The sequence below is a fragment of the Gorilla gorilla genome, chromosome 3, assembly GCF_029281585.2.
Source record: "Gorilla gorilla gorilla isolate KB3781 chromosome 3, NHGRI_mGorGor1-v2.1_pri, whole genome shotgun sequence".
Classification (NCBI taxonomy): Eukaryota; Metazoa; Chordata; class Mammalia; order Primates; family Hominidae; genus Gorilla; species Gorilla gorilla.
The window spans coordinates 39,710,480-39,854,658 of NC_073227.2; positions in this window are offsets into that span (position 1 = coordinate 39,710,480).

Below are 144,179 nucleotides of genomic sequence, written 5' to 3' on the forward strand. Positions count from 1 at the left end.
ATAACTAATTTCAATTAATGAGTTCAGAAGAGGTATAATTCCTCTTGCTTCCATCCTTTTTAAGGTGGCCTGATCATTTTCTACTTTACATTACAACAAGTTGAAGCAGCTAATCTTATGGACTGCCATTTGTCTGCATTTCTTGTGAAAGGAAGGAGGACACTATCCTATGGTCATTATCAATGCCTCCTGGTCTTTTGAAATACCAAAGGTGTTGATTTGGGATGCTTCAATTCTGATTCTGGTATGCCTACCCGAGTGACAAGAAAGGACAAGAGCTCAGAGAAAATATATTGAGGGAGAAAAGGGAATATAAGGTATTCAGACCGGAAAATAGAAAAAGGAATTAAGAGAGGCAAAAAAATAGTAACTGAATACCTTGTGGACACTATATATCACCCTCATTTTCATTTTGCGAAATTGGCAGGTACAGTATATGCCTGCAGCAGCTGTATCTTTTCTCTTTTTCTCCCAGACTCTTTCTGACAGCAGGATCAGCTCGACTCCCTGCTCAGAGTAAGTAGCTGATAGGGCTGGGAAGTTGTGAAGCTAAGACTGGGAAAGACACCTAGCATTGAATCTAAGGGACTGTTTCGATCCCCAAAGATTGCTCTGTTTATCACGAACTTTGAAGATTCTTTTCTGTTCTTTTTGGCTAAAGTGTGAAAATATCCATTACTGACCTTCCTTACTTATATAGAAATCCTCAATCAGGCAGAGTTTTCAGAAGACTGAACATGATTCACGGTCACAAAACAAAGAATTAGGGTGAGAACAGCAGGAAAAACATCAAGAGGAGCTAGCTTTTAAACGAGCAAAAAATGTTTATCAGATTATTTTCTCAGTCTCTGCTATAGACTTAATATTCATGCCTCCCCTCCCCACAAATTCATGTGTTGAAATCTAATCCCCAGCATGAAAGTTTTAGGAAATGGGGCCTTTGAGATGTGATTAGATGATGAAAGTGAAGCTTTTCTGAATGAAATTAGTGCCCTTATGAAAGAGGCCCCAGAGGGACTCTCTGCCCCTTACTTCATGTGAGGTTGTAGGGAGAAGACAACTGTCTATGAACCAGGAAGGGGGACTTCACAGACACCAGTTCCGCCAGAGCTTTGATGTAGGACTTTCCAGCTTCCAGAAATGTGAGAAATAAATTACTAATTTTTATACACCACCCATTCTATGGTAGTTTGTCATAGCAGCCCAAACAGTCTGAGACAGTCCCCTTTAGTTTATCATTTTCTTGTCACATCTACCATGGAATTACTATACACAGGTCTAGAAATGCATTTATATAGAACACAATATATTATTTTGACTGAAAATTAGAGTCACAACCAGAAATTATATGACTTTACTTTTGATAGCTACCACAAATGTGATTTCTATTAAAAGAAAAAAAAAATAGAGAATTGAAGTCTCTTTGGGGATGACTTGAATTTCAAATCAGGTCTAGGTTGTGATAAAGGAGACAAAATTAATATCTAATTAGTTGCTTCAGTTATCTCATTTTTATACTTAAAGATGTACTAATAACTAGCTCTTCTTTAAGAGTTGTCATAGATGAAATGCTGTCACCCCCACATGTATATGTTAAAGCCCTAACCCTCAATGTGATAACCTTCCGAGACACGGCCTATAAGGGGTAACTTCATTTGAAATGAGGTCATAAGGTTGGAGCCCTCATCCAACCCAACTTGTATTCTTACAAAAGAACAGAGACTAGAGCTCTGTCTCTTTCTGCCCAAGCAAAGAGAAAGGTATGTAAGAGCACTGTGAGAAGGTGGCTTTTACAAGCCAGGAAGAAAGCGCTCAGCAGAAATCAAATTTGCTGACACCTCAATCTTGCACCTTCAGCCTCCAAAACTGTGAGAAAATGTCTATTGTTTAAGTCATCTAGTCTGTGCTATTTTTAACGGCATCCCTAGCAGATTAATACTGAGGGAAAAACAGTAACCTGGAGCATAAACTGTGATTAACATGGACATTTGTTTACATTTCAAATGGTTGTATAAAGGAAGGCTGGTGTTTAGTGCAGGTTTTGTGAGCTACAGCAAGACCTTGTGTTCTCTCAACTTGATTTCCTCTGCAATATAAAGAGTTTGAGTTCTATAATTTTTAAGTTCTTTTTACATGTAAAAGCTTATGAATTGATCACTTATTTTAACTTTTTTCCTGTCTTTTGAACACGATATTGCACAAAACGATAAACTTGAATTATAGAGTCAGTGGGATTTGCAAAGTATAGAACAAACTATTAAATTTGGTAACTTACCAAGTATATTCATTTCCTAGGGCAGCTGTAACAAATTACTGCGAACTTGATGTCTTAAAACCACAACAATATATTCTCTCATAGACCTGGAAATCAGAAGTCTACAATCCAAATTTAGGCACGATGGTCTAAAGGATCTAAAAGTATCTAAGGGAGAACCTTTTGCCTCTTCCAGCTTCTGGTGGCTCTTGGCTTTCCTTGGTTGTGCCTGCGTCATTCTAATCTCTGCTTTCATTTTTAAATGGCCTTCTCTTGTGTATACGTCTCTATCGTGTGCATCCCATAAAAATATTTATCATTAGATTTAGCACATACCTGTATAATCCATATTCATATTATTTTAAGATTCTTAATGACATCTGCAAAGAACTCTTCCAATTAAGGTCATATTTGCAAGTTATGGGATATGGACATATCTTTTGGGGGACTGCCATTCAATCTACTACACCAAGGGAAAAAATTGTTAGAAAAAACTTCCTTATGTAAAAAGTTAGGTTAAAAAAAACATTTATTTTCAATTCTCTAAGCCAACATTTTAAGTTACATTTCATTTTATTTAAACTTTTTTATTACTAGCTGGTAAACTGTTAAAGATTTTCCAAAAACGTAACAACAAATTTAAAAAATAAAATTTTAGGTAAATGAATTTCCAGTAGGATGGGTTTCCTAAAAGCATTGAAGGATGTATATGACATTAAAGGCAATTGAGATTTCTAAAAGTCAACATAGAAATTTTTGATATGGTATTTTTGTTCTAGTCTTACAGTTTGTCTATTTTCCAATTTGCATATAAAATGTTTGAAGCTACAAATATACATCATCTTGCGATGGTAGTTTTCAGATTCAATTTTTCCCTTAATTCCTAGATAGCGAAAGACTGAGAGTTTGAAAAATTCCTCAAATAAGACCAGAGGGGCTCATTAGCTATGTAGACTGAGCTGTTCTTTGTGCAACATTTGTCTGGGGAAAGATTGCTATATGCAAAAACAAACAAACTGAGGGCTCAGGAAAATGTTATCAAAACACTAAATATTATGTTATCAAAACTCAGTTTCCTTTGTGTATATACAAATATTCATTTTACTCTTAAATTCATATTAGTTGGAAAATAAAATATAGTCACGAACTATATAATGATGTTTTGGTCAATGATGAACCACATATACTCTGACAGTCCTATAAGATTATAATGGAGACGAAAAATTCCTCTCATCTTGTGATGTCATAACCATTGTAACATCATAATGCAATGCATTATTCACATGTTTGTGGCTATTTTGATGTAAACAAACTTACTTTATTGCCAGTCTTCTAAAAGTATAGCACATATAATTATGTACAGTGCATAATACTTGATAATTATAATAAGCAAATATGTTACTGTTTTATATAATAAATATACTATGTTTTATATAATAACTATACTATGCCCTTTTTTCATTATTTTAGAGTGTTTTCTCTTCACTTACAAAAAAAATATTAACCACAAAACAGCCTCAAGTAGGTCCTCCAGGAAATATTCCAGAATAAGGCATTGTTATCACAGGAGATGATAATTCCTTGTGTGTTACTGCCCCTGAAGACCTCCCAGTGGGACAAGATGTGGAGGTATATATCACTGTCTTCTTGACATTTTATATATATATATATATAATACACAGATATATATGATATATAACACACAAATATATATAATATATAACATTTGATAACATTTTATATATATTATATATAAATATTATATATATTAATTATATATAATATATAAATATTATATATATTAATTATATATAATATATAAATATTATATGTATTACTTATATATAATATATATATAAAATCCTGACCCTGTGTAGGCCTAGGCTAATGTATGTGTTTGCATATTACTTTTTTAACAAAAGTAAAAAAGGAAAAAAAATAATTACAGAGTAATCTGTAATCTCTTTACAGATTAAGGCTGTAAAGAGAGAAAATATTTTTCTACTGCTGTTAATGTGTTTGTGCTTTAAGCTAAGTAAATTATTACATGACAGCAAAAAAGTTTAAAAAATTAGAAAGCATATAAAGGAAGTTACAATAAGCTAATTTATTATTGAAGAATATATTTGTTTTATACATCTGGTAGCCTAAGTGCACAATATTTATAAAGTCTATCGTAGTGTACAGTAATATCCTTTACATTCACTCACTATGCACTCACTGACTCACCCAGAGCAACTTCCAGTCCTGCAAGATCCATTTGTGGTAATCATTTTTTAATCAACAATATCATATTATTAATGTAGCTTTTCTATGATTAGACATGCCTAGATACACAAATACCACTGTGTTTCAATTGCCTCAAGTCCTCAGTACAGTAACATGCTGTATAGGTCTCTATACTAGAAGGACTAGGCTATATAAGATAGCCTAGGTATGTAGTAAGCTATTCCACACAGTTTGAGTACACTCCATGGTGTTCACACTATGACAAAATTGCCTAATGAGACATTTCTGGTAACTTTTCCCTATTGTTAAGCAGCACATGACTGTATTAATCCTCTTAAATACATAATTAATCATAATAAACATATTTTTATAGATCATTTAGGAAAGTTGATGTGAGGATGAATATACTAAAGGTTTAGAGGAGAGATACAGTAGATTCTGTAATTTAGCTAATGATTAAGGTAATAATGTTACACTCTGTTCTAACTAGGATTAGATTGAAGAAAAAAAGACATTTTCTCTATGTTCCTTCCACCTCACTCTTTTTGCTATGTTTTTTGTTATCTGTTATCCATCTTGGAACCCTACCACATACAAATTAATTATTTATGATTCATTTTCTTATTTATTAATTTTACTTTTTCAGTATATATGGCTAATGATGTGTTACCTGCAGTTTTATTCTTAGAATCCTTATCAGAACTTAATATGTTACAAATAAATACTATAAAAATAAAAAATTATTTTCTTTCTTACCAATTTTATAAGTGCAAACTATATATGATGCATTTTTAATTAAAATTTCCCAATATGCTCTATTTAAAATTTATGCTTGTCTAAATAATCTTCATATTTATGATAAATTCCATTGATCCAAAGGGCAAAGTAAATCTTTTTTGAAAATATTACTTCAAAATAGCTGAAATCAAACTGATAACTTTAATTTATTAAGGTAAAATTAAGTTGTCAAATTTAACTTTGGAATACACTTTATAAACATACTACAGAATCCTTTGTTGACTTTATAACGTTTCCCTTCTGTCTCCCATATTGACAACATGAATTCCCTAAATTAGAACAGGAGACATTTTATTGACCATCTCAGTCAGCTCAAGCTGCCATAACAAAGTATCTAGAGTCGGGGACTAAAACAACAGAAATTAATTTTCTCAAAGTTCTGGAGGCTGAAAGTCCAAAATAAAATCTGGTAAATTTGGTTCCTCATGGGGGCTCCCTTCCCGGATTGCAAACAGCCACCTTCTTGTTGTGTCCTCAAAGGGCAGACAGAGTTCTGGTGTCTCATCTTCTTGAAAGGGCACCAGACTATCAGATTAGGGCCCCACCCTATAACCTCATTTAACCTTTAGCCCCTCCTCCCGGGCCCTATCATCAAATATAGTCTTTTCGAGGAGTAGGTTTCAATACAGGAATTTGGGTGGGGTGGAGGGGGTAGCAGGACAGAAACATTTGCTCCATAACACTGAGTTAAGTAAAAAGTAGTTTAGACTGAATCAGAATAATATTTTCAAAAAATGAGTCCCTGCCTTTAAGAAATATATAAATTTATGGCAAAGAGGTGAAGGAAACAAAAATGATTATAGCTATTAAACTTATGTATTGTTATAAGGAATCAAACATTAAAGAGAAAATCAATTGTTAAAAGCAAAATATGACCAGGTGCTGTGGCTCACGCCTGTAATCCTAACACTTTTGGAGGCTGAGGTGGATGGATCACTTGAGGTTCAGGAGTTCAAGACCAGCCTGATCAACAGAGTAAAACCCGTATCTACTAAAAATACAAAAATTAGCTAGGAGTGGTGGCTGGACCTGTAATCCCAGCTATTCAGGAGGCTGAGATAGGAGAGTTGCTTGAACCTGGGAGGCAGAGGTTGCAGTGAGCAGAGAACCTGCCATTGCACTCCAGCCTGGAGGGCAGAGCGAGACTCCATCTCAAAAAAAAACAAACAAAAAAACCAAAATATGATTCTTATACCAGTCATGATTATAAAACGACTCAGCATTTTTAACTTGGTAACTCGAAAATACAGCAGTGTTAACATGATTAAGAAAACAAAAACAATACAATGGTTATTGGTTAATTTAAAGAGTCTATTTCAGGATAAGAAAGGCAAGATGAAATAGAGGAAAACTATCATTCAATTCAAAACACTGGGCAAGTTTCCTAAATATTTTAATAGCCTCTTCATTTATAAAATGGAAATCAAAATATTTTCTCTACCCACTGAGTGTTGTGACAATAAACAAAAATGCAGCAAGTAGAAATTATTTTTTAAAAAGTCTGTCTGTCTGTATAAATGCAAAGTACTGTATTAAAGTGACTGGTGAGCCTGTGCGCTATTAATTCTTATGGAAACCATTGTAAAGCACCTTTAAATTTTACTTCTGCATGTAGAATTTCTGAATATTTGTTAAAAGAAAAAACTGAAGGTAAATTCTGTGAGTACTCAATATTACTGTCCAGCAGAGAAATTGGAGTAGAACTGATGATACAGGCTTGCCACACCTGAGGACTGAGGATTCATATACTTGGAAGCAGTAGCTGAAATAAGGAGGCAGTAGAGATTTCTTAGAAGATAGTCTGGAGAAACAGAGAGAGGTATCCAGATTAGAAAGCCCAGGATGGGGCCGGGGGTGGTGGCTCACGCCTGTAATCCCAGCACTTTGGAAGGCCGAGGCGGGCGGATCACGAGGTGAGGAGATCGAGACCATCCTGGCCAACATGGTGAAACCCCGTCTCTACTAAAAATACAAAAATTAGCCAGGAGTGGTGGCGAGCGCCTGTAGTCCCAGCTACTTGGGAGGCTGAGGTCACAGAATCTCTTGAACCTGGAAGGCGGAGGTTGCAGTGAGCCGAGATCGCACCACTGCACTCCAGCCTGGAGACAGAGCAAGACCTCGTCTCAAAATAATAATAATAATAAAAAGCCCAGGATGGAAACTTGGTATATGTCCACATCTGAGGATCATAGAGAAGACAGAGTAAGTTGATGAAAATCACTGTTCTAGAACAAAGGAAGAGTGTGCCATGAGGCAATGCAGACAAAAGCTTTAGGAAGGACTGGTAACTAATATTGAGTGCATAGACTGCTAAAAGAAAATAAGTTAATAAAGAACTGAGTAAAGGGTAAAAAGTAGATTATTCCTTCCTTCATCTGATCAGGCCAAGTCAGTTTAATATGATTTGAATTAATATAAAAGGCAACTAATCAGATTCTAAACTCTTTTGCTATTTTAAACTATTACTTCTAATTAGATGTTCAACTTTTAAAACATGTTACATATATATATATATTCTCCATTTAAAAAATGTTATGTATAGTTGTTTTATTAATTGAGGCTTATCATAGATATGAAGAGACCGGGTGAGGGTGTGGACTGAAATGGCAGTGGAAATGACATGCAGGAAAGTTTTTAAAGAAAAAGAAATGTGACAACATTGGGGATAACATACAAAGAAGGAAAAATGAAAATGTCTTGTGATCTTTTTACCTGAGAAAGTAAAAGAAGAAGAAAGGCACTGACACACAGGGAAGATTTGGAAGGAGGGAAAAATGGACAGGTCATTTGATATGCCAATTTCAGACATATAACATTTGAAAATAAGAAACGGATGATGATTTGCACGTGACTTCTCTGCAAGTGGAAATTGAAGGCTGACCAGAAGGAAAACAGTACAGAATATGGATAGGCTTACTGGTTACAGTAAAAAAGTTACATATAAATATGTTATAATATTAGGTTGATGCAAAAGTAATTGTGGTTTCACTGTTACTTTTAATGACAAAACCACAGTTACTTTTGGATCAACCTAATAGAATAACAATTTAAAGTATATGATAGCCTAGAGACTTTTCAGTGGCTAATTTATTCTGAGACAATTTGCTTAACATAAGTTTCAATCTAGGCAAATAAAAATAGTTGTTTTTTATTGAGAACCTATTGTTATTATCACTATTTTATGAATTAAGAAATTAAGTCTCTAGCTGTTTATGTGACTCTCCCTAGGTAGAAAGGTCCGCCATTGGCAAAGGTAAAACTGAAGCTTAGATTAGCTTGAGACTAAAGCCTGTGGTCTTTCCAATGGCTGAACAAGAAAAAGTGAAACAGCAACTTAGCATGAAGATTAAGTTGAAATTCTGAGATTCTGATTCATGGTGGAAGGGGGACAAAATCAGAAATAAAGAATTGATACATATAAATAAAGGAAACCATATTTCTTTTTTAAAAAAATATAGCTATTAATTCAACTAAATTGATCTTGTTGAGATCAATTCTTTGAGTAATATATCATGATAGATAACTTGCTGATACTATGAAAGGTGTATTATATTTTGGTCCAAAACCAATAAACCTAGGAATAAATTTAGGCTAATCCTTTTGTTCAAGGATTTGAGATCACATCATAAAGATTGAGTGTACTATTATGAGTCATTTGGTTTATAACAGAAATTCTCAATTTATTCTAAATTTTCAGATCTCTCCAAGTTACATTGATTTAATAATGTCCAATGCCATGTGTAATTGCAGTTTGGCAGTAAAATGGGAAAAATATTAAAAACCACTGAGCCACTTTTATTTAGAAATATAGATTGTCATACCTCTACCTATGCAATTGTAGAGAAGATCTTATTCTTCATGTGAGACATTCTTGACAACTATGTGCATTAAGCCTTACGCTATTTTTGGTATGTATAAAATGCCCCTTGAGATAGATAAAAGCACTCTGTGAAAGCATTTTGTTATTGGCTTAAAAAAGATAAAACTAACAGCCTAGAGTTGCACAATCTCTCTTTTCCTTAGATATTAATTATATAACATAGCATTTTTGCTCTTCTACCAGAAGTGTTTTTGGTTATCTTATTTGCCATATCTAAGTATCCTGTATGGAACACTGAATTGTTAGTAATTACCACTGTTTTCATCCTCATTTCCCTCTAAAAGCAGAAAAAAAAAGACCAATACAATAACTAGTATTTCCCATCTTCTATTTATTCATTTCCTGTGGGATAAGATAGTGGCATAGAAAAGCAAATTGGATCATAATTATCTCAGGTTCTTCCCTCATTCCATTACGCCCTCACTCAAGTTATCTTCATTGAATTTGTTTTAACTTTGTAACCTAATCAATTACAGAGAGAAACAATGCAAGTATCATGCTTTTAAACATTTTAAATAAGATACCTCATGTCTGTATTATTTGGAGCTCTTAACTTTAAAAGTCCAAAATTCATCTCAACTAAGCCTTAGGCAAAGAAAACGGGACTCTCTTTTTAGATATTACTGCTAAGTTCTTTAGGAAAGAACTTTTACAGCTGGATCCAGGTTCTCAATGAAAGCGAGAATCTCTCTCCTCCAGTTCTCTACTTCTGCTTTCCTTACTTTCATACAGGCTTTTCTTGTAAGAAAGTAGAGATTGTTACCCAAACCTACTACATAGCAACTGGTCAAGACCATTGAAACCCTTTTATAGAAAAATGCCCCTTTTCCAATTAGCTGAGGCTGTAAGCAGGGTTCTCCTTGACCAGGATTGGATGAAAGATCTACTATCAAACCATTACTATGGTCTTCTGACGGAACAACAGGGGTAACAGTCAATTTTACTTAATCAGCAATTGGAAGTAAAATATTGTACCATTTGATTTAGTGTAAAGAAAAAAAAAACTTCATATTTTTCTGGCAAATACATATGCTTGTTCCTGTAAAACAGCAACAAAAATCTGCATTTCACGTCAGTTTTGTCTCAGCCACAAAGTGAATAGCCATATTCTGTGGCCAGTTATACTATTGAGTTTATTTCAGACACTAGGTACCATGGAGCTCCTTTGTTCTCTCTAGACCAGTGGCTCTCAAGGTTGACTGTCCATGAAAATCATCTGAGGAGCTTTAAATTTTGTCCCTCCTAGACATCGGTCTCAGATATTCTAATTTGATGGGTTGGGAGCTGTGGCCAGAATAACAGGAGTTTGGAAGCTCCTCCAGCTATTCTAAAGTACAAACAAATTTGAGAACTTCTGTTAATATTCTGTATTGTTTTCATGCTAAATCAAATTTCAAATTTCAAATGTATTATGAATTGGTGAACATTGATATATTTCATGCCTGAGAAGAAATAGTTTTTCTTAGTTGATTAAAATAGCATATTTGAAGATGATATAGTTTTTCTATTTTTTCATAGATTCTTTTGCTTACCTAGGTTGTAGTCTTTATCATACTATATCACACTTCAATTAGCTGTTTGATTCTTTCTCCTTTACATTAAACTGATAACGCCTGAAGGTATTCCCTATTATTTTTATGTCTCCGACTCTTGTATCTTCCACAGTGTTTGTTATTTAGAAGGTACTTAACAAATGTTTTATCCAGTGTTAAGAGCAGCTGAATTTTGTATTTTTGTAGTTGAGTGTACAACAAAAAATAAATTGTTATCTCTGCAGGATTATGGGAAAGGAAGCAAAACTCATTCTTTTTTTCCCTCTAACTAGAAAACTAGTCAAGGTAATTTAAATTGTTCCCAATCAAATGTCAAAGATGTAAGCCATGTTAAAATGCATCCTGCAATGTAAAATAATAAGTGGGAAAATTAAAGTTCTTCTACATGAACACTATTGATAGTTAGAGGGTATTATATTCATATAATTCAAGAAGTCCTGTGAAGTGTCTAGAGGCAATTGACTAAAACAAACTGAATGTTTTATTTTTATCCTTGCCAACTTGGAATTGGTTTAATATTTAGGTAGGTGGTTTTCTCTTGAATGATGTTTGAAGCACCATAGTACACTAAATAAAACACTGGCTGCACTGCGATGCTGTTCTTACCACCTTAAAACCCAATAAATGAACACTTTTTTAACCTATTTTTATTTGTCTTCGTGCTTTTCTTTCTGAGTCAAATTTTATAATTTTATAAAATAGAAGATTTTATAAAGATTTATAAAATACATTGTTTACAAATTTCTATGTAGAAGGTCACTTTCATTTTGTGTTTACTCAATTACTGACAAATATTTATTGAACATATCTATTTTGTTGAAGGGATTGTGCTAGATCATTTGACATTTTAAACTTAGTCATCATAATCATCCTATAAAGTATTATTATGCTTACCGATAAAAATAAAAATTGGAAGCATAAAACTAAACAGATGAATAAGAAAAAACTTTCCTGATATTACACAGCTACAAATTGTATAAAAATTAGGATTTAACTCACATATATTTGACTCTAAAATCCATATATTTTTCCATTTCGCCACAAATGTAATTCGTAGCATCCCTCCAATTGTTGTAAATGTATTTTCCCATCTCTGTTAGTCTGTTAGGCATTGCTATAAAGGAGTAACTGTGGCTTGGTAGTTTATAAAGAAAAGAGGTTAATTTGGCTCATGGTTCTGGAGGCTATATAAGCATGGCACCCACATCTGGTTGGCATCTGGCAAGGGCCTCAGGAAGCTTTTAGTCACAGCAGAAGGGAAGAGGAGCGGAGCATCACATGGCAAAAGGGGGAACAAGAGAGAGAGGGGTAGGTCTCAGACATTTTTGAACAACCAGCTCTCCTGCGAAGAGAGCAAGAACCCACTCATTACCATGGGGAAGGCACCAAGCCTTTCATTAGGAATCTGCCCCCATGATCCAAACTCCTCCCACTATGTCCCACCTTCAACATTGGGGATCACATTTCAACATGAGATTTGGAGAGGAGAAACATTCTCATTCTATTACTACTCCTTAATTTCCCATTCTTAATTTTGCAAGATTTCATTCTTATGTGAAATTTGACATTTTCACTGAATTAAGGCCAAGTTAAAATACACTTTGGAGGACACTGCACATAAGAGGCCTCTGACTTGGCTCAATCCCATTTCTTGGGCAGCATTAGTCCTGGCATATGTGCCTGTGATTGATTTTCTACCTCAGCACTATATGACATGTCAGGACAAACAATGAGATTGTGATGAAGTCACTTGCTTAAGACTGACAACTACAATATTTGTTTCTGTCTTTCTTTACATGTATTTAGGATAAATATAAAACAACCTTTCACAACTGATATTTACACGAAGGTTTAAGAGGTCAATTTCTGACTATGATTGGCTATCTTAAAACAAAACACAATTTGTATTTAATTAGGACACAATCAAACTTACTTGTGTGACTTTTGATAAAACATTTTTAAAAATAAATACACAGTATACCCAATATTGTGGATAAAATTCTCTTTGTTTGACTTTACTGAATCAATAGTTTAGAACCAGGGTTTCCTTTGCCCCTTGGGAGATATTGGGCAATGTTTAGAATTTTTTTTAGTTGTCACAAGTGGAAAGGTGTGTACAACATTCTACAATATGCAAGACTACCTTCCACCACAAAAAAATTCGACAATCCAAAATGTCAATGGTGCCAAGATTGAGCAACCGTGCTTTTGATGGATCATCAAAACCAATGCTATATCGCTATATCTCAAATTGATTGCTAACTTGTGTAAGCTACCGTACATGGTGAGTTAAAGAGAAGAAGAATAAACTTTTTGAAGTTTACAAGCCTTGACAGACAACCATGACTAAAATACTGAAGAGAAACGGAAACTGAATAAGCATTTCTTAAATATTGAAAGCAGAGCATGGTACATTTTAAAAAGTAATCAAATTCTATCTGGAGTGGCTAATGGGGAGCCATAGAAGTTTGCTATTAAGCAAAGGAAGGGTCAAGGCTGGCCTTTATTATTTCTCCATGAAAGCTTCCTGGAAGCTGACTTAACAAAGGAAGAATTTTGATGTACAAATTTATTTGATGATGAGTCAGGAGAAGTGATAGCCCAGGAACTGACTTTACCTTGACAAAAACAAAGATGACTGATAAAGACACAAATCACCACTGCCTCACAAAAAACAACAGCAAAAAAAATTTTTGAACTTGTCACTTTTGTTACCTGGATATTTAAGTACTTCACGTTTGCTCTTTTAATTGTCACGTCACTGTGAAGTTACAGAGGCTTTAATGCTCCTTTTTAAGTCCAAAGGGATGTTTTCCACAGCAGGCGCTTTCCATTTATGAGAACTTAACATGTTTCCTGCCCTAACAGTTTTTAAAAAAGGAAAAAGAGTGACCTGTAGAAAGCAAAATCATCTGCTGCCACTTACCCACCAGGGGAAAAAAAAAATCCGTTCTTTATATTATCTAACTCTAAATAATTTAAGTAATTTACTTTAACTTAGGCCATGAAATCGACTATTAACTATGTCTCTTTCTTAAGAATACACAGATAATATTTCTGATATGTAAGAAGGTTACAGTGGAAAATAACAATTTCAATACAGAAGCAGGTATTAAGGACCTATTCATAAAATTCTCACTCTCAAATCCCTGTTTCTATATTCAACCCTAAATCTCTTTTGAAACATTTATCTGTAAGCCAACTTCAGTAGGCTAGAGAAACTACTTCATACTTTACCAGTCTTCTAACCTTCTTTCTTTTCTCCTTCCTTCCTTCCTTTCTCTTTCTTTCTTTCTTTCTTTTTCTTTCTTTCCTCTCTCTTTCTCTCTCTCTTTCTTTCTTTCCTTTCTTTCTTTCTATTCTCTTTCTTTTTCTTTCTTTCTTTCTTTCTTTCTTTCTTTCTTTCTTTCTTTCTTTCTTTCTTTCTTTTCTCTCTCTCTCTCTCTCTTTCTTTCTTTCTTTCTTCTGAAAAATTCTCACTCTGTCACCTAGGCTGGAGTGCAGTGGTGCAATCTTGGCTCACTGCAACCTCCGCCTCCTGGGTTCAAGTGATTCTTGTGCCTCAGCCTCCTGAGTAGCTAGGATTACAGGCACCTGCCACCACATTTTAAACTTAGTCATCATAATAATGCTATAAAGTGATACTATGCCTACTAATTCTTGTAATTTTAATGGACACAGGGTTTCACCATGTTGGCCAGGCTGGTCTCAAACTCCTGACCTCAGGTGATCCACCAATGGCCTCCCAAAGTGCTGGGATTACAGACGTGAGTCACCACGCCTGCCCTAATCTTCTCTTTCTAATTTATTCAAGTAAGACATTATCAAAATAGAAAATAATCTAAAATGAGGAAACACAAAAAGAGAAAAACAAAAGAAATTACCTAAAGACTCAAAAGCTCAGATAAGAACTGTAAATACTTTTCTGTATGGTCTTCTGCAATATGACATATAAAACATTTAAGGTTCTACATCACCCAATTTCATTTAAATAGATTGTAAATGAATAGCTAAGTCAATCAATTAATAGGTGCTACATCATTTTTAATGGTACCTAGTTTTCTTTTGTAACCATGAATCATTATACTAATTCTGTATTTTTGAATGTTTAAATTATTTCCAGTATTATGAATGTCTTAGTGAACAACACCCTGTTATATACATCTTTGCAAATATTTAGGGAAGACCATTCCCCCAAAATGGAAATATTGGGTAAAACTACGAATTTTTATTGATATTGAGTAATTATGCAGCAAAAAGTTTACACAGTTTTTTTTCTTTCTTTTAGGAATTGAGTATCTGCTTATCAAAACCTCATTACCATTTGATATTATTATCTACATTTTTTGAATTATTATCTACATTTACTGAATTTCATATGTTTTCAGTAATAGTGATATTAAACTTTTTTGTACATATTTCTTTTTTTGTATTTATGTCTTTGTTGATTAATAGTTTATTAAATTATATTTTCTTTTTTTAATCTTATTCATAATATTACTTTGGAAATATATGTAGATATCAACTTTTGTTGCAACGTTTTCCAGTCACCATTCATTTATTTATTCCACAAATATGTATTAGCATAAACTATAAGCTACACAGTGTCCTACTCCTAATGACAAAAAACAATCGGTAGTAAAAAGCTAACAAGCTCCCACTTTCATTGAGCCTACAGTCTGGGAGGTGGCTATAAATTAAATAATTATAGAGGATGAATGCAAAATTATGAATATAAGTGTTTGATGGTATTTCTGTCCTTTGAAAATATAATTTAAAGCATGACTTAGGCTGAATAAACAAAAAAGGCCTTTTAGAGAAAATGATGCTTAGAATGAGCTCTGACAGATGAATTGTTAAGCAGAAAACAATGCCCAGCAAGGGGACTGACAAATGCAAAGCTAAGGCAGTCACTTTTCCTATACGTTTCTAAGACTAACTCAAGTTGTTCTCTGACAGTCTGATGAAAACAGATTAACACGGCAGATAACAGGACAAAACTACCATGTAGTAAACTCCACGCTAGCAAAGGTTTTGGTGTTTCTTTTATCTATAAGCCACTATGACAATCTAGTAATTGATACCAATATGTAAGCCACTTTGGCACCAATCTATAAATTGGATTTTTTAAAAATCCTGCTAATGGCATTGACAGCATTAATATCTTTGGAAGCACAGTACTTCAGTACAATGGGCAACAAGCCACGCATTCACCATAGGGAAAGTTGCATTTTTCCATCTTGATGGCTAACTCAACATGTTTAAAACAAAAGTATCTCTTTTGCAGAAAGCTTTCCCAGCAGGAAAAATGGAGACAAAAATAACTCAGGATGAGCTGAATAGCAATAAAGTCTCATCTTTGCCTGGAATTCTGATAAGTGGATATTTGGAACACTTTCATGTTATTTATTCACTCAAATAGATATATTGTTTTCACAATTTTATGATCAAAATTAATTGTCAAAAATGAAAGCAAAGTTCTTATTTATTTGTTTATAATTAAAGTTTACCTCTTAGGAATCATTTCTGCAGAGTTGTCAACCCATTCTCAATTCATGGTAAAATCTGATTATTTCTACTCCCTCTTTTTCCTTCTTCTCAGGGTGACCTAAGTAGTTAGCAGGCTTATATATCATGGATAGTGTACTGGTAAATGTTTAACAACAACAAGCACTTTGGAGGGAAAAAACAAAAAAGGCCCTGATTTGTAGGGTTTCCAAGTTTCTGGTATGAGTGTTCACATGGTGGCCAATTTTGAGCTTCTAACTTGACATCACTGAATGCGGTGTTGGATAGAGATGCTCACACTTGGCTCTAATGAGATGGTGGGAAGCTACTGCAGTGTACTATTCTTTATAGCCCTGGAGCTGGGAAATGTTTGTGGCTTGAGCATGTTCTGCTGTTCTCATTGGCCTCTGCTAAGGTCTTTTTCTCCCTGATAATGAGAATTGGCCTCTGTCTTCATCATCAGCATCTTAGGTTGGTGTATTTTCTCTGATCCTATGGAACAGGCAGACGTTCTGACTGTTCTGGAGATAGCATGACTGACTCTCTGGATGACTTCGCCCCAACCCTGGCTCAGCTCCTGATGGCTTTGCAATTCCTGCCATGGAATCCATAATTCCCATAACAATTTCTGGGCAGCTGAGTTAGTATTTATTTCTCTTCGGCACTCTGATTCTGGAAAGATATGGATATTATCTATGTCTTATGCATTGTGAGGGAGATTTGAGATGCAGGATGTCTATCTCAGACTTCCATTGTTTCACACTGGCATTTTTACTCTTCTGCAGCTATGTAGGTCTAGGAGCATTCTGTACCCATTTAGAGAGTTCCTGATAGTCAGTAGCTCAAAATTTCCATTTTTTTCAGATCACAAATATAAGAGTTGACTTCAATAGATGCCATCCCTCCTCTCTACTCCCTCCACCACAACCCAGATTTTGGCCACAATCATGGTTGGGCATCTGAACTCTATGCTCTCTCTTACTCATCTTGTCTAAGCTTCCAATCCCAACAGTTTTATCTCTTCCCTGCTTTTGCAAAAACAGCTCTAGTTTAATTATTGCATTATTCGTGATCCAGCAGTTCATGGATGTAACCTAGCTCTTGAGTTTTCTAGGTTTAGCTCATGGTAAGGAAATCCTGGTATTTAGAATTCTATTAAAAACAAACAAAGTATTTTTCTCTCTTAATTGCCTGCCTCATGAGAATTCAAAGCACATTGGGCTTTACATTACTATTTGACAATAATATATATATATATATATATGTTTGTAAATTAGAGCTGAGTGATGCTTATTTTCATCTTTGAGATATGAGGCTTTCAGAAAGAAAAAAAATAGGCTAAAATTCCCTATAGCACTCTAAAATGCATGTTCCTGATGTAATGGTAAGTAATGAGGATACAAGGATGAAAAAGTCAGACGTGCCCCCTTTCTTTATAAAAGTTAGTCAAATTGGGATGCGGACCAATTTTTTAAAATAAAATTAATGTGCTATGATAATTGCCAAGATGAGAATAGTACTGGGTGCCATGTGAACTCATAAGAAGCATTGCCAACCTAGGCTGGTACAGACAGGAACAAAGTCTATTGAAAATTGTGATTGAGGGCTTTGTGATTAATAAACTGGCTCCAGTTAGTGTATCTTTAGTACATGTTGTTGAAATTTATGAAAGATGTATCATGACCAAAATGGTTATATGGCCAAAAGGGAAGAACAACTGACCTCTTCACGGTAAGGATATGTCTTGACTAATGTAGAACAATGGAAGATAAATAAATGGAAGAAAAAAAAACCCAGAAACCCTAATTATCTGAAATAAAGTAAGAGCTATAACTACTGGCAAGCATTTTGTAAGATGAAGGCTAGAATATTGTTCACTTCTTATTATCTCTTAAATCCTGTCCAAACCTATATTAAGGATTTCCTTGGTAAGATAAAAGACTCATATGTTTCTTGCTAGTGATGAGATTGCCAATGTCAAGAGGTTTGCAGTAGATACAAGTTTCAATTTTATTAATAATTAGCTTCAGTATTTCAAATATATTTCTCAAGATAGTTTTGAAGATAATTTATCCATATGTGTTGTTTTTTTTTTATCTTTTGACATCTGGCCAAAAAGTTACATTAACCATTAAACAGTCTATTATCAATTCCTAAACTAGCCAATAGGAAAGCATTTTCTTTATATGAAGTGATTACTAATCAGCACTGAATGAGCAGCACTTGCAATTGACTCTTATTCAGTGGAGGAATAAACAAAGAATGGGCAAGAGTAAAAAAGATTTCAGAGGCTACACAATGATAGAGTAAAACATTTAGTCTCAGGACTCCTTTATTAATAACTCTTGAGGACTCCAAAGAGCTTTTGTGTGTTTGGGATATCTCTCAGTTTCACTATCTTATATAAAAACTGATAAAGCTTAAAAATAGTTATATATGTATGTATTTAAAATAGCAATAATAAATATTTAGTAGCATTAATAACATATTATGATAAATAACTATTTACCCCCAAAATATTGAGAAGAGTGGCAATGTTTTATATTTTTGCAAATCTTTTAAATGTCTGGATTAATAAGTGACAGCAACATTTTTATATCTGCTTTTGTATTTACTCTGTTGCACCATTTTGTTTGGCTGGAATATATGAAGAAAATATGATCTCACACAAGTATTACCCCATGGAAAGGGGAGACAGATTTTAATATTTCTTTTGAGAACTCCTTTTGAGTTCTTCTTTGATACTACAACAAAACTTGTCAAGTGGTAATTATTTAAAGGTGAGTTACCATGTGAGTTCTAACATTATGTTAATTAAAATTTGTGTTACATGACATTGAAATTAATTGATCTTTTTTTTCATTTTGAATGCAAGTTTTTGTAACATCATACTATGTCCAATATTGGTTCACATAGTTATACATTTGTTTTAGAATTCTGACACATTACCTTATACATGACCAAATGATCACATTCATTAATATCACCATTAATGTCATCAGAAATGTATTTAATTACTGCAATGTGCTTCATAAAGATATTTTGATCGATGACAGACTGCATATACAACAGTGGTCCAATAAAATTATAATGCCATATTTTTACTGTACCTTTTCTTTGTTTAGGTACACAAATATTCTCTATTGTTACAGTTGCCTATCATATTCAGTATAGTAACATGTTGTACAGGTTTGTCGCTTAGGAGCAATAGGCTACACGGAGCAGTCTAGGTGTCTAGAAAGCTATATCACCTAGGTTTGTGTAAATATACCCTGTGAAGTTGGTACAGAGATAAAACTGCCTAACAAGGCACTTTTCAAAGCATATGCCTACCATCAAGTGACACATAGCTGTATTAGAAAGCAAACATGGTGGCTGGCCTGTTTTTCAAAATTCAGTTTTTTCACGGAAAACACAAATTTTATATTTAGTAATGAAAACTGTCAGTTTCTTTTATTAAAGCTATAGGCTCATTTTTGAAAATTTATCTTCCCCGAAGAATATATATATATATTTATATATTTATAAATAAAATATTTATTGATATAAAACTGTGAATATAGTTTGTTCATTAGTTACTTTTTCACATAAAATGTTATTTCATGATTAAAAACAGCACTTTCATAACTCAAAAACTCTTGCAAGTGCTTTCTCTCTTGTACTTTTATATATGGCAGAATTGTTTTATGCATATTTTCTATTTTGTCACTTAATATGAAAAAGACTTCTGAAAAAGTTTAAATAAAAAATTGAGAGTTAATCAATTAATACTTGTTACTACTTTATAAAGGACAGTGTTAAAATTGTCTGGCATTTTTTTTTCCTAATATGGTTGTATGGTTGAAAAGATATATAGTAACCACTAATCGAGTTTGGTACACTGCCTTAGTTTGTGCTAAGCCACAAGCAGTGGTACCCATCATTACTTTGCACCTTGAGTGTAAATGTCAAAAGCATAGTTTAGGAGTTTATTTTTGATGGTACAGATTCCCAGAAAGGGACTCAGAAACTTCCAAGTGTCTGCTGGTCACACCATGAGAATCACCTGTCTATAAAAGCCTATCCCACTTTTCCTTCTGTTTTACAAATACTGCTGACATACACTAGTTTTTAGAAGTTGCACTGGCTGTTCTCTCTGCTTTGGATGTGATCTTCCATCACATTCAAATGGCTGACTCCCCAAAGGCTAACAGCTAATTAAGCCATTGCTCAAACATTACCTTATAAATAAGACCTACCCTGTCCACACTATTGAAGGTCGCAACTCAGAACCTTTAATTTTACTTACCTTGTTTTATATTTTTTATAGCATTTAGTACATTCCCTTTTTATGTTTGCTATGCTTATTTTTTTTTCCTCTCATCTCTCACTAAAACAGAAGTTTTATGCAGGCAGGGATTTTTTTATATTTTGTTTATTGCTGTAACTCAAATGTTTATATTGAGTCATGTACGGTAGGTATCAATAAATATTTTTGAAGTAAAAGGTGAATGACTCTAATTGCATATCATTTTATGAATCAACTGCTCTTTTTCATTTCAGAGGATATTAATAATATATAATAATAATATATTTTAAAATTTCTGCTCACTTTATTATTATTATTATTATTATTATTATTATTATTATTATTATTTTTGAGACCGAGTCTGCTCTGTTGCCTAGGCTATAGTGCAGTGGCACAAACTCGGCTCACTGCAACCTCTGCCCCTGGGGTTCAAGCGATTCTTCTGCCTCAGCCTCCCTAGTAGCTGGGATTACAGGTGCCTGTCACCACACCTGGCTAATTTTTGTATTTTTAGTAGAGACAGGGTTTCGCCATGTTTGCCAGGCTAGTCTCGAACTTCTGACCTGAAGTGATCCACCCACCTGGGCCTCTCAAAGTGATGGGATTACAAGGGTGAGCCACCACACCCAGCCTATCTTTTCCCATGTATTTCTTATTCTTATTGTCTTCTTTTGACTTGTCTTTTGTGCTGGAGATTTCCTCAAATACCTGATGAGCTTTTCTCTCCATTCATACTTAATAGTGAGGTTCTTAAAGGCTTCCTAGATGCTCTAATTGCATGTTTTCATGGGAGGGCTTTTCTTTAGACTGAAGAAGAATGGTTTGCCTGGAGTCTGTAAGTAGGACTTCTTCCTTGGGTAGTCAGTATCTCCAGAGAGGAATTTTCTAATGCTACCCTGTATGATGGTTAACATTGACTGCTAACTTGATTAGATTGAAGGATGCAAAGTATTGTTCCTGGATATGTCTATGAGAGCGTTGCCAAGGAGATTAACATTTGAGTCAGTGAACTGGGAGAGGCAGAAGCCACTCTCAATTGGGATGGGCACCATCTAATCATCTGTCAGCATAGCTAGAATAAAGCAGTCAGAAGAAGGTGGGAGAGGCGGACTTGCTGAGTCATCTGGCCCTCATCGTTCTCCCATGATGGATGCTTCCTGCCCTCAAACATCAGACTCCAAATTCTTCAGCTTTTGGACTCTTGGACTTACACCAGTGATTTGCCAGGGGATGTCAGGCCTTCGGCCACAGGCTGAAGGCCACACTGTAGGCTTCCCTACTTTTGAGGATTTAGGACTCGGACTGGCTTCCTGGCTCCTCAGCTTGCAAACAGCCTACTGTGGGACTTCACCTTGTGACCGTGTGAGACAATTCTCCTCAAAACTCCCCTTCATATATTCATCTATCCAATTTGTTCTGTCTTTCGTTGCTGTTGTTTTTTTGTTTTGAGACTGAGTCTCGCTCTGTCGCCCAGGCTGGAGTGCAGTGGTGCAATCTCTGCTCACTGCAACCTCCGCCTCCCAGTTTCAAGTGATTCTCCTGCCTCAGTCTCCCAAGTAGCTGGGACTACAGGTGTGCACCACCATGCCAGCTAATTTTTTGGATTTTTAGTACAGATGGGGTTTCACCGTGTTAGCCAGGATGGTGTCGATCTCCTGACCTCATGATCAGCCCACCTCGACCTCCCAAAGTGCTGGGATTACAGGCGTGAACCTGTGCTTGGCCCAGTTCTGTCTCTTTAGAGAACCGTGACTAATACACCCTGACAGTATACATCTATGTAAGACTGGTTTGTATACATTTGATTACCAAGTTGAGAAAGATTATTAGTGGTCTTACTCTTAAATGTATAGACTTATTTAATGCAGATGTCAGCAAACTATTGCCTACAGTCCAAAATCTAGGCTATTTTTGCAAATGAAAGTTTTATTAAAACACAGCAACACCCATTCATTTGCATATTAACTAAGACTACTTCCATGCTACAATACCAGGGTTAAGTAGCTGCAACATAAAGGCTATGAAATGGAAAGCCAAAAATGTTAACTAACTGGCCACTTACAGAAAATGTTTGCTGAACCTTAATTCCTGTTTCTAGTATGGTTCTTCTCCACTGTTATCGTTGCTGCCCTGTGCCTTGGTGCAAAGTAAATTTTGGTTTACTTCATAGAGGTAACATGTATTCCCCTGCTGGGCGTGTAGGAGGTAGATCTTGTCTTTATTGGAAGGACTTGGGAATTTACCTGCTCATCAAATAATCCTCTTTTTCAGCCTTGCCTCTCACCTTTTTCTTGTTAGGCACATGATTCATCTATTCCTATTTTTTTCTAGAATAAAGTAACATAATCACTCATACTTTTGTATGCCATTGGTCTTATAAGGCACTGTGGTATAATCTTTGTTTTTCTAATAAGACAACTTTTTATTTCAGTTTTTCTGAGAATGTGCTAATCTTTCTCACTGCTTGATTGATCTTTTCAAAGTTTTGTTGTCCTTATAAATTTAAAATTTTATAAAATTTCAACACTTTTCTGGGAAGAATATAGATAAAAATTATATTAATTCCATTGTGCTGAATTTAAACTCATCAGTACTATTTTTAATTTTCTACCTTTTAAATATTATTTTTTATTTGTAGTTTAATTAATGTTTAAGCAATTTTCTATGAGCTTTTTAAATTCACTTAAAAATATATATATTCAATACCTGCAAGTGTGGTGTGTGTGTGTGTGTGTGCTTAATTTGTTAAAGACTAAGAAGCATACGTAAGTTTGCCTTACATTTTTATGAGGTTTTATTTTATAAGTCTCAATGGTATGCAATTTGGTGAATAAAAATTCATGACATTTTAAACTGGACTACTCACTTCAACAATAAAACTGGTTCCTGGGACTCATTTAATGCTTAAAATTTTTATTGTGCATAAAAGGAAAATAGTTCCACAGGGCTTTTAATAAAATAAGCTCAGGATCATAGTTGTCTCTCCCGTCCTGTTCTGCAGGAGAATGTCTTCTAACTTAGTAATTTTTGATAATTTGATAATTATATTACATATTAGTATATCTTATATATATTATTTGTTTGGAGATTTATAATTTATACTTATGTATATTTATCCATTTTGGTAGGCTTAATAATCACCATTCAAATAGGTCTCTGCCTAAATCCCCTGAATCTGTTATGTTTACATACATGTCAAAGGGGACACTGCAAATGTGATTAAGGGTAAGGAGCTTGATATAGGGCGATTATCCTGAGACCTTAAAACAATAAAATATTGAGAGGAAAGCAGAATAATATAGTGAGACCTTTTATGTAGGAAAACATTGCTTAACCTGAATATATTTTAAAGATCACTAAATAGAAATTTGCATTTCTCAAAAACTTAATAGAGTGAAGAGTAAAGTCACTGCATGAAAGAAGATATTTACAATACATATAATCAGTAAAGGGCCCAAAGTTGGAGTATTTAAAGTAGTCTTACAAATCAATGAGAAAAAGGAAGAAAATATAAAAATGGAAAAACTTGTTCAATCACTATATACACTTAAATATAAAAATATCAATGTGCTTTATTATTCAAAGTAATAAATGCTACAATGTAATACTGCTGTACACCTGCCAGACTGGCTAAAAAGAGAAAAATAGACACTAAAAGGCAGGAGCCTGCATGGGGAGCTGAAACTCTGATCTCCCCTGGAGACTGTGAAAATTCATAATAACATCAGTTTAGAAAACTATGTAGAGGTACCAAAGCTAAATAAATGCTTTTTCTGAGTTAGCAATTTCAATAGGAGAAATGTACTTAAAAATAAGTACAGATATCCAGTAAAAAATTCTGCTTTAGAATATTCATAACAACACAATTTATAATGGCTGAAATCTGAAGCCTACCTGAATGTTTGTCAACAGTTAAATAAATAAATAAATAAATAAATAAATTTTAGATACAATCAGGCAGCGGGAAGGCTATAGAGCAACACAGATGAGTGGATTACAACTACTAGCAACAACTTAGATTGATCTCACAAAATGATATTAAGGAAAATAAGCCAGACAAAAATAGTTTTTTGTATGTTTTCATTGCTGTATGTTTATAAACATGCATCAGCAGTCAAAATTTGATTTCAGAAGCCAGCAAATCAATTACATTTGATTGGAGTAATGAACAGAAAGAAAAAGCTTAGGGCTCCTGGACTGCTAGTAAGTGAGGTTCTGTATCTAGATCTATGCATTGGTTATGTAGGTGTTTTCAGTTTCTGACAATTTACCAAACTGTATAAGAGCTGTGCACTTAGCTATTTGCATAGTATACTTCCATAAGAAGCTTGCTAAAAGAAAAAATTTTAAAAAAGCTTCCTTTTTCCCCCTAAAAAATTTACTGGCCCAGGAGCTTCAGTAGTGAGTTGTACCTAGCATTTAATGATTTGAAAAAATAAATGAATGAAGAAATTCCACCATATTTATTCCCCCCAAAATTAAATCTCAATCCTACAATCACATGTTTATTAAGCCCTTAATTTGTGATTTGCACGATTATGTACTGTGAAGGTGAATGCAAAATAGAACTTAAGTATTAATATATCTCACCCTTTCTCTAATGTCATCTTTCCTACCCTTAGAAGATAGGCAGGAAACCACACCTGGAAACCAACAAGAGAAATCCATAAAAATACTTCCTACAACTTCAGAACAAAAATCCCCAAATATAGAAATAGAAATTTGTAAATATGTTTATTGTTAACTAAAAAGATCAAGAAATAAAAAGCTTGGGCATGAAACGCGGTTCCACTTGTGATATATACCAAACAAAAAAAATTTGTCATTTACTTTGTTAAATAATTATGTATTGTATAAAACTTACTGATAAGCCATTTTCTTTCCAATAGAGCTCTAGGGCATGAAACTTCTGATTGGGTAAAATTTTAGTAGTGTTGCCATTTGTCATCATTTAAGGTCTTGCTAGACATTCTTCATATAAATATAAATGATGAAAACTCCCACTCTTCCATGAAGCTTATGATTTTCCAGTTCAATTTCTCTCAAGTTGTAGAAAATTTTGTGATCATATCACAGAATAATGTCTGTGTTAGTTTTCTATTGTTGGTGTAGCAAATTGTCATCTATTTAGTGAAGTAAAATGACACAAATTTATTATTTTACATTTCTGGAGGTCAGATGTCTGAAATGAGTATTACTAAGCTAAAATCAAGGTGTAAAATGACACAAATTTATTATTTTACATTTCTGGAGGTCAGATGTCTGAAATGAGTATCACTGAGCTAAAATCAAGGTGTGGGCAGGGCTGTGTTCCTTTCTGGAGGCTATAGTGGAAAATCAGGTTTATCGCCTTTCTAGGCTTCTACAGGCTGCTCTATTGGCCTTCTGTCTCAATCTTTTACTTATAAGGACCCTTGTAATTACATTGGGCCAACGTGAGTAATCCAGGTTAATTTCCCCATCTCAAAATTATCTTATTAGACACCTTACTTTCCTCTACAACCTTAATTCCTCCTTGCCATGTATTAATAACAGAATGCATTCACAGGTTTCTGGGATTAAGATTTAGACATTTTAGAGAAGCCATTATTCTGCTTACCATAACTTCCAATAAAATTTCCTTTATGATAACATAGCAATTGTTATGTGTACTTTTTAGTACTGAAAAATACACAGAATAGCCTATGTCAATGCTGTGTAAATTCAGGCAGAATCATGGCAATAATTATGCTCCTTTGCAAAACAAAGTTGATGTTCTATTTCTGATATAGACATTGAATAATTTATTTTTTTTATTGGAAGAAGGATTTAAAGAAAGTTAGCCCATCTTAAATAAATAACTGAGGACAGATTCAAATATTAATGGAAATAAAAACATACAATTTATATACTTATATTCTAATGGTTTATGAAAGAAATTGGATAGTCTGGATATGTAGGGGCTTTTAAAAGTTGTTAGGCTCTGAGGAAGGTTCACTTTGGAGACTAAATCACAGAGCACAACCTCTAAATTACTGACCTTTTGTTATAAATTCACTTCCTTCTTTATTTTCTTGTACCAGAGTCAGATTAGATGACACTGTATTAGGACTCTTGAGAAGGACAGAACTAAGAGGATATATGTGTATATGAAAGGGAGTTTATTAAGGAGAATTGACTCACATGATCACGAGGTAAAGTCCCATGATAGACCATCTGCACGTTGAGGAGCAAGGAAGCCGGTGGTGTATCAGTCTGAGTCCATACCTCAAAAGTAGGGAAGCTGACAGTGCAGGCTTCAGCCATGGCTGAAGGCTCGAGAGCCCCTGGCAAACCAGTGGTGTTAGGCCAAGAGTCCAAAAACTGAAGAACTTGCAGTCTGATATTCGAGGGCAGGAAGCACCCAGCATGGGAGAAAGGTGAGGGCTGGAAGACTCAGCAAGTCAGCCTCTCCCACTTTCTTCTGCCTGTTTTGTTCTAGCCATGCTGGCAAATGATTGGATGGCACCCACCCAGATAGAGGGTGGGTCTGTCTCTCCCAGTCTACTCACTCAAATGTTAATCTACTTTGGCAGTGCCCTCGCAGACATACCCAGGAACAATACTTTGCATCCTTCAATCCAATGAAGGTGACACTCAATATTAACCATCATTGGACCTAAGATAAAAGATCTCTTGACTGAGATTAAAAAAAAGAAAAAAGCCTTGATTATTATATCTTTAATGTGAAATGTTAAATGTGCCCTTCCCAAGAGAGACATCTATAACAAATCAAAATGCTGTAAATATGCACTAATCTTCTTTGGAAAATGTTGAAATCCTGTTAAGCTTTCCCAGACCTTCCCAAAATAAATGACCCTGAAACCATTACGGAGCACCGGGCCCATGTTTTTGGAGTCTGTGTCCTTCCAGGTGGCCATTCTCAAACTTTGCACTTGAATCAACATAATATTTAATCATATTGCCTGAATCTCATTATTAAGATTAACATTTTGGTGACCCAGATAAGACCTCAAGTAAACCTCCAGTGATCCTTGTCACTGACAACAGATAGTGCCTTGCTATCAGTAAAAACAACTTTTGTTCTTCCACCCCCAGCGCAGTTAGCAGGGATCCCTGGTGAGGCCTCTCTTGGGTTTGAATCCTCCCAGCTTGCTTAAGGATTCAGACTTTATTCAAGCTATACATTCCTAACTTAACAGGACTGAAATTAAAGCTCTGATGCAAGGTAGGAGTTTCATTTGTTATTCTTTAGATTTAGAATATTCTCTAAGTTCTTCTAGTGGGAGTGTTGAAGTTAATTGCTCATGACAAGTAGTGGTCTCACTGGGGATCCCATAAGAAGAACGTAAAGGGAATTTCACTTAATCTAGTAGGCACTCATAAATGATTGATCACCTAGAGCCTTAAGCACCCAAGTTTCTTGGAGTCACTGAGAATGTAAAAGGGAAGAAGTAACTCAAGGGTAACACCTGGATAAATCATTCCCACAAGAAGCACACTTGATTCAAAAGACTCTCCCTGCGTCTTTTGGTCCTTCAGGAAGGGAAGCTCTAAGTTATGGGCAACTGTGCATGTAAAACCACACCTTCCACCTTAAAGACAGATCCACCTTTAGGAACCCCAACTGGGTTTCTGTTTAACACCTATGGTGCCTTTTCATGAAAATATTTTAAAAATTGGTTATATGTAACTTGTGAGGACCTCAGATTACAGTGGCCAAAATGAGTTTCATTTGAAATGCCTAGTTTAGGCATGCTCAATTAGGAAAAAAAAAAATGGCTATAAAATAAAATAGAGCAATTGGGAAAGTTATCTTCAACAGCATTTGAAAGTTTCCAAAAGAGGTTCTGTTAAAGCTTTTTCTTCACAGGAAGAAAACAAAAAAAAATTGTCTTGAACAATTTCTGATTTGAAAAAGACTGCTGAATTCCTCCTCCACCATTCTTAGCTCCTTCTTTATCCCTTATTATCTGAACTACCTTGTGCAGCTCTACCTTCTCCTCATCCTACTCCTGCTGCTCTGGCTCCATTTCACAAACATCTGGTGTCCGGTAGAGGAGGACTTGCCTTGCTTTCTCAATGATGGTCAAAGATAGAGCTTAAAAGGCACAATTAAGACTTCCCTGACCCTCATCAGGAGAGTACTCATTATTGCACAAAATTTGAACTGAATATTTGAGTTTGTGATACTGTTTTTTTCTGATTTATATCAACTAGTTCACATGTTAGTTTCAGAAAGTAAAGCTACAGATTGACTAGCTATGGTGGATTGGACCAACCTCTTGGAAAACTTTCAGATACTGATGACAGACATGCCTATGATGTTGCTAAAGCTTTACTTGATACCATCCTTTTAGTCTTTCAAAAAATAGTTGATGAAATAAAATACAATAATGTTGACAAAATACAGGTGAGTCAGTGATTCCATATTTTGAGATTTGAAGAAAATCTTTAAACAACAGTCAGGTAAGAGAGTTATACTAATCATCAAAATGATACTCTCCCCAATTCCAATTTCATAAATGGTTAGATGAAGAATTAACACTAGTAATAAAAAGACAACACTCTAGTTGGAATGTGTCTCAAACTCATGATTTGGTGAATTTTGCCCATCCATTGTCTCATACCTTAACTAAAGAAGAAAGAAAGAAGTGAAACAAAGAATAGGGCTAACAAAGTTATAAGTTAACAGTTAAAACAACTATATACCCAATCCAGGCTTCCAAAATGCACCTACAAACCTCACAATGGACCTAACCCTTTGTTTTGCAGTTATTGCAGGAAACCTGATCACTTTAAAAAGGACTGCAGAAAACTAAAGTGTGAGGAATAGCACCAGATGAAGAAAAAAATAAAAGGAAGAATAGGGATGCTCCAAGGAACTTGAAGTGATCTTTTCTTTGTCTCCTACTGACACTCTGGGAAAATAGAAATTATTTTAAATGAAGAACTCATACAAACACTTGTTCATATTGGAGCTACATTATCTGTAATAAATCCCACCTTATTACAAGGCCCTATTTCTTGGTGTAAACAAACAGTTCAAGTGGCGAGTGTCACTAATACTCCTGTATCGGTGCATAAATCTCAGTCTGTGGCTTTTCAAATAGGTAACTTACAAGAGACTCATGTTTTCCTCTTAGTTCCAACAGTCCCCATCCATGTGATAGGGACTTTTAGAATTATCCGATACCCACATTTTCTTTTCCCAAAAGGGGAAATGTATTTAGAATTAGAACACAGAAAAAAATTAAAAATATTAGACACCGAACATTTAAAACTGGACCCTTCTAATTTACAAATTGCCCTTCATGTTTCCAGAAAGGTTACTGAATTATTAAGTAATGAAGAATTACAGAAGCTGCTAAAAGCAGTACTTAATCAATTATGGTCAAAGTCCTCCACTTATATTGAAAAAATTATCTTGGCTGCTCCAATTAAAATCCAAATACAATGATCAAAGCTTCTTCTGAACCTTAAGCAATACCACCTAAGATCTAAGGCCTTGGAATAAATAACACATATCATTTTAGATTATATAAAGAGAGACTGACTTATTCCCTGCACAAGTCCATGTAACACTCCAATTCTACCAGTGAGAAAGCAAAACAATAGAGGGTAGAGGTTTGTACAGGATCTAAGAACAATTAACAATATAGTCATTCCTTGCAATTCAGTAGTGCCAAACCCCCACACATTGTTGGCTGCCATCCCGACTGAAGGTGAATTCTTTACTATTACAGATTTATATGATGTGTTCTTTAGCATTTCTGTTGATAAAAACAGTCAGTTCCTCTTTTCCTTCACTTGGAAAGACAGACAATAAATATGAATGGTCACCCCTCGGGGATACGCGAAGAGCCCAACTTATTTCTTACAAGTATTGAAAAAAGACTTCCTAAATGTTGACTTTTAAAAAAATCCACTTTAATACAATATATGGATGGTTTACTTCTCTGTTCAGAAGATAAGCAAGCCTCTATAAGAGATGGGATTCACTTGTACAACAATTGACTTTAAAGGGATACAAGGTCTCAAAGGAAAAACTTTAGTTTTAAATTTAGGTCACCCAATATCAAATAAAGACCTTTTCATTAATGTAGATATAAGAAAATGGGATATTGGCCTTTCCTGTTCCAAAACTAAGAAACAACTGAGACGATTTCTGGGGCTGGCAAAATAATAAAGAAAATGGATTCCATTAAAAAAAAACTCAGACTATATATATTCTTTTAAAATAAGACAAGCCAGGGCCTCTGGAATGGACAGAGGAAAATCAATTAACACTAGAAGCAATTAAAAAGGATTTTATAGATGCCCTGGCCTTAGGACATTCAAATTATAATATTGTTTACATTTTTTTAATATCCGAGGTATTCTGATTCTAAAACTTGGGGATCATAATAGATCTACAGGATACTATAGTCTGCAGTTGGATCCAGTGGCTGGAGGACTACCATCTTTCATGAGAGTGATAAAAGCAACTGCCCTGCTAGTAAAGCAACCAAATAAATAGTGATGGAAACTCCCCTCACTGTCTTTGTTCCACATTCTACAGAAGTACTTCTAAGTTCATACCACACTCAGCATTATTCAGTTAGCAGCCTGCCCTCTTATGAAGTCTGACTGCTTTCTGCACCTCATATTATAAACTCTGAGTGTGATCATCTACATCCTGCTACTATTCTGCCCCTACCTTAAGATGAAAAACCACATGATTGTGTAACCTGAGCTTATCAATTCCTGTGTCTTAAGATAGACCTGAGCAAAACTCCTCTTACTAGCACTAATGTTTGATTTACAGATGGATTGTCCTTAAAAGATGAATTTGGAATCTGTCATGTAGTTTATGCTATAGTGTTCTTAGCTGAAGAAATAGAAAGTGCTTATCTTCCAGAAGCAACATTGGCTCAACAAGCAAAATTGATAGTATTAATTAGAGCTTGTCAGCTGGAAAAAGGAATAACTGCTAATATTCATACAGACAACAGATATGCCTTTGGAGTCTTGTGACTTTGGGATGCTATGGAAACAAATAGTGTTCTTAACCTCTTCTGGTCAGTTCATAAAAAATAGACACCTTATTTCACAATTATTAGAAGCCATATTATAACCAAAATCCCAGATCATTACAAATCAGATACTCCGGAAAGAAAAGAAAACAAAAAACAGAACAACCACCTGATAAGGCAGCAAAGAAGTTTGCTCTAAATATATCTAGGCAAGAAAAACAATCTATATTAACTTTTAAAGAAACCCCTAACGACATAAAATTAGCTCAGCTTGGAGCTCTAAAAGCAGAACAAGAAAATTAGAAAACAAAAGGGGGAACATATTCCCTTAAGGATAACATAAGGAATGGGCTATGTGACTTGCCTATACTTTGTACTGAGTTACAGTCATTATTTTTTACTTACGTATATGATTTAACTCATGAGAGTCCTGATAAAACGGTTGCTTGTGGAAATCAGTATCATTGGAAACTTTCTCTTAATACCACCATAAGATACACAGTCACTGCCATATCTTCTCAAAATATCATCAAGGGAGAACTTTACATAGTTCTCAAGAACACTTTCCTTCACCTGAAGCCCCCTCAAGGTATGGCAATTAGATTTTATCAAGCTACCCCCATCATGAGGATTCAGGTATGTTCTAGTGATGATTTGTATGTTTCCTCATTGGGTAGAAACATTTTTTATACAGAATATTATATAGCCTTAGTGGTAAGTGAAATTCTCCTGGAAAAAAATTATTCTGACTTAGGGAGTCCCTCTAGAACTTCCTAGTGACAGAGATATTTACTTCACCAGACATGTTATCCAGTCAATATGTAAGATGTGGCCAATTCTTCAACATTTTCATTGTTCATATCACCCTCAATCATCTGGGTTAGTAGAATGCACAAATGAAATAACTAAAACTGAATTCACAAAATAAACTAAGGCTTTTAAAATTTTGTGGTCAAAAGCTCTTTCATCGGTTTTGCTGAACCTCAGAAATGAGGTATCTCCAACTGAGGTAATAACAGGTAGACATTTGAAACTATCACCAGGAAACTATGAATCCATAATGCAAAAAAAGACATATATTACATTACTGTAATGGATTTATAAAACAATAACTAAAAATTACAATTTGGTTAAAATATATATATTTTATGGTGAATCTTGGGAACCAAAAAAAGGTAAAACGCACGGACTTCAGCCAGAAGATTTTGCCTACTGGAAAGGATATCTTCTAAAGGAGTCTCCTCAACCAAAATAGAAAGGCCCCTAAGAGGTACTTTAAGAATAATTGTGCTGCAAGGCTAGAAGGCATAAACTCATGGATTCACACTTCTCATCTAAAGAAGGCTGAGCCTCCTAAATGAACTGACTTACTGGAAGATGATCTTTGACTTAAGTCAACACAAGGCCAAGAAAAAGACAACTAAGGTAGATAGTTCTTCCATGATACCAGTCCAGGCCTGTGTCTGGTAAATAATGCTTATACTTATCTACTAATGACTATTATAATCATTGTTTTAGAAATCTTGTTAATTGTTATTATTTTGTGTGATATAGAAAATTTCTTCCCCAGCTCTTTGGGAGGCTGAGTCAGGTGGATCACTTGAGCTCAAGAGTTGGAGACTAGCCTGGGCAACATGGCAAAACCCCATCTCTACAAGAATACAAAAATTAGCCGGGCATGGTGGCACATGCCTGTAGTCCCAGCTACTCTAGAGGCTGAAGTGGAATGGTTATCTGACCCCAGGAGACAGAGGTTGCAGTGAGCCAAGATGGTGCCACTTTACTCCAACCTGGGCAATAGAAAAAGACTCTGTCTCAAAAAAAAGAAAAAGAAAAAAAAATTATTCCCTTGCCCATTCTAGTCTGTTGATACAATTTTTGTTTTACAACTTTAGTAGGTAGTTCTTATGGTTGTTCCTTTGTCTCAATGTGTAGAATGATATGATGACACTTTGATTAAACTATTCCAAAGGATTGCTACTGCAGGAAACTTATGTGATGGTTGGATCTGTCACTTGATTCCTAGATTTGTTCATGACCAATATATGTCATTTGTAATACCTGTCACTAATTTTTCAGATGTTCCTAATGTCATTACATATTCAGACTAATCTCCCTTCAAGCTGACTTTTCAAGTCCAAATTATTCATGAAACTAATGCTTCTATATGTTGACTAAAATTATCTGCTATCAAATCTACTCAGAAGGAATTTGGCCCTGGCCTTCTTCATTCTATTCCTTATTGAATTAAGAAATGGATTGCTGAAAACAATGGATCTATGCTTTGTCAACTTTTTCCTCTCATTTCATGTAATGTGAGCAGGTTCTTGCAAATATGCAAAAAAGGAAATCTCTGGATGGACATAATGCTCTCTAGCCATCTTGTTAGTGAGGCCATTAATGAACATACCCTCAGAGGAATTGTTTGTGCTCTCCCAAGTTATGTATTTGCATGTGATATCAAGACTGATTGGCTACTCAAGGTTGGGCAGGCAACATTGCTGCCTCTATAGCTGGTAAATAGAGAGCTTATGCTTTTTAGGGCATTTTGTAACTCCCTCATACTTACATAAAAATATAAAATAATTGCTTTTCTCTCTCCATTACAGAGCTAAATAAAAGGACTATGTTAGAAGGATATGATGATAACTTAGGTAAAAACATTTTTGAAATACTGATCCTAAGTGCTGGAATTTATATCACTAGAGATATGATTCAAAACCTATCAGGCACTATTGGTCAGACGGTTGAAGACACTGCAAAAGGCATTGCAGCTCAACAAAAATCTTTGAACTCCTTAGCTTAGGTGTTACTGGATAACAGATTTGCCTTAGACTATTGGCAGAAAAGGAAGAGTCTATGTAATAGCACACACCACTTGTTGTGCCTATACTAACACCTCTGGAGAAGTAGAGACTTGATTAGAAAGAATAACCCAAAAGGCTAAATTGTTACAAGACATAGGAGAAACTGATCCTTCGAATGATTTGCCTAGTTGGCTACCCTTGGGGATGCTTTCTTAATTTTGTTCTCCTCAAGTAGTTATTATCATAATCATAAACATAGTTGTCATTTTTACAGTTATCAAATTACTTACGATTTGTGTTTCACCTTGCCTACAATTAGCAACTAAAATTAGGATAATGATTGATTAGAAATTTGCCTTAACTGAAAATATGGTCATGTGACCTGAACTGCACCCCATAAGTTACTTTGCTCCTGATGCCTTATAATCCAGCCTTACCCCTTTTCCATTTTATAAATTAAGCAATTCCTCCCTCCCTAGGACATGACTCTCTAAGAATAAGTCTTCTTAGCAATGTGAGATTTAATTACTCTCTAATAAAATATTGCTTCTGTGATGCTCTAGTCAAAAGATCTTGAAGAAAAGGGGAAATTGTGAAAAATAAAAAAGGATAGTCTGTTTACTCTGGTTGAGCTCTAGTCAAAAGATCTTGAAGAAAAGGGGAAATTGTGAAAAATAAAAAAGGATAGTCTGTTTACTCTGGTTGACTTTGAGACCAAGTCATGGAGCATTGCTTCTTAATTACTGACCTTACGGTACACATTCATTTGCTTCTTTATTTTCTTGTACCTGGATCACAGACGATAACCTTGACTAACATAAAATACCCTTTTTACTATTATATTCTTATTAGGGAATGTTAAATGCGCTTCTCAAAAGAAACATTACGAATAACCAATCAAAATGCTGTACCAATGCATGGATCATCTTTGAAATATGTTGAAATCCTGTTAAGCTTCCCTAAACCTTGCTTATATAAATGACCCTCAAATTTCACTATGGAGCATTGAGCCCATGTTTTAGAGTCTGTGTCTTTCCAGGTGGCCATTCACAAATTTTGCACTTGAATAAACACAATGTTTAATCTCATTGCTGGAAACTCGTTAGTGAGGTTGACAGGTTCAGCAATTAATTATTTTATTATATCTGTTTCTATTGTAGATAAGTACCATATACATAATCTTCTTTCTGAATGAAATATTTAACACTCAGCTTGAGTAGATCTGTACATATGATACTTTTAATATGAAAATATAAAGGTTATTTCCAATTTGATACAAAATTAGCAAAAAAGAGGGTTGAAAAAACTAAACATTTAATATGTAATTATAATATGATACATATAATTATATACTTGTCAATCTAAGAAGACACTGGAGAAAAGTATCTACTAATATAATGAGTTTATTCAGGAGCAGGAAAAAAATGATTATAATGAAGTACAGCTTTGGCAATACATAGATATACTTGAAGAGGCTATGTAGCCAAACCAAAGCAGATTTTAGCCTTTTTCTGCAGTACCTGTAAACAATTTAAATATGTCATTCCAAAGCCTTGGTAATATAACCAAAATTTCCAATTTTATCTTGTTATAAAGAATGTACATTCTTATTGCTATAAAAAATAAGAATGCTCAAAAATAGTTTTTAAATTTTGGAGAGATCAAGTAGGGAGAAAAAGTAAATGTTTTCACGTTTGTTCACAAAAGTATAATTTACCTAATTGTTGTGAATTATAGATAGCCCAAGAGAGAAATTTTTCTTAAATCTGGAAAATAAAACATTTAATTACAGAACCAACAATGTTTTAAATTAAACTCATAAAAACATTACCTTAATCAGTTACTTAATTTCATGTAATTAATTTTTGTTCTTCTTCGTCTTGATTAACAATTTTATGAATTAATCAATTTCTTCATTAGAGTTTTGGAAAATTTTTATTTAGTTCATTAATCTTAAATGTATCAGAATCCCATATTCAAGAGTACTTGTTAGAGTCTTCCAAGAATCAGATTACACATGCCTTTAAGAAATATTGAAACAATGACTGCGAATGATGAAACTTAGACTAGCTGTGGTTAAAAATAGAAGGAGAATTCATCGTAACTAACAATTACAAAGAAATTTAGTTATTTTTGTGGCAAACAACATAAAAACTAAAATTATTATTGATGACATAGATTTTAAAGAACTTTATATAATTTTGGAAACTTCATATGAATAATATACCCATACATTAACTGAAAGAAGATCTAGCATCACTTCTCACTTGACAAAGTTTTCCGTATCTACCCAACATCTCAAAAAGCCTGATTTAGTTCAATATCTCTCTTTTATAAACCTTTGAGACTTTCTAGGACTCTCTGAAACGTCCCAACATTGGTTTGAGGTAAAAATATATATATATATACATAATTTAATCACAGGAAAGCCTGACAAAGATGTCAAAAGGTCTAAAACACTTGATCAAAATGGGGTCTTAACAGGGGATTCTTTAAGTGCTCCTTGACACCTAGAAATCGTGGCCATTGGTGCCTCTGCACAGCCTTCACTCGGCTCTAGGCTCGCCACTGGGCTTGCTCCACCCACTCTGCCCAGCAGGCTGTGGTTGCTGCAAGATCCACACTCAGCCTGCAGCTGGGCTGGGCATGCTGTGATCTGCTTCCACCTTGGGTGCCAGAGTCTGGATGAGGTGGATGTGGCATCACTCAAAAACTCAGAGATGCCAGCAACCACAGAGTCCCAAGGGGTGTTATGGCTCTCTCCCAGGAGTCCCGAGGTCTAAGTCCCCAGAAATTGTTACAGCTCTCTCGTCTTCCTGCCACCCACAGTGCAGGAAACAGGTGGAAGTGGGGTCATGTTACAGCTCATTTCTGTTACAGCTCATTTGTTTCTGCCACCCACAGTGCAGTGAACAGGGGTATGTGGTGCCTAGCAGCTTTCCCCGCCCCTTGCTCAGTGAGCTGGAGGGAGGGTTACCATATTACAGCTCTTTTCACCCCTGCCATTGGGAGGGTTCCGGGTGCTTGACCTGCAACCACGAAGAATGACGTTATGCTGACACCAGAGAGTGAGCAAGGCAGGTAATAATTTTACTGAGTAACAGAAAAGCTCTTGAAAACAAGAGCAGACCTGAAGCGTGTAGCCCTCCACGTGAGAGGGGCTGAAAGCATATAGCCCAATGTGTGGCTGAGTCCAGGGTTTTTATGGGCTCAGAATGGGGGATTGCATGCTGACTGGTCCATGGGCAGGCCTGGAAAAATCACCATTTGATTGGCTAAAAGGCATCGAGGAAGTTCTCACTCCAGTCAAAAACTGAGCTGGCAGCTCAGTTTTCAGGCTTTAAATTGTCTTTGGTTTGAAGGTCAGGTTTTACCAGGGACCCATCCCTGTCTGCCTAGGAATTTGTCTGCCTCCTGCTGCTATCAATCACATGGCATTGTGAAATAACAGTAATTCACTTAACCAGAGTGACAATCAAAAGACTTCAAAAACAATTTAAAAAGTTACACAGATGATAAAACAACAACAACAACAACAACACTCTTTCAAAGCTCAGTTTTCCTAAGTTAAAAAAAAAACTAACAAATACAACATTAAATACAGTAAATAATCTTATTAAAGTGTAAAATCTTTGTTTCTTAGGCTAGTTACCAATGAGGTAAAGAAAAAACTCCTGTAGCATGGTTGTTTCTACTTATGAAAAGCCCATTTAGATAACCTGAAAGTTGGACCTAATGAAAAGGTACTTGAGTTCAGTTCGACACAGGAAGAATGTTTGTTCAAGGTTATGAGTATACATCACATTATAGAAGAATAATGTAAACACCTTGAGCGGGGAAACACATGGACCTTAGTAAAAGCATGAGAAATTTCCTATTTACATGAACAAATTCAGACATATCACAGAAAGCCAAGAGTACATAATCAAGTGATACTGGAGGAAAACATTGCTCTAAATTGTAGGGCTGCAGTTCAGAAGATTGAAAATTTAGAGGAACAGATTTCAGAATTAAACTAAACCTCTTGCAGTTTTCTTTGTTTTTTTTTTCCCCCAAGGATAGACCAACATTCTAAAAAAATCTTATTGCTCCAAACATAAATAAACAGACTCTAGTCCTGCACCAGTTCATCCCTGACACCAATGCTCAATTATTAGAAAAACACATAAACAATTCCCTACATCCAGCAGCCAAACCACAAATAAGACCCAACTTTCATAAACTCTCCACAACTGGCTTAGATCTATCATTTTCTTAAACCCCTAGTCTTTGTCCTATATTTCCCCCTTTTTTAAATACTGGAAAAATCAATCATTTTACCTTAGGACAAAAATTCACTTTTTAATTATTTTCTCTTATCATTGAGACAATAGAAAATTCTTTCTCATATAAAATTACTATTTTTGTACATTTTACATACAAAATTACATATGTTAATCAGAAAATTTAGCAACTGTAATTTTTAGTGAAAACCTAGGAAGTAAGTAGTTTTGAACTGTTATCTCACATCTCATAAATATATCATTTATAACCTCTAAAAAGCATATTTTATAGAATATTTTAATGTAGAATAAGACATATTTACTAATATTAATATATTCAAATTTATAACAAACTTATGTTCGCCAATTTTTTTTGTATTTTATTTTACTTAGAAATGATTATTTGACATGGCATGACTGTATCACTATTTCATGTACCCCATAAATATGTACACCTACTATGTACCCACAAAAAAAATTTAAAAACCCAAAAGATTCAGACATTAAATATCTATTACATAATTTGAATATATTTCATAAAATGTTAACTTATAAATGAATACCCTATTTAAGTTAACCTAATTTATTTATTTTTAACAATTATACCTAGATTAGTTATGAAAACTGAGATATTAAACTGAGTTTGTCATAATTTCGATTTTTTTGTCAAAGAAAAACTCGAAAAGTTAAATAATTTTGCTTTATATGCATTGTACTCTCATCTATACATTTGCTTTTAGGTCAAACTCATACTTTTAAGATGCTAAAATATTTATCAAACACAAAAATAAACAGTCTAGCCAGCAAATCTAGGCAAAAAAAAAGTACTCTAACAATTCTGATAACATCTTAATTTTTATCTTATCAACAAATTTAAAACCAGCTTATTCATCAAAGATTTACATAAGTCATTATGAACAAAAAGGCATTTGCGTTACTCACTCACTATATTTTTTTATAAATAGCTTAATTCAGGTGCTTAACATTTTTCCTTTCAGTCAGTGGAGCTCTTTTATATATTTGGGTAGAAAAATATCACATACCTATAAGCATATAGTTAAAAAATACAGATGAACAAAAACAAACACTTTACAGAAAGGCCTTACAATTTTTATTTTAAAAGATTAGTTGTGAATAAAACATAGTATTAATAATATAACTTCATCAGGTTATATGAAGAGAGTTGGATCCAAATTATATTTTTAACCAAACAGTCAAGGCTAAACTTTAATATTTTTTAGTTATCCCAGTACTTAATCTTATAAGACTTATATCTTATAAGACTGTGCACCAAATTTTGGGTAAAGTAGTAAGAGTTAGTTACCAAAATAATGGACAAAGAATAGTTAACTGTGAAAATATGACAAAATAATGTAAGGAAGCTTAAAAGATAACAATTATTCTAACCAGGTCCATACAGTATTATCTTTATCTTAATTTTTTTATCCTTGAAGATTAATTGTGTTACCTTTTTTTCAAGCATAAGGAGACAGGGTGCCTATTACATGACAATTTCATCTTCTGCTTTTAAGAAACAGTGCAAACATCAGAATGAATATTTTTGTACCTTCTATTTTTCAAGTATCTTTACTTAAATAGTCAATATGCCAGAATAGCTGAGGAATTTTGGACAAGGAGAGTTTAGCTCACAAAAGAATAAAGAGAAAGGGGCACAGGAAAGGGAAGGAAGACTCTGAAAAAGAGAGTCTCAGCCAGCTTTGAGACAATATCTTTCATGGAGGCAATTTTTGAATCTTGAATGCATTTAGAAGTTCCAAAGTTCCAATTGAAGTATGCCTTTCACTCTGATTTGTTAATTTTAGAACCATGATATTTTAATTCAGCCCTAAGGGAGACACGTTTGGGAAACTAACAGACTGTCAAGAGGACCCATTGAATATCTAAACTAGTTCAGGTGTACTTTGCCCATTGATTTAAAAATGTGCACAGGAAAGGACCATAATTTTTACATGTATAGCTGACCGGGGTCTCAGAAGGGGAACTTTTGTTGCATGCATTGAAATTTGGGGATTCCATTCTTATTGATAAATGTTAAAACACAGGGAAGAAAAGCCTACCAACAATCAAAAGTATAAACATGAACAAACAACTCAGAATAAAACTGAAACCAGAAGAGTACTCACCAAGGCCAGAAAGAGAAACTGTCTTAATACCAGAAAGAGCTTGCCAGAAAAGACAAAAAGTGTAAAAATCTTTATTGTCCCAGAAAGAATGCAAGGTTTTTTATTAAGTTAGTGTTAATCAAACTAGATCCAAAATGAAGTCCTCAGGGAGCTGCTATCAAACGGAGCCCACTGGACCTGAGAGAAGGCTTACCTGGAGAGAAAAAGGTGACCTAAGGAAGTGAAAAGTACAAAGTACTCAGTTGTCGGTACTTCAGTCTATTCCAAAAGTCACTGATTCCCTCAAAATTTCATCTTGCTTCAGGGCCACTCCTGACACCAGATTATATCAACCTAAAAAAAACAAAAAACGAAAAACAAAAAAAAAGGACATCAGAGAAAAATATGTCAGAATATGATGAGTTTATATGGGAGTGTACAAAAAAGATTTTAATCTGGAAGCATAGCCATCACAAGCCATCGGTGCATTCAAATAAGGGAGGATAAAGGGCAGCTTTTAGTGGCAAAAAAATTAGTACCTCTAAGCTGCTTGGAATAGAGCTCTTTGGTTCTGGAGTCTCAAAGATAAAATTGGCATCAGTCCATTGGTGGAGATGCCTTTACTGGGCAAGTGTTCTTTCCAGAGCATCTTACTTGAATTGCTGCAGTCCTGAAGAAGAAACTCCTTCTAGGGTCATTTTAGAGAGTCCTTGAGACAATCCTTATCTTACACATGCAAGCATGAGCTGCCCTCCTTCGTGCTTTCCTAGTTCTAATTTGATTAGGGCCAATAAGAATGACTTTATCGTGGTATCTACAACTTTCACATACTATATGTATTGTATATATTAAATATGTGGTATTATATATCTTGATATATTCCCTATATACATATATGCACACATACGCTATATATAATATACTGTAAATTATATATTTAACTGTTTCTAATGCATATTTCTCTGCTTACATATGTGCATATGTGTTCAATTATATACTCTACACATTAATATAACTGTAATATTCTATATAGTCCATTTAATACATTTTCTAATACATTTGTCTGCTTGTATGTTTGCATGATTAATAATATTGGCAAATATTCCAAATACATAACCTGAAATTGAAAATAAATGATTTGTTTCAAATTATTAAAACCCTTGAACAAAAATGCAAAATCTACGCAGGCATTCATGGAATGGTTTAAAATCCAGAGAAAATGAAATAAGGATTAAACTTGAACTATTCTGCAGAGGATATGGATTTACTATGTGAATGGTTAGGAGTGTTTCAATTCAAGCAAAACATTAAATGATAGTGTCAAACTCTTAGCCTGGAGCGTATTTATCATCAATTTCTTTTCTTGGTAGTAGCATTAAGGAAGCATTAAGAAAAGGATAAAGTACATTTAATGCTGTAGGAAGAAAAAGTTAATGATCCTAAAAGATGATCATGGCTGCTTGTCCTTGGATATTTAAAATAATTTTTCTTACCTGGAAAGTTACAAAAATGCTTTTAAAATGTTATTGGATTTCATATGAGATGTAAATCCTTTAATTTCCCAAGAGCATTAAGTGGGCAAACTCACAAACCAGATTTGACTTTCATTGTCCTGTCTGCTTTTATGACTGACATCTATTACTTGTTTTTAGAGTTTATAAGATCAGTGCTGCAGGAGGCATTTATTTCTTCTGAAGACTATTGCCTGCATTGGTAGTAAAGAGTATCAGAGAACTGCTTATGACCTCAAGATCCGAACCACTTTGTTTTCCCTTTGAACCAATTTAGACTGAGAAGCAGAATTTTCATGCTTTCCCACTGAATGATTTTTTTCAGAACATAAGTTGCTTTATTAAAAATAATAAGCATAATTTGAAAAAATATATATTATTTTATGCTTAATAACATTTACTACTTAATGATATATGATTGAGGACAAAATTTCATTAATATAAATGCAAAGATATCTTTTTTATTATATACTCTTTTCCAAATACTATTATTTCCAACACTATCTTCCCAATTTTAAGAAAGAAGCAACTAGTCTTGACTGCTTACCCTGGCCTTTCATGTCTCTCTTTTGATAGGAAAACTAATCCTCAAGTTAAAACTGAAAAGGGGGAAATTGGTGTTTTATTATCCCTTGAATTAGTCCTAGTCCTATTGCACACAGGACATGTCAAGTTCTATGGATTCCCAACAATCTGCATTTCTAAATCCTACATTTCATAGGATAAAAGAGATGGTATTTCTAAAAGCTTTAAATGCTGAAATAAACTACGTTCTTGTTTATTTTTTTATTTGCCTTTCTTTTCCATTTGGTTATTTTTTTACATTTTTCCCTCCCTTCCTCCTCTCTTTCTCTTTTCCTTCCCTTCCTTCTTTCCTTTTTTCCTTCTGTATCAAAGCCAATTAATCCTTTGTTTGTTTTTTTATAAAACTGACCCCAAGGTTATCTAATCAGAATTTTGACTGTTACATAAAATTTCATTTTATTATACATACACATATTATCTCTTTATTTGGGGAGTTCAGTCTTACTTTAAGCAGAATTTCTTTGCACACTGCTTTATTTTATTTAATTTTACTTTATTTTAAGACATGGTCTCACTTTGTTATCCCGGCTGGAATGTGGTGGTATGATCATGGCTCACTGCAGCCTCGACCTCTTTGGCTGAAACAATTCTCCCACCTCAGCCTCCCAAGTAGCTGGGACTACAGGTGTGTGCTACCACACCTGGCTAATTTTTGTATTTTTTGTAGAGATGAGGGTTTTGCCATTTTGCCCAGGCTGGTCTCAACTCCTGAGCTCAAGCAATCCGTCTGGCTCGACCTCCCAAAGTACTGGGATTACGGGCATGAGTCACTGTGCCAGGCCTTGCACAATGTTTTATTATTGTAAGAAAACCATCCTTTAGCCATTAAAAATTATCTGTGAGTTTTTCTTTAACAGTTTGCTGAATATCCCATCAAAACTCTAACTGGAGGGAGCTCAACTTTATTACCCCAGAAGTATACTTCATGAGTATCTAATTATCATGTAGACCTTACATTGTACTTAAAACTTATTTATTGAGAAACTTTACTATGGTATCTTTTTATCTACTAAATTTCCTACCTTATTTTTCGGTAAAATAGGCCATCATTATTTCCAGAAACTACAGCTAATTAGAATGTAAATATGTGTTCATTTAAACTGAATTAACATACCATATATATTTTTAAATGATTGATTCTTCTTAAATGAATAAAATCATCTTTAAATTATTTCTAAATTATTGATTCTGACACCAGAGAATTCTTCTAGTCATTTGGACATAGTTATAAAGCTAAAAATTATCTTTCCTTCTCTCTCCCTCCCTCTTTCTCTCTCTCTCTCTCTCTCTCTCTCTCACACACACACACACACACACACACACACACACACACACACACTCTTGCCTCCCTCTCTCCAAGGGGTTTAAATGTCTGAAAGTTGCACTCTCTTGCAAAAATTTTATAATTACAAATAAAACTCTAGCCAGTAATTATGGCTTTTTCTTTCACAAAACTCTCTCCTCTTTTAAAAATACTATTTTTTAGTATTATGTCTGGTAGGAGGAAATACGTATTTAATTTATTCTTCTGATCCAGAGAACCTCAACAGACGAACAGTTTAAAGAATCATAGTTTGTTAATGCCTTTCTAAAGTATTTTGTCTGCTGTTAATAGTGCCATTTTTCTGAGATCTACTCTTAACTTTTTCTGCTCCACAGAATTTTGGCTTCAGTGTCTATGTTCTTCTGCGAGCTATGCTCCCTGCCACTGTTGATAGGGGTCAGGTCTCAGAGAACTTGCTTTCCCAGGAACTGCTCTGCCTAAAACACAGTTAAGTCATCAAAAACATTTTCTGAACAAATACATTAGTGGACAATACGGGCTGGTTCATTTTAAGATTCAAATAACACCTCTTCCACATTAAGGAGATGTTCCCCTTAAGGGAACTAGAGGGGGCTGGGTGAGATGAACAGGATTTTGCACAATGGAACAGGATTTTTTAATTTGTGTAATGTGATGATCATATTTACCTTATTGGTCCTTCAAGGTTCCACCATTTGGAATCAGCTGTTCTTTGGAATTTTCCTTCCTGACATAGTTGGAGTCATTCCTGTATTAAAACACTCACAGATACAATAAATTGCATACCTAGCACACCTGGTGGAAAGTTGCCCACCAGCATTCTGCTCCCCCATGCTTCATGAGAAAGTAACCATCACTACCCCAGCTGACCCCCTTTGTGGAACTTGGCCTTCAACTAATATTTCTGCATTCTGATGGATAGGACTAACCATCCTTCTTTTTACTATTTATAAGAAATTTGAATGAGAGGGGAAAAACTGTTGGGACATAGTAATTATGTTGAATTACATAGTTGTACTCAACAGAACTAATTATAGTTCAATTAAATATAATGTTCAAATAGAATTATCATTTTATTATTTCAATAATAAATATTAGTTGAAATGTAAATATGAGGTTATTTTAGATTAAAAATAGATTAGTTGTTACTTTTCAGAAATCAAATGTGACTAAAAGTCATGCAGATTCCAGTATAATTCTGCCTTTTGAGAGTTAGTAATTGCTATATTTGGATTTCAAAAAAATTGATAAAAAGTTACTATGGGGAAAGGGACTGACTTGAATTGTGAGGTATCTACACAATGGATATGTATGGATAAATCTGTGTTACACACACTTGAGATTTCCAAGTTCACACAGCCTGAAATAAAAAGTGGTACCAAAATAATAGTATTAAAAAGCTGCGGCTGGGCGCAGTGGCTCACGCCTGTAGTCCCAGCTACTCGGGAGGCTGAGGCAGGAGAATGGCGTGAACCCGGGAGGCGGAGCTTTCAGTGAACCAAGATCGCGCCACTGCACTCCAGCCTGGGCAACAGAGTGAGACTCCTTCAAAAATAAATAAATAAATAAATAAAAATTTAAAAAATAAAATAAAAAGCTGCCTGCAGTAAAACTAAAACGTGGTCTGGTTCTCGACTAGTCCCCCCAAAATTTAAAGCTGTTCAACTGAACAAACTATATGAGGCAAAAGTTTTCAGGCACATGAGAAGGGGAACTTTCACACCGTGAGCCCTAAATTTGCCTCTGATTTCTACCCATGAATAATTTCCTGGCTGTGGCACAGAGAGGTATCCCATGGAAGTTTTGCTAAGCAAACGGGGCAGAGCGCAGACTGGGGCTGTTGATGCAATCTCCAGAACATGACACTGAAGAGTTCTTGTCAAACATATGCCTAACTTATGTGCACATCTTCAGTCATAGAAAGCTCATATCATCTTTGGACAACTCTGATTATTACTAGGGAACTGAAATCTATATCTTTATTATGATAGCTGCTCTTCATCATCTTAACTCCTGCCAGTTGTCTAAACATCATGGTGGCTGGTGCAGATATCCCTTAGACATTGACACTTCTAAGTAGCTCATCATCCATCTGCTTTTGTCATCTCTAATGCTATTTCCTCACTATGTGAAAATATTTTGGCCGAGCGCGGTGGCTCACGCCTGTAATCCCAGCACTTTGGGAGGCCGAGGAGGGCGGATCACGAGGTCAGGAGATCGGGACCATCCTGGCTAACACCGTGAAACCCCGTCTCTACTAAAAATATACAAAAAAATTAGCTGGGCGTGGTGGGGGTGCCTGTAGTCCCAGCTACTCGGGAGGCTGAGGCAGGAGAATGGCGTGAACCCAGGAGGCGGAGCTTGCAGTGAGCGCAGATCAAGCCACTGCACTCCAGCCTGGGTGACAGAGCGAGACTCCACCTCAAAAAAAAAAAAAAAAAAAAATTTTTGGCTGACCAGTTGGTTATTTTTTCTTTTCTTCACCCAATCCTCTATCAAAATTTAAACGTCATTCCTTCCTATTATTCTTACCACAATATTTTAATTTTTTTCCTTCCTAATTATAAATCCTTCTGTCTTGAATGTAAGATAAAGCATAATTTTCTGTTTCATAGTGAAAAGTGTTATAACAAACGAAATGAAACAATGTTTCTGAAAGTCTTTTTTGATACGCTAGATGTTATTCGTAAGTATTTAAAATTTTATTTTCCCTTTTTTCCTCATTCTCAAAATGTTTTTTAATAACTATGTCACTAGAACTCTGAGGGATACCAAGGGAACACTAATGAACAATAATAAGGTCTTTGACATTATAAAACTTACAGTTTTGTGGTAACAGTAGACATTAAACAGATAATTACACAGTTGATTAATTACAATTGTGATAACTAATGAGATGGGCACAATATAGAGAGACAGTCTATTCTGAAGGGTCACAGTGGACATTATATCACATATATATTTACAAAATACTTGAAAGGCTTCACAACTTTTATAAATTATTGCAAAAGTTATCATAGAAAGAAATTTTGGTATCCAGTTGCATTAAATGAAGTTAATGACAAGTGTAGTTTTATTTTATTTTTACCTTTTGCTTTTTTCTAACTGATAGACTTAACCAAGTAATCATAATTAATATATCCATTAAAGTTTCTGTTTTTTATTGAAGTAATAGTGAGTAGTAAACAGATAGTAAATCATGAAACATTGTCTTTTTAGATAGATAATAACAGTAATAGAAAGAAATAAGATTAATGTATGTGCTGGTATTATGCCAAGCTTTCTCTTGCTCTTATTCTTTCTCTCTTTGCTTTCCACCCTCCCTCTCTCTCTCTCCCTTTTTCTCCTTATATCTTTGTAATTTTATTTAATTCATATGATGACATAATATGTAAATAGCATAATTTTCCCCATTCTTCAAACAGGCAAACTTAGACTTTTGAGACTTTAAGAACTTTGCTCAGGACAACCAAATCCTAAGTGGCTTAGGACAAAATTCAAATGCAATTATCTCTGTTCAAAGATATATACACTTACCTGGTGAGTCGTGGTTTCACAGACCTTTATTAAATGCTTACCTTGAACTAGGGACTACTTTAAGCAAGAGAGAAATAAAGATGAATTTGATATGAGCCTTGATGGCAATGTAATGTCGTAGAAGTAAAGGAGTGTAACCACTTCCTAAAAGAGAAGAGTAGCATTGCCTAATTACCTGGAGTTAGAAGGTTCAAAAGGCTTCACAGAAGAGACACTCTTAAGCTCAGTCATGAAGAAAAGTCAGAGTTTGTCCTCTAGAAAATAGCTGCATGTGCAAGATACTGTACAAAGGAGGAGTAACGAATATTATACAGTATAATTGAGGAATCATAAGAAGCCATATATAACTCAATTATAGAATACATTATTAGAACATTTTCTGGAAAAAATAATACAGGAAGCCAGAGAGCAGTGCTTGCAAGTAATGATGGAGTTGTAAGTAATTCAATTTAATTTAATTACTTGTTGATTCTCAATATGGGGATTAATTGTATATAGTCTTAATTTTGTTTTAAATATTAAAGAAGTCTGCGGCTTTAATTTCTTTCTTAATATGCAATTTATCTAAACCTCAATTTGGAAAATTTCCTCAGTTAAGTAGAAATGTACATCTGTTTTGAGGAAAGAGAAATAGATGGCACAAAGTAATCGATTACACAAATTGAGGTTTCAGGTTTGCTTTTTCTGTCTATTTGTTTATTAAATGGCTTTGAAAGAATTTGTTTGACACGAAATCAAAAGAGGTTTGTAGGAATTGTATTATCTCTTTTCATGACAATGCATAATGAGCTACTGAATGAAGGATTAGCTACCTCTGCCATTTGAATAGTCAAAGGGAATTTGTGCTTATTTCACTGTCAGCAGAACACAGCAACTTAGATATTCTCTGCATATTTTGACATCCAAAAATTTTTTCTGTATATAACCTCTAAAAGTTAAATCACAAACCAATATTACTTGTTCTTCTAGTTTAGAACTACTAGATTCTATTAAAGAACATTTGTATGTATACCAAAAACCTGTTTGAGCAACTGCAATCATTATTTGCTTTTACCTGTGCCCACAACCATACTGACCTAAACCATCAACCTTTGTTAATGAGCCAATTATTTCCAATGGGGACATTATCTCCCTGTTTATAAAGACTGAAACAACAGGAATGAATAAATGCTACATGGTAAAGGGGAGATTAAAACTACATGTTATTATGGACTGAATTGTGTATCTTCCAGAAATTCCTATGTTGAAACCCTAACTCCAAATATGACTGCATATTGGATGTGGGGCCCTTAAGTAGGTAACTGAGGTTTAATGGGGTTGTAGGAGTGGAGCCCTAATTCGATAGGACTAGAGTCCAGTGTTTACATAAGAAGAAGCGATGCCAGGGATCTCTGTTTCTCTCCCTGTGCTCACAGAGGAGAGGCTATGCGAGCACAAAGTGAGAAAACTGTATGCAAACTAGAAAAAGAGAACTCACCAGAAACCAAACCTATTGGCACCTCTTGGACTTCCAGCCTCCACAACTGCAAGAAAATAAATTTCTAATGTTTAAGCCACAGTGGCATTCTTGTGGTAGCCGTAGAAGAAAATACGAATTGTAATTAGCCATTTTTGAAGATACAGGAATAAGTAAAACAGCCCCATACATTCGAAGGTCTTCAATGAAGTGGACTTCCAGGTTGGCAGCCCTGTGTGGATGGGCTATACCATACACAGAATCTGTAAAGTGGGTTTAACTCTATAGAACTAGCCGTTGTGTAGCTAGGATAAAACTTAGTGTTGTTCTACTCCAGACTGAGCATCAGTGCTTACTCTCTAAATCCACCTCACTATTAACCTCTTGCCAATGAATCACCAGAAAACAAGTCCTAGGTGCAACTTATGCAATTATTTCCCTATTCAAGTTGCCAAGAATTTGGAATAATGAAGTGATTCACTTTTATAACATTAAAACAAAATTACACATAAGTCATCAACGTCTATACTTATCAGCTAGCAGATTATTTAGAGTAAATGATTTGGAAAAAGTCAAGTCCTTGTATTGCTCTTTTTAGCATTTTGTCTTTGAAAAAGTGACTTTCTAATGGCCAATTTATTTATCAATATGTTCAGAAATAATAACAATTACTGCCTGGATTTTGTGGTGATTAAATGAGAAAATTGCATAAAGCACTTAGAATAGTGTCTGATACATAAAGAAAGCTTCATCTATGCTTGATACAAATCATTATAGGATATAAATTTACAGCAATATACATCTTGGTGTATGTAGAGACATATTACATTTTCTTCCATTATGGTGATACTTCCTGTAGTTTTATGTCTGTGTTATTTTCGTAAGAAGAATTTAAGTCAAATATTTGAATGTGGCATTGAGTAAAGCGTTACTCTGAAGAATAAATAACAGGGATATTTTAAAAAAAGAAAAACACTGAAATCCTAAGGAGTATTTACATGTTTTAAATGTGCTATTCAAGAAAATCATAGCATCAAATCTTATCTTGCCAAATCCCATAAACAATAAGAGCCAGTTCATGGCTTAATAGTATTCAATATAATTATTTTCATATTACATTAAAATCTAGACTCAATTGAATATTATGGCAAATTAAAATTATAAACAAATAATTCTATCAATGTGACATTGATGAATTTCCCCCTGCAGCTATTAATAATTACAGCCATAAGAAACTTAAAATATTAAATATTTTATCTCATTTTGCTCTTAGATTAAATTTGTGAAGGGAGCTAAATTTCCATTTTAAAAAGGAGAGATTTACATCTAAGAAAATTCTAGTCTTTTGCCCAAGTTTGCTATTCAGTGGCAAGGTTGTAAGGAAAATCAAGGACTATCTAAATTTCAAAGTATGTATTCTTTTTATTGCTGCTATAAATTGATATTTGACAAAGTGCATATCATACATAATTCTTTTTTAAACATGTGTTTGAAAAATTGTTTTAATTCCATTGACATTGATTATCTGTAAATAGTTTTAATTGATAACATGTCTGGTAAGCAGGCCAAGTATTGTGACATTAGCTTTTTAGGATAGTGAGTAAAAAATTCTAGTATATAAAATATAACATTATTTGTAATACATGTGTATTTCAAAATATAAAATAAATTATAACTGATAAATCTTATTTTTTTAAAACAATAGAATTAAACAGTAGGATTCGTTTCTGAAGCTCAGACAAAGTTAATTTTTCTAACTTGTGGAATTACATGTTACACCCAAGTATAATATAAGTGAACTTTAGAACACCATAATTATAAAGAAAACTGAGTCATTAAATTGCCAAAAATAGAAAAAGCATTTTATAGCAGAAATTGTCTTCTGTTCAGATAATTATTTAAATATAAGGTCAAATATTCCAGGTTTTTTAGAAACACAGATAATTAAGGTAGGTGATGCTAACACCATTAGACTTGGTTCTTTGGTGATTAGAAATTAAAAGTATTCCAAGAGACTCTCTTGTTGCAGTTGATGGAAGAACATGCAAAAGGTGAATAAAATGTATTATTTTACCTAGTTTACATATGATTAACCTTTCATGGAGAAGACACTGGCTCAAATATTGCTTTCAAATTAACAGGCATTCGCTTTTAAATCAAAGGAATTTCTTTGCTAGCAATATGAATGGAATATACATTTCAAATAAAATAATTTCCTTGGTGGCATTTAAACCACAGACTTTAACAAAGATAGATCCTAAAAGTGTATAAAAATGAATGAAAACATATGAAACCATAAATTAGATGAACAATTTCAGGATTTGAACAGGGTTGCTAGATAAAATACAGGACACTCAGTTAAATTTGAAGAATTTTTTAGTAAAATTATGGGCTGAATTGTGCTCCCTCCTCCACCCTTCACCACCATCACACATTGATGTCCTAAGCCCTAGGACCTCAAAGAATGGGATTGTATTTGGAGACAGGGCCCTTCAAGTGGTAATTACATTGAAATGAGATCACTGGAGTAAGCCTTTATCCAATATGACTGGTGTTCTTATAAAAGAGGACATTTGAACAGAGGCATGTACAAGGAGAAGACTAGGTAAAAACACGAGAAGACAGCTGTCTCCAAGCCAAGAAGAAAAGCTGTCCAAAGGAACCAACCCTGCTGTCACTTTTACTTTGAACATCTAGCCTCCAGACTGTGAGTAAGGTTTTGATTGTTTAAGTCACCCGGTCTGTGGTATTTTTTGTCTGGCAGCTCCAACAAACAAAAACAGTATCTTTTATTTGCTAAATTTGGCAATCCTAATGATAAAAAGTTGTCGTCAATTATAGTGAAGACCATATGTAATTGCAAAGGACTAGGTAAGCACATTAGTTTTTAATTTATTATCACTAACATTAACATTAGTCCTTTTAGTCCTTTCTCTAGATCCTAATCATCCTTTCATGAAAAGGAGAAATTAGTGTTTTATATTTAGTTATCTTTTGTACTTAAAATTACTTTAAAAATTTCTGGCCAGGTGTGGTGGCTCATACCTGCAATCCCAGCACTTTGGGAGGCCAAGGCAGAAGGATCATGAGGTCAGGAGTTTGAGAGGAGTCTGGCCAACATGGTGAAACCAGGTTTCTACAAAAAATACAAAAATTAGCCAGGTGTGGTAGCACATGCTTGTAATCCCAGCTACTTGGGAGGCTGAGGCAGGAGAATTGCTTGAACCTAGGAGGTGGAGGTTGCAGTGAGCTGAGATTGCACCACTGCACTCCAGCCTGGGCAACAGAGCGAGACTCAGTCTCAGAAAAAAAAAAAAAGAAGAATTCCATGGGAAAAACTCAACTGACCTTTCTGTGTTCAATATTTAAATAAATATAGCCCATATGCTCTGGATATAAAATACAATCTTTTAGAACATTTTCACCCTCAGAGTTCTATGATTTTATGATACTGACATGAAGAAGGAAAAAAATTAACACTCAGTTTATTCATTTATCACATTGTTTCTTATTGCTTTTTAAATCATTTTTTGATGCTTATAATAGTAGACCATATTTGTTGAAGAAAACTTGAAAGTAGAGGATAGAAGACAATAGAACATAAAAATTATTTTTAATTTCACTACCCCAAGATAACCATTTTTCTTTTTCTGTTATTTACTTATTCTTAGAAAAAAAAGGTGGGGGGATACATGTGCAGAACATGCAGGTTTGTTACATAGGTATACGTGTACCATGGTGGTCTGCTGCACCTATTGATCCATCCTCTAAGTGCCCTTTTCTCACCCTCCAACCCTCAGGAGGCCCTGGTGTGTTTTGTTCTCCTCTCTGTGTACATGTGTTCTCGTTGTTCAACTCCCACTTATGAGGGAGAACATGCAGTGTTTGGTCTTCTGTTCCTGTGTTAGTTTGCTGAGAATTATGGCTTCCAGCTTTTTCCATGTCCCTGCAAAGGACATAATCTCATTCCTTTTTATGGCTGCATAGTGTTCCATGGTGTATATGTACCACATTTTCCTTATCTAGTCTATCACTGATGGGTTTTTGAATTGGTTCCATGTCTTTGATGTTGTAAATAGTGCTGCAATAAACATATGTGTGCATGTGTCTTTAGAGTAGAATGATTTATATTCCTTTTGGTATATACCCAGTAATGGGATTGCTGGGTCAAATGGTATTTCTAGTTCTAGATCCTTGAGGGATCACCATACTGTCTTCCACGGTGGCTTAACTAATTTACATTTCCACCAATGTTGCAAAAGCATTCCTATTTCTCCACAGCCTCGCCAGCATCTATTATTTCCTGATTTTTTAATAATCCTCATTCTGACTGGTGTGAGATGGTATCTCATTGGGGTTTTGATTTGCATTTCTCTGATGATCAGTGATGTCGAACTTTTTTTCCTATGCTTCTTGGCCACGTAAATGTCTTATTTTGAGAAAGGTCTGTTCATACCCTTTCCTCACCTTTCAATGGGATTATCTGATTTTTTTTCTTGGGAATTTAAGTTCCTGTAAATTCTGGATTTTAGACCTTTGTCAGATGACGTGAAAGGTGGGGAAAGGATGCATCAAGGAGATACTTGTGCCCAGGCCATGTTTTGTGGCAGGGCTGAACTGTTGCCCAGGAAGAAGGTAGACATCAATGAAAGGGCCCATGACAGCAGAGGTGATGCTTGTTTGTACCATGGCTGTGGTCTGGTGTCCTCTGGCACTAGGAACAGCCTCAGAGCTCAAGAGTACACAACCAAATTGGGAGAAAGGCCTGGCACTGAATCATATTTTGAAATGGGGATTACTGGAGATCTTCCTGTTTGTACAGCTTGCCTCGTTCCACAACTATAAGCAAAGAACAAATGTTTCAACCACTGGAAAGTCAGGCTCCACATGGAGTAACAGCTGAGTGGTGGGAAGGAAGGAGACCCCTTTATTCATTGCAGCATCTCCAGACATAACATAATGCATGTAGCCAATGGGACTCAATAAATGTAGCATTAAATGAACTACTATATACACCTGACCCCAGAGCACCTTCTCTCCCTAGTAAATTGTGTTTCTAAAGTCAGAATTTGTATTATGCCCAAGTTAAAATAAATATTTCAGTTGTCACCCAGAAGTAACTTATGGTATATTTTTAGCAGTTATTACCTAGGCATGGGCAAATTTAACCATATGAAGTTAATGTCAACCTACACAGCCATCAACTGCATTGAATTTTTTGCATCGACATCACCACATATGCATTTCCACTTAAATTAACATAACCCAAAATTGCTTTAAGTGTTTTAAAAGATAGCACCCCATGGTGCAGTATTGAAAGAATTACAGGCCTGAAGAAGATTGCCATCAACCAGGCAAAGCAACTAAAGGCAGCAGACATTTCAAAATCGTTCAAAATAGAGCGCAGAAATGTCATGGCTAGAAGCCCATGTTACTATGTCTGGCAGGAGCATAATTCAAATACTGAATATTTGTCAAAAGCTTCTGGGTGACTCTTATGCAGCTGCTTAACTTTTAACAATGTATAGTTCAATTAATGGAATAAAAAGAGAAAATGTAGACAAACCCTAGAATTACTCATGTTATTTTAAGATATGCTGGAAGTTTTAAAGAAACCAAAGAATTCAAGGTCCTCAGGATGGTATAGGAAAAAAAACTGGTCACTCTGAAGCCTAAAGTAATTTAGAAGACTCTTCAAACTTGAGAGTTTGAATACAGCATAGATTTGGTTTTATTGCAGTAGTAAAGAAAGAAGTTTTATGTAATAGTGGGAAAAGATATTGTTATCTGGGAAATTTTAGATTATGTTAGGTATGTTAAGTATAATGTGGCCATTGTTATTAACAATTATTTGCACAAAATAAAAATATAATTAAAAAAATACTGTGTTCTGGCCAGCGGATTGTTCACACCTATAATCCCAGCACCTTGGGATGCCAAGGTGGCAGGACTGCTTGAGCTCAGGAGTTCAAGACCAGCCTGGGCAACATAGCAGGACCTTGTCTCAACCAAAAATACAAAAATTAGCCAGGCATGGTGGATTGCGCCTGTAGTCCCAACTACTAGGTAGGCTGAGGTGGGGAGATGGCTTGAGTCTCAGAGGTGGAGGTTGCAGTAAGCCACGATAACACTACTGCACTCCAGCCTGGGGACAGAGCAAATCTCTGTCTCAAAAAAAGGAAAAAAAGAAAGAAAGAAAGAGAGAAAGAGAGGAAGGAAGGAAGGAAGGAAGGAAGGAAAGAAGGAAAGAAAGGTGTTTCTAGAAAACCTAGGATTCAAAGAATAGTAATTCTGCAGTTCTCTATATCTAATGCTAAATACCTGTGTGATTTGGGGCAAGAGATTTTGTTTCTCTGACTCTGTTTCTTTCTAGATGGCTTACTTCACAGATATATGTGGAGCAAATGAATGAAATTAGTGAACTCTAAAGTATTGAACACAGAACACAATTAGAAAAGAGCCTCTGAGTATGTACTTAATAAATGTTTCCAGTTACTAACATTATGATAGTAGCTAGAAAGCAGTGTCATATTCTTATGGATACTTATCTATTAAAGTAATCTAAACTCTATTAATAAAAATATTTTCTATGGGACTTAAAGTGATTTTCTTTTCATATTAAAAAATGTAGTTTGTAAACCTTTCTTTACTTTTCCTTAAATGACACTTTGGCTAGGTGGCTTATTTTCCATTTTATACTGCTTTTCTCGTTTTATATATTTCGGATATTTCCATATTCTCATATTCATTAAAAACATGATTATAAAGGCTGTTTAGTACTAAAGTCCATGGATGTCCTATAACATGAATAAATATAGTCTTATCATTGGACATTTATACCACTTTTAATTTTAGCTCTTGTTTATAGAGCTACAATGAATATGGGTACACATGAATTTGTGTGTGTCTGTTATTTATTTATTTATTTATTTTTTTGAGACAGAATTTTGCTCTTGCTGCTCATGCTGGAGTGCAATGGTGTGATCTCGGCTCACCGTCACCTCCACCTCCCAGGTTCAAGCAATTCTCTGGCCTCAGCCTCCCGTATAGCTGGGATTACAGGCATGCGCCACCATGCCAGGCTAATTTTATATTTTTACTAGAGACGGTGTTTCTCCATGTTGGTCAAGCTGGTCTCGAACTCCCGACCTCAGGTAATCTGCCCGCCTCGGCCTCCCAACCTGCTGGGATTACAGGTGTGAGCCACCACTCCCTGCCATGTGTGTCTGTTTTATTCCTCAAGAAAATTAACAGGCATATTATTAGTGTATTAAAAATATGAACCTTTATAATACTGTACGTATTACCAATTTTCAACTGAAACTTGGAGTTTCAATATGAAGAGACTTTCAATGCACCTTCACTGTCCCCCCATATATTAACTGTGCTACCTTCCCTTAGACATAATATTGACATTCTCTGAAATTTTTCTTGTCTGTAAAATGCAGTATGTTCTATTTCCCCTACACAGTTATGGGTATTACATTAAGTAATATAGTATCAATCAGAATAATCTGTCCTTTCTGATATATGCCCCTTCTCTTGCGGAGATCTGAACTATTTTAACAGTTTTGCACATTATCTTTCTCACTCTGCTGATGATTGCTAAGTTTCTCATTGGAATTCTCTGATATCTTGAAATTGCCTCTTGGATATGTCCTCTTGTATGTTTCACAGTCACGTGAAGCCGTAAAGTCCAACCACCTCATTAGTTTTCTTTCTCCTCTTTGTTTTCTATTTTCAAAAAAACCAGTTAAATTCTCAGTATGTTATGCAAACCATAAAGCCCTCTTTAACTACATCCTCTGATTACACCTGATGCATATTCTTCTACTTACTAAATATTTCTGAATTATCTTTTGAAATGTCTCTCACATGTGCAGCTTCTTATAGGGTGTCTCTTTGACTAGGGTTGTCCAGGGTTTCATGGACTCATGTGCGGGTGTAATAGTACCTTCCCAGCTAGCCACCATAACTCAATTCATTTCCATTTATTTACAGCTTGCATTTAGATATACCTTGTCCATTCTGAAAAATGATGCGTATTTATATATTCCACAGATAAAATTAAAAACTACAATATAAAAGTAAAAACAAATATAAAATCATAAACAATTTGGGGTATTATATATATATATGTATTTTATTTCCAGAAAATCTAGGATAAGAAAAACTTTTAAATCTGAGAATAACAATTAGCTTTGAGTCATCTTCTAGACTCAAAATTCTTCCAGTTCATTTTTCACACAGCTTCAGGACAGAAAACTACCAAAAAGATTATAAGAAATATTTCTTCAAACTACTGCTTTCATTGTGCTGCTCCCCAGGGTGGGGAAAAATAAAAAAAATTGAAAAAAACTTAAATGGCTTTTCTTTATTCTATTACAGAAGTCCAAATTACTTTACCTGATTTTAGGTCCCTTCATAATTTAAACTCATACAATATATCTAATTTAACTTCCAACACACATGCATTACCCTACTCTTGCCAATTCTCCCATTACCTCATGAGATTTCCATAGAATTTCATGGTTTTTTTGTGTGTGTGGTGGGGTTATTTTTGTCATTTACTCTGGAATTCCTTTCACTCCACTTTCTTTTCCAACTCTGTAAATTTCAACATCTTCCTAGGTTACTTCTAAGCCTCACCAGAGTTCTGATTATTTAAGCCTCCATTGATTTCTTTCTTCCATTTATTGACATATACATTATACATTTTCGAGAATCTATGATCTTAGCCTTGGGCATGTAATATTAACAAAACAGCCATGGCCTCTGCTGTCTTAGATAACATATTCTATTGAATATATAAATCATATATATAATATATTAGGTTGGTGCAAAAGGGATTGTGGGTTTTGCCATTAAAAGTAATGGCAGTTACTTTTTGCCATTACGTAATGGCAAAAATTGCAATTCCTTTTGTACCAACCTAATATTAATTTAAAATAGAAAAACATTAAATGCCATATTTAGAAATATAAATTAAAAGGACAGAGTAGTGTGATGCCTTACAACATGAACACCTAAACTAGTTTTAGATATCAGATAAATCATTTTTAAGGTTCTGACCTTTTTCTTTTAATATCCATGGCTTTAAGCTGAGGTCTATTAAAACTTTTGTGTGTCTTACAGCATTCGGATCCAGTCATCACAAATGACAAATTATTAATATTCATATATAGATTTTTAGATTATAGAAATAAAAAAAATATTTCTATTTTCATTTACTTGAAAACTAAAAGTACTTGTAGAACTACATTTTATGTAATAATGCTATTGGCACTTCGAAAATGGTTAGCTTCTGTGGAGCTAAATTTGTGAAACCTACATGCTTAAAATGATAGCTCCCAGAAGAGTCTATTGTGAAGAGGAAGAATTACACGTTAAAAGGGAAAGGACAGCCTGATTCTTTGGAAGGATTTGGGTTCTGTCATGGGAAATGCACAGCACACATTAATTTGGGTCAATTAAGATACTGGGAGAATAATAAAAGTAATATTTGTGAAGCCAGAGGCCTGAGCTGGTTAAAGGGTGACCAGAATGCTTAATATGCTAGAAAAATAATATCTCTCTTAGTTGAAAACAACCAAGTTTGAAAGGACAAAAGTAACAGAAAGATGAGAGACAGGCAAATTGACAGAATTGGGCAAGTGGGCAAGGAGTGTAGAGAGTTTCAGGGGTGACATCACCAATAAACTGAAGAGGTAACTAAAATGGTTAAAGACTGCTACTGTAAAACAAAACAAGACAGACTTGTTTCTAAATGTATAATATAACATAATACAGTGCACTCATAATTTAAGAGATGTAGAACTATAATTAAAATATATTAAAATATTCATCTGCAGCTTTCAAAGAGGTAACCACATTTTGTGAATTCATCTTAAAATATTGACACAATTGGAAACTCTTACTAAAAAGCATTCATGATTAACATTAAGACAGCCAGTTATGGGTAATAGAAAGAAAACCCTTTGTTAATAATAAAACAAATAATGAAGGTAACTGAAACAATTACACTATATATTATTGGAAAGATGAATCAACCCACATGTACTGGTTGAACAGTGTGTGTGTCATTATGTGGATTATAGAAGTCTGTGCCATGTTGACAAGAAAGTAAAGTTCTTACCTACATAAGATTCAATTGTAAGTGAATTCTTATGATTTGGGAATGGGGATTAGCATTAAACTCTGTATGTCTATATCTAGAATATGTAAAGACATATTAAAACTCAATAATCAAAACATAAATAACTCTATAAAAATCGGCAAAAATCAAAATAGATATTTTCCTAAAGAAGACACACAAGTGGCTAAAAAGACACATGAAAAGGTGCTCGATATCATTAGCGGTCAGGGAAACCTTATTGGAAACCCCAATGAGGTTCTTTACGCCCACAAGGATGGCTTTAATAATAAAAAACTGATAATTACATTTGTTGGCAAGTATGTGGAGAAATTGGAACCTGCATACCTCATCCCAGTTGGGACCGCCATGTTGGAAGACATTCTGGCAGTCCTGAAATGGTTAAACTGTATGACCTAGAAATTCCACTACCGGGCATACAAACAAAATAAATAGAAAACATATATTCAAGCAAAAATTTGCACAAGGGTATGCATAGCAGCATTATTTATAAGTCAGAAAGTCGAAACAAACCAAGTATCTATCAACCAATGAAAGTTTAAATAAAAGTGGAGTATCTCTGCAATGGAATATTATTTGCCAATAAAAGAAAATTAAATATTGATACATGGTACAATAAAGATTAAACTGAAAACATTATTCTTAGTGGAAAAAAATAGTCACTAAGGACCACATATTGTATTATTCTATTTATATGACATATGCAGAAAGGAAAATCTATAGATAGAAAAAGTAAATTAATGGTTGTCAAGGGTTGGGGAATGATGGCTAAGTGGAGTAAAATTTCTTTTTGGGGTAATGAAAATGTTCTAAATTGATTTTGACAATGGATTCACAACTTCATGAATGGACTAAAACCACTTTATGGTACAATATAAATGGATGGATTGCACAGTATGTGAATTATCGCTCAGGAAGGTTAAGTAGTGTGTTTGGATGAATGAATGAAGCACTGACTTTGCCCTGTGCCCATCACCAAATTATATCTCAGATTTGATATGAAGCTTTTTGATTGGGAATACACTTTTTATATAACATGGCATAAAAATGGTAATTACCAAATAATCAGTGGTCTTGTCACTCTAAGTAGGAAAAAATAGATTAAATGGCACTACAGTAAGTGGTTATGTTAATTATAAGCAGAATGATAAATACCAAGTTTGATGCAGGATTTTAGACTGAATGAAGTAGTGTAGGTTTTAAAATAGATCACCTTATTCTTCTGAAGTTCTTCATGACCTAATTGTAGTTCAATTTGTTGTGTTTGCCCAGATTGAGTTGTCCCAAGATTTCACATTGGAAATCCATACCATGGGATTTTTAGGTATGCACAACCCATGGGCCATATTGTTGCAATAAAGTGTACGGGAAGTTTGCATGCAGTATCTTTTAAACAATAATAATTCTAATTTTCATAATAAATACTTTTTAAAGTTCTACACTTTACTATTAGTTTCTAAATATTTTATTTTAAAATTTTATCATACATCTGCTGTAGAGTAATGACCATATCCAAGGTTTTTAGCTTTTTAATTTTCCATGTGTGAAATGAACAACTTGGGATTGTGTTAAGCATCAAATAAAGGGTACAATTGCCCTTCAATTGTGAATTAGTAAAATAATATGGTAAAGCAGATTATTCATCACCTTAAGTCACTAACATTGTATGATTTTTATAAAAATAGAATTATTTTTTGCATATGATTTGGACTGTTTGAAGTACTGGAGGACACCAACTCCCCTCACTTTATGGCTGGTTAATTTTATTTTGGGCAGCTTTCCATGAAAACGATTATTTCTTTTTTTTCCTTTTCCCTATTGTTTTTGTTTTATTTGAAAGTTCTAGATTCCACATCTATCCTTCCAAATGTTTGTCGATAATTTAAATATGTACACTTAACTTTTATTCTTAAACTATTTAAGAATTAAATAAATTTGATATTTTTTGTCCTAGAAAATCAATAGATCTTCAATAACTTTTAATCCCAGTTACCTATCAATATTTGTTGATATTAATGGTAATTTATATATATATATAATTCTAGATATAATTTATTATTAACATTTAGAGTTAAAATATATTTTATTTATTTTCACCTTTATTATATTTTATGTTTTACTTTCTTTTTACCATAGTAGTTCTTTTCAAATAGATTTTATTAAAGGAAGATTTTGCTTATACATAAGCTAAATTTATTATTTTCAAATGTTTGTATTTCACTTTCAAGCTTGAGTAATAATTTTTTTGTATATGAATTTTATATAAAGTTTTTATATGTAGCCCTTTGAAGACATTTTCTTATTTCTCTTTGCATTGAATAGTACGGAAAGAGACAAGATGCAAATAGTCTCATTTTCATTCCATTACTGGTGTTTTGTCTTTCACTTGTTGAAGCTTTTAGAATTTTGTTAGTCTTAATGTTGTGCAGAATCATCGCAGTGTGTTAACGTATTTGCTTTTTTTCGTCTCCTCAATTTCCTGCTCAACACTTGCTGATTGTTCTCATATGAGAAATCTTACTTTCAGTTCTGAAAAATTCTAACTATTGCTTTTTCCTCACCTAATTTTTAGTGTTTCATTCTGAAGTTCTTATTAGATGAATATTGTAATAGTACCTCATCAGGCATCTCTGACTTTATCTGTACATATATCTGTGTTGCATCCTGAGAGAGTTCCTCAGCTTGATCATTTAGTCACAAATTCTCTCATTTGTGGTATCCATTTAGCTGATTTGTCTTAGGTATTAAAATTATTTCAAAGGTTGTACTTAATTTTCAAAAACTCTTTACAGATTACCTGATTATTTCTTTTTCTTTTGTCATAATTTTTTGTGTGTCATACTCTGCATTTATTGCTTTGGAGAGGTAATTTCTTCCTTTGTCTTTCTAAGCCTGTATTTGAAAATCCTTTTTTAGAGGATTACATTAATGTTCTTTAATCATTTTAAGTTGTTCTATTGGGTGAATGTGTTTTCTTCCCTCTTTCATTGGGGAAGTGTGAAGTGTTTGTCATGTTGGACTATACTCTTCTGCAAACTAATGCTTACGTGCACTTTTGAGACCTCAGTGGCTTTTTGTCATACCAAGAGCCTCTGTGCCCCAGAATTAGAGTGAATTCAGCTTAATACTGAGTTCTCAATCACTCCTGTTTTATTTTAAAAGAGAAGTATCCCCTTTAATTTTTTGATGAAGACTAATTGACTGTAGCAGACTAATACTTTCCACAGTATCTTCACCAAATGGATTTTAAAACTACTTATGCATCTCAAGTGATGAAGAAAAGAGGACCTTTGTAAAATAGAAAACCAAGATATATCACTTTCTTGGAGGTTTTGCAAAAATAGCCAGGGCATGAAGAACTACTCTGCCAACAAAGCATTGACATCCAGAGTGTAAAGATTACATTCTGCTTGAATGCTTTATTTTTGCTTAGTCTAAAGGTCAACAAAACAAAAGAGTATCTGGCTTGAAAAACATCTACATTCAGATATTAATCATTTTATACTTGCTCCACATTGACCTAAGGGTGCAGTTTTGAATTTGCTGTAGTTTTCTTTCAACTACTTTACTTGCCAAAAGAGATAATATAAACCCTAAAGGTTTCTTGTGGAATGTTTACACAGTTTTTTGCCCATCAGAAAGGATAAGAAAAAATGTAAACAGCTAAATGTTAGATGATGCAGTATGAAATGCTAATGAAGACAAAAGTTGAAATACATGCACTGTTTGAAAAACCACAGAATACATTTAGAAAAAAAAGTCTCAAAACAGACGACCCTTTAAACTTTACAGCACATTTAATGCATGTGGAGTCCTAATCCTCTGACTCTCAAAATTAATAGTGTGGGGAGAAAAATTGTTGTGCAAAAAGCTGAAAGCCAGTAGACTATGCTTGGGTTTTAATTCTATAACCAGCACTGAATCAAAACTTTATGGACAAAACAATCCATGTAAAATCAATAATCAATGTGAACATGGAATTACACAAATATTGTGATGCTACTGCCCCTTTGGCATCTTATGGGAAAAATTGCAATTTCTTGTTAAAATATTTCAAAAAAACTAAAACGCATTTTAGGATATGCCTTAAAATTCTTGGAATATCTATTAATATCAATAAATATATAGATAGTTAAATGCATAAAAGACATAATGACAAAGAGGAAAATGAAAGGAAGCTTAGCACGACCATAGGATGGAATACTGGATTAATATAAAAACACTTACAGCACCTTCTGGGGAGGCTGAATAAATAGGGGCCTGGATGCTACCAGTAAGGCCAGTAAGAACAACTTTTCCATGACATCTGAAATAATTAAACCTTACTTGTCATTTTCCTTTAATATTAGAGAGATATGAAACCATATTACTAAAATAGGAGTGAATTTTAAAGATAAAGTAAGTTGGACATCCATGTACTGCTATCCAGTTTAAAAGAGAGAACAGTATCTTAAAATCACTTTGTATACACATCCCAATCTCTTTCCTCTTCAGGATTAACTATTAACTAAATTTTAGGTTTATCATTTTTACTTTCTATTTTAAGAGTTTTACTACATTATTGGTTTGTATTGTTAAAAAGTTTAACATTTAAAACATTTCAAACAATTTTCTGATGTTCATCCATGTGGTTGAATGCAACATTAATTAATCAGTTTTTCAGACATACAGAGTTCTTTTGATTAACTGTATTACTCTTAATTTATCCATTTCATTCTTTAAGGTTATTTAAGACTGTTTCCATCTAAACCGTGAGCTTGGATGTTCTTATAGGTCTTTGGATCTGTACACAGAGGAGCTACTATCGGTGCAAACCTAGGTATGATTTACTTATTTAAAAAATATTTGCATACTCAATTTTATCAGTTAATGCCAAATTATTTCATAAAGTGATTGTACTAGTTGATACTCCTGTATATAATTGCTAAATGATCTTATTGCTTTATATCTTTTATAGTATATTATTATTGCAGTACTTTAGTTTTAATTTTTGGCAATCTAGTGTTTGTGAAACAGTGCTCATTCTGTCTTGTTGTTTAACTTCACTGAGCATGAGTTTCATCTCTTCTGTACTTTTTGTCTTCCTTGACTTGCTTCCTCAGTCGTTGTTGTTTTGCTTTGTTTTATAAATTTTCTTTTTTTTTCTTTCATTCTATTTTCTTCCCTCTACTTGTTTAGAAGTCGTACACTTTACTTCTTTTCTTTTAGTGGTTACTCTAGAAATTTTCATCTGCCAATTTAAAATACCAAACTTTAATGTTTATCAAAAATTCTATCCACCTTCTAGCGTTGCAGTAATGTTAGAACAATTGAAACTCTCCCTCTAATTTATAAAATTGTATTGTTATTAGTTATGTTTTTTAAACTTCCAAACTTTATAATCATCACGTGATGCAGTTTATTAAAATGCTCATATGCTTACCATTATTCTTACTCATCATCTTACTGTTTAGACCTTTCATTGAAATTAATGTAATCATGCATGAATTATACACCATAGAATTTCCTATTGATAAAAATCTGTTTGTCGTGACTCTTGTGTTTTTCCTGTCTGAAAGCATCTTGACTTTCACCCTCATTTCTTCCCCATTTTGAAAGTTTGCTTTCTCTTTTGTATGTTTGTGTGTGTGTTTATTTTCTGCTAGTTATAAAATTCTGGGTTGACAGTCTTTGCATTTGTTGTGAGCTGATATTCACTGGAATTTTACCAGGGAGAATTATTTCAGATTTGGTTGTGAAGTAGCTTTATGTGCTTCTCAGGATTATGTATATTTCCTATTTCCAGGATTGGGGACACTGACAACCCAGGATACTTTCAAATAGAATTTTGTTTGATTTCTATTTTTCTTCCATATAATTTCCCTTGTGTGAATTTTATTGCAAATGTGGCTTACGGATATGAAATCAAATGTGAAGGTTTTTTTTTTTTTTCATTTATTCTTTTCTACCACTAACATAAATGCCCAAGACGGGAAAATTTTTCTCTTCTTACCCTTTACTCCCAGGGTAAGGGAATTGGTAAATGGTAAGATTTTTTTCTTTTCTACTCTAAGGCAAGTAATATAGCACCTTAGGGATTATAGCTTATTAGAAGCCTAGGTTTTATCACCTGTGTCCTTTCTCCCAAAAGGATGTAAAACCTGAAGCTAAAGATCATAGTTGGGCAAAAAGCCTTGTGTTGAAAACTGGTTTTATGGTTTACTTAGCTCTGTGAGTAAATGTAGATTTTGGTCTTAAGATTTCATTTTCCTGATCATAAAAAAAAATAAGATTTTAAAACTATATAAAAATCCAGCATTTTTAGCTATTTCATCAGAAAGTTAACCAATTATTTATTAAGTCAACTATAATTGTGGAAATTTTCATATTTCCATCTTTTTTTATTTTCATAAGTTTATATGATTCAATAAGATTTTTAAAAAAAATTTCTAAACCTGAGTGGTAGAAAAATAGGGAAAATTATAAGGCAATTATAAAAATGTGAACTTATTGGAATCATGTTTATTTCCTATGTTAAGTAGAATATATGTTCACTAAGAAGTACAAAAAGTCCTTTCTTACTGAATTTTCAAAAGACTTTTATACCAGAAATGATAAATCTTTACAGTTTAGATTCAGGGCAAAAGCAACAAAGCTTTTGGTCCTATGATATAATATGGGGTAGGTACAGAACAGGTGAGAAATATATATATATTTTTTTACCTCTGTCAGAATCCTTCAACAATTTGGCAATCATTTAAAGACATTTCATTTGCCATGATATTGAATTTCTGATTCAAAAACATAGTACTGGTGAGGATTATCCATGTGTTTTTTTAAATAGTACATGCAGACTATTGGGATCTGGAGCAGGAGAACAGTACAGATAACATCAAGGTGATTGGATCTGATGGACTCATTTAGTGAGCATCTAAAATACGCTTTGAAATGTTCCAGAAATAGCAAGCAATAAATGGCAGAGGTCTAATCTGGGGGAATTTATTCCAGTGTAGTCTTGTATAATCATAATGTATGCAGAAGATAAACTATAATTTTATTATGCAATCATAGACTACTGAAGATTGAGTTATTTGAGCTAAGTTAGAATTAAATCAGACTGTAATTTTAGGGAATAAAGAAGTGGGTTAAAGGTACGTCAAAACAGAAATCATGTTTTCTCATTGCTATATTTGGAAAGAGGAATCGTGCATTTCTGAGATGCAGGCAAGGAAAGGCTGAGGAGCCCATTTAAGAGCCTGATATATGTGATGTTTCATATATATATTTTTCAGTATGGAAATGGAAAAAAGGAGCTGACCAACTCAGATTTTGTATGATGAGCCAAGATCATATTAACAGGTCAGCTTTTGAAAGTAAGTGTGTGTGTGTGTGTGTGTGTGTGTGTGTGTATGTGTGCAGATTCAGGGTGAAGGAAGGGTATATAGATTTAAATTTGGAATATAAAGTAAAACTACTAAAAAATAATAAGGATTTTCCTGGTGGGAAAACCTGGCATGCTCAAGGAGGGTGTGACACATGCGGTGGAACAGAATTGTGGATATATTGACAAGGGCCAGAAAGACCATCACATTTCTTTTTCTTTGTATTTTTGTTGATTACTGTGTTGCTGACATTAGTTGTGGAAGCACTTTAAGCAACAGATCAACAGAAAAAGGAGTCGCTAATAAACTCATCTCACTAAAATGTTTCTGTTTCTGCATCATAGGTAGGATTCACATTTAGGCTGAGTAAATTCTTAGCATTCTTGGACTTTATGTCAATTCTAGAGGCACCCTGTGCATCTCAGGAGAGGCAAGCAGGTCATTTCTGACACAGATGCATTATTTTATTTAAATACCAAATGATCAAAACCTTATTTTTGTATTCGTAGTAGGTCTGAAGGAGAAAGAGAGGAATAAAGTATAAAGAAAGAAAAGTAATTATTTAGGATAATTTAATGATGATTTTACATTATTAGTATGGGTATACACAACAACACGTATCTAGTCAATGTACTCAATGGCCTGCTGTCTTCACTCCTTGAAGCTCCATGTCTGTGCATAACACATTCGCATTTTTTTCAGAAGCTCTCGGTACTTCTTTTCCACCAATTTTCCTTACAATACTTTATAAATTAATTTTGAAGCCACACATTCACTTGAATAGGTGTAAAATATTTTCAAAATCCTGCCTTCATAATGTTTTTTTTTTTTTTTGTCTTTGGGAACACAGTGGAAAGAGCTACATCAACAACTGGGAGCAAAAATTGCTACTGTGAAATGCCTCTGTGTTTGAAGGCCTTGAATTCAATTATTACTAGGGATGATTCAGTGCTAAATAATTTATCTTGATACGAAAATTTTCTTTTGACAACCGGCCCTATTAAAGGTACAGCTTTTAGCTGTATTGAGACACTGGAGAAATTTTGGGCAGTTTATATAATATTTTCCTTACTTTTGAAGAGAAATTGGTTAAGTAACAGTCTTTCAGAGCTAGTATTCTTTGTCAGCCTGGCAACGGAAAAACAATATCACGCTTTAGATATGTATTTTAAAAAATGCACTGTTTCAAATTTCAGACTAACAGGTTATTTCCTAAACTTTAAGCACAATGGAAGTCATCCTAAGTCTCCTTCTTACAGTACACTGACTTCCTTTCTAAGTTAAATGTGACAACTTATTTTGTGAATATCATTATTTGTGGTCTATACTCAAGTGTTCTGGAATATGCGGTATTAATAATAGGTACACTCATATGTAAACTGGATTGAAATGTAGTATTGTCATTTTATGTAACAATTTTGTATTGGCTTGGTAAAAACGTGCTTTCCTTTTCCTAATGTCAGGTCTTTAAAATATTTTGTTGTTATGCATAGAATATATTTTTATATATATATTTCTATATATATATTTCTATATATATTTCTATATATATATTTATATATATTTCTATATATATATTTATATATATATTTCTATATATATATTTATATATATATTTCTATATATATTTCTATATATATATTTATTTATATATTTATATATATATTTATATATTTCTATATATATATTTATATATTTCTATATATATATATTTCTATATATACATATTTATATATATTTCTATATATATATGTTTATATATATTTCTATATATATGTTTATATATATATTTCTATATATATGTTTATATATATTTCTATATATATGTTTATATATATTTCTATATATATGTTTATATATATATTTCTATATATATATGTTTATATATATATTTCTATATATATATTTATATATATATTTCTATATATATATTTATATATATATTTCTATATATATATTTCTATATATATATTTATATATATATTTCTATATATATATTTCTATATATATTTATATATATATATTTATATATATATTTCTATATATATTTCTATATATTTATATATATATTTCTATATATATTTATATATATATTTCTATATATATATTTCTATATATATTTCTATATATATATTTCTATATATATTTCTATATATATATTTATATATATATTTCTATATATATATTTATATATATATTTCTATATATATATTTATATATATATTTCTATATATATATTTATATATATTTCTATATATATATTTATATATATATTTATATATATATATTTATATATATATTTCTATATATATATATTTCTATATATATATATCTATATATATATATTTCTATATATATATATTTCTATATATATATTTCTATATATATATATATATAGAAAAAGTATGTGTATTTACTAGAGAAACAGCTCATCCTGCTGATTTTTAGAAAGCATGCTGAATCCATCAGCATAGGCCAAATTACAAACACCCCTCCCTGGCTAAAAAACCTCAAGGCCTTGAAAACCACAAAGTTTCATTTCTTGCTGTCCTTCATGTCCATTGATGTTTGGCAAGCCACCTTGCTTTTCCTAGTCATCTATGACTTATAGCCATTAGCTCAAATTTTGCTGTCTATGACTCTAAAGACAAAGGAGGTTATGCATCAGCACTTATGCTCATAACTCAAAGGCCATATCTAGTCATTTGTCTACATCCACTTAGAAGGGGGCCAAAAAATACATCCTACCAAATACCTAAGAGGGGAAGAACCAGAAACATTTGCTGAATGAACTGAGGATTAGCACATTTCACTATTCTAATCATCAAATATGTGTGTTGTGGTCTGAACGTTTACGTTCCTCCCAAATCCATATGTTAAAATCCTAACAACCAGGGTGAAGGTATTAGAAGAGGGGCTTTTTGAAAGGCCTTCCAGAAGGCAGAGACTTCATGAATAGAATTAGTGCCCTTATGAAAGAGGTTCCAGAGAACTGCTTTGCCATTTCCAGCAAGTGAAGCGGCAGCAGAAGGCACAATCTACGAGAGAGCAGGCCCTCACCAGGCACTGAGTCTGCCAGTGTCTTGATCTTGGATTTCTCAGCCTCCAGAACTGTGACTTTTTTTTTTTTTTTTTTTGAGATGGAGTCTTGCTCTGTGGCCCAGGCTGAAGTGCAGTGGTGCGATCTCGACCCACTGAAACCTCCGCCTCACAGGTTCAAGTGATGCTCCTGCCTCAGTCTACTGAGTAGCTGGGATTACAGGCCCGCCACCACACCCAGCTAATTTTTGTATTTTTAGTAGAGACAGAGTTTCACCATGTTGGCCAGGATGGTCTCAAACTCCTGACCTCAAGTGATCCGCCTGCCTCGGCCTCCCAAAGTGCTGGGGTTATAGATGTGAGCCACCGCACCTGGCCAAATTTCTGTTGTTTCTAAGCCACACAGTAGATGATGGTATTTTGTTATAGCAGCCCAAATGGACCAGGACTATCTGATTCTCCGTCTTTGCTTTGTATAATATATACTTACTTGGACCTCAAAGTAAACAACACATTAATCCTTCACTATTCACAATATTAATCTAAAGATTGAGATTATTTGGATGATGAATGGTAGTCTTTGTATAAGAAGGTGATACATTAAATTCCCCACACCAGGACCAGTAATGGCTTTTCTTGATCTGCATCAGGGGTCCCCAACACGGGGATGTTGGACCCATACCAGTCTGTGGCCTGTTCCTAACAGGACGCACAGCAGGAACTATCAGTGGGCAAGGGAGCTTTACCGCCTGAGCTCTGCTTCCTGTCGCATCAGCCAAGGCATTTGATCTCAGAGGAGTGCGAACCGTATTGTGAACTGCGCCTGCGAGTGATCTAGGTTGTGTGCTCCTTATGAGAATCTAATGCCAGATGATGATCTGAGGTGAAAAAGTTTCATCCTGACACCATCCATCCTCACGCTTGTTCATACAAAATGTGTCTTTCACGAAACCTGCCTCTGGTGCCAAAAAGGTTGGGGATCACTGATCTAGTTGTTATGTGTCCCCACAACCTGACATATAATGGTACAATAGATGCCTTAAAACTGCAATCAGTACTCACATTTAAAAAGCAGAAGATACAAGACACATACATAGCAATTTGTAGCAATTCTGGGAAAACTTTTTGATGTACTCCTATTCTGGTGGTAAGAAATGTTCCTTGAATATTCTCTGATTCTGTCCTGGAAGATAATTCCCGTAGTCTAACATTTTTTGTGGTCCTTTGCACCTCTCTGAGAGAATTTACCCTCTTTGTTTTCCTTATTGTCCATACCTTAAGTTCAAATTGGAAGAATATATTACCCTTGACCATTGAATAGTATGCTCAGCCTGATTGCTTTCCAGATAAATTCATTTCAAACCTTGGCTGTCACTTTATCTTTTAGTCAAGGTTGCAGGTTTTTTTGGCCATAGAAGTCTCTCAATAACTTTTTCAGCTTCTTAACAATTTGCATGCAGTTAGTTTTATGCAACAATAATAGTAACCACAGTTCTGTTTGATATAATACATTCTTCTTTCTTAATCTCAGATAACTTGAGCTTATCAGATTTTAACGGGCATGTTACACCATGAGGCCTTTCCTGAACAATTCTGTCAACAAAACAGATTTTTTGGGAACCACAATAATTCTTTCAGACGTTGTAACAATCAGTGTACAATGGTCCTCTATTTGATTTAATCCTCCTGCAAAATAAATTTCGATTGGTATTTTTGCTTATAACATTTCTCATTTTTATCTTAATCTCTTTAGGGTGAAGAAGCAGCAGCCTTTTCCAACTTAAAAACTTCTCTATTTGTGGATTGTCTATCCTTTTATCTCTGCTTTTACAAGCCCTAATTATTTACTGAGGCTATTTCTTAATTGTGATAGCTTGTCAAATGCAGCTAATAGAATCCAACATTGGCTACTATAATTCTAATGTCCAACCTATTATCTGAGCATTACAACAGTCTCAGGTTTATATTCTGAGTTCCAAAGTATCTCGGGTGATTCTTTAACCAAATGTTTCTGCCACTGAATAACATAGATCTTTATTGTTCAGTTTCCTCACCCTGAAATGATTCATCCATAAGACGCTGCCACATGTTTAGGTTTGTTTGTTTTGTTACAGCAGCATTCCTCTTCTGATTCTGATTTCTGCATCATTCAGGATAGATCAGGTGGTGCTATGGTAACAGTCAATCCTAAATCTTGGAGGTTCAAACAATAAATGTTTATATTTTGCTCATTCTGTATGTTCATCATAGGTCAGCAACTCTAGTTACTTTTAAACCAAGAGTGACAGATGGCAAACATGTTGAATGTTGCTAGTCACCACAGCAGAGTAAAAATAGAGCTCTGGAAGGTCTCACTGGCAATTAAATGCTTTTCAGAAGAACGATATATCTCATTCATGTTCACAAGCTTTTGGTTAAAACTAGTCGAAAGGCCTCATCCATTTTCAAATGAGGCAGGCCATGAGTCCTTATTCTGAACCAAGAAAGTAGAAGAACTGAAAACGATGAGCAGCACTAACGTCTACTATATATGCTATCTGTGATGGTCATGAATGCAAAGATCACACATAGGATTTTAAAAATATCAGTGCAATATGGGCAACATAGATAGTACATGGAAAACATTTGTTTGACACTGAAAGTTCTCCAATCCAGAAAGCATAAGGTAGGAAAACAGAGAATATGTTTCCAAATTTGTAAAATATTTGCAGTCAGATGACAAGTTAAAAGATTCCTGTGGAGATAGAAGTCCACGCTTCAGTAGATTGAAGTAGTTACACATTAGGTAACTTAGAAAACCCTTCTATCAACTGAATAGCAATATTTTCCACAAAATTAACACTTTGCCATCTGTACTCAGTAGGCAAAAATGCATAAGAGTTTTGGTCAAGACAGATACTATAAACATGATGTTATTTTAGGCTGATGGCAACGCAGTTAACTTAAAAAGATTGGATACAGCTCTAAGCCATAGATTATTCAGTTGTTGTTAGCACTATGTTTAAAACACTTGTTGGTTTCCATAGCATAGGAGCTTACTTATTTGTTTTAGTTTAATCTAGAGGCATTTAATTCAGTTCAATAGATATTACTCCATGTCTCTACATTTTCATTCTGATGGCGAGCCATTATTAAACTATTCAAATAAATAAGACTCTCAAGTAATTAAACAACTACTGTGGGAGTGGGGAGAAACATAGACAAAGAGATATTAATATCTAGAATGTGAGTGCTGCAAAATAGCCAGGTTATTGAGCAAGGAGGAATATGTTGAAGGAATCAGAAAATGCTTTCTACATATACAACATATACAACAATATGTTGATACTGGAATTGAGAAATGGAAACTATGTCATTACATAGAGATGGACCCAATTATGAGGAATAGAATCAAAGGCAAGGGGACAAAGAAACATTCCAGAAGTTGGGAGAATAGTAATTCAGTTAGTTGAACTATAGAGAGTAGCAAATATAAGAAAGCACTGAGATCAAAGAAGAAATAAAATTGTGCAGAAGCCAGTCCTGTCCTTCTCTTTACTCAACATCGGAATAAATTTTACATCCTGGCTAATTACCTCTACTACTCAAATCTTCATTGATCACTCTCTCTTCTTGAATACAAAAGTATCTACATCACATCACTTAGATCACAATTAAGGGCAGTGTTGATTTTCACCTGAGTATATAAGTACTTAATTTTTGCCCTTCTGATGGCTGGAATTCTCTGTAGCTGAATTTACTTATTCATGTTCCACAAAACAGTGTTGACTATTAATTATATTAACATAATGTAAAATTATTGTATAAAATGATAATATAATTTGGGGCTCTCTGCTCACTTTTTAAAGGTTTGTGTTGGAATACAGCCATACTCATTTGTTCATGTATTTTCCATTGCTGCTTTCATAATACAATGGCAGAGTTGAATTGTTGTGACAGAGTCGGTCTGGCCTGCAAAGCCCCAAATATTTACTAACTGGCCCATTACAGGTAGAGTTCACCATTCTCTATATAATGCATTTATAAATGTGATAAATATTTTAATAATTATTTCACATACATTTTTATTCTTACAACTAAAAGTTACTTGTGGCAGATATTTCCATTTTGTAACCTATTAATTATTATGAATTATTAATTCATAATTGTATCTTATTCATAATTGTATCTTATTATTAATTATTAATTGTTATGAATTATTGATTAGTAATAATTAATTATGAATTAATTTGTATTCTTGCTTGCACAGGCTGCAAATAAGTATTTGTATTTCTCTAAATTTTGCTCCAAATTTAATGTATATCATAATGCATTAATTATAATAAATGCGCTTATTATAACAAAACGTTACGGAAATTTTCTTCAAACTTATAAGTTAAATAAAGAAATTTGGTATTAGTTCCAAAAGAAAAATGTTGTGAATAATATGCTGATTTCCAATCACAGATAATATAATTATCACTCAAAAAAACCGACCTTTTAGACAGTAACAAAAGTAATATAACCAATATGTAAGTTCATGAGGTGTAGAATCAGGGAACCCTGGTCTAAAATGCTGGTTCCTCCTTTTTGTAGTTCTGTGGCCTTGATCTACTTAGGAATCTTCTGCCTCGGTTTCTTTTTTTTTTTTTTTTTTTTGAGACGGAGTCTCGCTCTGTCGCCCAGGCTGGAGTGCAGTGGTGCGATCTCGGCTCACTGCAAGCTCCGCCTCCTGGGTTCACGCCATTCTCCTGCCTCAGCCTCCCCAGTAGCTGGGACTACAGGCGCCCGCCACCACGCCCGGCTAACTTTTAGTATTTTTAGAAGAGATGGGGTTTCACCGTGTTAGCCAGGATGGTCTCGATCTCCTGACCTCGTGATCCACCCGCCTCGGCCTCCCAAAGTGCTGGGATTACAGGCGTGAGCCACCGCGCCCGGCCCTGCCTCGGTTTCTTAATTTATAAAATGAACTTCATAAATAGACTTATAATCTGACTTAATTAAGATAATACTTGAAAAAGAGCAGGCACTAAATAAATATTTTATCATTTCTGTTATTATCATTTATATTTTTATGGTCTCTATGTACCAGATTATCTTAACTGGAAGCATTATTACTGAAAAAAAAATGAAGTGGTTAAAGATAAAAAAACAAAATAACAAAATGGCCCCACACATCATAATCATGAATCTATTAATAGTGAGAGAAAACCCTTATAGGTGATTTTCTTTGAGTTCATGTTTGCTTTTTTGCTTATCCACCCTTACAATTTACTACTGCATACTTTTACTTGTTGTCACTAGTTGTATTATTACTTTTATCTATGAATTAAACCTTAAAAAACTTAAAAATAAACATCATATTGTTTCTAAGGAAGCCTGTTAAATCTTTATAGACAAAAGATAGCAAAAATCTACCCATTTTAACTTAAAATGAGATCCATTTTTTTCACAAAGAAATTCAATACATATTACTTTTAATGACTATATATAACAGGAATAGCATATCTACCCTTTTCACCAAAAAGTGAATGTTTTGATAAAGCTTTCAAAACAAACAAACAAAAAAACAAACATACAGAAGCAAAATAAAAAAGGGTATGTACTGAAGTTGACTGATTACAGGGTTTATTTCTTTCACTTTGTGTCTTTTCAAAATTTCAAACCAGTCATGTCTACGCATTACTTGAAATTCAGAAACATGGATCACCAAGCCTCTCCCACATTACAATACGTCAAGTTTTAACCTTCTAACCTCTAATCAAAAGGATAGGATTACAATTAAAACCTTATGAACAACAGGGATAAATATTTCAATACCAAATAATTTATTCTCATAGTACTGTTCATAGTTAAAACACATGCCCATCAACTGGGAAATGAGCTCTCTATGTCTTTCCCTTCTTTTCAAGCGTTGGAAAATTAATTGATTGGAAAAATTGAGGAGATTAATCGGTGAATGTTCATAGTTCATCATAAAGGCATTTAAATATGATGATTATGGTACTTTTGAACTGTGTGTCAATTCGATTTTTAATAGAAATCACTAAATGAGGAATTAGATTAAAATAATCTCAAACCCCAAGCTAATCTTTTTTAGTTGTCATGCTTTGGAAAGCATTAATCACAAGTTAACACAGTAGACAAGTAAGGAAACAAAGGAATTCTTGTTGCACTACACAGGAACAAAGATACCTAAGTTCTAACTACTATGATAAATATAGTGTGTTTGTGTGTGTGTGTGTGTGTGTGGGTGTGATTGTGTGTGTTTATGACACAGTGAAAGAGAGAAAGGGAGAGAAAGTGCCTATATGATTCATAATTGAATTTATACTCTTCATATTATAAAGTAAATCCAAGCCATTTTATTTTCCCTTTACCCTTGGAGTTTGTCTTAATCCATTTGTATTGCTATAACGAAGTTCCTGAGACTGGGTAACTTATAAATAACAGAAATTTATTTCTCACAGTTCTGTAAGCTGGGATACCCAAGACCAAGGTGCCAGCAGGTTTAGTGTCTGATAGGGGCCCTCTTGCTGTGAGGCCCTCCTCTCATGGCAGAAGGCAGAAGGGAAAAAAGAGGTTTAAACTAATTCTCTGCAGCCCTTTAATGACACACAATCCAGTACTCTTTAATCACTTTCTGAAAGGCCTCAACTCTTAACACCACCACATTGAGGATTAAGTTCCAACATGAATTTTGGAGGGAACACATCCATGCCATAGCAGAGTTGAAACTGCCTTTGCAAAAATTATGACAATGAGAAAAATTTGCATGTCAAATTTTTCTATGTGAAAAATTACGACAGTGAAAAAATCTGACTTAATTGACTCCATCTTGCTTTTAACTTCCAAGTTGCTCTTGTTCATGCCTGGGTGTAGGCCGAACTAGCTATAGGAGGAATTTAGTGTATAGTTTAATTTTGAAGCAAGGATGGTAACAGCTCTTCCCCTCAAAACTGCCACCTTGCCTGGGGACCAGACTGCTTTTCTAAAACTAACAAATTAACCACAAGATTACAAATTTTGGCTCAGGAGTCATGTAGCCAGAGCCCACAAGATTCCTAGCCTGCCTCCCCAATTGCTCCTATGGATAACATCACTGTTGTAAAACCAAAGACTGGTGTTCAAGATATTTTTTCAGAGTCTGTGTTCTGATGAACTAGCTGGTGCCACCCAGACTGGTAAGCTGGCTCAACTAGTTCTGTGATCCAATCCGGGAATGAAGACAAAAAGAATAACCTGCTTCAACCCCCTGATTTTATTGCTGATCCAACGAATCAGCATTCCCCAATCACTGGTCCTCTGTCTGTTCTATTATCCTTAAAAAACCCTAGTATCCAAACTTTTCGGGAGACTGATTTGACTAATAAAATTCCATTCTTCCATTTAGCCAGCTCTGCATTTGTTAAAATCTTTCTCTGTTGCAATAATGCTGTCTCAGTAAATTGTCTCTATCTGTGCAATGAGCAAGAAGAACCTGTTGGGCAGTTACAGAATTCTTCCAAAGAAAGAACAAAGGCCCTATCTTTCTTCTAAAAGCTGTAAGTAAATTCCTGTTGGGCCATAATTTTGCCACCTTTTATTCCAAGAATTTGAAGTCAAGAGGAAACAAAAATTGTGGACTTTACTGAGGAAGAGAGAATTACATGTGCTCACTTCTGTGGCCACTGACACAAACGAATATTATAGCCTTATTTCTGTCAGGCTTCTGTAAGGCACAATGGAAAATAAATTACAGGTTTCTGTACCAATCCAAGCAAGTCTTAAAAAGAACGAGAGTAGGCAGCTTTCTATGTTGTCTGTTGGGACCGCTATTGCTCAGTCTATAAAAGAAAACTATGTGCCATTCACTTGAATCAATAGTTTGTTTTTTCATGCAAATATTTCCTATAAGTGTAATATTTAAGTTTCTACAAGTTAAGCCCATGTAAGAAGTTCATTGATAGCAAGGCAGGAAAAAAGGATGTTTTGAAGGGAATATATCATTATAGAATATTAATTAAAGTTTCTATAAAATGAAAAAAAGTTTCTCTGCAACTAAAGAATATTATGTGATTAAATATATGGTCATGACCTTTGATTTTCCACATATTTCATTGTGGGTATTTCAAGTTCAGCATATCAAGAGAAATAGCCACTTACATAGTGTCTATTTATTAAAGTATATACCACAGAGCAACTCCTAAGATTTTATAATAAAAATACCTCACTTTTTATTGAACACTTGGTATGCACTGAGCCATATGCTAAACCACGTATGCAATGTTACTAACCCCTCTTGATAAAACCATGAAATATACATCTCTATAGTCATCACTGTCATCATCACCATTTTACAGATGAAGAATCTGACATTAAAAAAATTAACAATTCATTTAAGGTCATATAACAAATTTGTCAAACATGTTAGGCAAACTTATAGGTACATGTTCTCAAGTCCAATATCTTTAGCAATATTAATACTTTAAAGTTTGGACTTAAAATGCAAACCCTTGAAACTGTGGAGCAATTGTCTATTTTGTTTTTCCCCCCTCTTAATACTTTATATTGCATATATATACAATATGCATTCAACAATAGCCTGTTAATTAATTGTTAGAAATTCATAATCTTATAAAATTTTTAAATCTATGTCAGCCAGTGTGATAGTAGTTGTGTACTCTTTCTGTATTTTTCTATTAGAAGGAAAGGTTTGAGATGTAGTTTACTGTTTAAAAATTAAAAATAAAACGTGCTTCTTTTCTACTGTAACTGGAATGGTGTACTGGCAACAGTATTTAAGAGAAATATTGGCCAATATATGTTTAAATAAATCAATATGTCTTCTGTTTTTATATATCTTCTGGAAATGGTTAGTTCACATGTCAGTGCACAGCCTGACCCATGCAACTGTACATTGGAAACCAGAAGTTATATAGGGTCACTATATGTTCACAAGCATTGAGATGTAGTCATTTTCTCTTTCTCTTGGTTTGATACCAGTATTCAGTAATACTCTGCATCAAAGATGTGGACTAAAATAGGAGATACAGAAAGACAAAAAAATCAAAAAGCAGCTATAATATTTTATCAAAATACTTTAAAAATTACCAAAGCTAAAAATGACATTTAACATAGCTGTTTAATACAAATTGATTTCAATAAAAGTAATATATTTTATCAAAAGTATCAAATAATATCCTTTGCACCAACATGAATGGAGCTAGAGGCTATAATCCTAAGCAAATCAATGCAGGAACAGAAAACCAAACGCCACACGTTCTCACTTATAAGTTGGAGCTAAGCATTGAGCACAGATGGACATAAATACAGGAACAACAGACAGTGAATTACTAGAGTGTCAAAGCAGAGAAGGTGGGTTAAAAAACTACCCTGATGCTGACTACCGGGGAGACAGGATCCATACTCCTTCCAGACCTCAACATCACACAACATCCCCATGTAACAAATCTGCACGTGTACCACCTGTATCTAAAATAAATTTGAAATTAAAAAAATATACAGATGAATAAAGCTAAAATAATAATAATATATTTTATCATTTAAATATTAATCATGTATTCTTCTTTAACAAGATTTCTTTTTCCTTTCAAAAGGACAATGAAAACAAAATGAATATTTTATATTTTTTCCACTAATTATTGCAATGAATTTTTTGTCATATAAATATTTTATTGTGAAAAGTAATAATGTTACTTCTTAATAAATGGAATAATCACAGATAATGTTAAGCAACTTAAGTCATTTGTGACAGTTCATACTTCAATGTAGTAGATTTTTAAATATATTCAGTCTCATTATATATATTTCAGTCAAAGTTTCTAGGCAGATTCTTCTTACTGACTCCAACCAACACACTATGCATGATTTTGAGTTAGACCCTTTACAACAATACATTAAGCCTAAGGACATATTGGATATTATATACAGTTGGCACACCCTGAATACTTGTCTTTCCTCTGGTATGCTAATGCTCTCACTCCTTTCCCCCTAAATTGGATGTTGGGATAGGAGAATTTTCCACATGATCAGTGATGACACATAAGATTGAAATTGTGCAATGCCCAGTATGCACTTATCTTACTTCATTTTTGCATCAACACTGTGACATTGAATATTATTTTCCCTTTTACTAAAAAAAATTAAATTTGAAGACACTAGTAAGCAGCAGAGCCTGGATTTGAGCTCAATCAAAAAGGTTTCAAAGCCTGGGTCAAAACTCTCTATATCTATGCATTGTAACACAATTAATTTTAGCATATCCACTAATTTTGCTGACTCCCATCAAAATACAATAGATTGGAAAAATAATGACATCACAGAAGGATATTCAAAACATTCATGGTCATAACCTCATGTGTATTCATCTATCTGTTATTTATATATTTATGTGCATGTATGTTAGTATGTGCATGTAATGTAATTTTTTACTTGTAGTTTCTTTTTTACGTATGTAATATCAGTTGTATCTTTTCCAATTAATCATTTTAGCAGTTAGTGATTTTATACTTTGTGATTTTTAAAAAAAATTTTTATAACTGCACTTGAAAATAGTAACGATAATACATAATTATAATATCTACATGTTAAAAATATTTATCAACATTGTTATCTGTCGCTATGTTAAATACAAAGGTTAGATTCATAGATGTCCTTGCAGTCTTTCAAAACATTCATAAAAATGCTATGAACTTAAGGACTTAGAGTTCATCTAGAACTCCCTTTTCACCTCTTCTTCTATAACCTCTCGTTCTTTTTCACACGGTAATCCGTGTGTGTTCTACAGAAGCAATAGTAATGGCAATATTTAATGACACACTCGAATATTTAATCAAGACCACTTACATCATGATTTTATTCTTCGTGTATTACTCTATGCTTTTTAAAGGCATTTTGAGAAAAATATATTTATTTTACCCAAATTATTTATTTATTTTTAGAAAACAAATTTGTAAATTATTAACAGTTATACATTTTTAACGTTAAAAGTTATTCATGGAAATTGGGTGGTACTTAAATGTTGTATTTATAAGATATTTATCTAGTTTTTCATTTATTTACTGTTGCTGACAAATCAATAAATAGGTGGATGTGTTCAAACCAATATGGGATTTTAAAACAGGGACTTTTCAGTATATAGTTGCATAGATGATGAAATAGATGAAAGGCAACATATTTAGATTTGATGGAAGAAGATAAAACTATGTGAGAACACGAAGAAGCACACAGCTGAGAAGGTTTTCTGATGATAGCAGAGCTATCATTTAGTAATATGACTATTTTGGTCAGGGGATTTAAAAAAATTTACGTAGGGTGTGAATAAATAGAATAGTTTTTATAAAAAGAGAGACACAAACTATTTGAGTTATAGTTTTCTTTTGGTTATATGTCTCTTTGGTGCGTGGGCATTATGTTAGATCGTAGAATCAAGTTAAGAGATGAACAACAAAGCGTAAGACTACAACCCAGGGAGTCCCCAGGTTCTTGGCTCTACAAGCATGTCTACCTTCTTTCTGTCTAGAGTGCTATCATTTATGAGTCATTTCAGCATAATTTTAAAGCATATGTATTTTTGTTCACATTTCAAATTACCAGGAGATTTAGAATGTGATAGGCTTTTTTTTTTTTTTTCTTTCTTGAGACGGAGTCTCGCTCTGTCGCCCAGGCTGGAGTGCAGTGGCATGATCTCGGCTCTCTGCAAGCTCCGCCTCCCGGGTTTGCACCATTCTCCTGCCTCAGCCTCCTGAGTAGCTGGGACTACAGGCGCCCGACATCATGCCTGGCTAATTTTTTTTTTTTTTTTTTTTTTTTTTTTTGTATTTTTAGTAGAGACAGGGTTTCACCGTGTTAGCCAGGATGGTCTCGATTTCTTGACCTCGTGATCCACCCACCTCGGCCTCCCAAAGTGCTGGGATTACAGGAGTGAGCCACCACACCCGACCTGATAGGCTTATTTTAATATTTAATCCAGGAGTGTTTTTTTAATTGTTATCCATCTTTGAGGACTTGACAGGAAACAGTCACTGGAGGAAATATTGTGAGCCAAACAGTCATCTTAAACTGTAATGCACAAAACATTTGAGAAGTAAATACTTGTCTGGCAGTACATAACTGTACGCTTTCAACGTGATGGTGTATAGTGTATCAGGAAGTCAAACTCAAAAAGATCTGGATTCTGGGGGAATGGTAAGAATGGAGTCTATCAGGTCAGATTAACAGTCATCTGCTGGGTACCCCTACGGAAGTAACTAAACTCTATCTCTCACTTTTGAACCTGGAAATTTAAAGTAATAACAGTATCTTGTATTTTAGTCACAGGTTGTGTGCTTTAATGAAATGTCTGTGAGGCCCATCCGCTCACTGAAATCAAGGTATTATTTTCTCAAAAATACTTACTCTATTACTGAAAAAAGAGAGAGTTCAGGATTAGCATTCTTACTCATTGCTCCATTTTGAAATAGGTGAGCAATGTATTAAAATTAGTCAGAGGAAATGTCAGGAGACTGCAAGCAATTTCTTGAAATCATGATGATTCACATAAGCCGATATCTACTATTTCTGCATCTATAAAACTAAAGGGTAGGGAAGACAGTTTTTCCTCTCTGTCCTTGTATCTCCCTCATAAGTTTTGGTAAAGATAGTAATTACTTTGGATGCAAGAATATATTTATAAAAATAGTAAGTTACACATGACAGTATAGCAGCATTTAGGTCAATAGTAAGTCTAACAAAATATAATTAGATAGTATAACGAAAGAACAGATGGCTTTTACATAATTCTGACCATGTATATTTGAGCCTTTGCAATTTGAGTCTTGCAAATTATCTCCCAAAACAGTTTGTATGAGCTTGTACCAACATTTCCTATGCAGTAGCATCCCTTAATTTGCCATCTCCTCCCTTCCTTCATGTATAACTAGCCTGAGAGAATGCAGGCAACTTCCTGCAAGTATTATAGTTACCCCCAAAGCAAACACAATCAAGAAGACCTAAGAGGATATCAGGTAAGTTTCCTAAAATAGGTCTTTTCATTAATCAAGAAATTAAATTTCCTTTGGAAAAAGTCTAAACTCTTGGGTATTATTAAACTTGTGAACCAAAACTGTTTTTAGGACTGTCATTAATATTTTCTCTCTCTCTCTCTCTCTCTCTCTCTCATTTCCTCTCTTCTGTCAAGTTTTGAGCAGTTGGCATTGTTCTGTGAAATGATGAACTACAAACTAGAGAGCCTGAGCATATTTTGTTGAGGAGCAGAATTCAATTTAGTTCACACTTTAGGACCCAGAGGCCAATACTTAATACTTAATTCCTGGCTCATCCTCTCCAAACCACAGGAAAAAAGTGTAGAAAAATTTAGAACGATAATATGTCAGTGAATCAGAGAGCCCCTGGGATAGGGAGAGCACTGGTTATGGGCAGGAGTGGAGAATGCAGCCCTGTATCTGAGGGCACTCCAGGAATCTCCAGGCCACAAGACACAAAATTGACCTGGAGAGCAAGGTCTGTCTTAGTCAACCTGTTTTGTTAGCCAGGAGGACAGAAGGGTTGGGTCTTTTCAATTCATTGCCTCTGGCTCTCAGATGCCCCCATGAGGTGGTGTTGGGAGGCCAGAAGAGGAAGTTTCTAGAACTTTCTACTCTTTTCCTCTGAGTTTTTTGCCTCTGTATTTAAGTCATAATTACCCGTGTTTGCCTGTTAGTGACTGGCATTCAGAGTTTCAACACAAAGTATTCTATAAATACGTCAAAATAAAAATATGTAATGAGGCTTGAGATTCCTTACAAGGAAACCATATTTTGGGATATGAATAAATAAGGGGAAGTAATTTTTTCTCTCCCCCAGAAGAAGATGACATGTGCCCCTCCCCACCCTTCCCAAGGCAACCATTTCTTGTTCCGAGATGTGGTTTTACTATTGTTTGAAAGGTATCCTTCTCCAAAACTCAGTCAGCTTCTTTAGTCTGCTAATATTCTGAGCAATCCCTCTACTTATAGATGCATTTGTCCTTTTATAAAATTCAAACAAACATTATATGTAAAATTAAGACACTAATCCCTCAAAGGCAGGGACCTTGTTCTACACAGCTTGGGACATAGAGAACTAACAAATGTATTTTGTGATAAATGGAATTATTCAAGCTGGTTTTTCTGTGTAACAACTTTAAGTTCAGTTCATCGGTTAATATTTCTTTTTCCAGAGGACTGCATGAGATTTGCCTGTGCTGGAGAAATAGGAATTAATGAAGGAATAGAAATGGAATGGATTGAATTTGGAAGCCAGGTATTTCAGATTGATGACAGGGTTCTTTGAATGGTCAGAACACAACATGAAGGGAGGAATAGGGAGGTGGGAGATATGTGCTTAATCTTTACAACGGGAGATGAGAAAAGCTGGAGAGTGACTGGGGCAAGGAGTCAGGAAGATGGATACTTTTCTTTGTGATTTTACAATACTACCACGCCAGCTGTGCTTTTCTTTATGGCTCTATAGAGCTTTCATACTGGGCCTATGTGGAGTTAGTTTTTGTTGCTTATGTCACCTTATACCTGATACTTCTTCAAACCTGATCCCAAGGTTAAAGCATTCTGACGGAAATATTCCCAACAGTGCCTTTAATATAAATTCACAATATGCACTTTAATCTCACCAAGGAGATGTAACACTGTAAATTGATCATTCCTTATTAATCATGCTTTCTGGCTATTGCTGTTGTTATTGTCAACCTTATCACTAGCCCTGCTTTTCTCTCAAATCTAAGGCTTATTACAAAAGATACTGTTAGTGGGAAGACCACTCCTTAGTTTGCTATAAGCAAGCAAGTCAAATTTGTAGTTCCTATTTGAATTTCCAGAGCCCCTCTCCCATTTCACGCTGCCGCGTGTACTGCATTAAACCTTGAGGAACACCACTGGAGCCCTCATATACTTGGGATTTTATCTGCATTAGGTTAATTTTGACATGATGCTATGCATATAATCAAAGACAGATTCATGATTCTGAATTTTACAAGCTGGTAAGGGAGCAGAAAGATAACTGCTGACAATGTCATTGCATAGTTGAGCATGAGATAGTCATATGGAAGAAACACATGTAGAGATTCAGAAATAGATTCTAACCATTTCTCCTTTTTCCTTTGATCCTTTAGATTTATCTTGTAAGGTGAAAAAAAAATACCTAAAAATAGAAGGAAATAATTCTACTTTATTTTTTCTATTGGTCTGCAGAAATTTTAAAGATGCTATTGAAACACTGAAGATGTGTTTTAAAGACTTTAAGTAATCTAAAGAATTATTTATATTTTGCATTAACAGTCAAGTATGGAAATAAATGAAATTGTAAATCTACATGCCTTCTGAATTCAAGAGACATGGTATTTCTGAGCTTACAAGCAAATGAAAAATTACTTACTTTACACACAAAAAGGTGTCATAGTCTGACTAAAAAGCTATATCAGGAATCTAAGTTCTACAAATCCAAGTTGCACCTGACAAAAAAGCAGAGTCAGCTGAAGTCTCGTCTTTTTTTATCAGGCTGCAACAAATAATTAAGAGTGCAGTTCATAGTCTTAAAATTAGAATGCCTTGTATTTGCTACTTGGCTCTCAGCCTTGCGTTGAGGCTTCCTTCACTAACCAGAGTATGTCTTAATGCTATTGACCTCCATTCTCTGCTGCCAGACAGGGGCACTCTCAGACACAAGGGTGCACACCATTCTGCTATGTAAGTTTGAATGGAAAATAATTCATTGCCATTACTTTTGAGGATACAAATGTTAACTCTTTGGTAGAGGGTGTCTGCGTGTAAAGGTGGGAGAAGCTCTTTTTATACTTATTTCTTAAAGGGCATGGTCAAAGCAGGGTTCACATGTAAACTGTCTGCTCAATCTCGGTCCATTGTAGGCACAATATAATAGATGTAAGTGCTTCAGGCACAGAAAACTTCAGCATTTTTTTTTCTCTGCCTAGTGTCTACAACACTGTCTGACAAAAGTAGATACTTCAAAAGATTTGTTTGATGGATGAATTAAATCTTAAAGGAATAAAGAAATGTACATATAAACTCAATTGTATTATTAATTCATTTTTAAGTTGTAGCCTATACCTGAGGGGTTTTTAAAATGTAAAATACTCACTTAAATTGTCACTCACAATGACACTTGTCACTCACAATGACAAGATTTAACTTTGATACCCCAAGAAATAACTAGTGGTCCCTTGGGGACCTGCACTGTGTATAGGCTTTACTGAAGATGGGGGAGATCAGTGCCCCTGGATGGGAGGGCTCCATGAAGTTACTCACAAAGGCTGAGTGGCAGAAGAGAGTAGAGAGTTTGTGTTTCCACTTTTCCATCAGCCAGGGAACTACTACTTCTAAACATTTCTCACATTGGACTTTCACATAAGATTTCATTTAAAGAAGTGTTGCTCCTTCTAATGTTGTTTTGGATGTCATAGGTATGCTAGTTACACTGATTCTAAAATTTTCTAAAATAGGACTGAAGAATGGGAAATTCAAGGGAAATACAATGTGGTCTCAAAAGGAAAACAAAGCTGTGAATGCAGAGTTTAGAAATAACACAACAGCAGGGAACTCGCACGGTAAAGAGGAGCAGCTCTGCACTGTTGGATTGTATCGGTGTTTCAAAGTGTGGCACTCCCACTGCTAATGAAAGTTCTAGAAGTGGCTGAATTTATTCTGTGTCACTGTGTTTCAATTCAGGCCCTCATGACACATGAGCAATTCAATCACCAAGATTAAGCAGAGCCTCTGCCATGGAAATTGGCAGTCTGAAATGAACACGTTGTGATCCAAGACATAAATATATGATGTACCAGGTCTAGCCAGCAAAAGTAGAGAAGAAATAGAAAATCAGGACTTAAGGACCTAGAGCTGAAAGCAAATTGTTTGTAAGCTGAACCTCTAATCTCTCTGGTCTTCTTCTCCCTTTAGCACTTAGATGGCCTCCTAGGCTGAAGTTCTTAATCTCTCTTCACAGACTTACTTTCTTGAAGTAAAAAGTAATTTAAAATTTATAACCAGAAAAGATGAGGACCCGTCTTTACACAGACTAGGGCCCTGCAGAGTGTTCAAATATTGGTGGTTTAGCACAATCCAGTTTGGGAAAGTATACATTATCGGAAAGGAGCAGGACTTTGGTGAACAAAGCCATAGGACTGAGAAGGGAAGAAAGAGAGCTGAGATTAGAATATACCAGCCAGAATCACAGGAATTGAAACATTTTTAATTACATAAGTTACAAAGGATTATGTTCCCATTATAAATTTTCCAAACATTGAAAAAGTATCCATAGGAAAACATTCTCATTATAAGGGTAGTCTCTGCTGTTATGGGGTAAGAATGAAATATTCTACACTCAGGGACACATAGCTCACTTTTTGCTGTGATGTTTCTATCTTCCCTAAGAATGCTCACCATCTGTGACCTCTTTGTGCCTCTTGGACCCCAACATCCATAACTACTTGATTGTCAGGGAGGCAGATGTTGCTGCAGTGAGATCTTTAGTGAATCCAAGGGAAGGTGGAGAGCACTGTGGTTAGAAACCCAGGAGAGCCTAGGACAGTTCATCTATTCATCACTTTGTCAATTGCCCCAGGACTCCCCCTGACCACTTCCTTCTTCCCAGCAGGCCTACCCAGTTTGTCGGCTGCAAATATTTCATGGATTTTCTACTCCATTTGTCTGCTCCCATCTGCTTTCTATCCTTTAGGAATTTCTCAAAAAAAAAAAAAAAAAGTGGCCCATTGATGGTAATAGTTCTTATTTTCTGGCCCCGTTCTTGATATATTTCTTAAAAACATTCTCTGCCATTTCTTTTTTTCTTTTTTAGTTTTTAATTTTATTTTAAGTTCTGGGATACATGTGCAGAACGTGCAGGTTTGTTATATAAGTATGCATGTGCCATGGTGGTTTGCTGCACCCATCACCCCATCATCTAGGTTTTAAGCCCCACATGTATTAGGTATTTGTCCTAATGATCTCCCTCTGCTTGGCCCCATCCCCCTACAGGCCCCAGTGTGTGATGTTCCCCTCCCTGTTCTCTGCCATTTCTAAGGAATTAAGATAAAGGAAGAGATGACATACATATTAGGCCTGCAGTCTTCATTCAATCTCCCTCCATTCTTTCTTTCAAATACAGCCATCTCATCTTTACTAATAAACTAAAAGACGATCAAAAGTCACGGAGTTCGGGTATCCAGATAAATAATATCACCACATTTAACCACAGGTGTGCCATCTTCACTGAAATGGAAGCCACAAATTTAAATAGGTGAGATTTGCGATTCTTTGGGTTTCTAGAAGACAGAGACTATGCATGCCCAATTTAATATTAGCTTAAAAAGGTATCTTAATTCCTATGTTATACATAAATATGTTTTTGAAGAAAAAAGAAAATCTCACCTAGCTTCAACTAGCACTCTGTTTGGACTGAGATATCTCTAGGCCACGTGTAAAATTGATATTAATGCTAACATGAGCTGCCTTCAGGGTCCTAGCCTAATCTTCCTTATGAGATTTCCCACACCGTTCAAATTATTCCATGTACTAGAAAAGAAGGCACAAAAGCAATTAAAATAGGACAAACTGGTCAAAATTATGAGTGTGATAGTGTCTGATGCATTGGTGTATATGAGATTTTTTAAAAAACTAAATCTGAACAACTCTACAAGAAGGTTTCACTTAAATCACTGGAGGGAAGAGAAATCTTGTTGTCAAACAGACATCAAGTAGACACTAGCAAACTGTTAAAAATAATAGCAATGAAGAACATAAACAAATTGAAATTATGCATTTGTCTTAGTGTTGCTAATTTGGAAGGATGTGTGTGTGTTCTAATATACAGAGACAGAAAACACGTTGAAACCAGTACTGTTTAAAACTTTTCCCTAGTAATTTTTATTTTAAGAAATCTATAGGGTTGATTTCCAACTCTGATTTCCCAGTATATTACAGCAGTAGCTGCTTCTTTTATTTTTTTCTTGAAATTAAAAAAAGCTTGTAGCACACAAAGTATTTCAGAAACGTCTTAAAAAGAAAAGAATTATCCTTGCTGAATATAACATTGTTACAATATTGGATCTCTGCACAGATTGAAATATTTTTTATAAATATAGGAGGAATTTTACATTGAAATACTATTCATATCCATTTTGTTCTCAATTGTTTTATGTCAGCTGTTTAGATTATAAAATGTGTTTCCCTCATTGAGGGAATATTATCAGTAATTGCCTAATTAACCCACAATACGATTGATGTAATACATGTTGCTGGTGTGGGTCTTTAGAAATTAGAATGACAGTGTTCTGAGCCTGTATCGCTTTGGAATATAAGTCTCTTTCCAGTGTTAGATTTACCTAAGAGTCAGGACAAATGTGTGCTTAGAGCACTTACAAAATGGAGCCATGAAAACAACAGGAAAGTATTTGCTATTTGCTATTTCAAAAAGAAACACTGATAGAAGTCAAAATGGAAAAGAAAAAAAAGTGCCACGTATTTCCTTGCATTACTATAGCTTAACATTAAAAATTGTTTTTAATTTGAATAACCAACATTCCTGTCTATCTCATCATGTTCTTTAGGCAATAATCTCTTCAGTGTTTTGGATCTCTAAATGTGATCATCCAATCCTGCCTCACAGAGACGTGAGCTCAGTTCTTTCTACCCCAAGCAGGCAAGAGACTCAGAAGAGAAAATATTTTATTGGCTGAGCAAGGTAATTCCTCCAGTAAGCAATGAGATCGAAGTTCTAAAAAGAAACTGGGAATTCTTTTTACCTTTCAAGGGAAGGGTGCTGCTTCAGCAGACAGGAGAAAGGACTACAAGAGAAGAAGCCTGAGAAGCAGGAATCTCTGGTGATACGAATCTGGAAAAAGAAGTTCTCAGAACTCAGAAGTAATCTGTTATAAAATGAGATGTGTAGATTGTTAACAGAAAGACAGTTTTACATAAAAATTAAAAGCATAGACTCACCAACTAAATTGCCTAAATACAAATTGTAGCTCTGCAATGCATTAGTTGTGAGAACAAATTATTTAGGCTTTTTCAGCTTCACCTTCTTCATCTGTGAAATGAGATATTAATTATGCCCACCTTATGAAGTTTTAGGAAAGATTAAGTGAGTAAATAACTATAGTAAAAACTTTATCGTGTCCCAGCAATTTTGGAGTCCAAGGCTGGTGGATCACTCAAACCCAGTAGTTTGAGACTAGCCTGGGCAACATAGCGAAACCTTGTCTCTATGAAAAATACAAAAATTAGCAGGGTGTAGTGGGTCATGCCTATAGTCCCAGCTATTCGGGAGGCTCAAGGATTTCTTGAGCCAGGAAGGTCAAGCCTATGGTGAACCATGATTGTGCCACTGCACTCACTCACAGTGACAGAGGGAGACCCTGTCTCCCCCCCAGAAAATAATAACAATAGAAACCAGCAACAACAAAAGTTTATTGTGGTTTAAAATATATCCACAAAATCTTCAGACTTGAAAAAAGTGGAATGAACGTAAATTCACTTCCCATGAGTGTGGGTTAGATTTTAACTCACTTTTAACAAATAGAGCAAAGCAAAAGTGGTGAGTGTGACTTTGGAGATTAGGTCACCAAAGGCATGTAGCTTCCTTTTGTTTCTCTACCTAGGATCACTCACTCTGGAGAAAGCCACCTGTGCTGCACAGAGGATTCAACCAGCCTTACCGAGAAACCCACCCAACAAGGAAACGATGCATTCTGCCAACAACCAGTAAGAAACCAATGTCTTTGGTCAATGTGACTGAGCCCTCTTGGTAGGGGATCCTTCATCTCTAGTCAAGCCTTCACATGACAGCCATGCTGGACTTTATTTTATCTGCCACCTCATGAGATACTATAAGTAAAAGCCCACTCATGAATGTCTCACTTGAACTTTTCATATGCAGATGAAAAACTAAGGACTCCAGAAGGAAGACTGTCCACGCTTTACATCATATATAATGTACTTCTTTCCTTTCTGTGTCTACTCCCATTGAATTATACACTTTCTTTCATATCTTCAATGCGGAAACACACACACACACACACACACACACACACAATAAGACCAATCAAATGGGGAAAGCAAAGGGTATTAATTCATAGTTTGTTGTGGCAAGGGAGTCATTCACCTTCACTTTCATTTTGCCCAAAACTCAAATGAAGGCATAGAAGTGATAAACATTCACACTGGAAAAAGGAAAGGATTTATTTATGCCCTGATTGGTGGTTGTTGACATGGGAAGGCTGTAGGTGAACTAACTAGAGGTGAGACACCTTATGTAATCAGTTAGGAGTGTGTATCTAACTTTCTCTGGTTCTTCTCAAGTTGGAAGCAGAAACAAAAATTAAGGAAACTTTCAATTATTAATCATGCTCTAGCTATGTTGAGATGATTGTTATAGACATTATTGTTTAATCTGTTGTCACTACAAGTAGCAATCTGGCTTCCTGCAAGTCTGATTTGTAGTAGGCTGGCTTTCTGGGTGGTTTTCATAGTAAGGGGTTGGTTTCCTGGGCGGATTTCTGGAGGTTGTGAGTCAAAGCTCTGTTTTTATATATTATCTGGCGATTGTCATTTGTATATTCAATTTCTCATCAACTATACGCTATTTTTTACACTACTGTACTGATTGTAATGCCTGCTTATTTGTTCCAAGTTTCTAGCACTATTCAATTCCATTTCCATATCAAAGTGTTGCTAGCATTTCTATAAACATCTGGTTTATGAAGTACTGAAATCAACTTTTCTGGACGTGAATAATGAAATAATCAAGAGGATTATATCTTGGCAGAAAGATACTTTCTTCTGTAACAACAGACCTAAGCACAGAAAAAACAAAACAATAAACAAAAACACAGTTTAAAAGTCAACACATTTCCAGTAAAAACAGGGAATGGGAGTGGAAAAAAATTTATCAAACTGATGAATGAACCAACATAATCATATTTTTCTGGCTTCTACTAGATTGTTTCATATGTGGTATTTGATGCTATTTGTAACAGTATCTTTTGTAGAAGTATATAAATGATCATAGAGAATGTATTTTCAATATAGCCTTTTATTTTTCACATTGCAATTATTGTTTGCTATTGTTTGACTGGCAACATTGAGTCAATAATCATTCGATTAGTATAAATTGTTTTGTGCTGGAGCAAAAAGAAAGAATGATTAGCATTATTGAATGTGAAAGGCAGAAAATAGTTCCAGTTATATTTCACCAGTTCTTAAATTCCATTGTTCTTGCAATGACCCTATGAAGTCATCAGGTTGTTTACTCCCTATTGGGAATACGTAAGCTGAGTTGTAATGAACCTAAACAGTACAGCCTTGACGGAGATCCAAAAATCCAACTGCTTACTGTGATGTAGGCAGTTAATAAAAGCACATAGGCAGTATAAATTTATTCATTAATTCAATACATATTTATTTAAATACATTTATTCATTTATTAAATACATATTTATTGAAACATAATGCCAGGAGTTGTTCTAGGTACTGAAATAAATTTTGTACCAATTATCTTGCCATTTATATACCCCTTGATCTATATTTAGTGTTTATACATTTGATAGAGGCATGATTATTGATAAATATTTTCTTTATATTTTACAACAAGACTGATGATAAATGATTATTGGCCCCATGCTGCTTTCAGGAATTTAATAGAAGGTGGTAAGGAGTTTAGTCCACTGTATTTTCTAATGGCAACAGCCACTTGTTTACATGCAGAAAGACCAAAGGGCTGTCACACCATCTTGTATTATTTTCATGTTTTTTATAAGACAGAACTACAGATTTCTTTTTCATAGGAACCCACAAAATTTTCTTTATATTGTCTGTTAAAAAAAAAAAACAGTGCAGATGAAATGACACACGCCAATCTATTTTATTTCCGAACAGTTCAGAACATTTGATTTCAATAGAATTAACTCAATTATCCTTAAGAATTTAAATATTAATGCAGATCACAAGCTATTTAATTAGTCTAAGGCTATTAGTAAGCATTGCCAGTGATGATAACTATAATAGATGAATGAAAACATAATCTTGGATATACAGACATGGCCATAAATGCTTTGGTCTGTTTATTTCCTAACTCTCTGGGTGCTCTATTTCATTGATGGATTGTTTCCCTGATCTAATTCCTTCAATTAAATGTTTTCCAACATTTTGTTTTTAATCATTTACACATTTTTAAATCATATGATCTACTTTCCATACTTCTATAAGCTACTCTATACATCGCCTCTCAAGGCATCCTAAAGCAGAAGATACTCTACTTATTAAAGCTTTCATTGCCCTCCATTTACACAGCGAACAAAATGCAAAGTTGTCCAAAGTGTTTAATCATCCAAGCCAAATCAGATTTTCCTAACTTTTCTTGTGTTAAACTCTCTTCCACTTGTGCAACCTCTTCAATTGTCTGTAACTGATCAAGTAAGCATGTCCTGTGCTTTTTCACTCTATCTTTGCTTGAACAAATCTTTCCCCTCCAAGGCACTCTTCTAAGGTGTCTGCCAACACTGAATCTGTTCTCACAGGTCACTTTCAGTTTTATAATTACATAATTTTTTTCTATGTTCTCTAGTTTAAGTAAAACCTGTCTACTCCTATTTTCTGTGTGCAAGCTGTTAAGAAAATTAGTCTCATATTTAAGTCCTTTGAGAACAATATTTCTCTCTAGATATGGTTCAAGTTCCTGGTCACCTCTATGTGTGGGTTGTTGTATAAATAATAACTAGCACTGCTCTGTCTCCATAATAGGCATTCAGTTTCTGCTTGTTAAATTGAATTTTAATTAATTAAGTCCCAGATGTTGAAATGAATGCTCTTTTATTAAGGCACATCATTTTGAAAAAGGATTTGTGGCATGAACATTGAGAGAAAAATCTAGGCTGGGAGAAATAGTAGAGAAAATGGTTGTAATTGTCCATGAAATAGCACATTTGTTGCTTCCTCTTCTATGTTGTCACAATTAATTTTATAGTACCCTTTTAAAACTTATCTCAATATAATTATGTAGTTATATATCTGTATCATCACCAGACCACAAATTCAATAATAATGAATTATGTTTTATTTGATTTTGCATTTAAATGTCTTGCACAGTGCTTGACCCATTGTTTATCTGTAAATGCTTATTATATGCTGAATGAATAAATGTACAAACAAAAGACTCAAATCTGGAGATGCTTGCATCTCTCAAAGGAAATCTAGGAATATTGTATTGCTGTTTAAATCTGTGGCTTGAAAATGTATAATTGTTTTATTCTCATTATTCTTTTGATATTGAAAAAATGGAATAATAACCAGAGTAATTATCTACATTTTCCTGAATTTTGTCTTCACTTACTAAGAGACCTCTAAATTTTTGTTCCATAAATTACTTTTCTTCCAATTATTCTAGGACTCAGAGAATTCCCTTTTTCAAATGAGCAAATCTTTCAGCGAACACGTGAATGTTATATTGTTTTTTGTTTTTTTTGGTTTTTTTTTACCAACTGTCACATTGCTCTTTAGCTAAGTGTGCTGCTGACATCTCTGACGTCTGCAAAGCTGAGTGAAGGTGCCTTATCCATTTGTGTGCCCATAGTTTAGTCCATAACAGACCTGCCAGGAAAACCGATCCTAGGGAAAAAAACATTGATGGACAGAGAATTTTCTTTTTAAATTTTTTTTCAATGATTGTGGGTACATAATAGTTGTATATGTTAATGTGGTACATGGGATGTTTGGAAACAGGCATACAATGTGTAATAATCAAATCAGGGTAATTGGAGTATCCATCATCTCAAGTATAACTATTTGAAAATATTTAGCAAATTATTGTTAACTATAGTCACTCTATATTGTGCTGCCAAATACCAGATCTTATTCATTCTATCTGTAATTTTGTATCCATTAGCCATTTCTACGTTAGCCCCCACTCCCCGCTACCCTTCCCAGCCTCTAGTAACCATCAATCTACTGTCTATCTCCATGAATTCAATTATTTTAGCTCCCATATATGAGTGAGAACATGTGATATTTGTCTTCCTATGCCTGGCTTATTTTACTTAACATAATGGAAATTTTCTTAGGTCAAGTCAAGGGAATAGACCTCCTCTTTTGGAACAATGAAACATCTCAGAAGCTCATTTAACCCAATGTGGGTAGACTTTTAATGGACAAGTTTCTTACATTCTCTGGACTTCAATAATTACAGTGATAGGCACATTTATTGTTCAATCTGGAACACACACACACACACACACACACCACACACTCATATAGACCAAACTTGTGATTTTAACTACTAAGAAATTAGATTAGACTGATGAGTTCATGTCCTTAGTAGGGACATGGATGAAGCTGGAAACCATCATCCTCGGCAAACTATCGCAAGGACAAAAAACCAAACACCGCATGTTCTCACTCACAGGTGGGAACTGAATAATGAGAACACATGGACACAGGAAGGGGAACATCACACACCAGGGCCTGTTGTGGGGTGGGGGGAGGGGGGAGGGATAGCATTTGGAAATATACCTAATGTTAAATGACAAGTTACTGGGTTTAGCACACCAACATGGCACATGTATACATATGTAACTAACCTGCACGTTGTGCACATGTACCCCAAAACTTAAAGTATAATTAAAAAAAGAAAAGAAAGTAGATTAGACAACCTCTAATGTTGTCTCAACTGAGAGACTATATTACACACTCATTCAAGCATTCACTCATTCATTCAATAAATACTATAAATTTATTCAAATAATACTAAACTATAGAAATTTATTCAATAAATACATTCATTCACTCATTCATTCAATAAAGAAGATGTTAGGTAAGTATGAAGGATAAGTCCAAAAATACAACAAACACAAAAAAAGTTGGAGAAGTGAGTCACCACTTTAGTTTATATCCTCACTTTGCAGCATATCATTTAATATTTTCACAATTTATTTAACCATTTTGACTTATAGTAACCTTACAAGAAGTATAGTAATGGTAGTAGTAACCTTGTAAGAAGAAAAGCCAGTAAATAAAAATAAAAAAAAAATTGGCCTATGGGGTAGGATAAAAATCAAGAGTCATGGGTTATGGGAGCAAAGGGAGAAGAGAATTTATGTACTTCTCAGATGTTAGAGAATAAAAAAAGCATGTTGAGTAGGATAAAAGCCACATCAAAGAGAAACTGGGAGCAAAGAAATCAATCAACCCCATTATTTATTTAACCAAAGTCATGGATTTAGTTTATGTGATATTTATTTACCTTTTTTGCTCTAGGTGCTGCAGTAGGTATTGGCAATATAAGGACTAATGTAAAATAGTTTCTATTTGACTAATGTAAAATAGTTTCCAGCTTAAAGAAACTACTTGAACTTTCTTTTTTAACTTTTATTTTAGGTTCAGGGAAACGCGCAGTTTTTCAATACAGGTAAATGTGTCACAGGGGTTTTGTGTATAGATTATTTCATCACCCAGGTACTAAACTTAGTACCCAATAGTTATTTTTTCTGATTGTCTCCCTCCTCCCACCCTCCACCCTCAAGGAGGCCCCAGTGTTTGTTATTCCCTTTATTTCTCATTACTGAGCTCCCACTTATAAGTGAGAACATGCAGTATTTGGTTTTCTGTTCTTGCCTTAGTTTGCTAAGGATAGTGGCTTCCAGCTCCATCTATGAAGAAACTACAGGAACTTTGGAAGGCATTAGAGTCACCAGTGCTTCTTCTTAACATTCTCCAGATCCCATCCCACAAAGTTTTTGATTTAATGTAAATTAAATTATTGTCCAGAAAAAACAATTTTATAAAAATAAGCAAACTGCACGATTATGAGTAGGTGATTGAAGGAGCATCCTGCAATAAAACAGCTTTAGTGATTATACAAAGAATTCACTTTAAAATTAATAGCTGCAAAAGGAGCTTTAAATATAAAATTGTTTCTTATTTGATCTTAAAATTTTCTTTCAGAATTTGCATCAAAAAATAGGTTCTAATTTATTTCATTTATCATCTTGTATTCCATTTTATTATCTAAGCTTCTGAAAATCAAAATTGTTACATGGTGCTTGGAAAATATTTAAGGAACTAACTCTTTTGTTAGCCTAAAACATGAGAGATAAAGTTGAATAGCTACATTATTACACATAAGACTATTTTATGAAGATGTACACTGAAATTATATAGGATTTCAATATAATTTGTGAAAAAAAAGGTCGTGGGATTTAAGATTTAAGAATGAATGTTTGGTTATAAATATAACCAAAAATAAGGACAAATTATGACTATCAGCTGGATAAATGCTGCTCATGTGTGTGACTCAGGTAGAAGAAACAACTATCTACCATTATTAATTTAGGCATTGCCCATGTAAGTCTAATGTAATTAATACATACAGAATTCTAAGAGTGTTCCAAAATATGACTTTATACTTCCAGCAAGAGGAAGAAAACACCTAAATACCCGGTTCCATGATTCTGACCCCCTTTACCTCAATTTGTATAGGTCAAGTGGTCTCAGCTGGATCCCTTGGTTTCAGCTAGGTCTAAGCGTGTCTTGTCAGCTCAGTTACAGAGTCAAAATTTGCATGAGGGTTTGTTAAAACAGGTGTAACAAAACACACACACTTAAGAAAACAAAAACAAGGTAAGAACAACCAGTGGTATGTATCTGGTATATTGGGCCCTTGACCTGAATTCCTTGATTTTTGATGAAATGTCAAGCAAATGAGATGGGATGTCTGGAAGAGCTATATTTACTAGAACTCTAGTGATAGATTGAGAACCTGAGCAGTATTGCTTTTTTAGTTACATAAGAAAGTAGTCACAAAGTGAGGGAGAGGAGCAGTCTCCTCAATAAGGCATGGCTTTGATTGACAGAAAACTACTGTGCGTATATGAGTTCTATTGAGAGCTTTAGCCCGTTGGCAGTAGTTGTCAGAATGTCATTCACATGCAGACAGGAGAGACCTCCCATGCACATTACACGGTGTAGGTCCTCAAGACTTCAGCACTGACCATGACTAGGGTAGATGAAGGAATGTCGCTAGACATGGAGAAAACATATATGACATTATCTGTGAACTCCCTGAAATTATAGAGTAAGATATAACAGGATGGCCACAATCTCCTATTAGTATCTAAGGAAAAGATAAGCAGAGGAGCATGAGTTACATATTGCATTTTGAAAACAAGAGTCTCACCTTAAAATAAATGGTGATCTATGTACATAAGATCTGAGTATGTGTGTATAAAAATAATTGTCTGCAAGGATAGTGCCTGTCCTTAGACTATATTAAGCAATATATTACTTAGAAAAATGGTGTGGAATCCAGTGTGGAATTCTTGTTCTTGTATGATTAAGTTTTCTTTAGTTTACAGCGTAATTATTTCAAAGAGCAGGTCAGAAATTATTGTCATCAACTGGATACACTGAACATATCAGTCAGTATCACCAAAGCAAACAAAATTCACAGGTGGTTCAAATGTTAGGAATTTCAAACAGAGGCATGGACAAAGTTAAGGGAGCATGTAAGGGATGCTGAGGATCTCAGACATCATCAGGACTGGGAAAGCATTACTTCTACTGGGACTGCAATTATGTTACCAGAGATTAATGATACTGGGAGCAAAAGGAAAGGCCACCTTGTGGTGCTGTGAAGGAATGCAATTATTGTCAAAAAAGAGGCTGGGCACAGTAGCTCCTGCCTGTAATCCCAGCATTCTGGGAGGCCGAGGCAGGCGGATTGACTGAGTTCAGGACTTTGAGGCCAGCCTGGGCAACATGATGAAACCCCCTTCTCTACTAAAATACAAAAAATTAGCATGGTGGCACACGCCTGTAATCCCAGCTACTGGGGAGGCTGAGGCACAAGAATTACTTGAACCCAAGAGGTGGAGGTTGTAGTGAGCAGAGATAGCACCACTGTACTCCAGCCTGGGCAACACAGCAAGACCCCCTCTCAAAAGAAAAAAAAAGTTATTGCTGAAAGCCAGTTGGTTAGGGAATCTGGTGATGTAACATATCGGATCAGCCACCCTTCATCCCCACCTCAGAGAAGGGCAGAGGATTGAGAATAGATTCTTGAAGTGGAAACTGGGGATAACCCACAGAGTTTACTCTTACAGGTAATTGTTGTTTAGACAGACAATTCAGAACCTTTGTTCTCAATTGCTGGGTAATTTCTAGAGTATCCCTTTTGTTCAGGCTACAGCAAGGGTCAAATTTTAATGCAGCCAAACTAGATATGTTTGCCTGTGCAATACCATATAACTGAAAATTTAGCTATCGTACATTGAGCTGACTCAAATGTATATTACATGTTCTTTGTAGAATTGATTAATAAAACAAGTGTTTGTTTATATGTTAGAATATCACTTAAGAGTTAATATAATTTAAGTAGCTGAAAGAAAAAAGAAATCAAAAATGTTTAGGCAAGTGTTTCATTGTATAATATCCTTTTATTCAAAACCTATTTTAAATACATCTCTGTTCATATCCTAAGTGTAGACACTGTATTTTGCATGTACAGTGTCTTGATCTCTGCTATACACAAAAGCCATGGTTGAATTTACATCCACCTACCTTGCTCAATTAGTGTATTTTAAAATAGCTAAGTAAAGCTTTTTTTTTTTTTAATCCAAAATAGCACCCTATGAAATGCTTGGGTCCAAAATAGAATCTATGTGAAATCCAAAAAACCAAAATAGAATTCCTACAACTCTTGAAATCTAAAACACTTGAAAATAGCTTCAGTGGGTGTGACATATCCATCACTTTCTTATTGACTTAGGGTTACCTCTTAGGACTTCTTTGTAGGTTACTTAAAAGTAAAAACACAAAGAAATACACACCAAAAACCTCCTGCTGTAATTCCAAATATGTAGAATTTATTTCTGGATTTCAGTTATCACTAGCCTGCACCCCAGGCATGAAGTTTTGTAGATGAAGCATGGTGTGTGTGTGTGTGAGAGAGAGAGAGCTTGATTATGTAAATAGCTAGTAGATATCAGTTTAGTTAACCAATATTTTTACCAATGTAAATCTTCCTTCAGATTGTATTTCTAATACTGGCAACAAGATGCAGTCTACTGAGCTCTTTGTGATCAAAAGTCACCTAGGGTACTGACTTCTAAGCAGACACACCTTTCCTTTTTTCCTTTATAAGGCTATATAGTACACATGCCACTTATCATTTCTAAGGGTCATCAAAAACACATTAAAGTCACAAAGCCCATGTTAAAATCTTGTTCAGCAGAGTTAGAAAGTGAATACAGGAAGAGGAAATATATTCAAGGAAAGGAAATGAAGGAAGATTAATCTAATGCTAGTAGTTGTCACTTACTAAATTATTATATATGAATCCCTTCCCCATCTCCCAAAAGCTTCATTGTTGGTGGTCTCAATCCATGCTAGGGAAAAAAAAATAACAAACAAACAACTGTGTGTGTGTTGGGAGGGGGTGTGGGGGTATGTGTGTGTTTATGTGTGATATTCCCATCTCTATCATCTATTAACTGTGTAGCTTTGATCAAGTTATTAAAACTTCTAAAACTTAGCTTCTTTTAGAAGTGCTGCATGGAGATTGGCTATTTTTTATTATAAACCAAGCATTTTGCACTTACAGTATCTAATCATCAGAGTCATACTTCAAGTCAGATATCTTTTTCAATTTTAGAGATAATTGTATGGAGGTTCAGAGAAGAGTTGAGAACATTGCTCGGGATATGTAGGTATAAAGTGACAGAGCTGGAACTTGAACCACAGTTCTTACTGTTTTATTCTCCATTGTATGCACTTATATCCAAGAAGTGGCCAGGGACAAGCACAGGGAAGCCCCATGTAGATTGTACTAATAATTCTGGCCTTTACTCTAAGAAAACAAAAACGGCATTGTCAAGATTTAAAATAGGAGACTAACTGATCTGATCAATTCCGATTTTGTTTTAAAGTTTGCATTCTATGTGTAGAATAAAGAATAGATGATAGAGGATATGAGTGTATCTGAGGAGTTCAGTGTCTCCTTGGTGGAACTGAAAAAGAAAACATAGACAAATCTGAGAAATATTTAGCAGGACAAAGTCACCAGTTAGAACATATATTTGGAAGAGAGGGCAGAGTTAGGAAAATACAGCTCCAAATAAGACACAAAATACTTCACGAAATTGACATCTTCCTTTTGATTCTCTCTTTAAAAAGAATCTACCCATTACTGGTGTAGTGTGCCGGAAGTAATTATCTAGTATTTATGACTCTAAATATATTGTACTTTTGTTTCCACTACTTTCACATTAATTTATTTCCTAGATTACAGTTGATTTTTTTTTACTACCCTTTATGGTTGTTTTCAAGAAGATCCCTTTTTTGAACACTTATGATGTACATCTTGATACTCTAATCTAGCTCTATTTTCTGATAGATGATATGTCATTTTTGTCTCATCTCAAGATATGTATAGTATTTGACAAGATTGCCTTAAGTAGCTGGAATTTTGATAGTGGCACTTCCTTGCCATTATTTTTCTTTCATTATATACCAGGATAAATCCCTTCCTCGCTTCTGTCCTTGATCTATGTATCGGTCCTAGGTTCTGCTTTGCATATGAGCTACAAATTAGCTATGGATTGCCAAATCTAACATTGAATGACGGGTGCTTTCCATTTTCAAACTGAAGAATACTATTTTCAATGGAATTGAAATGAAAGAAAGTATAAAGACTGCTTTTATTTCACTTTTAGAATTTGCTTATTGTTATATTTCATGAATAGTTTTATGAGTATGGGAGTTTTACAGACATTATAGATGATCCTCCCTGAGCACCAGCCAATCTTGCTGGTAAATAATTATGGATTTTGGTTCAGTTTTGGTTTTGACCAACCAAGTAGCAGATAGCATACTTACACATGATGTGCTGAGTATAACACTGTAAACAAATGGGCTTCTCCAATTGCATCATACACATATACATGGAGGAAAAATTCTGAACTTTAGCCAGGTGTTCTACAATATGACAGACAGTCTTTATTTAAAAACCTAAATTAATTTAATTTTTTATACTTTTATTGTAGGTTCAGGGGTTACATGTGCAGGTTTGTTACATGAGTAAATTGAATGTAAAACTGCCAAAATTTTAAATAGTTAGATTTCTTAATTACATCTTGATGGAAGACAAAAGAATTTTGTAAACAATCAGTCCCCTGTTATGTTGTGTATCAGATAACATGTTACATTTCTCTTGTTCTGCTGACTTGAACTTATCAAGACTTGAGTGTACCTTTTTAATTTTTTTTTCCTGAAGCTCTGCTACACAACAGATGGGATGTCTAACATCCTTTTCTATTTAAAACATGCAAGTTCTAATCAACAGGAGGGTTTTAGAATGTTAAACCAGCCAGCCATAAGAAATGTGTCATGCAGTTTCCTGTCATTCTAATTAATTAGATAGCATTATTTGTTGTCCCCAGTGAACCTAAATGAGCTCAATGCCAGGATAATAGCTTCATTCTTATCAAAGGTTTGTTTTCATATTATCTGCTTGGATTCAAGCAAAAAATCCAATATTCCAAGATTATCCCCAATTTATGAGGACTATGATTTATATATGAAACCTACATATTTAAACTTAGTACTACAAGCAGCCTATTATTGCATGCTATTCTTGTTCCAAAACTACTGATGAAAAGAAATGCTATGTAAATTACTAGTGTGCAAACTATAAATAAAATATATGAAAATTTAGCATTAGTTATTGGGAAGCAAATGAACATAAAATTAAATGTCAAATGAAAATCAGGAGACAAATTAGAAGACAAACTGACTTAAAATATTTAATCTTAATCTGAAGGCCATCCTGTGAGATTTTAAAGTGAAGGAGACATGCTAAGTAAAATAATAATGACAATAGGTAATTAAGCAAAAGTGAAAAATACTAATTTCACTACATGATTCCAGCAAATACATTTAGATCATTGCACCATTATAAATATTTACCTATTATTACCATCCTTAAAAATGTCTACTTACTCAAAACATTTCACTAATTATATATTTCTTTTTTTCTCCCAAATAGCTGTGCTTTGATATTTTCTGCAAATTTATTTAAATAAATAGTTTATTTAAATATATTTCACTTAGATTTCAAAAGTATAAACATACATTTACCAACACAAACTCTTATTTTTGTATATAAAAATTTAAATCATGATGCTGGTAATTGATGTAATCTCTAATAATAAATAAGATCTAGTGTGTATTTGATGTGGCTCCTTTTTTCTTTTTTCTTTTTTCTTTTTTTTTTGAGAAGGAGTCTCACTCTGTTGCCCAGGCTGGAGTGCAGTGGTGCAATTTCGGTTCACTGCAACCTCCACCTCCCGGGTTCAAGTGATTCCCCAGCTTCAGCCTCCTGAGTAGCTGGGATTACAGGCACCTGCCACCATGCCCAGCTAATTTTTGTATTTTTAGTAGAGACGGGGTTTATGCCATGGTGGTCAGGCTGATCTCGAACTCCTGACTTCGTGATCCGCCTGCCCTGGACTCCCAAAGTGCTGGGATTACAGGCATGAGCCACCGCGCCCGGCTTGATGTGGCTTCTAAGAAGATATTTGTATAATCACATTGACATCATCTAGAAATAACTGGCAACCGTAATAGAGCTTAAAAGTTGCCATGACATTCCTATTATTGCTTTGGAAAAGTCTTCCACCACTGCTATGTCATAATTAAGGATTAATTGATAGAAATATGTGCTTTATCTTTGGGAGTACTTCAAAACTGTCAGCAACCAGTACATTCTCTTCAGCTCATTTATTTCAGTTGAAAGACTACTGGTTTTCTAGCATCCACATAAATTGTGCTCATGAAATCGTCCTCCATTTACATAATTGTAATTAAGCATTCTCTCCCTTAAAATTTTCAAGCCCAGTTTCACATTTTCGTTGCTTTTATATTTCAGTGTCTATAATATCTACTAAGCCACGAGTTGACAAACTTTTTCTGTAAAGGGTCAAATAGTAAACATATTAGGCTTTGCAGGCCATTCAGTCTCTGACACAACTGTTCAACTGTGCCATTGTGGTGTTGGCAAACAGCCATAGGAAATGTGTAACTAAATGGTCATGGGTGCACTGCAATAAAAATTAATTTACCAAAGTAGGTAGTGTGTTTGATTTGGCCCACAGACTGTAGTTGGCCCACCCTCATGTTCTATAGTTGGCCCACCCTCATGTTAGACTGTAGTCTTCTTCTTCAGGGAAGAGACCATATCTTATTCATCTTCACCAAACGGTGTCTGTCACAGGAATTTGCACATTTTAGGGCCTTCAAAATTCACTGAATTACTGGGAGACATGTTACCATAGTATAATATACTGTATAGTCAATTGTATAAGTTATGAGGAGTACATAAAGTAAAAAAAAAGAAAACAGGAGTAAAATGAAAATCATCTATGTTGTCATTTTAAACTATTTTCCTTATTTAGAAATTATATTACAAGAAAAAATTAAATCAATAATAATTTATGGTGTATTTCACTGTGTTTGTGAGAATTCAGTCCTTTTCCGTGATGAGCACATAATAGAGCTAGGTAGAAAGACAGTATCCCAAACGCCTTAATAAAGTGGTGAGCACAGATCCATTGTTACACAACAACATATGAAGTACTTCCAAAAAGAATTCACATGTGCCTCAGACATGAGAAGAGTTTTTGAAGGTTCAAAACAGTTAGTGTTTGAGACTATAGAAAGTTGGTCACCTACTCAAAAAGAAAATGAAACACTGAAGTAGCTGCTGCTTTGAACCTTACTCTCTAAATTCATTTAACAAATGAAGTAGAGGTACGGACTACAAATAAAGGAAGTCCTTTCATTTTCCCAAAATATTGCTGGTAGGTATGCCATAAAGACAACTGTATTTCTTCAGACCTGGATTCCAGAATTGAACTTGTGACCAAGATTTCTGCTTTAAATAAGTCAAAATTGTGACTAGCTTTGTGTAATGCAAACAAACTTGCAACTGCGAAGTGCTTATTTATTCACAGTGGTGCACCAAGTTCCATAAAATGTGAATATATGGTTTTAAAAATTTCAGTTATACACATCACGAGCTTGAGGAAATGGAAAAACAAATATATGGAGATATTGTAGGGACAGAAGAAAATATTGGTCTGGAAGTTATATGTGAGGTCAGGGCTAAAAATACTGATTTGGGAGTCATGGATAAAGAGATCTCTTGGAGAAGGAGTTTTGACTTTCCTGCAGTTGGAATGATGGAGTAGAAAATCCACTGTACAAACATTAAAAAGTATGAGGCCCACATTCATGGTTGGTTGGTTGACTCTATGGACTTATTTCCCTGTCTTTAGACTAAGAGAGATATCTTAGAAGACCTTCAGATTCTTTTCAACAGTAAAATTATTCATTTATGCATGAGGCCTCCTTCAATTTAAATGAATGCATATGTCACATTAAATGTCATAATTGAGCTTATATTCATATTTCTACCACAATAAACCATAGTAGAATATTTAATTAGGGCTTATTGTGTTTTCCCATTTAGAATTCATATGGGCTTCATGAGGTTTCAAATCCCTTAAGAAAGATGTTCAGCCAGTTAAGTTTATTTTGTTTTCTTCATTTATGTTTTCTATAAGTAAAGACATCTTTCTATTTGAGATGCTTCCAATTGAAATTTTTGCAATAATTACAATATGAATATTGGTATTAACGGTGATACTGCTAGTTTTCCTACGGGAAAGCAGATTTGCTCATGACTCATTATCAATTACATAATTTCTCATAAGAAATTGAAGTGTAATATGATTTTCATACAAATCTACCTATATTTGCATAATATTAATAACAATTTTAATCTAGCTGTTATCCTTAAGTGTAAGATATTTCAACCTAATCTTCCTTAGTTCTTACAGAGTGGTTAAGCTCTTGTACTACAGTAGATATTAGCTGTTTAGTCAGAATGTGTATGCAAGTAAAAATAAAAAGGAAACGTTTAGAACATATGCCATAGCAAAACTATTAATTAGACAAGCCATTCCGACTAACCTGTTGAAAATAAAATTTAACCAGATTTTGCCAAAATAAAGATGTCTCATACTCTGATGATAATTATACATGTTTCCTAATTTTCTTAAAATTAAAGAATAAATATAGACAGATGATGTGGAAAGAAATTTGGAAAGCCCTAAATTAGAAGACAAAGGTAAATTTAGATCATTCCCTAAGGGTAGCACAGATATTTCTGGAATGACTGACAGACAAAATGAGATCTTCTATAGTGTTGGTGCCAATAATGAGATAGTTAAATTCTTACCATAGGATTAAACGGAAGAAATAGAGATAAAGGTAGAATCAGAAATGTTGAAAAAAATTTTATATCTTGCTTCAAAACATGGAAAAATATATTTACTAAAATAATTATGTTTTACTACTCTTGACTATCTTTGAAACCAACTGTGAATTAATTCACACTGACAATAAAACAATCCAAACTGATTTCTGTAGCTTTGGAGCCTTTCATCACGACCAGCATGTAGAAATACAAGGTGCATACAGTTCCCTCATACAAAGGCAGTAAACATAGGGGATGTATTAATTTTCTATTGCTGCATAACAAGTTTCCACAAACTAAACAACAGCCATGTATTAGCTCACAATTCTAGAGGTCACAAGTCTGGCATGACATGGCTTAGTTCTCTGCTCAGGGTTATCATAAGCCTGAAATCAAGACGCTGTTCAGGCTGAGTTTTTGTCTTGAAGTTCTGGGGAAAACCTGTTTCTAGGTTCATTCCTGTGGTTAGCAGAAGTCAGTTCTCTGCGGTTGCCATTCTCCGGTCCCCCCTTTCCCTCACTGCTGTTGGATGAAGACTGCTCTTAGCTGCTGGAGCCTATCTCTCTCCATTGGCAATTCAGAAGAGTTGGATGTCTGATTTCTTCCAGACTGAGCACAGTTCATCTCTGTGACTTCTGTTCTGTGACCAACTAGAAAAGAATCTCTGCTTTTAAAAGGTTCATGTAATTAGAAAAGGCACGGCCAAATTGTCTTCCTATTTGAGGTCAACTGTGCTATATAACATAACCTAATCAAAGTAGTAATATTTATTAAATGCACAGTTCCAAGGATTATACAGGGTGCCATTGTAGGATTCTGCTTATCACTGGACTCTGGAACCTGAGGACCTGTCTTTACATCTTGGCTCTGATGATTTCTAGTGTGATCATGAGAAGTCTTATGATTTATTCTTTCCTCAGACTTATTTGTAAAATTGGCATAATACTATCGTGAGAAGTTTACACTGATATTAACTCCTGAATTCATGTTAGTTAGCTATTATCATTAATTTACAAGTATAGACAATGGGGAGAAGAAATGGTATGAACAAATAGTTCAAAGTGAGCCTGTCCTTGAAATAAAGATGAAATGAGATACATCTGTTTGTCCTTCTTAGCGCATTTCAGTTTCTATGACCCTCCCGTGATGAAAATATCTTGCAACACTAAAGTTCTAGAATTAAAAATATGAATTTTGGGTACAATTTCACAGCTAAATATGACCAAAGCAACCCCTTCATCTGCCATACCTGGGGAAAACAATGATCTTTTGTAGTACTGGAGGTAAACTGGTTAATAGACTTAGAAAGAGTGCATCCATCAACAAAGGTCAAAAAATAAATAAAAAGGAATTTTCAAGGTTAACAGTGCACTTATCTGAAATTTAATTTATGCACTGAATTTATATAATCACCCCTGAAAGAGATATGACTTCATTTGTAAGTTCAAATTGATCTAACTACAGAAGCCAAAATTAAACAATTTTACAGCCCTGTTCTTTTGACTATATAAAATGCATTTTCATAAAATGACTACTGTTATATATCTTTCCTCCCTTTCAGAATTATCTATTAATGATTTTATAAAAGTGGTTGCTGGCCTAACTAAAACACGTACATCTTTTGGTATCTTAATACCTTCATGAAAAACAGTCTCCACTCTGCACTGAAGTTCTGCCTTATTCTCTGTGATACATGCCCCCTACCGTGGTTATGACTTTGAGGGTATTTAAATAGCCCGAGATTTGCAATAAAAAATGTGATGGTTACTATCCATGAGCATGGAATGTTCTTCCATTTGTTTGTGTCCTATTTTATTTCGTTGAGCAGTGGTTTGTAGTTCTCCTTGAAGAGGTCCTTCACATCCCTTGTAAGTTGGATTCCTAGGTATTTTATTCTCTTTGAAGCAATTGTGAATGGGAGTTCACTCATGATTTGGCTCTCTGTTTGTCTGTTATTGGTGTATTGTGGTATCATGAAAATGGCCATATGGCCCAAGATAATTTGTAGATTCAATGCCATCCCCATCAAGCTACCAATGACTTTCTTCACAGAATTGGAAAAAACTACTGTAAAGTTCGTATGGAACCAGAAAAGAGCCCGCATTGCCAAGTCAATCCTAAGCCAAAAGAACAAAGCTGGAGGCATCGAGCTACCTGACTTCAAATTATACTACAAGGCTACAGTAACCAAAACAGCATGGTACTGGTACCAAAACAGAGATATAGACCAATGGAACAGAACAGAGCCCTCAGAAATAATACCACACATCTACAACTATCTGATCTTTGACAGACCTGACAAAAACAAGAAATGGGGAAAGTATTCCCTATTTAATAAATGGTGCTGGGAAAACTGGCTAGCCATATGTAGAAAGCTGAAACTGGATCCTTTCCTTACACCTTATACAAAAATTAATTCCAGATGGATTAAAGACTTAAATGTTAGATCTAAAACCATAAAAACTCTAGAAGAAAACCTAGCCAATACCATTCAGGACATAGGCATGGGCAAGGACTTCATGTCTAAAACACCAAAAGCAAGGGCAACAAAAGCCAAAATTGACAAATGGGATCTAATTAAAATAAAGAGCTTCTGCACAGCAAAAGAAACTACCATCAGAGTGAACAGGCAACCTACAGAATGGGAGAAAATTTTTGCAATCTACTCATCTGACGAAGGGCTAATATCCAGAATCTACAAAGAACACAAACAGATTTACAAGAAAAGAAACAAACAGCCCCATCAACAAGTGGGCGAAGGATATGAACAGACACTTCTCAAAAGAAGACATTTATGCAGCCAACAGACACATGAAAAAATGCTCATCATCACTGGCCATCAGAGAAAGGCAAACCAAAACCACAATGACATACCATCTCACACCAGTTACAATGGCGATCATTAAAAAGTCAGGAAACAACAGGTGCTGGAGAGGATGTGGAGAAATAGGAACACTTTTACACTGTTGGTGGGACCGTAAACTAGTTCAACCATTGTGGAAGACAGTGTGGCGATTCCTCAAGGATCTAGAACTAGAAATACCATTTGACCCAGCAATCCCATTACTGGGTATATACCCAAAAGATTATAAATCATGCTGCTATAAAGACACATGCACACATATGTTTATTGCTGCACTATTCACAATAGCAAAGACTTGGAACCAACCCAAATGTCCATCAATGATAGACTGGATTAAGAAAATGTGGCACATACACACCATGGAATACTATACAGCCATAAAAAAGGATGAGTTCATGTCCTTTGTAGGGACATGGATGAAGCTGGAAACCATCATTCTCAGCAAACTATTGCAAAGACAAAAAAACCAAACACCGTATGTTCTCATTCAGGTAGGAACTGAAAATGAGAACACTTGGACATAGGAAGAGGAACATCACACACTGGAGCCTGTCATGGGGTGGGGAGACGGGGGAGGGATAGCATTAGGAGATATACCTAATGTAAATGATAAGTTAATGGGTGCAGCACACAGACATGGCACATGTATATATATGTAACAAGGCTGCACGTTGTGCACATGTACCCTAGAACTTAAAGTATAATTTAAAAAAAATGTCATGGGTTTGAAGGCTGTTGCATTCAAGTTCTATTTCCATGTTTTACTCCTGGCATTAGAGTCTGACTTGATTAGCTGGTCAACCATCCTACGAGCTGGGAACTTGTTGCCTTTTGAGCATCAACTTTGATGTTGATTCCTGAAATCTGTGGGTTTATTGATAAAAAACTTGAATAAGAAATAATAACTATGTTTGGAGCTCTTACTGCTAAACTCTGTTCATCTATTAGGGTGCCTCTTTTCTATCTAGGGTCAGTTCAAATTTTTCAGGTTGCTGGTTTCTCGGGGCTAGATTAAATTTTGTCTAAGCTGCTTTAGCCAATTGCCTTGCCCTATCCCGGCTGATGATTCTCTTTCTTCTGTCAGCCCTGGTAGATTCCGTAGTCCCATTGTTCTTAATCAGGTCTTGCCTATCTTTGGATAAGTGTTAATAAATGTGGCCTAACTGCACAGTACTAAATTGTAGAGAAGCAATACCAGCCTAAGGACAGATAAAACTGTGCTCTGCATTACTCTAATCCAACAGTGAATACTAAGACATATTTTTGTTTGTTGAGGAGCTGTTAATGCTTTTAATATAATCAATGAGAGCCTGTCATTGAATGCTGTTAAAATGGACTAGAACACTTCACAGATTACATTTTCAATACTGTTGTGTTTTTCTCCATACAGTTATGCCTAAAGCAAGCATCAGCCATTGGTTGATGGTTTATATTAAAATCAAGAGAATCTCTATCTAGGCACAGGGACTTTTGCCTCTATTTATTGAGATATTATTCACAGACCACCTGTGGTAATAAATACCTAAATTTTTGTATTTATTAAGTTGGTAGGATTTATTATTAGGATTTATTTTATTTGTTTAATGCAAATTGTCTGATCCCATTACATTTAGACTGAATCAATATTTGGATTCAGCCAGCTCACCAGATGATTTCTTTATCTATTGCCTAAGACAACGCTGGCAAAAATTCAACAGCCCTATAATAAAATATAAAAATTCTAACAAATACTTCCTTCAGACTCCAAGTCTATTCGTTTGCTACTATATGTTATAGAAAAAATATAAAGTGCAAAGTAATTAAATCTATTCTGAATTTTCAAGACATTCTGCTTCATTTGGAACAATTATTTTTGTGGGTTTTTTATGTCAGTTATACAAAATAGGAGATTATTACATAGATGCTGAGAAAAGGAAATGAAAACATTTATACCTGGCTTGGGTCATGTCATAGAACTTTCCGGGATCAACAAAGTTCAAATAATCATATCCCCGAAAAATGACTGACATCAGCCTTCAGTCTCACACTATGATTTTATTTTTGTAAATTTTGAAATCATACATTAATGTATGCCCCAATGCCTAGACAAGGGATGACTCTGTTTATGAGAACTAAGCCTCTCTAGCTATAAGCAGAACTGTGATGTGAGGGTAGTATTTTATTGAAGGATTCAGAAAGACAGGTTAGGAATGTACAAAATCATTATAAGTTAGTTTGCACAAAGGCATACAAATACACAGAAAAACTGTGTAACTTGAGCAGTTACATAAATCATGCTGATCTAACAAGCTTCAAACAAGTGGAAGTCAGGCCCTTGTCTTGTCTCTAAAGACATTCTTTGCCTTTTGGTTGAACCCCTCTCTTCCCAAGCAGAGTTGACCTCAGACTTCTCTCTAACATTAATCTCCAATAGCCAGGTAACAAAGGTAAATTCAGTAAAGGCATTACTGTCATCCTGGGAAATTGGAGGGTGAGCTACAACGCCTATGCAGCAAAGCTGAGTAAACCAGAAATAAGAAAGATAAACAATCACTGGACACGTTCCTCTCACACAAACGCATTCTCATCAAGTTGCTACAGCCACAGGGTCCCAAAGGAGGAACTGGCAAGAAAAACACAAATGAAAAAATAAAACCTATTCACAATTTCAGTGTTTGTTGAGACAAAGTAATTACAGAACTATCAGGCCCAATTACAAAGCACACAGAGTCAATGGGCATAAAGTATTTAGAAAGCCAAGTAGAGAAGCTATTTGACCAGCATCCTTCCATTCAGTGCAACCTAGCTCAGGGGCCTCTTGCTCCCGGTTTGTAAGTCAGAAAACTACAATGTATAATTGCATTGCTTGTTCACTCTGCCCTTAAACATTTACCACAGAGAATTAATTTCTCCATGAGATCTTCTATTGCAACTTAGAAAATGCTGATTATTTGCTCCATTCCCATTGCAGGGGTTTCCTTCTTTTTCATAAATTCCTTTCCTTCTCTTAATATTTTGATTTATGCAATGCACATGTCAATCTAATGTTTCATAAAGATTTTGCATCAACATCTTTTGCAAAATGTATATTCTATACATATTTTGAAATCTTGCATACATTCAGAAGTAATATTAGAAGATTAATTATAAAACTCCAACTCCATCTCCATTTCTAAAATATGTACAAACATAGGCCATGATCCCAGAGATATACTGCACGGAATGTCAGATTTTTCAGTTTCCACCTATGCTAGAATCTAATCTCTAAGTAACTTGGCAATGATTAAAAAATACAATAAAATATTGCTTGCAGTAATTTTATTTACAACAGAATAATAATGGCAATTGACATCTGGGACTGTGATAAATACATGTTACAAAAACCTCTACATATGTTATTTCATGTGATTCTTTGATTCCTGTAACTTTTTTTTTTTTAAGTCTTGGACAGTATGATCCTCCTCTCAGTTGGAGAAATAGGAGATAAATTAAGAGACTTTCCATAAATTTTCAGAAAGGAAATGCAACAGGCATTAAAACCTGTTTCTTTGTACATATCACTTATCAAAAGTTTAATTCTTTACTTAAAATCAGTCTTGTTTTTAATTATGAACTATTTCAATCCTATAGAAAACTGGAGTAGAACAATAAATACACATCTAGGCACCCAATATCTATATTTTAAAAATTAACATATGGCTCTACTGGTTTCATTTTTTTAAAAAATAGCATTTTAATTATGCATTTGATGTCCCCACTCCCACCCCACCTTCATGGTCTCATTTATTTCTCTTCTTGCCTAAATGTCAGTATTGTTCTGGTAACTATATATCTTTCTCATGTATGTTTTAAGAAGTAAACTGTGTATCCATAAATACTAGTACTTCTCTGTGTTTCAAATGTTTACATAAATTGTAATATATTTATCACTTTCAATTTACCTTTTTAAACGTATCCACATTTTGAATGTAGATTTCATTCAGCCATGTTGGCTGCCTTATCCTTACTGGTACAAATATCACAATTTATTTATCTATTCCTTATTTTTTTGTGGACATTTCATTTATATTATTGCTTTTATAGAAAATATTTCATTAACTACATTATTTAGATGTTGATAAACATCTTGATATTAAGTAGGTTGATTTCTTCATCTTTGTTTCTTCTTCTTAAAGCATTTTCTTCACTGTTTTGAGCTATTTTTACAATTCTAGATAATATTTTTGTTTTAATATTTAGGACACATCACTGACTAGATTTCAATTAAAATTACTTTGAATTTATACAATTATTATATAACTAATTAGGGAGAAATTTATTGATGATCGTTAATAAACACAATAAATTATCAACATTAACTCAGCTCTTCTTTTATAACCATAAACATAAAATATATTTTACTCATATTTTTTGGTTTTGACATATTCTTATTTTTAATAGACATTGCTAAGTAAAGTTTGTTAATAATTTAATAATTTTTCATGAAATGTTCATAGGAGAAATTGGCTAATAATTTTTTTTCTTAAACAGTCCTTGTCCCATTTTGGTAAAAAAGTGTTAATAGTATCGTAAAATGGTTTCATGTGTTTATAACAGAGGACTCATCATTTGCTTAAAGGTTTGATACATTTTGCCATTAACATAACCTGAAACACTAAGTTTGTGTGGGCAAATTTCTACTGTTTCTGTTATTCAAATGAATATTGATTATTCAGATTTAATATTCCTTCTTGAGACAAAATTACTACTTTTTGTTTAAAAAAACTGTATGTTTCATTTAAGCTTTATTTTGCCATGCATTTTCATCATAGTGTTGTTTTATGATATTTAAAAGCTTATGTTTTATCTTGCACTGTTTGCATTTTGTCTTTTCTAATAATGCACATATGTGTGCATTTGTATTCTCAGTTTTGTTTGTGATGAGTCTGTCAGACATTTGTTCATTTTATTCATCTTTTTTCAGAATGAGATATTCATTAAATGTATGACTTTTATTAAATTCATTCTTATTTTTATATTTTACTTTCTTTTACTGTATTTAGTTTCTAATCTCTAGTTCTAGTTTATATTTCTGGTAGCTTTTTAAAAAATAATGTAAATAATATATGTGTACATAATTATCTTTAAGAAGTCTTTTGGGTATATCTTATAATTTTTAATACCTAGCATTTGTTATTCATATCAAAATTTAGCAATTTATTTTATAATTGTGTTATAACATTATTTCTTTTTTATCTGTAAATTAGGTAGATGTTAGTTTATTTCTGAGTGGAATGTTTTATTTCTTGAAGGAATAAGACATTTTAAAATCAAATTTACTGCACTATTGTCATAGAATGTGGCATATTCGATATTGGTTATTTGGAATATATTTACTACTTCCTTCAAGGATTATTATACTATTATTTCTTGCAAAAGTTTTATATATTTTTGAAAAGAATATGCACTAATTTGGGGAATAATGTTACTCTGTATGTCTGTTACATCAGTTTTAATGCTAGCATTATGAATGTTTACTATATCTTGTATCTTTTAAGTTGCCTGGTTTTTCTATTTCTAAGAAAAGCATATCAGAAGATTTATTTACTCAGTCATTCTTCAGTACATTTAGTTACTATTCACTGAGAAACTTCAATGTGTCATAAGGAGGATACTGGTAGAAAATCTATTCTTTCAATTGCTCATGCCCAAAAAGCTTGAAATCTTTTGTAGTACACATGTACAATCTATCAGAAAATGCCAAAATTCTTATGATGAACTACCAAGGCTATACCTGTCTGGAATGCAGAACTATTGCAGAATTTGGGGGAGACAAACACAATGAACTGATTTTAATTTGAAAAGATAAGTCTCAGCTTTCATGGAAATCATTTAGAAGGCTGTTGCAGTCATTCAGATGAGAGATGATGGTGGCTTGATTCCAGGTAATAGTAGGAGAATGTTGAGAAATGATTGTACTCCGTGTATATTTTGAAGTAGTGCTAATAGTGTTTTCAGTTATATTAGATATGTGTGTCAACGGTATCTCCATTTTTTTTATGTCTAGGCAAATGGAAGGGTGGATTTGCCACAAATTATATTTTATAATTGTGTATTTTAAAACATTTTCTCTTAATATACTTAACTGTTTTATATATTTAGACTATTTTATTAGATTTACTTTGGTTCAAGCCTAAAATATCTTTCCCTTGAATTCTTTCCTTTACCCTAAAAAAATCCCTCTCTTTATTTCTTCTTAGTCATTCTGCTTTACCAATTTGTCTCATATTCCTTTGGCCACTCTTGCACTTTTTTGTTGGCTCATAAAATACTGTAAATTTTAAAATGTATTGACTGCATGTACAAGACATAAAAATTAAAACTTGCAAATTTTTGGTACTTCTCTTTTTCACTCCTAACTTCAACCACACAGTTTCTTCTCCAGGAGTAGCCAGTGTTGTCAGTTTCCTATCCATCATTCTAGGATAGTCTATGTGTATATAAGTACCCATATGTAAACAAATACACATTAATTTTTTAACACAAATGATACCATATGATACACACTGTGCTATACCTCGAGATTTTTACTTAACAGTATATAACAGAAACCCTTTTGTATCCCAGTATTACAAAGTTGCCCCATTACTTTTTGCAGATTGTATAATATAATCTGTTATATCACTGAATTATATTATATATATCTTTATAATTATATGCATTCTATATTATAGATAGAATATTATATGTATTCTATATAATTATAGTTTATGTAATCTATCCTCTTTATTTTCAAACTTTATGTGCCATTATATTTTAGGTTTTTTTGTAACAGCATATAATTATTTTGCTTTTTTCTATAGTCTAATCTAGAACCACTTTTTAAAAAGAAAAAAGTATAATCTAAGTACAGGCATATCTTTTTATATTATACTTTGCTTTATAGCATTTCAGAAATATTGTGTGTTTTACAAAGTGAAGATTTGTGACAACTCTGTATCAGGAAAGTCTACTGGCACCATTTTTCCAACAGAACATACTTACTTCGCGTCTGTGTCATATTTTCTAATTGTCAAAATACTTTGAACATTTTCCTCATTATTATGTCTGTTATGGTTTTCTGTGATTATTGAACTTTGATTTCATTATCATAATTGTTTTGGGGTGCCAAAAACTATACCCACATAAAACTGAACTGAAACAATAAACACTGAGTGTGTTCTGAGTGCTCCACCTACCGGGCATTGCCCCGTCTCTCTCCCTCTTCTCTGGTCTTCCTATTCCTGAGACACAAAATTGAAATCAGGCCAATTAATAACCTGACAATGGCCTCTAAATGTTCAAGTGAAAGGAAGCATTGCATCTGTCTCACACTAAATCAAACGCTGGACATGATTATGCTTAGTGGGGAAAGCATGCCAAAAGCCAAGATAGGCCGAAAGTTAGGTCTCTTGTGCCAAATAGCCAAGCTGTGAATGCAAAGGAAATGTTCTTGAAGAAAATTCAAACAGAGGTTGGGTCATGAGGATTAAGAAAAGAAGCTCTCTGTAACGTGAAAGTACGAGGTGAATCAGCAAGTGCTGATGTAGAAACTGTAGCAAGTTATCCAGAAGATCTAGCTAAGATCATTGATGAAGGTAGCTACATTAAACAACAGATTTTCAACACAGACAAAACCACCTTTTTATTGAAAGAAGATGCCATCTGCGGTGGCTCATGCCTGTAATCCCAGCACTTCCAGAGGCCAAGGCGGGCAAGGTCGGGAATTTGAGACCAGCCTGACCAATATGGAGAAACCTCGTCTCTACTAAAAATACAAAATTAGCCCGGTGTGGTGGTGTATGCTTGTAATTCCAGCTACTCGGGAGGCTGTGGCAGGAGAATCACTTGAACCTAGGAGTCAGAGGCTGTGGTGAGCCAAGATAGCACCATTGCACTCCAGCCTGGGCAACAAGAGTGAAACTCCATCTTAAAAAAAAAAAAAAAGAAAAGAAAGAAGATGTCATCTATAACTTTGAGGGCTAGAGGGGAAAAGTCAATACGTGGCTTCAAAACTTCAAAGGACAGGCTCATTCTTTTGTTAGGGGTTAATTCAACTGGTGACTTTAAGTGGAAGCTTATGTTCATTTACCATTCCAAAAATCCTTAGATCCTTAAGAATGATGCTAAATCTATTCTGCCAGTGCTCTGGCATAGAATATCAAAACCTGGATGACAGTACATCTGTTTACAGCATGGTTTACTGAATATTTTAAGCCCACTTTTGAGACCTACTGCTCAGAAAAAAAAGATTCCTTTCAAAATAGTACTGCTCATTAACAATGTACCTGGTCACCCAAGAGCTCTCATGGAGATGTATGAGGAGATCCATGTTGTTTTCATACTTCTGAACACAATATCCATTTTTTACCCAATAGATCAGGGGATAATTTCAACTTTCAAGTCTTATTAGTTAAGAAATACATTTTGTAAGTTTATAGCTGTCATAGATAGTGGTTCCTCTGGTGGATCTGGGCAAAGTAAACTGAAAACCTTCTGAAAATAAGTCATCATTCTAGATGTCATTATGTAAATTTATGATTCATGGAAGGAGGTCAAAATATCATTACCAGAAGTTTGGAAGAAGTTGATTCCAACCTTCATGGATGACTTTGAGGGGTTCAAGACTTCATGGAGGAAATAAATACCGAGGGAAATGGCAGGTGAAAATAGCAAGAGGCTAGAATTAGAAGTGGAGTCGGAAGATGTGTCTGAATTGCTGCAATCTCATGATAAAACTTGAACAGATGAAGAGTTGATTCTTATGGATGAGCAAAGAAAGTGGTTTCTTGAGACATAATCTACACCTGGTGAAAATACTATGAACATTGTCGAAATGACAACAAAGGATTTAGAATACCACATGAAAACTTAATTTATAAAGCATTTGCAGTGTTTGAGAGGATTAATTCCAAATTTGGAAGACGTTCTAGTGGGTAAAATGCTATCAAGCAACATCACATGCTAGAGAAAAATCTTTCCTGAAACGAGGAGTTAAATAATGGGGCAAAGTATATTGTTGTCTTATTTTAAGAAATTGCCACAGCCACCTCAACTTCCAGCAACCACCACCCTGATCAGTTAGCAGGCACCAACATCAAGGCAAGGCCCTCCACCAGCAAAAAGATTATGACTCACTGAAATCTCAGAAAACTATTAGCTGTTTTTAGCAACAAAGTCTTTTTGAAGTAAAATAGGTACTTTTTTGGACATAATGCCATTGCACACTTAATGGACTACGGTATAGTATAAACAGTATAGAATAAGCCTTTTATATGCAATGGAAACCCCCAAATTCATGTGCTTCATTCTTGCTTTATTGTGATATTTGCTTTATTATGGTCTGAAACTGAACCTACAATTTTCTGAGGTATGCTTGTACATATATTTTAGTTTCTATTATATTTGGGATTATTTCTGTTTTGCATACTATTTTTTGCTTGTTTTCATCTTCTCCATGACTTATATTCTATCAACCATTGTGACTTACTTTTTCCCTCTGCTAGATGAGTATTACATTGTCTAATTTTACCTAATGTATTCATTTCCTGTATTCACTTACTGCATTTTTCTAATTAACACACTAAATCAAAGCCTAAATTTATTAATTCCATGATCAAAACATTGTCTACTATTGAAAGACACATTTTCCCTAACGGCCAATAGAGGTGCCATTACTAGAAATGAAGTAGGAGAAAGTCTTGTGGGAGAAAACCATATTTGTGATATTTCCTTCTGGCTTATCAAAACAATATATTAAGTAAGCCATAAATCAGATCTGTGTATAAAATTCCACTTTCATTCTGTATATTTTGCTTTTATACTGGTTGTATTTCAAAAAATGCGCATAGAAAATATTCACAGTATTTTCATGTACAAAAATGTCATGTCATTTAAACTTTGTAAAATACTTTGAAATAGACTAAAAAGTATCTTTTCATTGAAAAACTATAACCTATTCTGGGTTACATTATTGTAATGGAGTCTCTGCCTTTCATTGTCTTTGACTTATTTTATTACTAAGATGTTGAAAATGAATAGTAATGTAATTTATTCTCTTCCACAGAAATACAAATGAATTTGTCTGTTAGAGGTGCAATTGATAACCTCCCTTTTTTAAAACATCTAGTTTTGCATTTATAAACACATTTATTTGACTTTCCTAATTGCCCAAAAATGTATCTGCTTTTTGCATTCTCTTTGAGCCAGTTTTTACATTTTACTGGTTTTTTCATTAATTATGAGCTAGACGAACATTTTTTCTAGCTTTATTGAGGTAAAACTGACAAAGAAAAATTGTATATGTGCAAAATATGCAACATGATTATTTGATAGATGTGTACATTGTAAAAATGATGATCACAGTGGAATTAATTAACACCTCTATCACCCACATATAGTTATTTTGTGTGTGTGTGTGTGTGTGTGTGTGTGCATGTTAAGGACACTAACAATCTATTCTTCTAGCAAATTTCAAGTAAATAATACAATATTATGAACTATAGTCACCATGCTGAACATTAGATCCCCCAACAATTCCTGTTATAACTGGAGGTTTGCACTCTTTGTTCAACATCTCCCCATTTCTCTTAACCCTCATTATCTAGTAACTGCTATTCTACTCTCTTCTTCTATGACTTTAAGTTTAGATGATAATATGTTCCTAAAATATCTCTCTATCCATGTTTGGCTTTTTTCACTTACCAGGGTTTGTCTCTGTTGTCACAGAGGGCAAGATGTACTTCTTTTTATGGCTGAATAATATTTCATTGTGTGAATGTGTGTGTACATCTCATATCTGTTTATCCATTTATCTGTCCAGAGATACTTATGTTGGACTGTGTTGGCTATTGTGAATAATGCTGCAATAAACATATGGTGTAGATATCTCCTGGAGATACTGATTTTGTTTCCTTTGCATACATACCCAGAAATGGGATTGCTAGAATGTTTGGCAGTTCTATGAGATAAATATATCTTTGAAATGTGTGAAATTTATAGAGCTACACTTTTAACTTTAAAATTCATCATTTAATAACATACTTAAAATAGAAAGCTGGGTATAAAATTCTTCAATTTTGTCTATATTTGGTCTAAATTTGAAGGCATTCCTCTGTTATTTTTAATCAGACAGTACAGTTAAAAATTCTGTTGGAAGGTTTATTTTTTACATATAGGTTTTACCCTTTCTTGGAAGTTTTCATCATTTCATCATTTTGTAACTTATAAGACTATTTTATCATTAATATTCTATTCTCAGACAATGATTTCATTAAATCTGAAACCTCAGTTTTCCCATCACATCAGATAAATATTATTCTAGCACTTCTTATTTCTTAGTTTATTTTATTTTCTATATATTCTCAATTACTTAACTTTCTTTTCATATTTCCTAATTTTTTTCTTTCTGTTTTAGTAGATTTCTGGCAGACTTAGAGATATTAGATTATTTGTTCAAGCTCACACAAGGTGAAAAGTGACAGGATTGGAATTTAGAACCCAGAAGCTCATCACTTAATATATTAAAAAAAAATAGGATTTCTTCTTGTTTGTTGTCTTCTGGTATCTAGTGCTATAGACAGTCAAGAATCTAGAGATCAAAAACCTGAAAGAAATATAATTGCCAGGCATGTGCAACTGAGTCTCCATTTTAAGATTTTCTCATTTTATTTTATTCCAAAGAATGTGTTTTCCCTTTTCAAGAGGAACAATACTAACATGTTCTCCTATAAGTCTCCCTGTAATAGCTACCGCAGAACTTAAACATTAACCCTAAAATGGTTAAATTGTGAATTATCACCAAAGAGGTTTTAAAATTATGTCTCCTGCACAGAGGATTGCTGGTGCTTACAGAATAGAACCACTAAAACAAACACAAATTTACTGAGTTCTCCAATTAGAAAGAAAGTATTGGAGATTCAGGCATGACTATACCATTTTGGAGGAAATTAAGCATTTCTTAGGAATCAATAAATGCTCTGTTATTAACTATTATTTGAATAAGTGTATAAACAAAACTAAAATAGGGTCATTGAAGTGCTGAAGCAATAAGCTCATAAAAAATCAGGCCATAAGATCTGGAAAACAAGGAAAATAATATCAACTTGATCTGAACTATTTCCTTAGTTGTGACAGTTATCCCTAAATACTTTGTGAGAGAAAAATCAGTGTCTGAAATTAGCACCTTGATATTTTGTGTATACAAAAAGTATTTGAACTTAGCTTGACATAGTTCCTCTTAGAAATGTCAGTCCAGTCATTCCTTTAGCAGTCTTTGAAAGTTCTGAATAGGAAAAGGGAAAAAAAAAAGCCTTACAACTTAGCACTGTATCTACCTAGCTAACTATCTATTTCAACCTGGATGGGGTAGACGCCACATGATATTAAAGTCAAGGTTCTGCTGCCTCTGGAGCAGACAAAAGCAGGAGAGCAGTGAAACAACCTTGGAGAATTCTCTTAAGCAACTTTGTCTTACCTTTCTTTTTGTGTAATAATTACATTGACACAGAACAAATTCTAAATGTAACTAAGATTCTTTTGATTATCAATTGGAAGAGGGTACTTGGTTTACTTTTATTCATGACCAGCAGTCACTCTTTGCACTGCAGCATCCATATCTCTAACACTGAGATTTTGTTGACATCATCTCAGAGAGGTTTTGCTAAAAAGAAATGAATATAAAAGGAAATTGATCACATACCCTGTGAAGCATTTTCCAAATTAATGATAACATTAAAAATGTACATGATAAATCTAACACGCTTTTCTAACGGCTGACTTATTTGCACACTTAGCTTTCAAATCATGCATGCTGAAGTTTATATTGATAATAGCCTATGATTTTCTTTTTTAAATTTGGATTTTTCTTTTTTTTTTTTTTAATTTTCCTCTTTTTTGTCTCTCTTTCTTAACTCTGTCACATTCTTCTCAAGGACTGAAGCGGTAGCAAGTGAATGTTCTATCTTGGTTTAACTAGTCCCTAAGGGGTACTTCAGAGGTAGAAAAAAGAAGCTTAAGATTCAGTGAAGGACAAAGGGAAAAAGGAATACAGGTGGTGAAAATCAACTTATGATCCCTGGTCCCTTGTGATACATTATACCATACCTTACTGAAGACTAATAGGAAATGTTCCCAAAGTTTCAATCTCTAAGTTCAATATTCTTCTAAGCCAATATTCCATTCTTAAAGATATTGGTAATATGTCCTGTAGAAAACACACACTCCCTTCATAATTCTGACACTTCTTAATATGTGTTTTATTGCTTCCTGCTAGTCACAATCTAGTTTGTGTCTTTGCAGTGGGCCATGTTTTAAAATTTTATAAACGAGTGATAGAAACAAACTTCCAACAGCTGTTTTGTTAAAAAATAGTTTAGGCAACTATGTGAGGGGATTTTTTTAGGTCAATATGGAATTTAATTAGAAATTCCCACTATTATCTGTGGACAAATAATAATATTTTGCAAATATATCTAAAATCATCAAAACGCATTCATTTACTAAATATTTGCAAGCCTACTATGTATTACATTATGAGGGTAAAATTAATTTATTTTATTTAGTTCCATAATTTACTAATCTTTGTTCTCTCTCTCTCCCAAGCTGTTTCACTTTCACACTCCCACTCCAGCAAAATATTTTTTCAAGGTCAAAGGTAAAATGTCCCTCAAGAAACTTTTACTATAATTTGAAGCAGATAATTTCAAGTTGAAGGGCCAAAGTCTTTAATGAGGAAGGGACCCTTGATTTCTACTACAGTTTGAGGAAAGATTAAAAAAAATGTTTTGCAACTTTTTTTTTATCAGAAGGGGCCACTTAGAAATATTTTATTTATATTCTTTTTTTTTAATTATACTTTAAGTTTTAGGGTACATGTGCACAACGTGCAGGTTTGTTACATATGAATACATGTGCAAGCACAGCAGGATCGATTCCTCTGTTTCAGGGATTCAAAAATAAACCATGATGTGCTTTTTTTAAAAAAATAAGACACTATTTGTAAAATATTTCTTGGATAAAATATTTAAGCAGGTTAAAATGATAATGAGAGTCACCTTGTATAGCAACTGCAAAACGATCACTGGTTTCAATGGATACATCATCTCAAGTCTCAATTCACTATGATTTATTTTTATGTCTGTTAATCAGTCTAAGTGAGTTTTCTATCAGAGAAGGGAAATGTCAATCAGATGTGCTTTCAACTACTTGCTTCAAGTTCAAAACCAACTGATAGAAATGTGCATGGCATTTTAACTAGGTGAGTACATTAATGTCATGGAATCTTGGAATATTAAATTGGATTAGGTCTCGAACCAAACTTCTCTGAATGCATGGATAATAAAATACAAGCAGATAAAGCTTATTTGTCTCATGATAGGCCCTCAAAAGCATGTTTCCCAAATCCCAGCTTATTATGATTTTCCGCAAGTAATTCAACCACCACAAGGAAAAAAAAAATCATTTTCCAAATATATCTCTACTGATTATCTTAAAAGAGATACAAATTATGGTGGAAACTAATAGTTTTTTACATCACATTTTTGTTGTGGCGGAAAACTGATTTAATTGGTTCTTGCTTATCTTTCTGGTTTCATCTCTTTTCATTCTTTTTCAAACTCTTGCCAACCAGAGTTAATTCCTATTTTCGTGGGTGCATTACAAACTTTATATCTGTGTTTTCCCTGAAAGGATTCTTATGCATATGGAGTTTTGTCTTTCTTGAATAATAGTCCTCATCATTATAGCTAAAGTTTATCAAGGACAACACTATAAGATAGGGTCAATTGCTAGCACAGTTTTATAGCTGAGGAAACAGGCAAAGAACAAAACAAAGAACAAAGGAAGTACGAAGGCAACAGAGCTACTATGTAACAGAATCCATACTCTCAATCGTACATCTTATTTGGATATTGCTTCAGTATCATTTCCTTCTCTTCTAAGCTTTAAGCTTATTCACCCATGGTTTTCCCATAGTGTTTAGGATTTATCTCTAGTAACCTCCCTATATTGCATTTGTGTAATGTGTCTAATTTACCCTTTGAACTCTCAACCACTTGAAGTTATGGAATACATCTTTTTATGTACCAAATAAATCAACTGAATTAATTAACCAAATAAATATTCTCTTCTTCAAAGTGGGGTTTCTCTGGAGAGTGAACAAAAAAGATGCAAGGTTTTGTACTAGAGAAGATATAAAGAAAGATAACATTCAGCTTATTCATAAAAATTTGAGAAAAGAAGTTACACAGTAAATGGTAGACATTTTTTCCTGACCATAAATGCTTGATAGTAGAATACTAAATAAACACTTTCAAAAACTTTGCACAAATAAAGGAAAGTTCAGAAACGGAAGCTTGTCCTGCTTTGTGTTTATATATAACAGGAACATAATGTAGAATAGACACGTTGACTGGGAGGAGCGGGTTAATGATTTGGAACTATTTGTAATCAAAGCAGAAACCATCTCATCTCAGAAGTCAAGTAGGTAAGGCGAACGAAGGGCTGATTTTTGGAGCCGGAGAGGGTTCTGAGGAAAAGCAAAAGTCAGAATACAGCAATGAGGGGCAGTGCCCTGATGACGGGGCCACTCTGAATTAAAACCAAAGGCAAGCGGGGTGAGGATCCGCAAAACCTAAAGAGTCATTTGATTGACATGAGAGAACGTGTTCCACTAAAGCGTAATATCCAGTTCAATTACATGGTAATATCCAGTTGGATATCGAAATCAGAAATTCCACAAATGGGAAAAGTATAAGGCAGCTAGAAATTGGAAAGAAGGGTACAGTTGCTGGAAGTATATATAAGTGCGCGTGCTCAGTTTTTAACATACAGGTTTAGCTATTGATATGGGAGGGGGGCAGGGAAGTGCTGGGAAGGGAAGGGTGTGGTCTGTGGCTACAGCTCCACCCCCCGGGCCTGTGCGCATGGACCTAGGTGAAGAAAGGCCTTTCTGGTTTCCTGCCCAACGACTGCATTTTCCAAGACCACCCTGGCCCGCCACAACCCCATCTTGTACCTATAAAAACCCCGAGACCGCAGCAGGAGTGCACACGAGGGCTGGACGTCCAGAGGAACGCACGGGCATGGGAGCACACCGACAGGCACAGCCAGACGCTGGCAGGCCATCAACCAGCAGAACGACGTGGTTTCCCCAGGGCGGCTGGAGGAGAGTCCTGCCGCTGAGCGGCCGGACTCCAGGGGAAAACCACCTTCCCACTCCCTTCCCGGCTCCCCATCCATCTGCTGAGAGCTACCTCCACCTTACTTGCACTCATTCTCCAAGCCCATGTGTGATCTCATTTTTCCCATACACCAAGGCAAGAACCCAGGACAGAAAGCCCTCTGTCCTTGCAATAAGGCAGAAGGTCTAATTGAGTGGATAAACACAAGCCACCTACAGATGGCAAAACTAAAAAAGCACACTGTAACACATACCCACTGGGGCTTCAGGAGCTGCAAAAACATTCACCCCTAGACGCTGCCGTGGGGTCGGAGCCCACGCTCCCCAGGACGTGCCCATCTGCCTACTCTCCCTAGGGGTTTTGAGAATCAGGAACTGAAGAAGCGAGCCACACCCCTGACACACGCCCTGCGAGGGGGACAAGGGAATTTTTCCTGTTTCAGTATTAGGTGTGGACTTACCTCTTAGCTGTGTGGAACTTGACAAGCTATCTAACTTTTCTTGAGCCATGACTGTCTCACCTGTAAAATAGAGAAAATCATGGCTGCTTCACGGTTAAGAATTAATTAAAACATGTCCTTAAAATTCTTAACATAGTGCCTGATAAGAGTCAGTCATCAATAAATGGCCATTCTTATTGTTGTTGCTGCTGCTCCTGTTTGCTCTTCCCCAGTGATCTGCTTATTTGTTGTGAATATCAGATAACATTTTCTTTGCGTAGAAAATATTTTAAGTGGAGGATCTTGAATGTACTGAATGTATTTGAATTGTTTCTTCAACATTTGCCATAAAAAACAGGAACATTTTTCTGTCTGACTTTTTAAAATAAAATTATTTCATAATCTCCTCCCACTATTTCCAAAGTCAAAGAAATTAGAAACAGCACAGCAAAACCAACTTAGTGCTTTGAATTCTTTCTATGATTACCACAGAGAGCTCAAATCTTTTGCCAGATCTTGCAGACATGAAGATTTGTGTGCTCTGGCAAGTTTAATATTAAGTAACTATGAAATCAGGAGATAACGATAACTACATATCCATCTATGTATGGAGGGAGAAAAAGCATAATGGTATGTTTTATGATATTCTTATGTATGTGCATTCAGAAATCATTTAGAAGAGTCAGATTGAAAATTTTAAATGTCACAAAGACTAAATAGTAAAAACAAAGGAATGATAACCCATGCAACAATTTAAGAGAACACAATAAATCATGATTTTTTTTCCAATGTTGGAAGACATTTCCTTTATGTATCTGCAGGACTGTTATTAAAATAACATTAGGCTGGGCTTGGTGGCTCATGCCTGTAATCCCAGCACTTTGGGAGGCTGAGGCCAGTGGATCATTTGAGGCCAGGAGTTTGAGATCTGCCTAGCCGACATGGAGAAACCCCAGCTTTACCAAAATTACAAAAATTAGACGGCTGTGGTGGCACACACCTGTAATCCCAGATACTGGGGAGGTTGAGGCATGAGAATTGCTTTAACTTGGGAGGTGGAGGTGGCAGTGAGCCGAGATTGTGCCACTACACTCCAGCCTGGATGACAGAGTGAAACTCTGTCTCAATAAATAAATAAATAAAAATAAAGAAACATTAAAACTCTGAACTCACTGCCCAACAGCTATATTCCTTTAAAACATTTCAATAGAAGAGCCTTGCATTTTAAACGACGACACTGGTATTTAAATTTAAGAATACAACTGCAGCATCTTTAATTTCAATATATCGTTGCTATGTACTTACAATTTACAAAGAAAGTGTGAGTATAGACATTCGCACATCAAGATAATTCATGCTTAGGAAACTGCTAGTTAACTAGAAGAGATAGGAGAAAAAGAATAGTGAGAGAGAGAAGACAAAACCTGAATTGCTTTGAAAATTATTGAAGACTTTTATTTACTTTAATGAATAAAATTTGTTTATAATCTATTTCCATGCAAATCTTAATCATGAAGCAGCAAGTGGCTAAGCAAATATAATTTTTATAAGCTAAATTATAATCATCTATTACTGAAGGTGGAGAGTAAATATGAATGTGTACACTAAAATCTAAATTTAGCTTCATGTGAGTACATTCTAGTGGTAACAAAATGTGCTTTAGTTTATGTGCATTGAATTTCAATAATTTTCCTCATTACTTGATGATTAATTGTTTAAAATCTCCATTTATCTTTTAAAATTTTGACACACATATATTGACTATGGAAGTGGAAGTGGAAGACTTACCACAATTTTAGTTTTTGCTACAAACGTATAGTTTGTATTAGTTCATTTTCACACTACTGATAAAGACATACCCGAGACTGGGAAGAAAAAGAGGTTTAATTGGACTTACAGTTCCACATGGCTGGGGAGGCCTCAGAATCATGGCTGAAGGCAAAAGGCACTTCTTACATGGCAGCAGAAAGAGAAAACAAGGATGCAAAAGCAAAAACCCCTGATAAACCCATCAGATCTCGTGACGCTTATTCACTACCAGGAAAATAGTATGGGGGAAGCCCCCACAATTCAAATTATCTCCCACCTGGTCCCTCCCACAACATATGGGAATTATGAGAGTGATATTTAAGCTGAGATTTGGGTGGGGACACACCCTGGCCCTCTATCTTCACAGTTCAAAACCAATCATGCCTTCCCAACAGTACCACAAAATCTTAACTCATTTCAGCATTAACCCAGAAGTCCACAGTCCAAAGTCTCATCTGAGACAAGGCAAATCCCTTCCACCTATCAGCCTAAAAAATCAAAAGTAAGCTAGTTACTTCCTAGATACAGTGCAGGTACAGGCACTACGTAAATACAGTCATTCCAAAGGGGAGAAATTGGCCCAAACAAAGGGGTTGCAGGGCCCATGCATGTCTGAAATCCAGCAGGGCAGTCAAATTTTACAGCTCTAAATTGATTTCCTTTGACTCCATGTCTCACATCCAGGTCATGCTGATGCAAGAGGTGGGTTCCCATGGTCTTCGGCAGCTTGGCCCCTATGGCTTTGCAGGGTTGTTTTCATGGACTCCTGGTTGCTTTCACGGACTCCTGGTTGCTTTCATGTACTGGCGTTGAATGTCTGCGGCTATACCAGGTGCAAGGTGCAAGCTGTCAGTGTATCTACTATCCTAGGGTCTTGAGGACTGTGACTCTCTTCTCACAGCTCCACTAGGCAGTGCCCCAGTAGGACTCTGTGTGGGGGCTCTGACGCCACATTTCCCTTCTGAACTGCCCTAGCAGAGGTTCTCCATGAGGGTGCTGCTCCTGCAGCAAACTTCTGCCTGGACAGCCAGGCGTTTCAATACATTTTCTGAAATCTAGGCAGAAGTTCCCAAACCTCAATTTTTGACTTCTGTGCACCCACAGACTCAGTATCAGATGGAAGCTGCCAAGGCTTGGGGCTTTCATCCTCTGAAGCAACAGCCTGAGCTGTACTTTGGCCCCTTTTAGTCACGGCTGGAGTGGCTGGGACATTGGGTCCCAAGTCCCTAGACTTCACACAGCACAGGGACCCTGGGCCCTGCCCATGAAACCATTTTCTCCTAGGCCTTTGGGCCTGTGATGGGAGGGGCTGTCGTGAAGACCTCTGACATGCCCTGGAGACATTTTCCCCATTGTCTTAGGGATTAACATTCGGCTACTTGTTACTTATGCAAATTTCTACAGCTGGCTTGAATTTCTCCAGAGAAAATGAGGTTTTCTTTTCTATCACATTGTCAGGCTGCAAATTTTCTGAAATTTTAGGCTCTGCTTTCCTTATAAAATTGAATGCCTTTAACAACACGCAAGTCGCCCCTTGAATGCTTTGCTGCTTAGAAATTTCTTCTGCCAGATATCCTAAATCATCTCTCTAAAGTTCAAAATTCCACAAGTCTCTAGGGCAGGGGAAAAATGCCACCAGTCTGTTTGCTAAAACATAAGAAGAGTCACCTTTGCTCCAGTTCCCAACAAGTTCCTCAACTCCATCTGAGACCACCTCAGCCTAGATCTTATTGTCCATATTGCTATCCTCATTTTGGGAAAAGCCGTTCAATAAATCTCTAGGAACTTCCCAACTTTCTCACATTTTCCTGTCTTCTTCTGAGTTCTCCAAACTGTTTCAACCTCTGCCTGTTTCCATTTCCAAAGTCACTTCCACATTTTCAGGTATGTTTTCAGCAGCACCTCCCTCTACTGGTACCAATTTACTGTATTAGTCCATTTTCATGCGTCTGATAAAGACATACTTGAGACTGGGAAGAAAAAGAGATTTAATTGAACTTCTAGTTCCCCATGTCTCGGGGGACCTCAGAATCATGGCGGGAGGTTAAAGTCACTTATTACATGGCAGCGGCAAGAGAAAATGAGAAGTATGTATAAGCGGAAGCCTCTGATAAAACCATCAGATCTTGTGAGACTTATTCACTATAAGTGAATATACTACTATAAGTATATTCACTATAAGTGAATATACTACTTATATACTACTACTCTATGGGGGAAACCGTCCCCATGATTCATATTGCCTCCCACTGGGTTTCTCCCATAATATGGGTATTATGGGAGTAGAATTTAAGATGAGATTTGGGTGGGGACACATAGCCAAACCATATCACAAGGCCTAGGACAAATAAAAATGGAAGAAATGTGTTTTGTTTTTCTGTGTCACGGGATGTTTTCAATCATGATCATGATCTTATGGCCATGGAAAAATGTTCACAATGTATTTCTTAGCAAGTAAACCTGCTATAAAGCAAAATGGAATCATTGATAAATTTCAAATATAAAAAATGTTGGTGACTGAATATTCTCAGTTGTGGTTTCCACGTGTCTTTCAGTTTTGTTCCTTGGTATTACAATGATAAATAGAAAAAATATAATAAAATTATCAATTAAGTTTTTGGCATATGTTTGAGAAGTACTTCTTTAGTTCATTACATTTATTTTTTAATTCATTGATTTTAAAAATGTCTTCATTTATTAGAAACAACCCTAAACTGTGGCATTTAATATGAAAACTTGGATACATTCCTTTAGTTAAGGTTTGTTTAGTACAGGATACTAGTGTAGGTAATGCAACAAAAACACAGATGACTAATATTCTGCATGTGAATCCTCATCATAAGGACTTTAAATCTAGAAAAAAACAGTCAATGAGTATGATTAAAAATGCAAATAAATATTTTTAGGTTAAAAGAAAGTACACACACACACACACACACACACATTCCTTTGGAGTTTAGAACACAAACATAACAGTCACATTAAATATTCCTAAAGAAGTTTGGTCTTTCTATTTTCCTCAGAGTTTTATCACTACCTGCAATTATCTACCTATTCATTTGCTTGCATCCTCAATTGGGAAGGTAAGCTCCATAGCATAATTGTCCTTTTGACTGGTTCATTACAACGTGTATGTTGCATCCCAGCTTCAGGTCAGTTTATAGAACATTATAAGTGTCCAATAAATATTTGTTGAATTAATAAATCAGTTGTTTCCAGTATTAAAAAGATAACCCATGTAAAGTTTTTAGCACAGTGTTGTATACATGCTAAACACTTCTAATTATGAACTATGTATTATTATTGGAATTATTTTATTTTGAAATAATTCAAAATAATATGATCAGGGTAAGTTTAAATGCAAAAGTGGTGCCTGAGCTATTTTTTTAAAGGTAAATATTTTAGTACATAGAGTGGGGGAATTCAAGGAAAAAGAAATGCCAGAAAGAATTAGGAGGCAGAGTGTAGGGCAGACTTTCTGGAATGCAGATGATCAGTTTAAGTAAGCATGTTGGTGCTAAAATTTAAGTAATGGGGGCTTGCATAAACATAAGTGAAGCAATTTGGATGTGTTCTTAGAAAAGCATCAAGCTACTAACTTGTACATTCCTTGAAGGAAATCACTTCTCATTCTTAGTATCAAACACTAAGACTTAGTTCTGTATCACAAATGGCAGACTGAACAAATGATTAAACTAATGAATGCATTATTGAAAAACACTATCCAGAATAGTGATATAATATCAAAATTGTATCAAGAATATAAATCTGGTGGTAATGTTCAAGACTTGGTTTATGGGAAGAGATCAAAGTCTTGGAGATTACATTAGAGGGTTGTTTGAACAATTTAGGCATGACACAAAAAGACCTAACCTCAAGAATTGTCATTGTGATTGAAATGAAAGTATATGAGAAATACTGTGAAGAAAGTATGAACATATAAGTACAAATTAATGTGGTTTTAATAGATACTGTCAGAGCCTTCATCACATTATCTCCAGTGATTTATCAGTTTTTGATTACTTTCTAGTCATTTACTCTTAGGGCTAAGCACACTGTGGTGGTTTTCTTTATTGTTCTGTTATTTTTAGATATGTAAAAAGTGCATCCCTTTATAAAAGCATGGGTGTGTATATATACACACACACCCATATATGTGTGTGAATGGGTTCCCTCTTCTTGATGCTACATTTCAATACAGTGAATATGACTCAAAGCCTGAATACATGTGACCCATATATATGTTTATAGAATTATCTGAAATTATTAAGTCATATTCACTGTATTGAAATGTAGCATCACAACGAAGGAATCCTGATCAGAGAATGAATAATGGTTATTTTTAAAGACAATAAAAAACAACGGCATTCTTCAGAATCACATTTATTTATGTGTACGAGACCAAGGACCTAAGAAAGTTAAAAAGCCATTAGAGATCTTTCCAAAAATTGACTGCATACTTCTAAAGAATAATACACTGTCTATAATTAAGGAGTAACCTCCCAGCTGCAAGAGTTTCCCAGTCATCACTGAGTATAATATGAGATGAGCTGACTTGGTCTGAACAGGAGGTCACCCACAGAAAGACATGTGAAATTATACAGTCAAGGCCCCTTGCTGTTAGAAAAAGCTATCATTATAATAAAGTAGAATAGCACATTCTTAAAATACCCAAAGACCTTTCTCATACCAAGGGTTAGCGAATGTCCTCATTATTCTCCAGATCAAAAAAGCCTTCAAAATGTAATATGAGGAACTGAGACTAAGGACAGGGGCTGGAATAAATTATGAACTCTTTGGTAGAGTTTTTTACTTGTTTAAATTTCATTTTCTTTCTCTATCTCTCCCTCTATCTATCCTTTTTCCCCTCACTAACTTGATTTGAATGTCTCTGTAAAAACAGAGGAGAAATTTTAAACTATTAGACTAAGGTAATCAAATCACACTGCGTGTGCCCAGTATACATTCATTCTCTTCCTTCTGCAGCTTTCTCCTAAACTTTATACACTTTATTTCACCTCCTACCCATAGTACCTGTTTCCCAAATATTTTTTTGAAATCCCTAGGCCTTCAACTTCATCCTACTCCATTACTTTCTAGAGGCATCAAGTGCCTCATATTCACATTGCCTTTCCTAGGGCCTGGAGCAGAGTACATATTTGTTTGTTGAATGAACCAGTCTTGCTGGCCTTTAAAAATATTTCATTGTAAACCCCATTAATTATTTTTCCTTCTGCTTTAAAGTTTCTATCTCTTCTCAGTTTCTCTTTATTGCAGACAAAAAGACTACTTAATCATATTCTACAAAATCCACCATCTAATCATGCCCTTGAAGTTATCACCTCGTTTCTTTAAAGATCAACTCAATATCCATTATTGTATTTTTTTCTTATTCATTTATCTGCAACATTGCATTTGTCCTACAACTTTGAACCTGGCATAATTCTAAAAACTTTTACATATATCATTCCCTTGTATCTTCATTACAAATTTTGAAATTGGTACTATTATAGTTAATCTACGTGTTGATAATGGAGGCAAGGAGAAGTTAATTTCTTATTCAAAAATTTGACTTTCTGTTGGTGCTGGTGCTGAAATTCTGACAAAAGTCTGATTCTAGAGGCTGACCGCTGACCTGTGGACCAATATTAACATTAAGTTGCACCCCACATCTGCTGTTTAATGCCTTTTAATCTGTTTTTAAATGAACACTCTTTAGAAAATAAAGTTTCAAAAGTTACTAGTGAATGCCCCAAAGATAAATTCAATGGCATTATCCTATTGTTCATCCTAGCTCTACTTCTCATTTTCTTTATCAAGTTTTTCTTCTTAGTATTATGTGTCTCTGATGATTCTTCTAGTATTAAGTATGCTAATACTAACTTTTCCATATAATAAGTATTTTCTTTCCTCTCAGATTTCTCTTTTTCTTTTTTACACTCTTCTCTTTTTTAGGCGACACTTAACGATTCTTCTAATATTCAGTATGCTAATACTAACTTTTCCATATAATAATTATTTTATTTCCTCTCGGATTTCTCTTTTTCTTTTCTACACTCTTCTCTTTTTTAGGCAACACTTACATACGACCCCTATCTTTCTCTACATATTCTAGCTGGTAATTTCATTGCATTCATCATTTCAAAATTAACTATATGCGGATAATTCTCAAATCTATTTATTCAGCTCTTCTATATTTTCTGAGCCCTAATTTATTATTGAGCATTGTCAAACATCTGTACCACAAAGGAGGTCTGAGAGTTTATTAAATGTACCAAGCTCACTCATGCCTATGTGCTTTTTCCTTTGCCTCAATTATACTTCCCTTCAACTATTCTTGACCTGGTTAATTTTCAAGTTAGTTTCAAGATCCAAGTTTAAAAGAGTCTCTTCCACTTGGGGTTCTTTTATACCTAATGCTCTGTATCAAGAGTTCCTGTGCCCACAGTATCTTCCCTTGATCCTTACTAATAAAAGTCCTGATTTTTCTGTGTGTAAACAGACACCTAGAATAAAGAGTGTATTTCCCAGTCTCTTTTCAAGACAGGGGAGGTCATGCAATGGACATTCAACTCAAAGATATGTAAGCAGATGTCTCATATGAGCTCAGCAAAGTTTTTATATTTTATTTTTTACAATTTAATTATCACCACAAACCTTTAAATTTAGACAGGCTCCCTTACTTCTTTCCTTTTTCTTGTTGGCTGGAAGGCAGACATGAAGGCACGAGGCTGAGCAGCCTTATTGTATCATAAGGCTGCAACCAAACGTGGCAGAGAAGCAAATGCTTCACTGTATTATTTCTATCCTCTTATGTGCTTTATCTCTTTAATATTTGACACCATCTAACACTATGTCAGTCAAGGTTGTGTATTCTTTTAGTTATCTATCTTACTTTTTCTCTTCAACTACACATATGCAGGTAATTTGTTTTGTTTTATTCAGTATTGTACCACCATGGTCTAGAAGAGTGCTGAGCACATAGTAGGTGCTTAAGTGATATTTGTTATATTTTTTAAAAAATATTTATTTATTAATACACTGTCTGGATTTTGTCAGTAGTCATGACACCTGTGTACTAGAATTTAGGCACAATAGTTTCCAGTTCAAGAGTGTTAAGAAAGTGGATGAACTAATGAAAGACATTTTAGCATCTTAGATTTAGAGATGTTTTCATGTTGTGTCCTCCCTTTTGGATGATGCATTCTGTAACCAATCCTCTCCTTTAAAATATCTTAAATACTTTTTCACAATATTAAAATCCAGGTGCTTTGATATATCCATTATATACAGCCTTTTAAATTGCCTTATAACCCTCTGGAAACATACTCTAATTGAATGAAAAACGTTTCCTTGTGTTCTTAATTTATACTTTCTACAAAAAATGTTTAGACATTACACTGCTAATGCTTTGTTTCCCAGAATTGCTATTATTTATTATTATACTAGACCCTCAGTAATTTACACTAATAACTGAGAGACTCACTAGAGATTACTGAATTTGGCAGATTAGTTAGTGAACAAATAAATATGAAAACATCAACACTGCTGTACCACAAAATGTGCTTTATTCATTATTTTGATAAGTGTAGTTTAATTATAATCATCTATGGTAATGTTTCACAGTATGCTAATAAACACAGTGTCATATTTTACGAAATTAATGCAATCTTAGTTAAAAGAAAAATTGTTGCTAAATTTGTTCCACTTTTTGGAGAAAAATATAAATCTATGATTTAGTATGATTTGCATTACTTTTGTTCCAGAAAAATAGGTCCTATATTATATGTTATTTTAATAATTTCTATTGTTTATTGTCTATATCTCCTGCTAGAAAATACAGTTCATGGGAACAGATTTGCTTCCTCGCACACAAATTGTACATATTATGCAGAGATATGTATGTAAGTGTCCATTGTGCAGGTACATAAAACTTTGTAAATGGAAAGATTTTAAATACAAATTTGTAATTTGTATACATTTAAATATACATTTTGCTCTGTGTCCGTGGTATTCTATGCTTTCAGTGGCACTACAGGGATAAATTATTTATTCCTATTTTTAGTAATCTCTAAGCAATTTTTAATGAGAAGATAACATATCTAAAATCATCGCTAAATTATGAAAAGACAGATCAAGATGACAAAAAAATTTTATTGCTTATTTTGTTTTGTTGTTTGGTTTTTCTATGGAGTAGAATATTGAACAGGTACTAATAGCTTGCAGTCATACTTAATAATTTCTAAATTAAAAAGAGATCATTGAATTCTTACCAAAGTAGATTTATTGATTTCTCCATTCATTCATTTAACAATAAATATGTAAGAAATTAGCCATTAAGTTCTTGTTCATTGTGATAATAAAACTGCAGAAAAGTAAATAAATAAAAATTTTTGCCATCATGGATATCTCGTTTTCTAGTTGGAGAGATAGAAAGTAAATGACATCTGTAGCTAAAATAAGTATAGGTTACAGCATAATAGGAGATTAGGAGAAAAATAAACCAGGGAAGGAGAGAAGTTGTGCCCCACTCAAATCTCACCTCAGATTGTAATCTCTATAATCTCCACATACCAAGGGCAGAACCAGGTGGAGGTAATTGTATCATGGGGGTGGTTTCCCTCATGCTGTTCTCGTGATCGTGAGTTCTCATGAGATTTGATGGTTTAAAAGGGGCTCTTTCCCCTTCACTCAGCACTTCTTCCCGCCACCTTGTGAAGAAGGTGCCTTGCTTCCCTTTCACCTTCCACCATGATTGTAAGTTTCCTGAGGCCTCCCCAGCCACGTGAAACGGTGAGCCAATTAAACCTCTTTCTCTTATAGATTACCCAGTCTTGGGCAGTTACTTATAGTAGTATGAAAACAGACTAATACAGTCAGTGAAGGCGACATTTAAGAAAAGACCTAAAGGGGTTGACGGAGTAATTGTGCTGCAGTCTAACGGAGGAGCTTTCCGGCCAGAATCAAGCAAGGGCAGAGATCCTAAGACAGAAGCTGTTGGTGTGTTTGAGGAAAAAGGTGGCCAGTGTTAGACTGGATGTTTACAAAACAGAAAATGACTAACATTTATGTGAAGTACTAACTACTTACATTCAAAGCAGCACTCATTTTTTAAAAACACATGTAAGTAAAAAGGAGGAACATGGAGGTGAGCCATAGTGCTAGAAAATAATTTTTTTAAATGCGATTTTTTTTAAAAAAACCTCTACATCCTTACAGTCTGCCTAAAAAGACAATTAATTTATGAAGTGACAGCCAAACTAGCAATACATATTAACAAATTTGTCTGAGTCAGAGAGCTCATTGTAATGTTTTGCTTTTGCATGTACATACGTCTGTGCACAGCCACACAATTTACTGTTTAATGAAGTTTCAATATATTAAAGAAAATCACCTTAATATCATAGAGCAAATATATTACATTCATAACAATACAATCACAATTTTATAAGCAAGATTTACTGAAAGTATTTCAAAATTGATAAATGCAAGCTACCAGAATCTTATAGCAAATATAACCTTTCTGTGATTTAAAATCAGGTCATCCCAAGATCAGATAAAACAGCCTCCTATTTTGACTCCTTTTTACAATATTACTAGTAATCATATTTAATGCAAAAGACAAGAAACAAATAAGAGAAATATTATCATTAATTATAGATGCTTTCTATTTCAGTGGATACCTAGGGAATTCAATTAATAACTCATCTCACTGCCTGAGTTCTGAAAACACTGAGAAACAAACAGAAGCATACAAGACAAGGAAGAAATCTATTACCTTCCAGTACTGAAAAATGGTGGTTATAATTGCAACAAATGTCTTTCTTATAATAGAAATTCAGAAATCAAATGACACACTTTATCAAAAGTTATGCTGGATGCCACCACAAGGCTTCCTCATGGACTGGGCCTACATCCCATTTAACAAATAGTCAAATGCAATTAAGGGGAGTTGCTCATTACACTTTTTTTTTTCATTCCAGGAGAACAAGGCTTATTTGTGATTCACATTTTCTTTCCCCTGTAAATAAGTGAATGTGAGGCCAGAGGAAGTCCAAGAGTGTAATTCTTGGACAGCTATTTCTAAATCTAAGGACATATTCTTAGTGAAAAAAAAAAAGAGACATCTTCCCTAATAATAGTCTTTCTATTAAAAATATCCAAAATATGCAGCTGGAATTTAGTTGGAAAAATTGAAAATATGGGTGGATACAAACTAAAGATATAGAAAAATAAGAATCTTAATTTCATACCAACCATCAGTTAAGCTTGTTAATTAATAGATACAGCATTTGTGCTACTATAAAGAGGCTCGTTTATTTCTATTACCAGTTTGGGCCAGGAATACATAAAATTTTATTGAGTCTATAAAGTAAATCAAATGATATCATCCCATTTTCTTTTCCAAGAAAATTCTATATTGTGAAGATGTCAATTATCTCCAAACTAGTCTATATTTAAATGCAATTCCCAAGCTATTTCCAACAGGTTTGTCATGTGAAACTTGACAGGTGATTCTACATAGCCAGTTTATCAGTAGTTGTTCTAAGACTGGAAACTTGGGCAGAATTTGATGCTGCAGTATTGAAGTAGAATGTTTCTGTCTCTGGAAAACCTCAGTTTATGCTCCCCAAGCTTCCAACTGACTGAATGAGGCCCACCTACATTATTGAGTATAATCCCCTTTACTTAAAGTCAATTAATTGTAGATATTAACTACATCTGCCAAATAGCTTTATAACAACACTGAGATTCTTCTTTGGTTAAGTAAACAGGTAATATAGGCTAGGCAAATCGACACATATAATTAACCATTACATCTTATAAAGAAAAAAACACTCAGAATAGCCATAAATATTTTGAGGAAAGAATAAAAATATAGTGGTATCTTTTTCATCCAGTCTAAATTTATATTGAATATAATACCATTCTTGTAGGTATAATAGACAAATAACCTAGTGGGAGGTTAGAATTAACATATATGAGGTTTCAATATATGACCTTTTCAAAAAAGTGGATTTTTGAAATGGTTGTATATTGACCATATCACATTTTTGAACCATTTCAAAAAAGTAGATAAGAGATCCAGTTGTTCATGACTCAATAGATCATGTTGGAATAATTCATTATATATAAAATTTTATATATAAGTATACACACACATACAAAATATTATTGATAAAATAGACCTTACATAATATCATATATAACAATAAAGCTGTAAAGTGCAAAATGAAAATGGATTCTAAGTGAAAATTTGAAATGTGTGTGGGCAGCTGTATTACGTAATTGTAATTTTTCCTTTCCTACTGTCCTTGCCCTGCTTTTAGCGTTGGGAGGATGCAGTTATCTCTCCTTTTTCATTTGGGCTGGAACACTCGTCTCAATTTGCCTAGTGCAAAATGAGTAGGTAAAATGTGTGTAGGAACTTTACATGTGGTTGTGCAGTTTGGGCTTGTTTTTATGCTTCTGCCATCCACCAATGGCAAGGACTTCTCTGGAGTGCCATTGACATCAGAATAAGAAAAAATCTAGAACATCTTTGAACCTAATCTACAACCTGGAATGAAACCAATGAATCACAGCTTAGTCTAGCAGAACACTAGCTGATTTACAGCCCCATGAGCAGGAAAAATAAATGTGTGTTTAATGTACCTGAGATTTGACATTTTTTGCAACAGAGCTTTATTATTGTGATAGTGATTTAATATATTATAGGAAATATTAGAGAAATGTGTGAGTGTTTTATTTACAGAGTGAAGAATGCTTTTCTAGGCCAAAAAATAAGAAAACAAAACACAGAAAAACACGAAAAAATTGCCTTTATAAATATATAAAGTATTAATGAAGTAAAATAAATATCAAATAAAAATATGATAACCTATGAAAAACTATGCAACAAGAGAAGATTGATATTATAAAATTCAAAAAACTCCTGCATTATTGAAAATAACAAAATAGGATAATGGCTAAAAATAAATATGTAGAAATATTAGCAGAAAAATACTTTGAAGATGATTATCTCTTAGTAATATTTGTGTCATAAGAAATAAAATAGTTATTTTGTTCTTTAAAGGGTAAAAATAAAACAATGAAAATAACAAGTGGTTTCAAGGGTAAGGATCGATGGGAATATTTTCTGTTTGGGAAATATTAATTTTAGAGTAATTTTAATTATTACCAAATGCACATAACTTCCATCTAGCAATTCTACTTCTAATAATTCTATCAAAATTTTAATATTTATGCTTATACATGCTTATATAAAAGTGTCTATGTTTACATTGCATATTAGAGCAAAAAATGAAAACAACCTAAATGTGCATCATTTAACAATTTTTATTTGTAATATACCCAACAACACAATGTCTGGTGCATAATGCATGTTAAATAAGAATCAGTAATACTTATCAATCAATAAACCATGCTCCAACTAAGTCTAATTCGAGTTGTTAAGATATTTAGTTTACTCTTCAGAAACATACGTTTAGGTGAAAGTTAAAATCTTAGTTTTGCTCTTAAAAATTCCTAAATTGATTTATATGTTCAATACAATCACAAACAAATTTCTACAAGGTGTTTTTGTAAAAATTGACAAGCCGATTCTAAAATTTGTGTAGAAATGCAAATGACTTTCCAAAAGATGATCAGTGTTGAAGGGCTTATGTCATCTAATTTTAACACTTACTATAAAACCACAGTACTGGAGCATAAACATAGACAAGTGGAGAGGAATAGAGAGTCCAAAAATAGACTCATGAATCATTAATCAGTATGTTATTAAACTAATTACTTATATTAATTGTATAATTAATCAGTTAATTATTAAATTAAACAATTAATTTGTCCATTAATTTTTGATAAAGGGGTAAAGACAATTGAATGGAGACAGTCTTCAAAAAATGATGCTAAAACAATTGTATAGTCATACCCAATAAAAAGATCCTCAATCCATACCTTGTACCATATAAACATCAAAAGCTACCCTGTACCATACAAATAGCAACAGCCAGGGTATTCCCCAGTTAATTTAGGACATTACTGTCATCATGGGCCTAAAGTGAAAGCTTTACTTATGAGTTTGTTATTGTGATGTTATAAATGGTACAAGAGAAAAGAAATAAGCAAAACACACCCCCCAATTTTAATTTTTTAAAAAATAAATCCAGAGAGAAACAATAGTTTCAGAAATTGAAAGCAGTACCTTGATCATTCCAATGTTGGCATGCAGGATAAGCCAATGTTGAGCCATACCAAAGATAATTAAGGGGGTCCTTTATCCTGTAAAAGTCATTAAGCTTGAATATCAAAGCTGTTCTCAATTATAACTAAGACACTGTAAGTAACAGAGCTGAGTGATTAGATACCACATATAGAGAATTATTTCTAAAACAATTTATGAAAGGTGCAGCTTAATTAGAAAAAGCAATCAAATTTCAAAATTTAGGAAAAATACACTTTCTGACAAAAATACTAGTCAGCAGTTTGAATTCAAAATATACATGAAATGGAAACTGCAAACTACTCTGAAACGGCACGCTATCTACACAGGTGTAATGTGTGTGTTATAAGCCTCTAGCTCTACCTTGGTACACATATTTCTTTGAAGATCTGTTGTTTTATTGCAGGGATTGCTTCTCCCTGGAAGAGGTTGCAGGTGCCATCTTAGTTGAATAAAAAGACTTCAGACTGTTATTTCTGAAAAATAAATCTAAGGAAGTGTACTACAAAGAGTCCTCACCCCCACCACCCAGTCTCTCCAGATTTTAAAAGAGAAAAATATATACGTCATGAAGACTTTTTAAAATTAGTCTCTAAAGATGTTGAATCTATAGCATAAATTTTATAAGATCTAACATATTGATTTATTTTCTGTTGACTGAGCAATATGAGGAACTGCTACTCATGTATCGATACTTGAAAATCAGGTTTATTTTGTACCTCAGTACTCTCTAGACATCAAATAGTCTAGGACAACCTAACATTTTTGTATTCCCAAATATCTTAAACACTCGGAAAGTACCTTTTTTTGATTCACATTTTGCCACTGTGTTCATGAACATTTGCAGTAATAGCAACATCTCAGCTTCTTAGTGTTGTCATTCTTAAAATAATATTCACCATAATATATTTATTGTGTTTTGGCAAAACATAATAAAAATATTAATGCTACTACTAATAAACACACAAAACAAAGCAAACTTTAATTTTTTACTAAAGTTTTCAATCTCAGACATAAAATAATGTGTGTATCATTGCCAATTTTGTTTAAATACTTTTAAAATTAAAAACTACAGGAATAGGATAAATATCACTTTGAGGTTAAACAACATTTGACAACATCACCCCCATCATTTCTTGCCATTGTCTTCTATCAACTGGCATGTTCAATTTTATGTTTGCCTAAAACTCTTTGATACCTGCCTTCAGGTTTTCCTTATAACCTCAATTCTTGCCATAATCCTAGACAATATTCAGGATTTTTTTGATTGTTATTTTCTTAATCTATATTTATCTATTTTACCACCAAAAGTGTAAATTTAAGCATTGACATCAGTGATGACAATCTTCCATTTTCTTCTTATGTGTTATTCCTATCATAGGTATCTTTGGCACCATGGGAATTTCTGTACCTTGACCTCTCTACTTAATTCTTTCTATCACTTCTTCCTGGCTTTATTGTGGGTGCTTTCAATCCTGAACACCCATGTTACCTTCTTGCTTATATGATCCACTTCCCAGTATCCTCTCCTGTATCAGGAACTTTGATATAGCCAGCACAAAACAATCACAGAACACTGGATGTTGGTGTCAGAAGAAATTCATTGTCTCCTATCTCACCTGAGACCTAAAAGCGTTTTAAGAATTATTTTATATTTTCCCACTTAACTGCCTCTCTTATTCACAAGGGCATTTCAAACTGTCTCCACTCTTCTCAAATTCCTTATCCGTCTAAACTATCTCAATCCCAGTAATAGAATAACTACAATTTACTGAGTATTTGATGTTTTGAACAATCTACTAAACCCACCACAAATATTGCCTCATTTCATCCTCTCAATAACCCATGAAGTGGTTTTATTATTTTTATTTTACTGAGTGATAAACAGAAGAAGGTGAGAGTGATAAGGAGTATGTCAAGGTTCTATAATTGATAATAGTTGGAGCTTGGATTTGAACTCCCAACCTCATAATCTGAAATGCCCCCCTTCAGCAGAAAAGAACTTGCTCCCTTCTTTACTGAGAGTGGAGAATCTATTAGATGAGAAGTGTCTTCTTTTCTGTATTTCCATTATAAATGCATTTTCTTTCCTCTGTTTCTCATTTTCTCTTGATATTGTCAAAATTCTACATGAGCACTGATATGGTTTGGCTGTGTCCCACCCAAATATCATCTTGAATTCCCATGTGTTGTGGGAGGAACCCAGTGGGAGGTAGTTGAATCATGGGGGCAGTTCTTTCCTGTGCTTTTCTTGTGATAGTAAGTCTCATGAGATCTGATGGTTATTATAGGGGGGCATTTTCCTGCACAAGCTCTCTGTTTGCCTGCTGCCATCCATGTAAGACATGACTTGCTCCTCCTTGCCTTCTGCCATGATCGTGAAGCTTCCAGAGCCATGTAGAACTGTAAGTTCAATCAAAGTGCTTTCTTTTGTAAATTTCCCAGTCTTTATCAGAAGCATGAAAATGGACTAATACAAGCACCTAATATTGTATTATCCTCTTATGCCTACATAAATTCTTTTCTTTTATATAACCCACTTTCTCTTTATTGCTTCAATTTTCCCTTCATTGGATCTTCTCCAATTATTGCTTTCAAATAACAATAATAATATTAATGATAATAAACTCCTATCTTCACAAATAAAGGCAAAAATTATCACTCTCTACATATTACTCTAGGTTTCTGATCCTTATATTGTGAAGAATTTAAGGGGGGTTTATAATCAATATCCTCATTCTTTCTTTTCCTTTTTTCTGTTTTATATAGTAAAATATGAGTTTTACCCACTTTTCCAATGAAACTGCTTCTACTGGCATCACCTAAAAACTTGTTGGTCAATCCATTATAACCTTTTAGTTTCATGTTTTTTCAGTATTTGGAAATATCCCTGTGTTAATTTTATACTGCTGCATAACACACCACCAAACATTTAGTAACATACATTTATCATCTTTAAACAACATCCATTTATTATCTTACAGTTCTGTAGGTCATGGCAACTCAAGGTTATTTGCTGAGGGTTTCACACAGCTGAAATCAAAGTGTTGGCTGAGCTGCATTCCCATCCAGAGATTAGGGTCCTTTTCCAAGATCATTCAGGTTGCTGGTTGAATTAAGCACATTATAGTTGGAGGAGAGAGGTCGCTGAGTTTTTTTGTTTGTTTGTTTGTTTGTTTTTTTTTTTTTTTTTTTTTTTTTTGCTTGATATAAGCCAGAGATCTTTGTCTTCTTCTAGGAGATACGTTTTAGCCATAAGGGCTTATTCACAACATAGCAGCTTTCTTCTTCAAAGTCAATAAGACAATCGCCCTTCAGTTTGTTATGGTAAAATTTTAAATAATAATAATCGTAAAGAGAGTGACTATACCATCACCTTTGCCATATAAAGTAATCTAATCAAGGGAGACACCATTTATCATATTAACAGGTCCTGCCCACACTCAAGGGTAGGAGATCAAAGGACATTTCCACCACTGATTAGGAATCTTGGAGGCCACATTAGAATTCTTCCTACCACAGTTTCCTTTTTGGCATCTTCTATTTCTTTGGCTCCTCTGACACCATATTTTTATAGTTTTCCTCCTTCCCATTCAAATATGTCTTCAGACACTTCTTTTTATGACCTGCCCTTAAAATATTTAATATCAATCATTCTTAAAGCCTACTGTCTCATCTATAATTTGATGCA